This window comes from Dendropsophus ebraccatus, chromosome 3 (assembly GCF_027789765.1).
Source record: "Dendropsophus ebraccatus isolate aDenEbr1 chromosome 3, aDenEbr1.pat, whole genome shotgun sequence".
Lineage (NCBI taxonomy): Eukaryota > Metazoa > Chordata > Amphibia > Anura > Hylidae > Dendropsophus > Dendropsophus ebraccatus.
The window spans coordinates 138,492,098-138,636,276 of record NC_091456.1 but is presented as its reverse complement, the minus strand read 5'-3'; the positions used below and the strand labels follow the sequence as shown (position 1 = coordinate 138,636,276).

Below are 144,179 nucleotides of genomic sequence, written 5' to 3'. Positions count from 1 at the left end.
TGTCGCTGCTGCTGCAGCGCTGAAGCGCCGCAGCAGCAGCGGACGGGGGCAGCGGCGGACGGGGGGGCCCTGCAGGGGGCGCCATGGAGGGGTAAGTAGATTACCCATCCATGGCGCTCCCCCATGACAGGCTGGTGGCCGGAGCCCTGTGCGACCGCATTGGTCGCACATAGCAACGGCCGGCCTGCTCGGGGGGGGGCCCCTTTAACCAGTGGGCCCGGTGCACGTGCACCATGTGCCCTCTGGTTAAAGCGGCCCTGGGTACAGTCAGTGGCGGATTATAATGTGGGCGGCCGCCCGAACCGCTCATCTTATAATCTGCCACTGAATGCCGCCCCCATGAAGATAGCTGGTGGCGCCGCCTGAGGCAGACGACTCAGGTCGCCTCATCATTGCGGCGCCCCTGAGCAGGACCAACAGCCCCAAAATCAAAAAAGAGTACACTGAGCACTTCTTAGGGGTCTGTATGCAACACCTAATGTCCGCTTTCTGCCAGCAGCCGATCACCACAGTGTGCTGCTGAAATCCTGGTAGCAGCACTGCAAGTCCCCGCCAGCAGTCTGTAGTAATACTATTAAAAAACGATTTGAAGCCCTAAAAAGGGCTGTTTGTTTGTATTGCTAGTATTCCCTGCCTACTGGAACGCTAAATCCTACACTGACACTCTCCCTGAGAAGCAGCAGCTCTGTCCCTAATCTATCACAACATGCGTCTGAAGCGAGTACTGCCGGCTGCGTGTTTTATATGGCAGGGTCGTCTGATCTGGCCAACCAATCGCTGCTATCGACATGTATGGGTCCCACGTGATCACAGGATGTACCAGAGTCTCCTGCACGTTTATTGGCTGAGAAATAGCGCCCAAACTTACAGGAAACGGATGAGATTTTCTCGAATATCGCGAGATGCTCGTCAGAGTAACGTGTACCATCGAGTACACTAATACTCGATCGAGTACCAAGCTTGGACGAGCATGCTCGCTTATTACTAATGCTGTGATATAAATGAGAATTGTGTGAACAATCCAGAAAACATAGACTAAAATATACGTCACAGTAGGCAAAGTACAAGGTAATATGTAAATATACCAAAGTACAAGGTTATATATACCTAATATAATTAACCATGCCCTGGGGTAACAGGATGAGATGTAGTGAAGCAGGCAGCATAAAGAAGCCATAGTACAGACTAAGGCTATGTTCACACTACGTACATTTCAGGCAGTATTTGGTCCGCAAGTCAGGTCCTCATAGCAACCAAAACCAGGAGTGGATTTAAAACACAGAAAGGCTCTGTTCACACAATGTTGAAATTGAGTGGATGGCCGTCATATAACGGTAAATAACTGCCATTATTTCAATACAACAGCCGTTGTAACAGTGTTGTTTTAAAATAACAGCAAATATTTGCCATTAAATGACGGCCATCCACTCAATTACAACATTATGTGAACATAGCCTTTCTGTGTTTTCAATCCACTCCTGGTTTTGGTTGCTATACAGCCTCAAAAATACAGCCTCAAATATATGTAGTGTAAACCCAGCCTAAAAGAGAACACTGGAGGGTAAATGAGGAGTTAAATGAGAAGTGGCACAAAGTAATAAGAGAAGAGGATACTTTTACCAGCTGCTGACAGGTCACTGTGTGAAAAATGTAGAAGTGTGTGGTAATTTAGGTGTAGGTGTACTTTTATATTTATTTAGTTTATTTTATTTATTAGTGTCTCTATAATTAGATCATAGGAGTTCATTAAATGCACTTGTAAGCACTTGTGTGTTTGTACACATGATTAGGATTGTTACATAATTATTGGCATTATGTCAGTATAATGGTCCGTTTACATGGGGCGATTATCGTTCAAATTTTCGCGATAACGATCAGTTGTCAGCGATTATCTTTTCATGTGAACAGGGACAACGATCAAGCTCCGGACGATAAATCGTTGGTTTTGATCTTTCAAATGGACCATAAATCGTTGTTGGTCGTTCTTCTTTGGGAATGCGATCGTTTCGTCTGAGCACCTGGGCAACGATTTCCCGCCGAAACGACTGAGAGAGTAGGCGTGTTTACAAATTTGAATATTAATTAGGTAATTTACGTTTTGTGTGCTGATTTGTTAGGATAACGTGTGGATGAGGTGAACTTGCTGACGCCGAGGAAGGGTACGAGTGAGGTAGAAAGTCACTGCTCGTATTTGGTAAAAGAAATCAAATATTATTTGTTTTTGCCTTTTCTTCATCACATTTCACCCTGCTTTTACTGATGGTTGGTTTACGGGAAGTAAAGTATGTAGGAGCCATGACCATTATAGGTACCATTTTGCCTATGTAACTTCCAACATGGTTGGTAGTAAGTTTTAGCCGAAGTGTATTTCTATTTGAAGTTACGTATTACTGTCAATTTACGGTCATATTTACGATTGTAATTTTGCCAAATCTGTAATATATTGTGAACATCTGTATTGTAGGGTCATATGTAAACATTTACAGCATCTTGATATACGCTACCATATTATGGAGACCCCTAATGAATTTACCCGCGAGTTTATTGAGACGTATCAAGCCTTACCATGTTTGTGGAAAGTAAAAAGCAAGGATTACAGCAATCGCCAGAAAAAAAGCTGAAAGTGTGAACAGACTAATAGAGGTGTCAAGAAAATATACTCCAAATGCAGATGCAAAGTATGTAAAGCAAAAATTACAGAATTTAAGAACCGTGTACAAGAAAGAACTCAATAAAGTCGAAGCGTCAAAGCGTTCAGGGGCTGCTACTAAGGACATATATCAGCCCAGATTGTGGTACTTTGATTTGCTTTCATTTACCAATGACCACGAAATTGCACGGGAGTCTATGGGGGAGATTTATCAAAAATGTACTCCTTTTTTTTGAGAGGAAAAGTCGCAAAATTTTGAGCAACCGCATAGCTGCGCAAAATTTTGTGACTTTTCCCCAACATAGACTGATCATGCCTACTTCAGCTTACTGCTGAAAGTAGGCATGATTTATCATGTGCGACTAAAATAGTCGCACATGTGTCGCAAAATCACTCCACACTAGAGGTGGTCTATTTCACCACCTATAATATTACCAGCCTGCTGCTGCCCAGTCCAGGAGCGCTAAGGACGCTCCGGGACCACTGGCACCCGGCTCTTTCCAGTACCCCTGGTGGCATTGGGTGCTGGGGTAATAATGGAGGGGTTAGTGTTAGCCATTTTATACCGGCTAACACTAAGCCCCGACTTAGTAATGGATTCCGTCTATCAGACAGCTTCCAATACTAAGCCTGTAAAGTAATGAAAGAAAACACAACACACCGAGAAAATGTTTTTATTCAAATAAAAACACCCCCACACCCCTAGTTGACCATTTTATTGAACAGTAAAGTCCGCCGGTCATCCACGTAGTCCAAATGAATCCAACGTAATCCTCTGCATGCCGGTATCTGAAAAAGAAAGGGAGAAGAAAATACTCATGACCTAGGAGGCAAACCAGGGCCAATGAGACCATTTAGAGACAATTCTGAGACTATTTAGAGACAATTCTGAGCCAAACAAATCTGCACCACAGAAAATAGACCAGGCTTATCTCTGATAGTAAATTGCACTTTAAATAGACCAGTCTATTCTTGCCAAAGCAGAAATAGACCACATCTAGAAAAATCCCCTGTTGATAAATCTCCCCCCAAGTGTCTTTTGCAGCAAAATTAATCACCAGAAGTCAACAGTATGTCGGAAAATGAAGATATGCCAACCGACACTTTAGATGTAGAAAGTGTCTCCCCCTCATGCTCTCAGGTAAGTGTCCAAACAAACATTACAGCATGTTTGTCAATGTTCTAATTTATGAATTTATTCTTATGTTGGTAAGCCTGCTGGAAGTAATGATTCCACACGCTGTATGGCTTGTGTAGGGGATGTGAGGGAAACAGAGGGCACCGGTCTACTTCATTACCCTACCTTCAGCATCACTATTGGTACCCTCTGTGCCAGGATAAGAAGCCCCCACTCACACTGTAATGGGTGTGTCCTCTCCTCTGTACTGTACGGCATCCCCAGGCCTGGTCACAATGGCGTACACCCCTTTCACCTAGTGTGTGGGAGGGGCATCAGCACCACATGGATGATGTACAGTACAGGGGACCAGAGCTGCCCATGACAGTGTGTGCGTGTGGCAGTTGGTTAATGAGTGGGGGCGGGGGATGGTGAGGAGGTGAGCAAGTTGCGGTTTGCAGTTATAGAGAACCTGGGGCCGTCATTAATTTTTACTTTAAGCCAATATATATGTTCCTCTACACTAGGGCCCTTGGGGCACGTAGCCCAGCATCAACACAACGCAAGGGATTTCAGTCCGGCAGAGTAGTTGCAGCAGACCATTTGGGGAAAGGAGGAGCAATATTGGTGAAGTAGATATGTTTTCATTTTGTATTACATCAAGATAAATGCATGATATTGTATTAACTTTGTGGCAGGATAAAGAAGATGCCAGAAGTACTGTAATGATGGAGGGGCAGGAGAAGGATGAAGGGTGTTTTTTTAAGAATATATGAAGTAACAGGTGGATGTTAAAGAAATAATAATTTGGATGATGCTGAACAAGGAGGAAAAAGGATACTGTAGTGTGAAGATGTTAGGAGATGAGGCTTAGGGTGCGTTTATACAGAGAGATTTATCAGAAATATTTTTGAAGCCAAAGCCAAGAATGGATGTGAAAAGAGGAGAAATCTCAGTCTTTCCCTTATGACCTCCACCCTGTTTATAGTCTGTTCCTGGCTTGGCCTTCCATGATCTGTCAGATAAATATCTCTGTGAAAAAGCACCATTACTGGGATAGTTTTATGATGTGGGGAAAGGCAACAGGATGGGGAGGGCAGGTAATAGTATGATGATGAATCAGCCGGAACATAGAGGTACGAGTAGTATGATGATGGTGGATAGACATGAAATAGAGGGGTCACAGTATGAGCATAGAGTTGCAGAAGGAGGATGAAGGAGATATTGGTATGATGCGTGAGTGTCATGAGGATTACAGGGTGAGTAGTATAATGATTGAAGGCCAGGAGAAGTAACGGACAATGACTATGATGAAGCTATTCCAGAAGAAAAAGATATATAGTCATATTAGCAGTGCCAAACCGTAGGAGGATTGATTAGGTAGCAGGATCATTATGTCAGATCCGGAGCATGAAACCACTACCCCTTGCCTAATGGACGCCATGGAGGAGTTGATGGGGGTCAGTAGGATGATAACGAAAGTGTGGGAGAATGGTCATTTGCCTAATAGCCACATGTAGGAGTCACTAGATGATCTCCTGGATAGTAGTATGATGCTCGAGGGCTAGTTGAAGTAAACAGCTAAAATATTATGATGATGCTGTAACCTCCTTTCACCAACGTTACTGTACACTGTGCGTAAATAGCGACTAAAGGCCCTTAAAATATTGGACATTACTACAAATTAATAGGCAGCAGTGGCCAATAATACCCCATAGGCCCTCTGCTCTTGTCCTTCATACTAAATTTGTTGGCTCATAGAAGGGGGTTACTGTTTGGATGAAAATTTATATATTGCCCAAAACCGATAAGTCAACTTTGTAAATAAAGTTAGTAATTCTTTAAGGGAATAGTATATAGTGATGTGAAGCAAGATTCATTAGAAATGAGTTTAAAAACACCATAACATTAATAATCACCTCGGTACACAATTAAAAAAAACACCTTCCATGTAGTTTAGGCACATACTATGTTTATACAGGAAAAATAATAGCATATGAGCTGCAGCCACATATATATGAGGGGCAAGGATTCCTCATTGGCCGTGGAAATACAGTATGTGTGACATAAGTGATTGTACAATTCAAATATTTATTTTGGAGCCATGGCTCAGGGAATAAAGATTCAGGGGGAGATTTATCAAAGGGTGTAAAATTTAGACTGGTGTAAACTGCCCACAGCAACCAATCACAGCTCAGCTTTCCTTTCAGCACTGCCTAAAGCTGAGCTGTGATTGGTTGCTGTGGGTAGTTTGCACCAGTCTAAATTTTACACCCTTTGATAGATCTCCCCCTAAGAGTTTACTGTCTCGGAGCAACGTAATTAAAGACGCATGTACGTAGTTAAATTCTAATAGCAAATGTACGCAAATGAACATGCTTGTGCTTATAAACAGTATAATAAATTTACATTATTTAATATTTATAAACTTTGAAAGATATATAACGGCCACTACATAACTTACAGTAAAGCAAGACAGCCATGTTGCTATTATCTGCACACCAACCCTAATGGTGGAAAGTTTAGAAAAAAAGGTGTGCACTTGTTACCCCAACTTTCTACAGGGGATTTGGTGTACATGATTGGCAAGAGATGTACTATTACCTGAGAGGGAAAGGTATCGTAAGATCTTATGATGATCTGTACCCCAATAGTTTCAATAAGCAGTTCTTGATTACTTGTATTCAACTATGGACAATAAAAACTTTAAAAGAAATTATTCAAAGTAGCCACAGTATAAGTGGTTTAGGGGAAAAAAGTGTGTATTGCAATTGTACTAAACACATTTTTTTTTCTTTATTACATACCAGTCTGCTGTCATTTCAATCACACTTTAAAAATCATAGTGCCGACTTTTGCATTGTGTATGACAAATTTATAATAATAATGATTGGTTATGTAATCCTTTGAGTTATAGCCCAATGTTGAACACCAAAGTGGAACAACAAATGTGCCATCTGGGGAAATGTCTGCTGCTGGTTCCTCTTCGTCCTCTTTATTACCAAGAGCAAACATACGAACTGCTAAAAGAAGACAGCAACAAATGCGGGGCAAGGAAATATTATCCAAAGCAGACAAAATTCTCAACACAAATGTGGATGAGTATGAAGAAATAGGCTGTAACGTTGCGGGAAAGTTGCGTCGTATGAAAGAGCCACAAAGAATTATTGCAGAGAAATTACTATGTGAGCTCTTGGCAAAAGGCATTCAGGGACGTTTGACAGAAAACCAACATACTACAGATCTATGCCAAAGACACACTTAAATCATATTCAACTCTCAACACAAGCACAACCACACAGAATTTACCATTACGATAGAACACAAACCACTCAGTTTGCCCCTGATTATTTGGAGCAACCTTACAATCCATCATTGTGATGTGTTAATACATTGAGGCTATGTTCACACAACGTGAACACCCAGCCGTGCCGTGACGGGTGATCTTTCCAGCAGCGGAGCTCTGATGCAGGCGCATCAGCATGTGCCCGCATCAGAGATTCCCATAGCCCACAGTGAAGCTAGCGGCCAGAACTGACGTGTAATTTTTTTCTGGCGCCGCATGGGATCCTGGCCGTAGAGCACACAATGTGTGTACGCTCTGGACAGGATGCCATTGAAAATAAGGCTATGTTCCACCCCTCTTCGGTGAGAACTCCGGACGTAGTTTTACGTAGTGTGAACATAGCCTGAAGATGTTTCAGGTATAATGCTTGAGAAAGAAGCTTAAGCTGACATTACTGAGCCCTTTGCTGATAGAGATTTGGAAGTACAGACTATTATAAACAGTATCCTTCACTGCTTATGATAGCCTGCAATATTACTTTACTTCGTACTAAGACCAATAAGGGCCAAGATTCGTTGAATGTAAGAAAGTAGGGAGGGTTTTTGAAAAAGTCTCTTTAAAAAGCTAACCTACTTTTGACTACTTAAGATGGGCGATTATGAGACTGTGTATGTGTTGTCAGGAATATAAAGATAACATATGTTACTGTATACAGTGCCCATCCAGGCTACCATTAGGACCTGCAAACTGTATTTAATTCCTTTTACAAACAATGGTCTCGGCTCATAGCATGTCAATACGGGTGTTTAAAGTATGATCCCACAAAAGAGTGCAAAAGTCAATTGGGTATATTGCAAACTATATTCCATTGCCTTGTTTGGTTTATTACATTTAAAGGCTATGTTCACACTACGTACATTTCAGGCAATATTTGGTCCTTAAGTCAGGTCCTCATAGCAACCAAAACCAGGAGTGGATTGAAAACACAGAAAGGCTCTGTTCACACAATGTTGAAATTGAGTGGATGGCCGCCATATAACAGTAAATAACGGCCATTATTTCAATATAACAGCCGTTGTTTTAAAATAACAGCAAATATTTGCCATTAAATGACGGCCATCCACTCAATTACAACATTATGTGAACATAGCCTTTCTGTGTTTTCAATCCACTCCTGGTTTTGGTTGCTATACAGCCTCAAAAATACAGCCTCAAATATACGTAGTGTGAACCCAGCCAAACAATGTTAACATAAGTTTTTTTGGTTGTTTCAAATATGAATTCTTTTTTCATATTGCCATACTTTGTGTTATAGCTACAACTTGCAATGGTCAGAGTAGTGGCCATAGTTTCTTTATCCTTGTTAACAATGCATTAGTTTCCTGTTATACACTCAGCACACGTTTATTTTTGTAAAAGAAATTGAAAAATTTTTTATATACACTACCGTTCAAAAGTTTGGGGTCACCCAAACAATTTTGTGTTTTCCATGAAAAGTCACACTTCTTCACCACCATACGTTGTGAAATGAATAGAAAATAGAGTCAAGACATTGACAAGGTTAGAAATAATGATTTGTATTTGAAATAACATTGACGAAAGCAACGTTTGATGTAAAAACAAAGAATCCTCATTTGCAGCAATTACAGCATTGCACACCTTAGGCATTCTAGCTATTAATCTGTTGAGGTAAGCTGGAGAAATTGCACCCCACGCTTCTAGAAGCAGCTCCCACAAGTTGGATTTGTTGGATGGGCACTTCTGGCGTACCATACGGTCAAGCTGCTCCCACAACAGCTCAATGGGGTTCAGATCTGGTGACTGCGCTGGCCACTACATTACCGATAGAATACCAGCTGCTGCTTCTGCTGTAAATAGTTCTTGCACAATTTGGAGGTGTGTTTAGGGTCATTGTCCTGTGTAACGCCTGGAGTAGTGGATCCACTGGACCGTCACCAGCGATGGCACTAACCTCACCAGGGAGCGGAGTCTAAGGGGCCGCTGGTTTTCACCAGAGCCCGCCGCAAGGCGGGATGGACTTGCTGCGGCAGGCGACCCCCAGGTCGCTACCCCTAGCTTGGTTGCTGGTGATGGCAGGCGAGGCGTGGCAGGAGCAGTAGGCAGGAGATGGTAGTGGCAGAGGTCTGTAGTCGTGACCGGAGGAGACAGGCTGAAGACAGGAGCAATAGAGTAACGGGGAAGCAGGAACCAGGAACAAGGACTAGGGACCAGGTAGTGGACAGGAATCAGGAACAACAGGGAGCTGGGCCAAACGCTATGGGAAGCATGTAGAGGCTCCAACACAAGGGACAGGGCATGCTGGGATTTATAGGGGAGTGATTGGGTGCAACTACCAATTAGGAGCGCACTGCCCCTTTAAATCTGAGACAGCCGGCGCGCGCGCCGGCCGGCACAGCGAGAGACAGGAGCGTGGAGAGGTGAGGCGCCCACCGGGGCCGAAGTAATAGCAGCGCCGGGTCCCTGACTATGGACACCGGCTGCTGCATGGGGCAGGAGGCGGTCGCGACGGCGGCCCGGAACGCGGGACGCCGCTGCGGCCGTGACAGTACCCCCCCCCTTTGGCCTCCCCCTCTTTCTTGCCTGCAGATGGCACAGGAAGCCACAAAGTCTTTGACATCTTGGAACAGACTGGACCACCAGTAGTGGCGGGAGATCCGTTGGCCGGTCTTACGGACTCCAGAGTGCCCGGCCTCCAATGAGGAATGTCCCCACTTCAAAATACCTCTTCGAAGCGCAGGGTGAACATGGGTCTTTCCGGGGGGTACTTTCCGAAGAGTAGAGGTGACGACTGGTACTAGACGATCAGGAGATATAACGTGGCAAGGGGATGTGGGTTTGTGGAAGAGATCCTTCTGTAAGTTCTCCCGGTGGTAAGAGGACATAGAGTGCTTGGTGAGGTGCTGAGGTGACTTGAGACACTGGCTGGAACAGTCCTGACCCCAACTGAGAATCTCCCCGGTTCTCCAGTCCAGCTTAGGGGCATGTAATTGCAGCCAAGGGAGTCCCAGGAGAACGGTGGGGGAAGAATGGGGCAGGACGTAGAAGGATATCTTTTCCTGATGTAAAGGACCCACCTGGAGGACTAAAGGTGCGGTCTGGTAGTACACACGGTCGGTAAGAATTTCGCCCGTGACCGAGGAGATAGTCAGGGGCCTGGCTAGGCGGGTCACGGGTAGCTGCCATCTTTGGACCAATGTAGCCGCAATAAAACTGCCTGCTGACCCAGAATCGAGAAAGGCAGTAGTCTGGTGATTTTGTCCTGAGGGAGTCCGGATGGAAACTGGCATAGACAGACTTGGAAGGGTGGCATTCACACCTAGGGACACCTGTCCCACCGGACCTAGGTGCGAGCATTTTCCGGACGTTTGAGGACGTAGGGGACATCTCAGCCGAAAGTGATCTGAACCACCGCAATAGAGACAGAGATTCAACTCCAGGCGACGGATTCTTTCATCAGGCGTCAGGTGAGCCCGTTCCACCTCCATAGGAATATCAGGAGAGGGCTGGGACATCGGAAAGTCAGGATTCTGGAAAACCGGCGCCAGCTGGGGATGGCGACGGGAACGGCTTAGTAGATGTTCATGCGGAACCTCCTCCTCCCTCTCCGAAAAACGAGTATCAACTCTGGCGGCCAGTAGGATGAGTTCGTTCAGGGAGGTAGGTAGGTCTCGGGCGGAAAGCACGTCTTTCACTTGACTGGATAGGCCCTTCTTGAAGGTGGCTATTAGAGCGGCTTCATTCCAGTCCAATTCAGCCGCCAGGGTACGGAACTGGATGGCGTAGTCACCAACAGAGGAGCTCCCTTGAGAGAGGTTGAGGAGAGCAGTCTCGGCTGAAGAAGCACGGGCAGGTTCCTCAAAGACAGAGCGAAACTCGAATAGGAAGGCCCGGAGATTGGCAGCAACAGGATCATCACGGTACCACAGTGGCGTGGCCCAGGCCAAGGCTCTACCCTCCAATAGGCTGATGATGAAAGCCACTTTAGAGCGCTCGGTGGAAAACTGACTACTTAAAAGTTCAATATGCATGGTGCACTGAGTCAGGAATCCTCTGCACAACTTAGAGTCACCAGAGTATTTGCTTGGGAGAGCAAGTCGGAGTGTAGAAACAGCGTCAGGAGGTGGTGTGCGCTGTAAGGCGGCAGTGAGTTGCTGGATCTGCTGCGACTGTTTCTGGATTTGTTGCGCCTGTTGAGCGACCACTCTGGCGACGTCACGGAGATCAGGCACCTCGCCGGGATCCATGGTTGGAGCCTACTGTAACGCCTGGAGTAGTGGATCCACTGGACCGGCACCAGCGATGGCACTAACCTCACCAGGGAGCGGAGTCTAAGGGGCCGCTGGTTTTCACCAGAGCCCGCCGCAAGGCGGGATGGACTTGCTGCGGCAGGCGACCCCCAGGTCGCTACCCCTAGCTTGGTTGCTGGTGATGGCAGGCGAGGCGTGGCAGGAGCAGTAGGCAGGAGATGGTAGTGGCAGAGGTCTGTAGTCGTGACCGGAGGAGACAGGCTGAAGACAGGAGCAATAGAGTAACGGGGAAGCAGGAACCAGGAACAAGGACTAGGGACCAGGTAGTGGACAGGAATCAGGAACAACAGGGAGCTGGGCCAAACGCTATGGGAAGCATGTAGAGGCTCCAACACAAGGGACAGGGCATGCTGGGATTTATAGGGGAGTGATTGGGTGCAACTACCAATTAGGAGCGCACTGCCCCTTTAAATCTGAGACAGCCGGCGCGCGCGCGCCCTAGGAGGCGGGGACGCGCGCGCCGGCCGGCACAGCGAGAGACAGGAGCGTGGAGAGGTGAGGCGCCCCCCGGGGCCGAAGTAATAGCAGCGCCGGGTCCCTGACTATGGACACCGGCTGCTGCATGGGGCAGGAGGCGGTCGCGACGGCGGCCCGGAACGCGGGACGCCACTGCGGCCGTGACATCCTGTTGTAGGATGAAATTGGCTCCAATCAAGCGCTGTCCACTGGGTATGGGCATGGCGTTGCAAAATTGAGTGATAGCCTTCCTTATTCAGAATCCCTTTTACCCTGTACAAATCTCCCACCTTACCAGCACCAAAGCAACCCCAGACAATCACATTACCTCCACCATGCTTAACAGATGGCGTCAGGCATTCTTCCAGCATCTTTTCATTTGTTCTGTGTCTCACAAACGTTCTTCTTTGTGATCCAAACACCTCAAACTTGGATTCATCCGTCCACAACACTTTTTTTCCAGTCTTCCTCTGTCCAATGTCTGTGTTCTTTTGCCCATCTTAATCTTTTTCTTTTATTGGCCAGTCTCAGATATGGCTTTTTCTTTGCCACTCTGCCCTGAAGCCCAAAATCCCACAGCCGCCTCTTCACTGTAGATGTTGAAACTGGTGTTTTGCGGGTACATTTTAATGAGGATGCCAGTTGGGGACCTGTGAGGCGTCTGTTTCTCAAACTAGAGACTCTAATGTGCTTATCTTCTTGCTTAGTTGTGCAACGCGGCCTCCTACTTTTTTTTCTACTCTGGTTAGAGCCTGTTTGTGCTGTCCTCTGAAGGGAGTAGTACACACCGCTCATCTCTACTTGTAAAACACGCATAATCTACAAACACCATCTATTACTACAAAGTAGCAGAATGCAAACACAGTAGTCTGGAAATAGTGTAGATTAAAATGGTGTGCAACTTAAATTTTCATAGTGTCAAGATTTACAAATGTTAACGGTACCAAAAAATTATTCAGATAACAAAACCACTGGTGTCCTGTGGCCCTTACATGTGGAAGAAACATATCATCAGGTTGTTTTGCAGCATCTGGTAGCAACCCTTATACAAAAATTTTAAGATGCTCTACTTGTGTAGCTTTTTATACATTTATACAGTAATCTAACTCAAAAAATAACGAAGCATAAAAATTCAATTTACCTGATTCAAACTGTGGTAGTGGTGAACATTTATCATCAACCATAGAGTTATCCCCAATTATGTGTTCAATTATTTTTGGTAAGACAGATGCATTATTATCATTTAAAAATGGCTACAAAACATCAGTTATAAATAACAAAACAATAATATCTTGATAATGGGGCAGGCATTATTGTGCATGGTGTGAAATAGGAAGGTAGTTTTCATTGTGAACATGTCCATGCACACAGGCAAATTTCAGCAAGTAACTTGTACAGCCCTGCAAACAGGGCCGATTCTAGCTTTTTTGCTGCCTGAGGCGAGAACTGACAAAGCGCCCCCACCCCCCCCCCCCCCCCCCCCCCCCGGGCGATATGGCCAAAAAATAAAATCTCAATTGAATTGCATTTTAACATTATAACCCTGTTCCCCCACATTCCCCCTACAAGATTACCATGCCCCCTGCCCTCCTCACATTCCCTGTAATATCACCATGCGCATAGTGCCACTCACATTCCTCATACAAGAACTCCAGCACTCCCAGGTCCCCCCATTCAACATGATTTAATGCCTCAGCTGAGTATCCTATCCTGTGACCTGACAGCACTCTAAACTGCAGGGACCTCAGAGCAATAGTCAGGGAGAGAAGATCCCGGACAGGCACAGTGCAGCATCGCAGTGTGTATGGGACAGCACTATAGAGAACCTCTGACCTCTGACATTAGGAGCCAGAGAAGAGCCATAAAACGGGCTGCTCTGTTAACTCTTTCAGTACTGCAGAATGTAGAGTATTACTGTGCATCACTTACATTCTGCTATACAGAAAGAGTTAGGAGCAGAACATTACTTTTATGCCTCTTCTCCTGCTCTTGCACTGTGCTGAGGTCAGCTCGGAGGTCGGCAGTGCAGAGAAGACATAACATAGCGTCCCCGCTGCTGTTAACTTTTTCCTTTCTACAGTGTATAAGTGATGCAGAGTATAATAACTCTGCATTATTGAAGGGGTTAACAGTGGGAGACAATATATCTATGTCTTATGTGATGTGAATACCTGTGAATACGAGGCTTCCAGTGCTTCCTCAGCGCTTCTCATGAGGCAACTGACAGGAAACACGGCTGGGCACTGAGCCGTAACTAGTTGTAATGATAATGACACAGGACGCTGATGCCGCCCCCCTCAAGGGCTGTGTTATCCGCCGCCTGAGACGAACACTTCACCTCGCCTCATGGCAGATACGGGCCTGCCTGCAAACTATGGTTAGCTACGGGGCAAAGTACATGGAGTGGACATTGCCCATAGTGGCCCACATGGACAAATCACTGCTAAGTTAAATATACCAAGCTATCATCCAATTATTGATGACATTCAAAATTATGGGCAACAGAACATGGAATTATATATTTGGCGGGGCAAACTTGCTCCACTAAGTTGAATACTGATGAGCCACCGGCGAAGGCTTATATACTTTGCCTAAACAGTGTGCAGGGCTCCAATTCTACAGATTTGCCATGGTACAAAAGTGTCTGGTCGGAATGTCTCCTGACAGGGATCTTGGCCAAACACACAGAGTGGAGGTGTAAGAATGTGTTAAGCAACTCTACAGCACAGGCAAAGATGGCCTTGGTTTGTTGCCCCTTCATGTGTGAAAATGTTTATATAATTTAAACGTGTTTTGTTATAAGCAATCTCAAATATATTGATAATCTATTATGGTGGCAAATTGAGCGTATGATCACAAACTAACCCAGCAGTATGGTAAACAAATTAAGTTGGATAATCATAATACATTACGAAAGGGGCCACCCATGATGTGTTAGTGTTAAAATACATTGGGGGATCTTCCTTTAATATGGTGTGACGTCAAAATGTCTCAGTAGTCCAAAGAAATCATTCAAACTCGCCATTTCAGTAATAGCAGAAGTTCAAAAATTGGCCAAATGTAATGAGATTAGTTGCTTTGGGCAATTGAGCATGTTTGACACAAAACTGTGTTGACTATATCTTACCCATAGTCCTTAGTAATGTTCGGCTACTTTGCCAACCATGATTTCTGTCACATAAATTCCCAAAAATGCAAATGTTGACCAGAATATTTGTTATCTCCTTATTATGTGTGGTGCAACAATGTAGAAACAAACAAAAAAATACTACCCCCTGCTATTACCACACCAAAACTAAAGGGTGATCAAAGAAATTTATACAAAGACTGCTCACAGAGATACAGGAAACTGAGTAAAAAAAAAAAAAAAAACTATGGGCAATGAATCCTCTAAAAATAGGGCCTATCTAGGAATGGCAGGGCAACATAGCTTACATTTGATTGTGGCCCCCTACCACTTCCCCCTCTACCCTCCAGTTCCCCCCTCCCTCACCTCAACCAACCATTACAACGGAATTGCAACAAGATCGCCATCAGTGCGGTAGCGCTTAATCATTACACAGCATTTATATAAAGTCACTTACAGGGAAGGTATTATCAAAATGTACGTTTTATTTTTGTTAAAAACTTATGCCCTGAGCCATTACATGAGTGTCAGCAAGGCATTAATGCTCATAACTTATCAGAAAACTAAATAACCCTCTGTGTACACAGCAAATGAACTGTCTATAGTGCATTACTCCATATACATATTTCCATGAGCAGCTCCTATAGGATGTTCCCCCCCTCTAGGTAATCCTTTGTGCATCCTTTTTAACAGGGATAAGGAATCTTAGGTCTTCTGCTTATGCAAAACTTGAATTCTCATCTTGTGTAGACAGTCAATCCTACCGATGTTGTATTGCACTAGATGGAGACACAAGCTTCCCTAGCCATGCTCGATAGTTTATGATCCCCTCTGTGTAATCCGCATATATTAACTATCTAATGTGGTAGAATTACTAGAAAGTTCTTTGAGCAAAGGTTATTCTGTGACCGGTTTCCCAATGCGACCCGTATGGAAATATAACGTGTAATTAATTAATAATACTTACTAGGATGCGCAAATATCTAAGCACACTAAATATTTTTAGCACAAATACAAGACTCTATGTGATTCCTGGAAGTGAGGTCAGATGTGGGCCAACATAGGCTTTGACACGTACTATTATCGATTCTAGTTTAAAACTTAAAAAGGCAGTCAGAATAGTATTTTGATTTTAACTACACAAAAAATTTTAAGTTTTATTAAAGTTTCCCTGACTTAAAAACACAATGCAGTACTAGTCCACATTACAAAACTGGCTGCCATTGTGGATGTTTGCATAAAATCAGCCAATTTCTCTAAAATTTTATGAAGGTGTGTGTTGACAATTTGTTCAATATACCTACTAATAGTAGATGATCAGAACACTGTATTAATCATGAAATATAATATTAGATAAATACTAAAACCAGGAATCAGATAAGACTGATCAAACTATAGTTCTAACACAATTATAATACATACATGGCTTGTAATGCTATGTGAGTCTTAAGTTATATATTGAAATAGTCATTTTTTGTTAAAGGGGTATTCCAGGGAAAATCCATAAATTAGCAATGGAAAGGGTTAACCAAGGTTAACCCTTTCCTAATATACTTACCTGTCCGTTTTTGGCCCCCCAAGGAGATCTCCGGTCCGGTCACGTGATGGTCCGGGCTGCAACTCGCGGATCCTCTTCTTCCGGTTCGGTGACGTCACCATAGCGGGCCGGCGTCGGCTCTCCTATTAGCAGCAGAGCACTAAACCCTGACTGGCTTGGTAGCGTGTAGCCAATCAGGGTTCAGTGCTCTGTGTCCCTGCTGTACCAAGTTAGCCGGGTGCTGATGTCCCCGGCCCCCCTCCTTCATGTATTATCACCCCGATCTCTCCCCCGGCCCTCTGTATAATTCCCCCGATCTCTCCCCCGGCCCCCCTCCTTCATGTATTATCACCCCGATCTCTCCCCCGGCCCTCTGTATAATTACCCCGATCTCTCCCCCGGCCCTCTGTATAATTACCCCGATCTCTCCCCCGGCCCTCTGTATAATCACCCCGATCTCTCCCCCGGCCCCCCTCCTTCATGTATTATCACCCCGATCTCTCCCCCGGCCCTCTGTATAATTACCCCGATCTCTCCCCCGGCCCTCTGTATAATCACCCCGATCTCTCCCCCGGCCCCCCTCCTTCATGTATTATCACCCCGATCTCTCCCCCGGCCCTCTGTATAATTACCCCGATCTCTCCCCCGGCCCCCCTCCTTCCTGTGTATACAGTCCTATTCAAAGATCGCTCAGCCCCCGGTGTAACTGCTGCCTGCGCTGGCCCCGATCTCCGCACCTGTACTCAGCTGACAGGCGCTGTGTAAGTGAGTGCAGGAGAGATTTCTTCCTTGCTTCGTACACAGCGCCTGTCAGCTGAGTACAGGTGCGGAGATCGGGGCCAGCGCAGGCAGCAGTTACACCGGGGGCTGAGCGATCTTTGAATAGGACTGTATACACAGGAAGGAGGGGGGCCGGGGGAGAGATCGGGGTAATTATACAGAGGGCCGGGGGAGAGATCGGGGTAATTATACAGAGGGCCGGGGGAGAGATCGGGGTAATTATACAGAGGGCCGGGGGAGAGATCGGGGTAATTATACAGAGGGCCGGGGGAGAGATCGGGGTAATTATACAGAGGGCCGGGGGAGAGATCGGGGTAATTATACAGAGGGCCGGGGGAGAGATCGGGGTAATTATACAGAGGGCCGGGGGAGAGATCGGGGTAATTATACAGAGGGCCGGGGGAGAGATCGGGGTAATTATACAGAGGGCCGGGGGAGAGATCGGGGTAATTATACAGAGGGCCGGGGGAGAGATCGGGGGAATTATACAGAGGGCCGGGGGAGAGATCGGGGTGATAATACATGAAGGAGGGGGGCCGGGGACATCAGCACCCGGCTAACTTGGTACAGCAGGGACACAGAGCACTGAACCCTGATTGGCTACACGCTACCAAGCCAGTCAGGGTTTAGTGCTCTGTTGCTAATAGGAGAGCCGACGCCGGCCCGCTATGGTGACGTCACCGAACCGGAAGAAGAGGATCCGCGAGTTGCAGCCCGGACCATCACGTGACCGGACCGGAGATCTCCTTGGGGGGCCAAAAACGGACAGGTAAGTATATTAGGAAAGGGTTAACCTTGGTTAACCCTTTCCATTGCTAATTTATGGATTTTCCCTGGAATACCCCTTTAACAAATCTGTCAGTATACTGGAAGTGTACATGATTAATAAGACTATGTGAACATTGTGTAAAAATCACAGCATTGTTGCGATTGCAAAAATCAGCCATAATTTGTTTATCGTTGGCAAAGCCTTTTATGTAGTGCCATCCAAACCAATAATAAGTATAAGCTAATTGAGAATTGGGTTGGTCCACCAGGGTAATAGTGTGCAATCTTCAGATGCGGAACGTTGCTAGCACCACACATGCAAAATTTTCCTAGCCGTTGCTGCAGTACCTTCCATATAGATATTACCGGAGATCCGTCCCACTAGACATCAGGGATGTGTTTATCTAAGCATCTAAGTGCAGCTGTCAGGTTTGACAGCTGCACTTAGAGGCTTAATTAGCCGTCGCGGCAACGGGACCCGCGCCAGCTAATAGAGGCACTGCCCGGCTGCACATGTCAGCCGGGATCAGTGCCGTTCAGAACACCCCCCGCGGCACCATGACGTATCAGATACGTCATGGGTCGCTAAGGGGTTAATTATGCTATTATTTCAAAAATTTTACTAATTTCAAAAAAAAAAATACTACCACCTCAAAGAAATTTATACAAAGACTGCTCACAGAGATACAGGAAACTGAGTAAAAAAAAAAAAAAAAAGACTATGGGCAATGAATCTTCTAAAAATAGGGCCTATCTAGGAATGGCAGGGCAACATAGCTTACATTTGATTGTGGCCCCCTACCACTTCCCCCTCTACCCTCCAGTTCCCCCCTCCCCCACCTCAACCAACCATTACAACGGAATTGCAACAAGCTCGCCATCAGTGCGGTAGCGCTTAATCATTACACAGCATTTATATAAAGTCACTTACAGGGAAGGTATTATCAAAATGTACTTTTTATTTTTGTTAAAAACGTATGCATTAATGCTCATAACTTATCAGAAAACTAAATAACCCTCTGTGTACACAGCAAATGAACTGTCTATAGTGCATTACTCCATATACATATTTCCATGAGCAGCTCCTATAGGATGTTCCCCCCCCTCTAGGTAATCCTTTGTGCATCCTTTTTAACATGGATAAGGAATCTTAGGTCTTCTGCTTATGCAAAACTTGAATTTTCATCTTGTGTAGACAGTCAATCCTACAGATGTTGTATTGCACTAGATGGAGACACAAGCTTCCCTAGCCATGCTCGATAGTTTATGATCCCCTCTGTGTAATCCGCATACATTAACTATCTCTGTATTGTGCATTTCGCCTATAAGGCTGGGTTCACACTGCGTTTTTAGCATCCGTTTAATTGATCCGTTTGTTTTAAGGGACAAAAAAAATAGTGTCAGCAACGTTTTTGTGTCCGTAAAAAAAAACGGATCCATTTTGATCCTTTTTTTTATAATGGAAGTCAAGGGAAAAACGGATGCACACAAATCTATCCGTTTTTGCAATCCGTTTTTTTTTTTTTCAAAAAACAGATGAAAAAAAAAAAACCTGATTGCAACAACGCAGTGTGAACCCAGCCTTACCTGCAGTTTTGAGATTGCCCATTCCCCTATACATAAATTGTTATTATGCAGACCCCCATATAGCCATCAATATTGGACGTCCCCATCACCCATATAGCCACCAGTATTGTGTATCCCCATACCCAATAAAGCCCCCAGTCGTACCAATTGCCCCACATAGGCACAAGTATTTTGAATCCCTCCATATAGATAGGCATATTGTGCTAATCCCCCTATGTAGCCCCATTATTGTGTATAGGCCCCCAATTTGGCAGCAGATATAACCTACAAGTTAAATTTTGCATGGAAAAAAAAAAAATCACTCTGCCCGATGAGCAGCTCTCTGATGATAAGTGTGTGCGTAATCTCTGAGATAAGTGTGTGCCACAGAGGCGGGGTATTTTTGTACTGACAACACAAAGTTTAACTTTCGGGCGTAGCGGCACACAGTGCTAATTGTGGAGGCTATGGGGAAAAACTCCATACAACTGGTAATCGTGCGGGACACTCCGGATGTTGCAGTGGGACAGTTTGGGTGGGCAAAGACCATGGGCCCCATGATCTGAGGAGCCACATAGCAGCCTGAATAGCTGCTGCAGGGGAGTTCTGGCCCTGTTAGAAACAAAAACATGTTGCTATGGACCTTAAAAATGGCATAAGTAAAACTACTTCTATTAGTTTTAAAATACACATAAAAAAAACGCATTTACCTTTCTGTCCACGCCGTATATCCCGCCTTATCTGACGCAGTTTGTCTGGCTTCTTTTAACTTGAGGTCTGAACACTTTTTCTGCAGTTGGTCCTTACTGCGGCGAATTCTGAACTTATGTTGTAATAAGCGAATTATGCGCCTAATTATTCGCAACTTCCTAGCATTCGGATGTTTGTATGATGCCCGCACCATATCATAATCGTTGGAGTCCATCATAAACACCAGATGCTCTAACTCATTGTGCCCCGAGGTGCCCCAAGGTGAGGCACGTCTTCGCTCCTCCGATGTCATTGTGGCAATGGCGTCCGGAAGTCCAACCCCCTCTTATTACTTCGTAACGTATTTGCGTAACAAACCACGCCCCCACGTTGCGTCCATAGGCTACCAGTATACGGGTAGGGGGATTTTCGAACGAACAGGTGAAAAAAACTACTTCCGCCTTCGGTACCGGAAGTTCTAGATAGTGACGCAGTTTTAATTCATGTAAATATTTTGTTCACATAAACGAAAAAATTAAATCAATTTAACGAATATAATCATTCGCAAATTAAAAAAAAAAAAACAATTTAAAAGAACCAAATTAATTTAAAACAAAAAAAAAAAAAAAACACTACAGTACACCCCGCTGCCAGGCCACAGCTCCAACCCCATTAAAGTAGGCAGAATACTGCTCCCGACAAATTGTAGCTTCTGGTGGTGGGCGACCACGGCTTGCCAGACGCTGCATGGCCTCAACACCACTATGCCACTCTCCTAGGGTTACTTCAAGAGTCTCAAGATTCTCGGAATCAATTAAGGATGGTGGGCTATAAGCTGTTGAGTCATTTTTACGTAAAAATTAATGCAAAACACGTTAGGACTACATGATCAATTTTCCACGGCAACAAATTAATAGCTGAATGGAATACACGAAATCGATTTGACATTATTCCAAACGTGTTCTCAACTACTCGTCTAGCTCTAGACAACCTGTAGTTAAAAATTTTGCGGTCATCCGTTAACAAACGCTGAGGAAAGGGCTTTAGTAAATGCTGTGACAACGGAAAAGCCTCATCGGCAACAAACACAAAATTTTAATTTCCAACTGTCCTACTGTTATCAGGCAGCCGCAGACCACCACTCTTCATCAATTGTGCAAACCTAGTACGGTCAAAAACTCCTCCGTCAGAAACTCGTCCATTCTTCCCCACATCTACCATTAAAAACTCATAATTTGCAGAAACAATAGCCATAAAAATTATACTGAAATATCCTTTGTAATTATAAAAAAAATCCACTTTTTGCAGGCTGCGTAATCCTCACATGCTTTCCATCCAAAGCACCCCCACAATTTGCAATGTGTTCCCAATCCTCTTGCGACTGTGGAAACTAAAATAGGGGGACAAAGAAAAAAAAACCCATAAGTTTGGATATGAACAGGGCCCCAATTTTTTATCAACACATTCCAACAACCACAACATACCTTCAATTAGTCCTTCTGGAGAGCAGCAACAATTGCCTGACAAGTCTCAGGGATTATTTCTTTCTGCCAGCACCGATATAGCGGTAGTAAACTTCAGATCCTGGAGAGACCGTCCAGTGGCCAAATAGCGTAACGTAGCAGTTAATCTCCGCTCAGCAGGTATGGCATCACGCATAACTGTATTTTGCCGTGAGATTAACGGCTTCACTGCATTTAACAAATACACAAAAGAGTCTTCCGACATTCTCAAGTAATTATGAAAATCATCTGGCCAGTTCCCTCGAATCTCTGATATAAGACCAGCGTGTGAATAAGTGTCACGTTTCTGAAGCCAGGCTTTACGCCAAAGTCTTCGTTTTACCTTTGGCTCCAAATCCTCTTTGGTCTCAATAACATACTGCAACATTTCCTACACAAAACGTCTTCTCTGCTGCAAAGTCATGATGACCACTACCTACAAGGCAATACACCAACAAAGCAGACAGCACACCTGCTTTCAAGGGGTAGGTGTGCTCTAAACTCGGCCACACCTTTAAGAACACATATTAGTTAGGGTGCCTTCCAAGTTTCAAAAAGAAAAAAAAAAATTTGACTGGTGTGAATGTACATCCAACCAGCCTAAACGATCAAGAAACTACCACTATAACGATTTTTTCCAACGATTTCTCACGTCATGTGAACAACAATCTTTCAACAATCAAAATCGTTCGAATAGTGGTGGCTGAAGAAGTTGGATGCATCCCTAGGGAGTCCGTAAAAACATTTATTTAGTCTAAGGGCCCGTTCACGCTATGGAATCGGCGCTGAAATTTCGCACGGAACCCTGCCTGCTATCTGTTCGAATGGAAGGGTTCGCGCGCCTCCACTCTCCACTCAAAAAATTTACATGTCCGTAGTGTGAATGGGCCCTAAGGCTATGGTAAAAAAATGAGAAGAAATTACACATTCTTTTTAAAATAGCAACAGTTATTACCGAAATTAAATTTAAGTAATTGAAGTCAATGGAATGACAGCAACCCATAACACACAGTGTATTAAATAATAGACGCTGTTTGCGCAGATTTCAAAATAATGACCATAACAATTATTCATGGTCATTATTTTGCAAACAATAGACGTTATTTTAAGTTGTGCACACACTTTTTTTTTTACTGTTTTTACTTCTAAATTAAACTGACCTTCAAAAAAGAAGACGAAAACGCGAAATGAAGGCCTATATACTTTGCCTAAACAGTGTGCAGGGCTCCTATTCTAAAGTTTTGCCATGGTACAAAAGTGTCTGGTCGGAATGTCTCCTGACAGGGATCTTGGCCAAACACATGGGGTAGTGCTCCTGAACAGTACATAGAGTGGTAGTTTGCCGCGACAGGCCGGCCTGATGCTGTAGGAGCACACTGGACCACAGAGAAGCAGAAGAGGAGTCGGCAGGCAAAATGCTTAGGTAAAGTAGTTAGGTACTTAGTAGTTAGTAGTTAGTAGTAGTAGTACTAGTTAGGTTGGGGCTGTATGTATATTGGTAACAATGTTACTGCAGCCCTTGTGTAACGATAATGGTGGCGTGAAATAAGCTCAGCAAACAATTGCTTAAGTAGGAGATCAGTACACTGTTGTCGTACACCATGGGCCCCTGGAAGACCAATGCAATTCTCATTTAAAACCAGAAAAAAATTTATAGAAAAAAAAAGGGTCTCTTAAGGATCACCATTAGGGAACCAACACACACACCATATACGCAGTGTATTGACTGATGCTATACAGAGGACATACACAGCAGATACATAGAAGACTATATGTGAACACAGGAACAGCATCAAATTGGCACCATAGAATCAGCTGCAGCTCTGCAGGATAACTGCAGCGCATACAGTGTGTGAATTTCTAGCCCTCATTCAGGGTACTGTACAGTAATCGTTTGGTGATTTTCTGATATTTCCAAAATACCTACGCACATTATTACAATTATGAGCACTCCATGGCTGTATACATTTTTAAAAAAAAAAAACAATATGTTAGTGGCTATCAAAAGTAGCCACACCTAAATTATTCAAATAACCAATGTGTAGGTTTTCAACCTAAATTGACATTATCAATCCTTCTCTTTGGTTAATCCTTCGTTATTTCACACGGGCTGGCTTGGAAATTATGCAGTAAAGTTAGTTGTGGAAATACATTATAGGTACATAAATATATTGCCATCAGTTATTAATTTCAAACACACAATAAGCCCATGTTAATTAAATTTAAAGCACAGCTAATGGTTCCCGCCGATGGCAAATATGTTGAACTTTAACTCTAACAGGAAAACATAAGCATTGCCATTGCTATCACACTTACAGAAAAAACCATATATTAAAATAAAATAGCATACATTGACATATAGAGATATGTGATCTTTCGTTTACTATGTTGTATTGTCAGACTATAAAAATCCACACTGTTTTAATTGAAATACCACTGAGACAGTGTTTAGGGCCACAGTTGACTCGTGGTTATTGCCATGGATACCGTTACCGTTTGTGTGAGTTAGGTGCATTTGAATCATTATCTTGTCCCGTCAGCTGTGAACTTGACTGTTGTGTCTGTCGTGGTCCTCTTTAGGAGTACACATTGTTGTTAAATTTTATAAACCCATTATATTTTATATTATATAATATACATTATATTTTGACAGTGTAAAATATGGTGACATGGTAAAGACTATATGACAATAATGCTAAGATTGTTAGCCATAGCTTATTACATAATTCATGAAATTGATGAAGTAAAATTTATTTGGGACGAAAAGGTTAGATATGTGGAGGTCAAAAATTAGCCAAGAAACTGGGAAAATTTTAAAAACTCTAAAAATAAAGTATATTGACAGATAATAGTTCCATAACCTGGATATCTCAAATTACTTTGGCCACCGTTAACATGTGTAACTAAAAATTTTTTTTCATGTATAGGATGCATTAGTATCTTTAATATTTTATATTCTGATATGTTATGATATGGGACATTATATTTGCTGTAGTGTTTGTTATGCTTTTTTACTAAACATTTTCTCAAAATTCCCATGTTGGACAAAATTACATGATCTAATGCATGCCCCCCCACCGACAAATCAGATTTGTCTTTCTTTCTACAAAGCATATTTTATAATCAAAATTTAAAACTTTTTATTTTGAAAAAACAGTACATTCTGAAGTGACCAAGGCATGAACAGATACATGACATGAATTATGGCCATTGTAGCATTAATTCAAGTTTCCCTTAACCCCTTGCCGTATAAGGACGTACCGGCACGTCCAAATCTGCAGCCCGTTCCTACAGATGGACGTGCCGGTACGTCCTCGGGATGACAGGGGCGCAGGAGCTGAACTCCTGTCATCCCCGGCGGGGCCCGGCTGTCAGTGATAGCTGGGCACCCGCCGCAACTGCCGAGATCCGGGCCGTGCCCGGATCCCAGCAATTAACCCCTTAGTGACTGCCGATACGGCGATCACTAATGGGCCGGCGCTGCAGTTCCTTTCATCTCCCCCCACTGTGAATCCACGGTGGGGGGAGATGAAATAAAGTCAATCAGACCCCAGATCAGCCCCCCCCTAGTAGGCTGGTCACTAACCCTCTCCCTCCCCCGGCGGCCATCAGATCCAAGATGGCCTCCGCCATCGCTGTGAACAGACTTATGTCTGTTCACAGCGATGGAAAATAAATAATCAAAGCCCTATGCTCTCCGCCACCAGAGGTAGCGGAGAGCATGAGGCAGTGATCGGGGACCCCCCTGTGGGGTCCCGGTACAAGCGATCAGCGGTATATACTATATACCGCTGATCGCTTGTGCCATGTGCAGGGATGCACTTTTTATCCCGTCACCATAAATGATTGGTGACAGGGGATTAAAAGTGTTAGTCTCTGTCCCCCAAGTCCCCCAGACTGTCCGTAACCACCCCGCATTACCAGTAATCTAATTTTTTTATTGTATTTTAGTAACTGCGGGGGGGGGGGGGGGTTATTCTGCTGACACTACAGAGGCGCTGCAAATGCACCTGGTGCTCAGAAAATTCTTCAGATAAATCATGCACTGAAAATGCTAATTGGTGCTCCCTTCTTCTGAGCCCTCCTGTGTGCCCATACAGTGGTTTATACCCACATTTGGGGTACCGTTCTACTCAGGAGAACCTGCATTACAGATTTTGGGGTGAATTTTCTCTCCTGTTCCTTGTGAAATTGAGAAACTTCATACTAAAGGAACATATTATTGGAAAAATTTGAGTTTTTCCTTTTTACTGGCCAATTTTGAATACTTTTCTCTAATACTTGTGGGGTCAAAAATGATAACCACACTGCAAAATGAATTCTTTGAGGGGTGCACTATCCAAAATGGGGTGACTTATGGCGAGATTTTACTCCGCTAGCACTACAGGGGCGCTGCAAACGCACCTGGTGCTCAGAAACTTCTTCGGCAAAATCTGCATTGAAAAAGCTAATTGGCGCTCCTTTCCTTCTGAGCCCCCCTGTGTGCCCATGCAGTGGTTTATGCCCACATATGGGGTACCGTTCTACTCAGGAGAATCTGCATTACAGATTGTGGGGTGAATTTTCTCTCCTGTTCCTCGTGAAATTGAGAAATTTCAAACTAAAGGAACATATTATTGGGAAAATTCGAGTTTTTCATTTTTACTGTCTACTTTTGAATACCTTCCTCTAATACCTGTGGGGTCAAAAATTGCTCACCACACCCTAAAATGAATTCTTTGAGGGGTGTACTTTCCAAAATGGGGTGACTTATGGGGGTTTCTCTCTCTGCTGACACTACAGTGGCACTGCAAACGCACCTGGCGCTCAGAAACCTCTTTAGCAAAATATGCATTGAAAATGCTAATAAGCGCTCCTTCCCTTCTGACCCCCGCTGTTTGCCCATACAGTGGTTTACGCCCACATATGGGGTACCGTTGTACTCAAGAGAACCTGCATTACAAATTTTGGGGTGCTTTTTGTCTCATATTCCTTTTGAAAATGAGAAACTTTAATCTAAACGTATATATTATTGGAAAATTTTAATTTTCAATTTTTTTACTGCCTAATTGTGAATACTTTTCTCCAGCCCCTGTAGGGTTAAAATGCTCATTATACCCCTAGATTAATTCTTTAAGGTGTGTAGTTTCCAAAATGGGGTCACTTATGGGGGTTTTCAGGATACCAGACTTCTAAATCCATTTAAAAAAAGAACTGGTCCCTAAAAAAATCAGTTTCACGAAAATGTGATAATTTGCTGATAAATTTCTAAGCCCCATAACACCCTAAAAAAGTAAAATATGTTTACCAAATTATGCCAGAATAAAGAAGACATATTGGTAATGTGACTTAGTAACTAATTTATGTGCTACGACTTTCTTTTTTTAGAAGCAGAGAATTTCAAAGTTCATAAAATGCAAATTTTTTAAATTTTTCATGATATTTTGATGTTTTTCACAAAAAACACACAAAGTAGTGACCAAATTTTGCCACTAACATAAAGTGCCATATGTGACGAAAAAACAATCTCAGAATCGCTAGCATACGTTAAAGCATCACTGAGCTATAAGAGCATAAAGTGAGACAGGTCAGATTTTGAAAAATTAGCCTGGTCATTAAGGCCCAAACTAGCTGCAGCACGAAGGGGTTAAATTAATAAAACACATTCTCTTTGTAATAAAGTCCCTTTCATTGGTCAATAATTTAATTCTAACGAATCCATCATTTTGCAATTAAATATACTGTTAAAATAAATAGATATATAAATAAATGTATATTTATATAAATATTTATTTTTTGACAGTATATTTAATTGCACAATGATGGATTCGTTAGAATTAAATTATTGACCAACGAAACTGAATTTATTTCAATGAAAATGTGTTTTATTAATTAAATATTAGTTGGTACAGGAAGCTCCATAAGCCGTTAATTCATATGCCGGCAATAGAGCTTTCTGTACTAATCATCACTTTACTTTAATGAAAACATCAAATGTTTCTTCTAATTATGTTATCACAATAGCATTATTAGAAGAAACATTTAGAATTATATGTGCGCTGAGCTGATTGGCTGATCGGCTCAGCGCACATATAATGAGCCGGTCCGCAGCACAGTGACTTCATTGTGCTGCGGACCAGCGAAGAGGACACATCGGGGTGAGTATAGAGCTCTCCCCACCCCCTCCCCAGCACTGCACCCCTCCCAGCAAGGAAGGGGGGGGTCAGTTAACCCCTTCCTTGCTGGGATGGGTGCAGTCCGACATCAGTCTGGCCCCCAAGGGGTTAAGGGGGATGCAATACATCCTCCCTTAACCCCTTGGGGGCCAGACTGTAAGCAGCGATCTGTAAAGATGCTGCATACTGTAAGGTGCACAACACCGCTCACAATGAAGGGTGTTGTGCTCCTGTTTGTGTGTTTTTTGTGTGTTTCTCCCTTTTTGTTTTTCAGATATCGGTATCCTGTGGATTACGTCGGATTACGTGGACTATGTCGATGACCAGCGTTTTTTTTTGTTTTTTTTTTTAATAAAATGGTCAATGAGGGGTGTGGGGGTGTTTTTATTTGAATAAAAAAATTTTTTAACTTGTGTCTTGTCTTTATTTCTGTACTTTATAGACTTAGTAGTGGAAGCCGTCTAATAGAAGGAATCCATTACTAAGTTGGGGCCTAGTGTTAGCCGGTATAAAATGGCTAACACTAACCCCCTATTATTACCCCAGTACCCAATGCCACCAGGGGTACTGGGAAGAGCCGGGTGCCAGTGGTCCCGGAGCGTCAAAATTGGCGCTCCTGGACCGGGCGGCAGCAGGCTGGTAAGATTTAGGCTGGGGAGGGCCTAAACCAATGGCTCTTCCCGCCCTGGTGTTACCAGGCTGCTGTCGTTTGGTTTTTAACCCGGCTGGTTATAAAAATAGGGGGGACCCTATGCGTTTTTTTTTAAATTATTTATTTAAAAAAAAACGCATAGGGTCCCCCCTATTTTTATAACCAGCCGGGTTAAAAAACAAACGACAGCAGCCTGGTAACACCAGGGTGGGAAGAGCCATTGTTTTAGGCCCTCCCCAGCCTAAATCTTACCAGCCTGCCGCCGCTCGGTCCAGGAGCGCCAATTTTGACGCTCCGGGACCACTGGCACCCGGCTCTTCCCAGTACCCCTGGTGGCATTGGGTACTGGGGTAATAATAGGGGGTTAGTGTTAGCCATTTTATACCGGCTAACACTAGGCCCCAACTTAGTAATGGATTCCGTCTATTAGACGGCTTCCACTACTAAGTCTATAAAGTAAAGAAATAAAGACAAGACACAAGTTAAAAAATTTTTTTATTCAAATAAAAACACCTCCCACACCCCTCATTGACCATTTTATTAAAAAAAAAACATTAAAAAAACGCTGGTCATCGACGTAGTCCACGGAATCCGACGTAATCCACAGGATACCAATATCTGAAAAACAAAAAGGGAGAAACACACAAAAAACACACAAACAGGAGCACAACACCCATCATTGTGGGCGGTGTTGTGCTCCTTACAGTATGCAGCATCTTTACAGATCGCTGCTTACAGTCTGGCCCCCAAGGGGTTAAGGGAGGATGTATCGCATCCCCCTTAACCCCTTGGGGGCCAGACTGATGTCAGACTGCACCCATCCCAGCAAGGAAGGGGTTAACTGACCCCCCCTTCCTTGCTGGGAGGGGTGCAGTGCTGGGGAGGGGGTGGGGAGAGCTCTATACTCACCCCGATGTGTCCTCTTCGCTGGTCCGCAGCACAATGAAGTCATTGTGCTGCGGACCGGCTCATTATATGTGCGCTCAGCCGATCAGCCAATCAGCTGAGCGCACATATAATTCTAAATGTTTCTTCTAATAATGCTATTGTCATAACATAATTAGAAGAAACATTTGATGTTTTCATTAAAGTAAAGTGATGATTAGTACAGAAAGCTCTATTGCCGGCATATGAATTAACGGCTTATGGAGCTTCCTGTACTAATTAATATTTAATTAATAAAACACAATTTCGTTGAAATAAATTCAGTTTCGTTGGTCAATAATTTAATTCTAACGAATCCATCATTGTGCAATTAAATATACTGTCAAAAAATAAATATATATATAAATATACATTTATTTATATATCTATTTATTTTAACAGTATATTTAATTGCAAAATGATGGATTAGTTTAAATTTAATTATTGAACAACGAAAGGCACTTTATTACAACGAAAATGTGTTTTATTATTTTAATAGATTAACCATGAGAGACATCGGCATTAGTGCAGAGGATCGCAAACCCCGGTAATAGCAATTCATGTAAACTGTGTTCCCTGCTTTCCCAGATGCATCCAGAGGTGTTTGCATCACTTTCTTAAGATTTTATTTGTTATTTTTAGTTGAACCAGATTTCAAAGTAAATGACCGTATGTTTTGAGCCGCATGTCTATTTTTTCCCACGGCCGGAGTTTCATCCGCACATTTACAGCCGCATAAAAAATACAGCCGCACAGTTACATAGTGTGAACCTAGCCTTATGGTGAATACTTTCCTCTAGCCCCTGTAGGGTTAAAATGCTCATTATACCCCTAGATTAATTCTTTAAGGTGTCTAGTTTCCAAAAATGGGGTCACTTATGGGGGTTTCCAGTATACAAGCCTCCTAATTCAACTTAAAAAAAGAACTGGTCCCTAAAAAAGTCAGTTTTGGAAACTTTCACGAAAATGTGATAATTTGCTGATAAATTTCTAAGCCCTGTAACACCCTAAAAAAGTAAAATATGTTTATGAAATTATGCCAGAATAAAGAGGACATATTGATAATGTGACTTAGTAACTAATTTATGTGATACGACTTTCTTTTTTTAGAAGCAGAGAATTTGAAAGTTCATAAAATGCAAATTTTTTCAATTTTTCATGTTATTTTGATGTTTTTCACAAAAAACACACAAAGTAGTGACCAAATTTTGCCACTAATATAAAGTGCCATATGTGACGAAAAAATAATCTCAGAATCGCTAGCATACAATAAAGCATCACTGAGCTATAAGCGCATAAAGTGAGACAGGTCAGATTTTGAAAAATGAGCCTGGTCATTAAGGCCCAAATAGGCTTAGTCTTGAAGGGGTTAAAATAAGTGTGGATGGTATATTTGTAAAGTGTCTGCTAAACATTATTCGGAGTTAAGTTGACATTTCAACAAATTGTATTGTTTACAAAGACATGCTTAAAATTGTAGAAAGATTTACACATTTGTAAAGGTACTATAGATGAAAAACTAACCTGATGTGTTATCTCTGTCTAATGTGGCAGAATTACTAGAAAGTTCTTTGAGCAAAGGTTATTCTGTGACCGGTTTCCCAATGCGACCTGTATGTAAATATAATGTGTAAATTAATAATACTTATTAGGATGCGCAAATATCTAAGCACACTAAATATTTTTAGCACAAATACAAAAGACTCTGTGATTCTTGGAAGTGAGGTCAGATGTGGGCCAACATAGGCTTTGACACGTACTATTATGGATTCTAGTTTAAAACTTAAAAAGGCAGTCAGAATAGTATTTTGATTTTAACTACACAAAAATTTTTAAGTTTTATTAAAGTTTCCCTTTAGTACTGCATTGTGCCGGCTGTCTCAGATTTAAAGGGCCAGTCCGCCCCTAATTGTTGTATGCACACAATCACTCCCTATAAATTCCAGCCCTGCCCCACTACAGGTGTTGGAGCCTCTACATGCTTCCCATAGCGTTTGGCCCAGCTCCCTGTTGTTCCTGACCTTAGTCCTTGTCCCTTGTTCCTGTCTTCAGTCCTTGTCCCTAGTCCTTGCCCGCTGCCTTCCCATTGTTCCTGAGTCCTGTCTGCCACCTGCGAGCACATCTACAGTCCTCTGCCTGCACTATCTCCTGCCTACTGCTCCTGCCACGCCTCGCCTGCCGTCACTAGCAACCAAGCCAGGGGTAGCGACCTGGGGGTCGCCTGCCGCAGCAAGTCCATCCCGCCTTACGGCGGGCTCTGGTGAAAACCAGCGGCCCCTTAGACTCCGCTCCCTGGTGAGGTTAGTGCTATCGCTAGTGACGGTCCAGTGGATCCATTACTCCAGGCGTTACATAAGGCTATGTTCACACTGCGTAAAATAACGCCCGTTATTTTCAACGGCCGTTATTTTGAGGCCAAAACAACGGCCGTAGAATTACTTACTTGTTTGTTTAATTTTGATTCCTAGCATGATTATAAACGGGATGAAACAGGTCATTTACTTTAAATACTGCGCCCAGCCCGAGAAACCACTCAGATTTTTTTTTACATCAAAATCAAGTTTAATTCGGCAGATATAAGTTTTACCTTCGCGGCCGCATTGAAATCCACAGCCGCTGTTGCAGTATTACCGGCCGGAAATAATTGACATGTTTATTTTTCACGTAGTGTGAATTCAACGGCCGTAGTTTTGTGGTGTGGACAACGGCCGTTATTTTACGTAGTGTGAACATAGCCTAATAGTAGATGATCAGAACATTGTATTAATCATGAAATGTAATATTAGATAAATACTAAAACCAGGAATCAGATAAGACTGATAAAACTATAGTTCTAACACAATTATAATACATACATGGCTTGTAATGCTATGTGAGTCTTAAGTTATATATTGAAATAATAATTTTTTGTTAACAAATCTGTCAGTATACTGAAAGTGTACATGATTAATAAGACTATGTGAACATTGTGTAAAAATCACAGCATTGTTGCAAAAATCAGCCATAATTTGTGTATCGTTGGCATAGCCTTTTATGTAGTGCCATCCAATGGCCCTAAATAACATTAGTATTGAGGCTCAGTCGGGGTTATGTGAGTCGACAAACCAGATAGGAAGTTTAAGTGTCATTGAGTTACTAAGTTAAAAAATTAGTTTGGAAAAGATTATAAAAAGTATAAGCTAATTGAGAATTGGGTTGGTCCACCAGGGTAATAGTGTGCAATCTTAGAAAATGAACGGTATCTTCAGATGCGGAACGTTGCAAGCACCACACATGCAAAATTTTCCTAGCTGTCGCTGCAGTACCTTCCATATAGATATTACCGGAGGCTGCCCCTTTAATCATTTGCTTGGGTCATATAAATATCAGCCGTACACTTGACCTTTATAATTGCTACAACTGCACATTTGGTATGGTTGAGGAAGTTGGATCTCTGCTTATAGTAAATTGCACATCTATTTGATAAACAAACAAAAAAAAAAATTATAGGACTATTTAAACCATTGCAATATGTGGTTATGTGCTCAAAAAAGGCCTGCCTGGCCTCCATGTTAACTACTGTTGCTCCTGCCTGGCCTCCATGTTGGCTACTGCTGATCCCGGCAGTTCTCTGTGTGCTCAATGCCATGCAGTGTTTGGCCTAATTTTGGGGAGGCTCACTTTCTTCCTCACTCACTCTTAATGGTTCTCTGTGAGCTCACTGCCATGCTAGGTCTGGTATAATTTTTGGAAGGCTGACTGGCTACCGATTCTACCTTGTTCACTCTGTCCTCACCGCTATGCTGTGTCAGGCTGAATTTTTGGGTGGTTCCTGATAAGCTACCTCTGTTTTAATGGTTCCCTGTGTTCTCACTGCCATGCTGTGTCAGGCTGAGTTTTTGGGTGGTCCATATGCCTACCTCTGTTTTAACCAGGCTGTTGCACAGAATTAGGCATAATGGTGCCATTAGGCAGCCTCAGAGGCATGCATACATGCTGTCCATTTCCGTTATGTTTCCATCAATTTCTGAGGTTGACAGGTTTTCACACGACCTTCCCTCTACCAAACCTGAGTCCCCTCAAAAAATGCTCGAGTCTCCCATTGACTTCAATGGGGTTCGTTACTCGAAACGAGCATTCGAGTATCGGGAGATATTCGGTTCAAGTAACGAGCACCCGAGCATTTTAGTACTCGCTCATCACTAAAGGCCACATATGTCAGATTTGCAGTATAACACACCTTCAAGATGCATGTATGCATGCATAGATTTGAGCGAACCTTGAGCATGCTCGAGTCCATCCGAACCTGAACGATCGGCATTTGATTAGCTGGGGCTGCTGAAGTTGGATAAAGCTCTACGGTTGTCTGGAAAACATGGATACAGCCAATGACTATATCCATGTTTTCCCCATAGACTTAGGGCTTTATCCAATTTCAGCAGCCACCGCTAATCAAATGCTGAAAGTTCGGGTTCGGATGTACTCGAGCATGCTCGAGATTCGCTCATCTCTACTTGTAAAACATGCATAATCTACAAACACCATCTATTACTACAAAGTAGCAGAATGCAAACACAGTAGTCTGTAAATAGTGTAGATTAAAATGGTGTGCAACTTAAATTTTCATAGTGTCAAGATTTACAAATGTTAACGGTACCAAAAAATTATTCAGATAACAAAACCACTGGTGTCCTGTGGCCCTTACATGTGGAAAAAACATATCAGGTTGTTTTGCAGCAACTGGTAGTAACCCTTATACAAACATTTTAAGATGCTCTACTTGTGTAGCTTTTTATACATTTAGGCGAGGTTCAGACTATGTAACTGTGCGGCTGTATTTGCGGCTGTAATTGTGCGGCGGTATTTTTGGTGGTTCATGCGTACGCTGGAAAGTATAGGATATGCGGCTGCACAGTGCACACTATGTATGAATCTACGGCCCGATCGTAAACGGACCCGTAAAAAATAAACAAGACCATTGTTTGCGGCTGGACATGCGGCCGAGGATTGACAGGCGGTCCGTAAGGAGTACTTCAAAAATAGCCGGCAATGATGCCGAATGCCGATGCCTCTAATAGTTAATATATTAAATTAATAAAACACATTCTCTTTGTAATAAAGTCCCTTTCGTTGGTCAATAATTTAATTCTAACGAATCCATCATTTGGCAATTAAATATACTGTTAAAATAAATAGATATATAAATAAATGTATATTTATATATATATTTATTTTTTGACAGTATATTTAATTGCACAATGATGGATTCGTTAGAATTAAATTATTGACCAACGAAACTGAATTTATTTAATCGAAAATGTGTTTTATTATTTAAATATTAATTAGTACAGGAAGCTTCATAAGCCGTTAATTCATATGCCGGCAATAGAGCTTTCTGTACTAATCATCACTTTACTTTAATGAAAACATCAAATGTTTCTTCTAATTATGTTATCACAATAGCATTATTAGAAGAAACATTTAGAATTATATGTGCGCTCATGGCAAGTCTCTAATGGGAATGGCGGCCATACCTATTTAGCTGGGAAAAAGGGACAATTTTAATTTATTTTGGGGGTATTAGGCCAATTATTAGTTTATAAGGTTGAAAATGACAGGTGTCCATCAAATTCAACCTGTGTTGATCCAGAGGAAGGCAAACAACCCTCATAAGGCAGACGACAGTAGCCTCATCACTGGAAAAAAATTCCTTCCCAACTCCATAATGCGATCAGAATAATCCCTGGATCAACGTGACCCCTGAAATAGGAATAAGAGACAGAATTTAGACAATGTAGAACCCCAATGACGTGTGGTGCGCCTTGAAGCGACCCTGTATGCAGAGGCCGTGGTGATCAGGACAGGCGTCACACTGGAAAATGGTTTCCTTCCTGATCCCCGTTACGCCACACTCTGCACTTCTTCTGGGGTCTCCTGTTTTCCAGTGTGGGGGACGTCACCTGGAAAATGTTGCCCTGGTGCGATACACGGTCCTTCATATCCAGAAGCGCTGGGTCTACTCCATGGCTGCTAAATATTAGGGCTCTATTACTACTTCTGATATTTTTGGATTGTGCCGCAAGCTACAGAAGCTCGGGACGCGAGGGACCGGAAGAGGGGGGTGCTGGTATAAAAGTTATCCCCGTACAGGTGGTAACCTTTATCCAGCAGTGGGAAGATCAGTTCCCGAATGATCTCCCCACTAACTCGGAGATGGGTGGGGGGGGGCATCTGGGGGCTGGATTCGGGTGTCTCTTCCCTCATACACTCTAAGGGTACGTGCACACTGCGGAATGGCGAAGGATAACCCTTTGTGCATTCCGCAGCTGGCACCCACCGGCGGACTGATGCAGGCGTGCGTCTCCGGTCGTGTCACACTCCATTCTATGCACGGGCGGATTCTGCCCTCTGTCCAAAGAATGAACGTGTTCATTCATAGAATGGAGTCTATGACAAGGGTGAAGACGCGCGCCCGCATCAGTCCACCGGCGGGTGCCAGCTGCGGAATGCACAAAGAGTTATCTTTCGCCATTCCACAGTGTGCACGTACGCTAAATCTGTAAGTGTACCCTGAGGTACTCTCACAGACTTTGTAGAATTTAACGCCATACCGTCATCTCTTAATGGGACGGTACTGGCGGAAAAGACACGTCACTGGAGGATCATCAGGATTCATCCTCACTGGCTGTTTCAGTGTCGGAGGCAATAATAAAGTATGCGTCCGACGCCGAAAACACCCTGGGGGCCATCTTTATGCGGGGACTAGTATATGGGGTATGTAAATGTGTAGTGTAAAACTTTATTCCGTGTAGTGTAATGGTGTTTTTTACATGTTTTTTTTTAACATTAAGTATAAAAAAAAAAAACCTACGCCAAGAAAGGAGTTGCCAATAAATGCTGGACTTATGTGCGGCACTTATAAGCAGACCGTGGCTGTAGGATATAGGAAAAAAACACCCTATGTCAAAAAGGAGGAGTTGCTGATCAGCGGCGCACTTACACCGCTGCAGAAAATAGAAAAAAATTAAAATTGGAAAAAAATAAACTTTCTTCAACCCTATAGCTACTGATATGTGTATTATATACACTTATCAGCCGCTAGGGGGCAGTAGAACGCAAATTCCGGAAAAAGCCGAAGTTTGACGACGCTGGAGCTGATGATTGCCGATGGGAACCGCCGGAAAAAGACGAAGACGCCGACGAAGACGAGGACCCGGAAGACGCGACGCTGGATCAGGTGAGTATGGGTCAATACCTGCTCTGGACACCTCAACTACCTAGCTGAGGTGTCCATAGCAGGTATTTAACCCTTTCATGGGGTACTTATATCGCCGTGATCGGGACGTGGCACCGTGGCCACCATTACTTTTAACAGTAATGGCGTTCGGTGCCGTTCTCGGACAGCACCGACCGCCATTGCTTTCCGGGCCATCAGCCAATAGCGGCGATCGTCAGCACGGGAGGGGTTAATCATCCCCCGTGGCGACAAGCAGGGATGGCCTGCTATACATTATAGCAGGCCATCTTCCCCGATCGCTGCGTGGAAACCGCGGGCGTAAATGTACGCCCATTTGCGTTAAGGCACGGGTTTTGGGGGCGTACACTTACGCTGCAGTCGTTAAGGGGTTAAAATTGTAGATGAAGAGTTGTAGATGAAAAACTAACCAGATGTGTTATCTCTGTCTAATGTGGTAGAATTACTAGAAAGTTCTTTGAGCAAAGGTTATTCTGTGACCGGTTTCCCAATGCGACCCGTATGTAAATATAACGTGTAATTAATTAATAATACTTACTAGGATGCGCAAATATCTAAGCACACTAAATATTTTTAGCACAAATACAAGACTCTATGTGATTCTTGGAAGTGAGGTCAGATGTGGGCCAACATAGGCTTTGACACGTACTATTATCGATTCTAGTTTAAAACTTAAAAAGGCAGTCAGAATAGTATTTTGATTTTAACTACACAAAAATTTTTAAGTTTTATTAAAGTTTCCCTGACTTAAAAACACAATGCAGTACTAGTCCACATTACAAAACTGGCTGCCATTGTGGATGTTTGCATAAAATCAGCCAATTTCTCTAAAATTTTATGAAGGTGTGTGTTGACAATTTGTTCAATATACCTACTAATAGTAGATGATCAGAACACTGTATTAATCATGAAATGTAATATTAGATAAATACTAAAACCAGGAATCAGATAAGACTGATCAAACTATAGTTCTAACACAATTATAATACATACATGGCTTGTAATGCTATGTGAGTCTTAAGTTATATATTGAAATAATCATTTTTTGTTAACAAATCTGTCAGTATACTGAAAGTGTACATGATTAATAAGACTATGTGAACATTGTGTAAAAATCACAGCATTGTTGCGATTGCAAAAATCAGCCATAATTTGTTTATCGTTGGCAAAGCCTTTTATGTAGTGCCATCCAAACCAATAATAAGTATAAGCTAATTGAGAATTGGGTTGGTCCACCAGGGTAATAGTGTGCAATCTTCAGATGCGGAACATTGCTAGCACCACACATGCAAAATTTTCCTAGCCGTTGCTGCAGTACCTTCCATATAGATATTACCGGAGATCCGTCCCACTAGACATCAGGGATGTGTTTATCTAAGCATCTAAGTGCAGCTGTCAGGTTTGACAGCTGCACTTAGAGGCTTTATTAGCCGTCGCGGCAACGGGACCCGCGCCGGCTAATAGAGGCACTGCCCGGCTGCACATGTCAGCCGGGATCAGTGCCGTTCAGAACACCCCCCGCTGCACCATGACGTATCAGATACGTCATGGGTCGCTAAGGGGTTAATTATGCTATTATTTCAAAAATTTTACTAATTTCAAACAAAAAAAATACTACCACCTGCTATTACCACACCAAAACTAAAGGGTGATCAAAGAAATTTATACAAAGACTGCTCACAGAGATACAGGAAACTGAGTAAAAAAAAAACAACAAAAAACTATGGGCAATGAATCTTCTAAAAATAGGGCCTATCTAGGAATGGCAGGGCAACATAGCTTACATTTGATTGTGGCCCCCTACCACTTCCCCCTCTACCCTCCACTTCCCCCCTCCCCCACCTCAACCAACCATTACAACGGAACTGCAACAAGCTCGCCATCAGTGCGGTAGCGCTTAATCATTACACAGCATTTATATAAAGTAACTTACAGGGAAGGTATTATCAAAATGTACGTTTTATTTTTGTTAAAAACGTATGCCCTGAGCCATTACATGACTGTCAGCAAGGCATTAATGCTCATAACTTATTACAAAACTAAATAACCCTCTGTGTATACAGTAAATGAACTGTCTATAGTGCATTACTCCATATACATATTTCCATGAGCAGCTCCTATAGGATGTTCCCCCCCTCTAGGTAATCCTTTGTGCATCCTTTTTAACAGGGATAAGGAATCTTAGGTCTTCTGCTTATGCAAAACTTGAATTCTCATCTTGTGTAGACAGTCAATCCTACAGATGTTGTATTGCACTAGATGGAGAGACAAGCTTCCCTAGCTATGCTCGATAGTTTATGATCCCCTCTGTGTAATCCGCATATATTAACTATCTCTGTAGTGTTTCCCCAAGTGTAGTAACCCTTATAGATGCCCCCTAGTCGCATTCCTAAATTGCCACTCTGGCTACATCCCATTAAAGATTTTCAACATCCCCAGACCCTATATAGGATGGCCCCCAGTGTTGGCCATCACCATCCCCCCCAGAGGTTGACCCCAGTGTTGCGCATCTCCACTATAGTAAGGCCCCAAGTGTTTTGTATGCCCATCCCCTATATAAACCCCAGTGTTGAGAATCCCCATCCCCAATATAGCACCCATATAGCATTGTGCATTTCTCCTATAAGGCTGGGTTCACACTGCGTTTTTAGCATCCGTTTAATGGATCCGCTTGTTTTAAGGGACAAAAAAAATAGTGTCAGCAACGTTTTTGTGTGAGTCAAAAAAAAACGGATCCGTTTTGATCCTTTTTTAATAATAGAAAATGGAATGGAAAAACGGATCAAAACGGATGCACACAAATCTATCCGTTTTTGCAATCCATTTTTTTTCAAAAAACAGATGAAAAAAAAACGATTGCAACAACGCAGTGTGAACCCAGCCTTACCTGCAGTTTTGAGATTGCCCATTTCCCATACATATATTGTTATTTTGCAGACCCCCATATAGCCATCAATATTGGACGTCCCCATCACTCATATAGCCACTAGTATTGACATTCCCCCCATATAGCCACCAGTATTGTGTATCCCAATCCCCAATAAAGCCCCCAGTCGTACCAATTGCCCCACATAGGCACAAGTATTTTGAATCCCTCCATATAGATAGGCATATTGTGCTTATCCCCCTATAGCCCCCATTATTGTGTATAGGCCCCCAATTTGGCAGCAGATATAACCTACAAGTTAAAAAAAAAAAATAACCCTATACACCTTGGTCTAGGGTATATTTTTGCCTCTTCCTCTGCCTGATGATGAAGCCCCGGTTAGCGTAATCTCTGAGATAAGTGTGTACCACGGAGGCGGGGTATTATTGTACTGACAACACAAAGTTTAACTTCCGGGCGTGGCGGCACACACTCAGTGCTAATTGTGAATGCTATGGGCAAAAACTCCCTACAACTGGTAATCGTGCGGGACACTCTTGAGATTGCTAGCCGAAGGCTGGCAGCCGGTGTCAAGACTGATTGACAGGGTGGGGAGGCTATGGCTTCTCACATTGTCAGTCAGCAAACTACACAACAAGGAGTGCTGCTTGGACTCCGGGTGTTGCAGTGGGTCAGTTTGGGTGGGCCAAGACCACGGGCCCCATGATCTGAGGAGCCCCGTAGCAGCCTGAATAGCTGCTGCAGGTGGAGTTCTGGCCCTGTTAGAAACAAAAACATGTTGCTATGGACCTTAAAAATGGCATAAGTAAAACTACTTCTATAAGTTTTAAAATACACATAAAAAAACGCATTTACCTTTCTGTCCACGCCGTATATCCCGCCTTATCTGACGCAGTTTGTCTGGCTCCTTTAACTTGAGGTCGGACCACTTTTTTCTGCAGTTGGTCCTTACTGCAGCGAATTCCGAACTTACGTTGTAATGAGCGAATTATGAGCCTAATTATTCGCAACTTCCTAGCATTCGGATGTTTGTATGATGCCTGCACCATATCATAATCGTTGGAGTCCATCATAAACACCAGATGCTCTACCTCTTTGTGCCCCGAGGTGCCCCAAGGTGAGGCACGTCTTCGCTCCTCCGATGTCATTGTGGCAAGTCCAACTCCCTCTTATTACTTTGTAACGTATTTGCCTAACAAACCACGCCCCCACATTGCGTCCATAGGCTACCAGTATACGGGTAGGGGGATTTTCGAACGAACAGTTAAAAAAAAAACTACTTCCGCCTTCGTTACCGGAAGTTCTAGATAGTGACGCAGTTTTAATTCATGTAAATATTTTGTTCGCATAAACGAAAAAATTCAATCGATTTAACGAATATAATAATTCGCAAATTAAAAAAAAACAAAATTTAAAAGAACCAAATTAATTAAAAAACAAACAAAAAAACACTACAATACACCCCGCTGCCAGGCCACAGCTCCAACCCCATTAAAGTAGGCAGAATACTGCTCCCGACAAATTGTAGCTTCTGCTGGTGGGCGACCACGGCTTGCCAGACGCTGCATGGCCTCAACACCACTATGCCACTCTCCTAGGGTTACTTCAAGAGTCTCAAGATTCTCGGAATCAATTAAGGATGGTGGGCTATAAGCTGTTGAGTCATTTTTACGTAAAAATGTATGCAAAATACAACACGCTAGGACTACATGATCAATTTTCCACGGCAACAAATTAATAGCTGAATGGAATACACGAAACCGATTTGACATTATTCCAAGCGTGTTCTCAACTACTCGTCTAGCTCTAGAAAACCTGTAGTTAAAAATTGTACGGTCATCCCTTAACAAACGCTAAGGGAAGGGCTTTAGTAAATGCTGTGACAACGGAAAAGCCTCATTGGCAACAAACACAAAATTTAAATTTCCAACTGTCCTACTGTTATCAGGCAGCCGCAGACCACCACTCTTCATCAATTGTGCAAACCTAGTACGGTCAAAAACTCCTCCGTCAGAAACTCGTCCATTCCTCCCCACATCTATTAAAAACTCATAATTTGCAGAAACAATAGCCATTAAAATTATACTGAAATATCCTTTGTAATTATAAAAAAAAGATCCACTTTTTGCAGGCTGCGTAATCCTCACATGCTTTCCATCCAAAGCACCCCCACAATTTGGAAAGTTCCATTTTAGCATTAAGTCATTAGCAATGTGTTCCCAATCCTCCTGCAACTGTGAAAACTAAAATAGGGGGACATGGAAAAAAAAGCAAACATAAGTTTGGATATGAACAGGGCCCCACTTTCTATCAACACATTCCAACAACCACAACACAACATTCAAGTAGTCCTTCTGGAGAGCAGCAACAATTGCCTGACAAGTCTCAGGGATTATTTCTCGGTGCGTCCAGTGGCCAAATAGCGTAACGTAGCCGTTAATCTCTGCTCAGCAGGTATGGCATCACGCATAACTGTATTTTGCCGTGAGATTAACGGCTTCACTGCATTTAACAAATACACAAAAGAGTCTTCCGACATTCTCAAGTAATTACGAAAATCATCTGGCCAGTTCCCCTCAAATCTCTGATATAAGACCAGCGTGTGAATAAGTGTCACGTTTCTGAAGCCAGGCTTTACTTCAAAGTCTTCGTTTCACCTTTGGCTCCAAATCCTCTTCGGTCTCAATAACATACTGCAACATTTCATACACAAAATGTCTTCTCTGCTGCAGAGTCATGATGACCACTACCTAGAAGGCAATACACCAACAAAGCAGACAGCACACCTGCTTTCAATGGGTAGGTGTGCTCTAAACTCAGCCACACCTTTAAGCACACCTATACCAGCAGGTACATATTAATTAGGGTGCCTTCCAAGTTTCAAAAATAAAAAAAAATAAAAATTGACTGGTGTGAATGTACATCCAACCAGCCTAAACGATCAAGAAACGACCACTATAACGATTTTTTCCAATGATTTCTCGCGTCGTGTGAGCAACAGTCGTTCAACAATCAAAATCGTTTGTTCGAATTGATTAAACGATTTTTCGAGCGATTTATCATCCTGTGTAAAACCACCATTAGAGATGAGCACAACTCAAGCAAGCTGGAGTCTTATTGAAATTTGAATAGTGGTGGCTGAAGAAGTTGGATGCATCCCTAGGGAGACCGTAAAAACATGTACTTAGTCTAAGGGCCCCTTCACGCTATGGAATCGGCACCGAAATTTTGCACGGAACCCTGCCTGCTATCTGTTCGAATGGGAGGGCTTGCGCGCCTCCACTCTCCACTTAAAAAATTGACATGTCCGTAGTGTGAATGGGCCCTAAGGCTATGGTAAAAAAAAGAGAAGAAATTACACATTTTCTTTTTAAAATAGCAACAGTTGTCTCCGAATTTTCATTTAAGTAATTGAAGTCAATGGAATGACAGCAACCCATAACACACAGTGTAATAAATAATAGACGCTGTTTGCGCAGATGTCAAAATAATGACCATAACAATTATTCATGGTCATTATTTTGCAAACAATAGACGTTATTTTAAGTTGTGCATGCACTTTTTTTTTTTTTACTGTTTTTACTACTAAATTAAATTGACCTTCAAAAAAGAACGCGAAAACGCGAAATGACGGACGTACTATAATTTTGAGAACAAATAAAGGACAGAAAAAAACATAATGTGAACATGGTCATAGGCTGCCATTTTCTGCTTGAATATAACTAGAAAAATATATATAAAAAAAAAAATTTGTGAACAAAAAATATTTTTTGATCACCATATATTTACGTAACTCTTGCAGTTTTCATTTTTGACCACTAGATTGCAGCACAATCAGGTACAAATGAAACTAGTAAATAAGCATGTTGTCTTACAAGCTATAGCCATCGTAGTTGGATAGTAATTATACTAGTTGACCACCAATAAATAACCAGTAGATAGTAACAACTGGCCAGCGATCAGATGTACAACTTTTAAAGAGTGGGATGGAGTGACAGAGTGCTGTACAGAAGAGGATAGGTACAGCTGTCACCTGCAGTTGTCATACTGTTTTTGAGACATTTGTAGATGGTTAAAAGGGTGCTTCAGAGAGTGAAGTTAATACATACATGTATACAATGTATACTTCATTAAAAGAAATGTATACTTTTTGTTTATTTAACAACTTTTGTTGAGTGGCAGCAGTAAGAGGCAACAATCAACTGTCTGCTGCCACCAATGTTCCTGACAGACCTGGAGTTCCTGTTTTCCCCAGCACTGACGCACCACATCACTATACAGAGCAGGGTCCCTTAGAATATACAGTACTCTGGGAGAAAGCTGTCTGTCACTATTGTTGTGTGCAGCCACCTCTGCGCAGCGAGCAGCAATTTCTATCAATGTAGATCAATTATTTCCAATCAAATTACCAATTGCCAAATCAGGTTTACACACTTTAGAAAAAAAATTACCATGTATAACTACAGCTCTCATAGGCCTAAACTGTGCCCCCTGAGATTCATATAATATACACTGTTCCCTACCCCCTGAAATTCATTATATTACCCAAAATATGTTACCCAAAATGGTCTATATGCAGAAACATATTACCAGAGATACCCTGCATAATGCTATGATATGGCTACACCATGATCACTGCTATTACCACCACAGACCATATGAACCCTATAAAAGATTACAGTGCAGTTACATCCATTGACTTACAAGTGACGTCTTTTACTTTACCCTTTCTTCTCCATCCGACCCAGACAATGTCTTCCAGCCATGACTTCTCTCTGCAGAACCTGCCAGACAAACATCTTAGGCTCTGAATTCTTCGGCCTGCTCTCTCCTAACCTTTCATCACATATAGTTCCCCAAACAGTGATAATGCCCCAAACAGTAATGATTACGAGGTCTCCCCCGCTAGGTAGGTAAGTAGGTTCTTCCTATAGATAGACAGGTGGTCCCACTAGGATATTTTCCCCATTACGCCCCCTGGTAGTTATTCTTCCTTGTTAGCTCTGTGGCCCCTGTAAGTAGTTTCCCTAACAAAGTAGGTTCCCCATATGTAATTTCCCCATTAGCTAGGTCTCCCCAATATATAAATTCCCACAGTACTCAGGTAAGTTATTTATATCATTAGCCAGGTCCCCCCTGTAGGTGGCATCCCCAGTAGCTAGGTCCCCTGCTGTGGGTAGTATTCCCAGGAGACAGGTCCCCCCAATAACTAGTATCCCCAGTAGGCAGCCCCCTCCCCCCAGCGTTTCTCCCTGTAGCCAAGTCCCCCCTGTAGATAGTATCCCCAGTTGACAGGTATCCCCTTTTGGTACAGGGTGGGCCATAAGTATGGATACACCCTGAAAAAATGGAAGTGGTTGCTGATATCACCTTACCGTTTGTGGCATATTAGTACATGGGAGGGGGAAAATGTTTGAGGCCGGATGACGCCCATGGCGGCCATCTGCAAAGTCGCCATTTTTAATTCAACTTAACTTTGTTCAATGGGAAGGGGGTCATGTCACACATCAAACACATAATTTCACGAAAAAAACAATGGTGTGCTCATTTTTAATGTAGCTTTATTCATTATCGAGTTATTGACACATGGAGCAATGACAGTGACCCACTAAAGGATGTGCTTAAAGTTCTGCCCATTGTGTTTAATTGTCAATGCAATTCTCTTCTCCCACTCTTGACACACCAAGAGCAATATCGCAGAAGATATGCTACCACAGGCCTCCCGTATCCATTGTTTCAAGTGCCCCACATAAAGCACACCATAGCCTTCAAATCTCCCCAGAGATAGAAGACCAAGGGAGCAAGATCCGGAGATCTTGGGGGCCATTCCACTAGGCCTCAGTGGCCAATCCACTTTCCAGGAAACTGTTCCAGGAAACAAGGAATGTTTGCACCTGATATCCGTAATGTGGTGGTGCACCATCTTGCTGGAAGAACTCAGGGAATGTTCCAGCTGCAGTGCACAGAGAGGGAAACACATCATCACGTAGCAATTGCAGATACCCAGAGGAATTTAGGATTCCATTGATGAAGAATGGCCCCACTATCTTTTGTACCCCATAAACCACACCACCAGTTTGTGTTCCAACACATTTAGAGGGATCTGTCTAGTGAGGGTTACTGTAGGACCAGTAGTAGTGGTTTTGTTTGTTAACTTCACATAAAAGTTTGCTTCATTACTGAAAAGAACCTTATGTTTAAACTGTGGGTCCTGTTCCAGTTGTTGCATCGCCCACTCTCCAAATTTAACACAGTGGTCCGGATCATCCTCGGTGAGATGTTGTAGGAGCTGGATCTTGTAAAGGTGCCATCTGTGTGTTGCCAGCATTCATCCAATGAACGTTCGACTGATGCCACACTCCAGGGACATACGTTGCGTGCTACACTGTGGGCTTTTGTAAATACTTAATGCTGCCAGGACAACCACTGATGTTTGGTCATTGGTGACAGTTTTCATACGTCCAGATTTGGGCTTATCCAACACTGAACCAGTAGCATGAAATTTGGCGAGCAGTGGCATGGGAGATGTGGATACGGTTTCTTGCATTGAAGTCTGTTGCAATGACCCGGGTACTGCATTAACCAGACAAAAACACAATGTCTGTATGCTATTTGATGGTTTACCTTTGCAGCATGTTAATGGCTGTAATAATAAGAAACGTGTCAATAACTCGATAATGAATAAAGCTATGTAAAAATGAGCACACCATCACATGACCCCCTTCTCATTGAAAAAAGTAAAGTTGAATGCAAAATGGCGGCTTTGCAGATGGCCGCCATGGGCGTCACGCGGCCTCAAATATTTCCCCCTTTCATGTACTAATATGCCACAAACACTAAGGAGATATCCGCAACCACTTCCATTTTATCAGGGTGTATCCATACTTATGGCCCACCCCCAGAATCCGTCTCACACCCCAGTGTTTAGTATTTCTAAACGCCCACCCTATTCACTCACTGCAGGACACTGAACATGGCAGGATTCCGCGGTGGAGAGGTCCGCCACTGAATTCCGCCGTTTTTGCTCAGTGTGAACTGGGCCTTATGCAACAAGCTGAGCAGAGCAGAAGACAGGGAGTGAAGCACTTGAGCACTGCAAAACTCGCAGCTACGCTTTCCGCTACGGGTCGTTATGTGTGAAGGCACCTTAAGAAGGTTTTATTCCTCTCCTTAACAGATTTTGCCATTTCTCCCTCTTTTGAGGCTTTAGCAGCATCTATAATCTGCTTTGCCTCCTTCTGTATAATTTTATACGTCTCTCTGTCAGTTACACTTCCAGTCTTTTTATACCTCCTATAGCATGACTTTTTTCCTTTACAATAGAAGGATGTGGTCCTTTCTACTCCTGGTAGAGAACATCTTTGGTACAGGGTACACCTAAGTTTCTTGAGGTTGTTGTAGGGCCGCAGTAAGGGCTTTGTTGGGTCTAACCTATATGTTGTTTCCAGAATTTATGCAGGGTGCAAGTTATTTCTTGCATCTGGGGTCTTTATACTGACCTGTAGTAGAGTGGATTGATTGACTGAGCAGAAAACTCCCACCTTCTTAAGACTTTCTACCCCATACATGCTTAGTGCATTGAAATCACTTGCTCTTGCCAGGGCACAGAATGACTGTTAGGTTTTAGCAGAACACACACAATAGGTGTCACTGTCCAGAAAACAAAAAACATGTTATAGCAACTGTGGGAGGACCAATCCTGCAGCTTCCATTGACTTTGATAAGTCTAAATTTATATGTTGACCTCTCTCTATGGAGAGAAGCCGAAAACCCAGGTAAAGGATGGTTTTTAAATTATATCTAGAGTTGGAATCTGCAGTATTACCAGCTCGTCACTTATAAGTCACTGACACAGATAAGACATTGTATCATGATTATAAGTCTGGAGAAATGGCCCAAGTTTTATTATGGTAATCACATTTTATAGACAGATAAAATATAGGGTGTTAACAAATGCTAATAAAGCATAGATGAGGCGGTGCTAGTGATTTAGATATTTAGTCATGCGCAATGGCATCTATATTAGTATTCATTATTATTATTCAAAAAGGTCAAAAAGGGTAGAACAACACATTCTGTGCAAAGATACTTTTTCATGAATCCAAGAGCACAATGTATTTGTTTTCCATAAATTGTTTATAGATAAGAGTCTCTGGGTCCTTGGGTATTATGCCTACAAATGATAACTTTCCAGGAGCTGTTCTAAGTGACGTGCTTCCAGCATTCCTCTTCTTCATCCAGAACATCTCTCTGTCACCCTCTGATCACGCTCTGATCATCTCCTCATTCAGAGGGCAGTCTATATAGGTGTAGTTATATAGGTACGGTGCAAGTAGGTAAAATCCTAATACCTGGCCTTATCAACTTTAATGTCAATAGCACATCTCTTTTTCACACATTTCCCTGGCTTCCATTAAAGTCAATGGGAGTAGGATTTTGGACAGTGATACTGTGTTGTTTTTGACGCATAAATCAACATTTTACAATACTATGTGCATTGGAAACAGCTTTTTTGCCTGTGTAAACATACACTAACACCAAACATGTGGATCAGGGTTTTAACCTTGAAGGGGAACTTGGGGCAAACTTAAACACGACCGAGGACGGCAGAGAGAGGTGGCTACATATCAAGTTATACTTACCTGTCCCGGAGCCCCCTAACAACCACTGCTCACTGTCACCCTCTGGTCTCCTGTATCTTCCACTCTTGTGACGCCACGGCCCTGTTTATCCAATCAATGAGAGTCGGGACACAGGAATAGGAGTGCAACAGGTGACCACATATGGTGGCACTGTGGTATCAGTACCGGTAAGTATAACTTGATTGTTACCTGTCCCCCCCCCCCCCCCCCCCCCCCCCCACACACACACACACACACTCCATCCCTGGTTATTCTCTGACATCCCGTCATAAAAGAACTGTTTACAGAACAGTCCCAGCCACAAGGCTGCACCAGCAGAAAGCAGCCTGCATAGATATTATAGTATGACCATCTGTTAGTGATGAGCTGGCAGCCATATTGCTCCTATCTACACTATAACTATACGTATATTGCAGGTATTATATACTACATATGCCTCCACTCCACGTCTCATACAACTGACGCTAGACACCACTGGGCTATCCCCGCCCCGTTGCCTAGCAACCTCCTCACTCCACTCATACGCTCTGTGGGCCGTGTAGCCCATGCATATACCTCGCCAGTAGTGGGACGCGCACTCTGATTGGCTAAGTCTTATACTTCTCTGCTTCCCATTGGTTGTAGCTCTCTGGCCATACAACGTCACTTTCTCACACCATTCCATAGTGGAGTGCCGGCGAGCTGCTCTGATTGGTAGGTGTGAGGTGCCGGTGGGCGTGCGTTATAGTGTGTCGTGCCCGGTTCACGTTCCTATTGGCTGGGGGGCGCTGTCAGTCAGGCGGATACCTTGTGGTGGCGCGGCAGGGCAGTGCTGAGGATGGAGCGGTTATAAGGACTATACTGCAGCTGCTACACACAGTGTCTATCGGGGAGCCAGGTATCAGCAGCAGCATCATCCTCAGCCACAGCCACGTACAGGTGAGTATGAGGGGCAGTCACACACACTGTATATATCTCATATATACTGTTACTTAAAATGGAGGTTGCAGTTTGTAGCCGTGCAGCTGTTGGAGAACTAATAGTCTCAGCAGGGCATTCGGGTGCCCTTCTACTTAGCTGCTCAGCTGTCCATGGTGTCTTATGGTGGATTGAATGCTTGTGTGGGTTGGACCAGCTTAGACAATTTGCGGATTTTAAGCTGTCGTAGGACTAGAAGTGACAGCATGCCTTGTCAGCTGGAAGTGCAAGTTACTTGCCTAGAACAGCTGGAGAACTAGAAGTATCAGCATGCCTTGCAGTACAGCTGGCAAGAATCGGTTAGGACATTTGGTGAACTACAAGTCCCATCAGACAGGGATGGTTTCTTATAGAGATCTGCATTATTGTGTGGGTTGCATCAGATCAAACAACCTGTTGATCTCCTGCTGTCATAGAACTAGAAGTACCAGCATGCTGTGCACATTACTTGTTGCTTAGGACATTTGGAGAACTAGAAGTCCCAGGATGCTGTGCACATTACTTGTTGCTTAGGACATTTGGAGAACTAGAGGTCTCAGGAGTTCTTGCCACCTTTTCTTATTGCTAGAGATAGATGAGATGTCTGTGGCTTTCCAGCTGTGTGGGACTACAAGTCCCAGCACCTACTGATGGCCTCCTATGCACAGATGTGTAAGGTGTGGTTACTTTTGCCATTGAATAGTTCAGCTCTTGCCAACCTAGCGCTGAATTCCATGCTGAGACCTGTAGTCCTACAACATATAGGACTAGGTGTTTGATGCTTGCCAGCGCTCCAGCTGATGGAAATGTATTCCTATCATGATGATGGGAGTTGTAGTATTGCAGCAGCTGGAGATCACCTCTATCACCTGTGGTTAGTGCATGTGAGTGGTGTGACGATGAAATGGCGGCACTGCGGCTCTGCTGTAACACAAGCTCCTTACCGAGGAGGCAGCGTGCCATGCCATGTGGATGGAATATTACCTTGTCATCACCTTCCTAGCGGAATACACAAGATGCTTATATCATCAGTGTAATCCTCATCATCCTCGTCCATCGTGCACACAGGTAGTAACCATTCCATTCCATCCACTACATTATTATCTCTAATGCTACTAATGGATACAAAATAATCCATACTGTCCTGTATGCTGATCATTTCTTACAAGATCACATTGTACATGACATAGAAGAATTCATCAGGAGTGGATGATAATGACTGCCCTCTTTTCATGCCAGGTTACGCCCTGCAGCCCCCACCCCTCGTATGCCACCTTCCCATATTACACTAGAGCTTATACACCATCCCACACTGTAGCCTAGAGTCTATTGATATTTATTATCTTCAATCAAGTATAAAACTATAGACTTTGTGTCTGTATCACAATAAATAGCAATGACTGCAAGGGCAGTGTGCTGTGTACATTATATGTGTGTGTGCTGCTGTGTACATTATATGTGTGTGTGCTGTGTACATTATATGTGTGTGTGCTGTGTACATTATATGTGTGTGTGCTGTGTACATTATATGTGTGTGTGCTGTGTGTGTTGTGTATATTATATGTGTGTGTGCTGCTGTGTACATTATATGTGTGTGTGCTGTGTACATTATATGTGTGTGTGCTGTGTACATTATATGTGTGTGTGCTGTGTGTGTTGTGTATATTATATGTGTGTGTGCTGCTGTGTACATTATATGTGTGTGTGCTGTGTACATTATATGTGTGTGTGCTGTGTACATTATATTGTGTACATTATATGTGTGTGTGCTGTGTACATTATATGTGTGTGTGCTGTGTACATTATATGTGTGTGTGCTGTGTACATTATATGTGTGTGTGTTGTGTATATTGTGTATGGATGCCCACTTTACAATGATGGACGTCTATCACATTGTTTTCAATTGAAGATGTGCCCACTAATGTCCCCTCTAAATGCACCTACAGGAGCCAGAATAGAGGAGCCCTTCCCAACTCTTCCAATTGGTTTCCCAATCAATATAGCATAAAATGACACATGTCTGCTGGCTGACTCCCCTTCATGGAACTCAATGATTACTTAGGAATATCTGTCTCCTCTTTCCTTAGATACATTTAGTAGATGAAAAACTTTATTTATCTATTAATATTAGATTTATTACACTCTTGGGCATGTGTAAATCTGTAATAGCCATATACATCAATAAGCCATACCTCCAATGCCACCAAAATATCCAGACTCAACATGACCCCTAAATGTTTCCTGTGTCTACCTTTACATTATTAAAGTGGTTTAAAGGGAATCTGTCAGCTATAATTCATGTTCCAAATGGCTGACACTGTTAGATATCTGTTTAGGTCAGGAGACACATGGTATCTTTCATATATCCATCTGGGCTTCCAGGACGTAGGGAAATGCCTTTATTCTATAGTAAGAAGAGTCAAAGAGGCAGTCTTGAGCTCCTGGAGTGCAGCAAGCTGTAACACCTCCTCCCTCCCTCTTCCATACCTCACCCTGCTGGGGACTCAGCCTCCAGATGTCAATCAAGTAGGAGCTGGGGGGGAGGAAATATTCCAGCTTACAGCTATTCAGGAGCTTGGGAATGCCTCTTTGACTCCTTGTACCAGATAATAAAAGCAATTCTCTACATCCTGCAGCTGAATATATGAAAGGTACCATGTGTCTCCTTGTCCTAACAGCTGTCTAACTGTGTCATCAATTTAGGACATGAATTACAGCTGACAGATTCCCTTTAAGCTGGGTTAGGAAAAAAAGTGTGGCTCACCTGCCAGATTCCCCTGCCACTACCAGATCTACAATTGTCTGGTTCCCATCGATTACGTCCTGTTTCTTCATTGACACAAGAAGATAACTGTTCAGCTAATCCCTGGATGAGTTGTAATGGACATTTCCCTAACATTCCCCTAGCAGCACAATAGATGAGGTAGTATTGCCCCTTGTGAGCCCGTTAGACAAGGGAATATTTTAATAAACAAAATTTAAATAACTCCTCCCCAGTAGTGTACATAATACCGCCCCCCTCCACTATCTTGTATGCCTGGCTTATGGTATAAATACTACGCTATGTATTAAACCACCTGGACTCTGTCCGGACGTCTACAGTTAGGGTCCGATTCAGCCGATTATCACTCCGTAGAATAAAGACAACGATCAGCCGATCGTTTATTTAATCATGTTGCAGGTCTTCTCCTGCGAAAGATCACAGGAGAAAACCTGCAACATGCTTAGATAAAGTATGGTGTTTAAACAAGGGCTGCAAGGACATCGGTAACGATGTCTCTGCAGCCCTTTTGAAACGATTATCAGACCGTGTAATAGGCCCAGTAAACGAGCGCCGATCTAGCAGATCGGCGCTCGTTTACATTATTGTTCTGGCCCCCATCGGCCTGTGGAATAGGACCCTTACTGTTACTGTGTTTGTCAAGAGGGGAGCAGAAAGCGCTGATCAGCAGGCAGCGGCAAGGAATCTGGCAGATAATGAACACAAGCAGGCTGCTTAAAGGGGAACTCCAGGTAGAGGTTAAAAAAAATGAAACTTCTGCAGAGGCATATAGCATTACTTACCTATCTATCCCAGTTTTGAAACTACTAAAAATCTATTTGTTTCGGGGGGGGGGGGGGGGGGGGGTTGTTCTGTATTGTGTTTCTGTACTTCCTGGTTGAGCAGTTCTCAGAATACAGTACTGGTTCCAGAATGCAATGCTTTCCCTCAGCTGTTCATAACAGTCCACAGTCCTTGCAGCAGCTGCTTCTGGCAGGTCAGAGATGGTGAATCACTCAGGGGATTGGGAGATCCAGCCAAGCCTCCTGTTACATCACGCCCTGTCCCCTGTCTGCGTCATCAGCCTGTGCTCAGCAAACACACACAATGTGAGACAGAGGCATGGAATATTTGTCTCCTAAGGTGGGAGAGCAGTGGGAGCAGGAGACAATGTGGAAGGGCACAGAGGCCATTTTTCTTCACTTCCTGGATTTCTATCAGCTACCAATGTGGCAGAACCGCACAGATACAGTAATACGAGACATCTATATAACTTTTAATGTACTTTTAATAGAAAACAAATTTTCCTTATGTGGAGATCCCCTTTAAGGCCTGTAATTTGTGAGGTGTGACCTGCATAGATCAGGCTGGTTTTTACCACATCTCATAAATACTCAATGTTATAAAAACTTGGGAATTTAGAGGTCAAGTCAACATCTTCAAGTGTCACTGTCATTTTTCAAAACTTTTGACATGTCATAGAGACATGTCAAAAGTTTTGATTGGTCCAGGTCTGAGTGCTCAGACCTGTACCAATCATGAGAACGAGCTGGGAGAGGACCATGCTGCAGCGCATTGTCTCTTTGCTCTCTATAAGAAAAAAGTGACACGCTCCATAGAGTGTCTCTATGACATGTCAAAAGTTTTGCAAAACAACAGTGACACTTTAAATGGGTATTACAGAGGAAAAAATCATCTGGTGCCAGAAAGTTATTTAGGTTTGTAATTTACCTTACTTTACCTTACCTGTTTAAAACGCTGAAGCCTTCAAGCACTGATCAGCTGCTGTATGTCCTGGGGGAAGTCATTCTTTTCTTTCCAGTTCAACACCGTGCTCTGTTCAACACTGTGCTGGCAGCAGACACCTCTGTCCATGTCAGGAACTGTGCAGAGCAAAAAAGGTTTTTTGTTGAGGTTTGCCCCTGCTCTGGACAGTTCCTGACATGGACAGAGGTGGCAGCAGAGAGCAAAGTGTTGAATCGGAAAGACCAGAATGATTTCCCCCAGGGCATACAGCAGCTGATCAGTACTGGAAGGCCTAAATTTTTTAAATAGTAAAGTTTAAGTAAATTACAAATCTACATTGCACTGTGTGAAGAAGACAAGCTGGAAAACCCTCTTTAACCCCTTAAAGGACAAGTGCCATGAAAAACTTTTTCCCAGTAATTGAAGTACATTACAAAGTTATATAACTCTGTAATATGCTTCAATCACCTATCTGCCTCCCTTCCCTGTCTTTTCCCCCCTCCACCCCCCACCAGGAAGTGTCCTGACTCACACAGACCTGATTACTGTCGTCACCGTCACCAAGCTCTTCTCACAGCTCCTTCTCCTGTTACACTAGCCTCCCCCTCCCCTGCCTTGTCAGATGACAGGCTTGCTCAGCTCCCATTGGCTGAACAACTGCAAGCCATCACTTGTCACATCTCACTTGCTTATCTTCCCCCAGACTGACTCCGGCACATAGGCAGCTCCCCCCTCCCCTCATACCCTCTCTCCTGCTGCTGTGGACTCAGTGAAGGAGTCATGTCACTAGAGAAGATAAGCTGATCAAGCAGAGTCACCTGACAAGGAGGGGGAGGGGGAGGCTGGTGTAACAGGACCTAGAGCAGCCCTCCTGCTGATGACTCATCCTCACAAGGAGGAGCTGCCTGGTGACCGTGAGGATCAGGTCTGTGTGAGTCAGGACACTTCCTGGTGGGGGGTGGAGGGGGGAAAAGACAGGGAAGTGAGGCAGATAGGTGATTGAAGCACGTTACAGAGTTATATAACTTTGTAATGTGCTTCAATTACTGGGAAAAAGTTTTTCATGGCACTTGTCCTTTAAGGACAAAGCCAATTTTCGTTTTTTGCTTTTTCCTCTTTATGTTTAAAAGGCCATAGCGCTTGCATTTCTTTCACCTACAGACCCTTATTTATTGCGACACCAATTGTACATTGCAACAATAGACTAAATTTTGCATACAATATGCCGCGCTGTCAAATTGAAAATAAAAAAAAGGAATTCTTTCTTATTTCAAGAAGTTTCGTATTTACGCCGTTCATCCTATAGTAAAACTGACATGTTGTCAATGTTCCTCACATCAGTATCACAACAATATGCTACTAAGTTTTATTTTATTTGAAGGCTTTTAAAAAATTAAAACCTTAAAAAAAAATAAAAAATAAACTAAATGTGTTTAAAATTGCTCTATTACTATCCTTATAAAGCTTTTATTTTTTGGTCTGTGGGGCTGTGTAGAAGTCATTATTTGTGCCATGATCGCATCGCGGGAGGGAGATCCAACCCACTAGACACCTGGGATTGGGCCTTCAGTGCAGTTAAATGCAGCTGTCAGGTTTGACAGCTGCATTTAAATGCTTAAAGGGGTTGTTCAGTGCTACAAAAACATGGCCACTTTTGCGCCACTTTTGCACCACTCTTGTCTCCAGTTCAGGTGTGGTTTGCAATTAAGCTCCATTCACTTCAATGGAGCTGAGTTTTAAAACCCCACCCAATCTAGAGACAAGAGTGGTGCAAAAGTGGCCATGTTTTTGTAGCACTGTATAACCCCTTAAATTAGCCAGGGCAGTGAAGGGACCGCATTGGCTAATAGAGGTGCTCCCAGGCTGCAGATAGCAGCCGGCAGTGGCACCGTTCAGAGCGGGGTCCTGGTGTGACCCCTCTCACACCAACATGACGTACCAGATACTTCCTTATGAAATGCCATACTCAGGGCCGGATTAAGGTTGGTGGAGGCCCTGGGCGACAATTTTGTTGGGGGCCCCCTATTTTTTCCCCCAAAGATAAACCATACAGTGATCTATATAGGTGGCTACTTACTGTAGGGGACTTAGCACCTACCCCTCCTCACTCCTGTCTGTATGGTTTAGCATTCTCCTCTGTTCTGCATGTGATGGTCACTGGAGGCTGCAATCCAGAGGAAGATGCCAGGCCCTAAAGACAGAACAGGGGATGGGTGAGCATCGGGGTGTGTTCCCACTTAATGCAATGCGAGAACACAGTCTTTTAGCACTCTTTGTGCGCTCTTGTGTTAGCCACCACAGCTAGCATATGCAGTTGCAGTTGTACCTACACTAGTCACAAGTTATACTGGACCACAAGAGCAGAGAAGTTGGCCTGGTCACACATTCGGGCTCACATGACAAATCAATAACAACCCCCAACATCCATTATATTTTAATGCATGGTGGGGTGGTAATCTAACCTCCAAATCTTTAAAATATTTTTAAAGTGCAATAGGTTAGGGACATTATGCTGCTGAGCTGAGGGGCCTTTACACACAGATGTATCTGACAGATTTTTGAAGCCAAACAGCTCATAAAGGAAAGACTGAGAGTTCTCCTTTTTTCAAATCCATTCCTGGCTTTGGCTTCTAAAATCTGCACACCGATGTAGCAGAGCCAAAATTCAACACAGATATAGCAGAGTCGAATTTTAAAACAGATGTCGCAGAGCTGAATTTCAGTACAGATGTAGCAGAGGTGAATTTCCTTGAGGTAATATGATGTTTTTCCACTGAAATGTCCTTGCAATGTCCCCTAACATCAAGTCCCTTCTGTAAAGTAGCTTTTACTTGGGCAGTCCCATGCAAAATATAGGGGGGCTGGCCTGTCTGAAGGAGTCGGACCGGAGCCAGAGCACACTTGAGAACTAAACATGTCTGGTCTCCTTATCTGGCGTCCTGGTCCTGTGACTGGCGGCTGGAGCATCCGTGTGGTGCAGCTGAGCTGAGGAAACTGGTGGGAGAGTAATGGGATTGGTGAATAGGTTGGTTGTTAGGACCAGGGGTTGGGAGCGGGGCGGCAGTGTTAAACTACTGGGTGTAGAGAATTCTCCTAGTACTTATCCTGTATTCACAAACAGAACTATTTTCTCATGCAATTTTGCCACAGTTTCAGCTGACACTGCTATGAAAAAGCAGCATGTGTATTATGGCAAAGAGCAACGTTTCCCAACCCTTTTCACTTCAGGGCACCCTACCAAATAGTTTTCTACACAAAAACACAAAACAAAAACATGTAATTCAGTCACTCACAGGTGACGTCTTTGATCTTTCACTTTTCCTCTCCATCCGGCCCGGAGCATCATGATTTCTTCAAGCTACAATTCCTCTCTTCATAACCTGCCAGACAAATATCTCCGGCTCCGCACATTTACAACAACTTCCTTCCCTTTCTCCTACCTATAGGCTCCATACTGTAGTAATTCTGCTGCTTGGTGCCATAGTATATACCCCTGCTCTGATATATGCCCCCATAGTATATACCCCCTGCTCTGATATATGCCCCCATAGTATATACCCCCTGCTCTGATATGTGTCCTCATAGTATATACCCCTTGCTCTGATATATGCCCCTATAGTATATACCACCCTCTGCTCTAATGTACCCCAACACAAAACAAAACCTCATACTCAGACAGGTCTTCTCTCTTCTGGCTCTGAACTGTTTCCTTCAGCCTGTCAGCCGCTGTGACAGATCCTCCAGCAGACACCATGATGTCACATCCCTGCTGGAGAGATCAGGTTTCCCTGCTGAGGTCCTGTGCTCAGTCCTCTCCTCAATGAGGCGGAGGGAAGGGGGGGAGTTTCAGGAGATAGGACCAAGACAGGAAGAATCCACTCATAGCTCACCAGGGGGGAGTCTGAGCACGCTGGGCAGGAGAGGTATACAAATGATTAAAGGGGTATTCCCCCCCCCCAAATTATTTTTGCATTAATACGTTGCCCACCCGTAGCTTTCCATCTTTCCAATATAAATTTATTACGGATTCTGCACAGTTTTGCTGTTATCTAGGTGCCCCCACCCCCAGGGAATACATAGAATCATCAGCTCTCAGTCCACTCCGACACGCTCCCTGCTCCTGGCCCCGACCTTTCGAGACGGCATCACGTGTCCTCCTTCTCTTCAATGGGGCGGGTTATCGCTTCTAACTAACCAAGCCAAACTGAAGTGAAGGAGGAGACTGCCGGCGGTGGCTGCTGTTAGAGAGGGAGACAGTGCAGCTGTCACTGTCTCCATCTCTAACAGCAGCCACCCCAGTCACCCTGTGCCCCCCAGCCCCAGAGCTCAACCCCTGACTGTGCCCCCGTCACCCGCGGCTCACTCGCGCCCCTCCCCCCTCAGTTACTCCATCTACACCATCTCAACTCACCGGTGCCCACCCCCCATCGCTGGGCTCTATCATCACCCGCAGCTCACTGTCCCCCCTGTCACCAGCGGCGGCACCTTCTTGGCGCTTACCGGCAGCACCCCACTCCCCCCGTCACCCTCTGTCATCCGCGGCACCCCCCCGCCATCCTAGTCACCCGCGGCTTACCAGCAGCATACTCCATCCCCCCCCCCCCACAGGCCCGTCATCCGCGGCTCAGTCGCGGCTTACCGCCGGCATACTCCTCAACACCCCCACCCCCGCACCCGCTGTCATCCGCGGCTCAGTCGCGGCTTTCCGGCGGCATACTCCTCCCCCCCCACCCCCGTCACCCGCTGTCATCTGCGGCTCAGTCGCGGCACACCCGCGGCTCACTGTCACCCGCGGCTTACTGGCGGCATTCTCCTCCACCCCCGTCACCCGCTCCCACCTGCGGCTAACTGTTGGAAGCCCCCCGTGTCACCTGCGGTACTAACCCCCCGTGGGCTAAATCGCAGAACCCCCCCGTCACCCGTGGCTCATTCACGCCCCTCGCCCGCAGACCACACACGGAGCTTACCGGCAGGGAAACCGCCCCCTCCCCTCACCCACCTCTCACCTTCTCAGCTCTGCTACACCATCTCACCTTTTCAGCTCTGCTACACCATCTCATCTTCTCAGCTCTGCTACATCATCTCACCGTCTCAGCTCTGCTACGCCATCACCATCTCAGCTACATCATCATCATCATCTCAGCTCTGCTACATCATTATAAGGCATAAGCATTGCATGATGGGAAATGTAGTTTCCTATCTTGATAATAGACTATCTTTTAGAAAACTTGTAACTCAGGAACGGCAGCAGCTAGAAAGATGGGAGACGACTCAGGGGGGACTTGGTGAATAAGCCCAGCTAGGTTTGAGGGCATTACATTTTTGCACTTGGGGGGAATACCCCTTTAAACCTACACCTTTCTCCCTCCCTTGACAGCATGTAGTGCTGTGTCCAGGTGGGATTTTCAAATGCTTTTAGCACATGACTGGCTCCGGGTCACCACTTCGGGGTTCCGGCTGGTGGAAGCCCCGGGGCACGTGACCCAGGTGCCCTCCCTTTAATCCGGCCCTGGCCATACTCTGCAGTTTTTCTGTGCCATTTAGAGATGAGCGAACCGGGTTCGGGTTCAAGACGATCCGAACCCGAACTTTCGGTATTTGATTAGCTGGGGCTGCTGAACTTGGATAAAGCTCTAAGGTTGTCTGGAAAACATGGATACAGCCAATGACTATATCCATGTTTTCCACATAGCCTTAGGGCTTTATCCAAGTTCAGCAGCCACCACTAATCAAATGCCGAAAGTTCGGGTTCGGATCGACTCGAGCATGCTCCAGGTTCACTCATCTCTAGTGGCATTTTCTCTCCTTTCTGGTGTTTTTGTGGCTCTGTAGAAGTTTTTCTATAACACAGCTGAGGGTGTGGTGTTTTGTTTTTTTCCAGCAAACTGTGGCGTTTCTCTCCAATAGAGTTCAATAGATTTTGTCTCGAAATAAAAAGAAAAAACGCAATTGCTAGAAAAAAAAATCCAGGACAATCTTTGCCATTTTTCTGGCGTTTTTTTTTTTTTGAGGCCACAAAAAGTTGTATGTGAAGCTGCCCCTAATGATGTAACTAAGGGCAACAGGCTGTGACACCAGGGCAGACACGTGGCGGATTAGTGACTAGATCTCTCATACAGGACGTTTTAAGAAATGTTTGTACATTTGGAATGTGTTTCATATAACATATTGTATGGGTTTCCACCATTTTCTTATGACACATCCCCCACTGACATAGTAGTGAGAAGCGCAGGAGTTTACCTTTCCTCTACTTGGACCCATTCCTGAGCCTGGCAGAAGATGAGTCAACATGGAGTTTCTAGCTAGCAGCACAATACTAAGCTAAAATCACTTGTTCTCAACAGGCCTACCAGCAGATGGAGCTAGAGGGCCTCCCATACAATTCAGGGGCATGATGGGAGATGTAGTTTAGGAAAAAAACTAGAGAAGCAAAGGTCAGGATTGCAGGATCTGAACTACGTTACTTGTTTGTAGTTTGACAAACACAGTATGGCGGCGGATAGCGGGCACAGTGTTGGTCACGTGGTAGAATTGACCTCTAGCAGCAGCTGACGGGAGGGTGTTTGCCCTGATTAAAAATGGCCGCGCGGAGCCGAGTCATTGACAGTTTCCGCAGTGGGATGCAGCGCGCCTGCGCGGTGATGGGCGGCGCCGGCTGTGTGCAGGCACGAGTGACGGCAGCTTGTGATGAGCGCTGAGAACGTGTGACCTCTCCGCAAAGTGACTGCTGGGGACACGGGCGAGCTGGCCGGTCATCATCTGCGGTAAGAGGGTGAGGGCTGACCCCGGCGCCGTGCTACACAAGGTGCCGGCCTCCAGCTCTATCGTCATTAGATTTATGTGCAGGCTGTTACCCAGACTGCAACTGCAGACGAGGATGCTGGGAGTTGTAGTCCTCCTGCACGCAGAGCCACCGGCCTGTTACTACTACATCTCCATTGTGGCAAATTCCCAGCTGGTGCAAGACTACAACTCCCAGCATGCCCTGTAGTAGAGGATCTGTAGGACTATGCTGATGGGTATCTGGTCTCTGAGGAGAGAGAAGGGCATGATGGCAGCCAGGAGGCTGCTGTGCTGCCTCTGGCTCTTATGGGGGCACTCTCACCCTCCTTGCTGGAGTTTTGCCATAATCCTCCATATAATAGACCATGCATGATCCAACCTGCCATCCTGTACATAATAAGAGAACTAGGTGCCAGCGCTGGGGAGGGCATCAGCCACTTTTCCCAGTGTATTTCATGATTTGGCTGTGTGTTGTATTCTTGTGTAGATGACAATTCTTTTCATTAGGTGAGATGTAAAGGTGACCATGTTGTCCCCCAGTCTCTGATATATTGGGGGAGGGGGTCCCCTTTAATAATGACTCTGGCTGACCTTCAGCCCAGATCACACAGCAGCTATTGCAGATGATTGGTGCTTGTAGTGAACGCTTTATTTTTGTGGTCACAGGGGTCCAAGGTTTTCTTGTTCGGTCTTTAGCATGGGATACGCTCTGCAAACAGACTGGTCTTATCTGCCCAGACGTAGTTAGTGCTCATGTTACATCAGGATTTTAGGAGGATCTATAGAATACAAAGATTTCCAGGAGGTTGTACTCTGCCCCATGCCCTGATGCTTCCTTTGCTGGGGTTTTATAACCGACTGCCTAGTGCCCCCTATAGGTTGGAAGCCTGTGTGCAGCTATTAAACTGACATTAGAACTTTTTCCTCTCTGTGTGTAGATTGATCACCATGCCTGGATCTCTTCCTGCCTCCGCTGAAGCTTCCTGGCCTAAAGATGTGGGAATTGTAGCCGTGGAGATCTACTTCCCGTCTCAGTATGTGGACCAGGAGGAGCTGGAGAAGTTTGATGGTGTCGGAGCAGGGAAGTACACCATTGGCTTGGGCCAGTCTAAGATGGGCTTCTGCTCAGACAGAGAAGACATCAACTCGCTGTGCCTTACTGTGGTCCAGAAGCTGATGGACAGGAATAATCTGTCGTACGATTGTATTGGAAGATTAGAAGTGGGAACCGAAACCATCATCGACAAGTCCAAATCTGTAAAGACTGTCCTCATGCAGTTGTTTGAGGACTCTGGAAATACGGACGTCGAGGGCATCGACACAACTAATGCGTGTTATGGGGGCACCGCAGCTCTCTTTAATGCCGTCAACTGGGTAGAGTCAAGCTCTTGGGATGGTAAGTAATAGTGCTGAATGTGTGACTCTCCAGCTATACCACAGCTCCCAGCATGTCCTGACAGCCAGGGGAATGAGAGGAAGGCACAGATCTCTTATCATACCTGGCACTTTAATAAAGATCTAGCCCCTGGTAGCAAGGGCGGTGCCCGTGCTCTGCAGTACAAGGGTTTTATTTTAAGGTGTGGCAAGTTTTGCCTTGTGGGGGGGGGGAACAATTTTATTCTATTACCAAGAAATGTAAGGCAAAAGTGAATGCGAAATTCTTTAAAGGTCCAATACACCTTATACTTTTGTCGGATGTCAGTATAAGGTGTATGAGGCTCTCCTGAACAACTACCAACAGATGATGAAGATGGGGTCAGGCATGATTGAAAATCACTGCTCGACCCCTTTGTTCTAGGAGAGAGAAACTGCAGCCGCAGCTCTCTGGCTGCCCTTAACCCACCCCTTAGAGAACACAGGAGGGCTCAGCCTTGCCAGACATTCCAGCCTATGGGAAGGAGGGGAGGGATAACTGACGGATGTCAATTATTGAAGGTGTATGACACCTTAAAGGAGAAGTCCAGCAAAAAATTTTAATAAATGTATTGTATTTCCCCCCCAAAAGTTATACAAATCATCAATATACACTTATTATGGGAAATGCTTATAAAGTGCTTTTTTCCCTGCACTTACTACTGCATCAAGGCTTCACTTCCTGGATAACATGGTGATGTCACGACCCGACTCCCAGAGCTGTGCGGGCTGTGGCTGCTGGAGAGGATGATGGCAGAGGGATGCTCAGTGTCCCTCCAGTGCCCTGTGTCCCTCAGTGTCCCTCTGCCATTATCCTCTCCAGCAGTCACAGCCCGCACAGCTCTGGGAGTCGGGTGGTGACATCACCATGTTATCCAGGAAGTGAAGCCTTGATGCAGTAGTAAGTGCAGGGAAAAAAGCTCTTTAAAAGCATTTCCCGTAATAAGTGTATATCGGTGATTTTTATAACTTTTGGGGGGCAATACCATACTTTAATAAAAATTTTCACCGGACTTCTCCTTTAAGCCAGGACTCCCATAATCCTAAAGGGGCTGCAGTGTTCTACCCCATCTCTGCAATATCTTTTTATGGGGACATGATTTGGGGGAGGTCACCTGCTTAGGAACCCTCTCTCGGGCAGAAATATGGGCCACTTGGTAGGGACAGCTCTGGCAGAATTGCTCTGATCATGTGTTGTCACCTATTCACTTGAATGGGCACCATATGATCCTTCATTACCTCCACAGGAACTACCATATCAGCTGATAAATTGCAGTTAGAGAACCTAAACTTGATGTTTAGCTGATCCATGGGTCTGGATGAAACAACCCTTTAAAGGGGTATTCTCATTAAGAAGGAATTTCCTCAGTAGCAGAGGTTGGGGAGATGTATAATAATGTATATGTTCAGTCACATGAGGCCAGTGATGAATGCAGGCCACCTAATCTACATATCCATCCATGTGACCTAATACTATGTACAGTAACATTGATCTCGCCTTGCAGGACGCTATTCTCTGGTGGTTGCTGGAGACATTGCTGTGTACGCCACAGGAAGTGCCAGGCCAACAGGAGGGGCAGGAGCCGTTGCCATGCTGGTGGGGCCAAATGCTGCTCTCGTATTGGAACGAGGTTAGTTTATCTGAGTACACATTACCTGGACACAGCTCTAACATAGTACTGTAATACTCACAGTGATGATTCTGCTGCCCCCTAGTGTCCTCACTTGGTTCTACACAATAAATGACACCAAGCTAAAATTCTTGTTGTCTAATGACTAGAAGGGGGGCAGAAAGCCATTAACAGTCGCCTTTTTCTGCTTCTCCTTCATACTAAACTGTGTCTTTCCTATATTATAGGGTTACGTGGAACACACATGCAGCATGCATACGACTTCTACAAGCCTGACATGGTGTCCGAATATCCAGTTGTCGATGGGAAGTTGTCCATCCAGTGCTATCTCAGTGCATTGGATCGCTGCTATTCCACTTACCGCAAGAAAATCCAAGCACAGTGGCAGAAAGGTAAGTTGTCTTCTTCCGGGGAGAACGAGTGTTTCTATTTTGCTGGAATTATTACATAATCTCTTTGAAATTTTTTTTCTATTTTTTAAAGAGGGAAATGATAAGCCGTTCACCCTGGAGGACTTTAGCTTCATGATCTTTCACTCTCCATACTGCAAACTTGTGCAAAAATCTCTTGCTCGCCTGTTACTGAATGACTTCATTAGTGACCCTAATCCCAACACTGACAGTGGTGTCTACACAGGTCTGGACTCATTCCGGTAAGATACCCTGGATACTTGCTGACATTCTTTACACTATTATCTTTTTCATACAATTGGTATTATAAAATATGTACCACCCCTGTCCTCAGGTTGTGTTTGGTATTACAATTCTGCTCCATTCACTTCAATGGAATTGAGCTAGAAGACCACACCCAAACTGAGGACAAGAGTGGTGCTGTTTCTGGAAGAAAGTGGATATATTTTTCTATGCCTAAATGATTCCTTTGCTAATGTAGATTATATTATTTAAAAATGTCAATATCTTACATTAAATTTCTATTTTTTCAGCTTAATATCTTTCCTATATTTACAAACCTATAAAACGTGTTTGCTTATTCCTGTTTTAGGGATGTGAAGTTGGAGGATACCTACTTTGACAGAGATGTAGAAAAAGCCTTCCTGAAGTCCAGCGCTGAGCTCTTTGATGAGAAGACAAAAGCGTCATTGTTAGTGTCCCGGGAGAACGGCAACATGTACGCCCCCTCTGTATATGGCTGCCTTGCCTCTGTGCTAGCTCAGTGAGTTCAATCTGTTTTCTCTCATTGCAGCCAAAATATTGTAGCAAATTTAAAAATAAATTGTAATAATGTGTTTTTTTTTTTTTTTGTTTTTTTTTTTTACCTTTTGCTTTCAGATATTCCCCCCAGCAGTTAGGAGGGCAGAGGATTGGAGTATTTTCCTATGGATCTGGTTTCGCTGCTACTTTGTTCTCTATTAAAGTTTCCCAAGATGCCACACCTGGTAAGGGCACAGTTGGAGGACCTGTTACATTATTTCAGTGCATTCTCTGTAATGCTGTAGCAGTGCTACAGGGGAATTTGCTGCTGGTTTCCCCACAAATTACAGCCAATCACTGAGGGTCCCAGCAAGACAATCCTGTAATCTCCTTATTATAGCTCAATGCTTTTAACAAAATGGGGTTTTCTAAAGCAAAGAACCACTGTAAGATGTTTGAGTAATTAGCCTGTCAGAAGTACAGTATATGCCATCATTGTCTAATCACGTACCATTTTCTTTAGGCTCCGCTCTGGAGAAGCTGACCTCTAGTCTGTCTGATCTGAAAGCAAGATTGAACTCCAGGAAAAATGTCTCCCCCAATGTGTTTGCAGAAAACATGAAATTAAGAGAAGACAACCACCATTTAGGTATGAGTTGCTTTTGAGTTACTACATGTTCTATACAAATAAACTAAGACATTTTATTAGGGCTCCAGGGGGGCGACTAAAGTCTACAAAATTTTTATACTTAAAGTGAGTCTGTACCCACAATCTGATCCCCCTCCCCCCAAACCACTTGTACCTTTGCATAGCTGCTCTTAATGCAGGATCTGTCCTGGTGTGCCGTTCGGCAGGTGATGCATTTATTATCCTAAAAAAAACAAACTTTTAAACTGGCAGCCCCGTGCCCAATGGCCGGGGCTTAGATTGTGTAGCATTAGGCTGACACAACCTCTCTGTCCCTCCTCCCCACCCTTCTCATAATTAGGAATGCCGCAGGAACATTTTCTCCTGTCTGAACATTGCACAGGTGCCTTAACGATCCAGCCCATGTTCAGTATTCACACAGCTGATGAATAGGGCACAATTTGCCTGGAGCATTCCTAATGATGAGGAGGGACAGAGAGGTTGTGCCAGCCTAATGCATACACAATCTAAGCCCTGGCTGTTGGGCACGGGGCTGCCAGTTTAAAAGTTGTTTTTTAGGACAATAACTGCATCACCTGCCGAATGGACCCCAGGACGGATCTTGGATTAAAAGCAGATATCCGAAAGTACAGATTGTAGGTATAGAGTCGCTTTAACTTTTATCTGTTTTATATTACATTTACATTTTTAAAGCCTTGCTGTATCATTGTGGCCACTAGAGGGAGCCAAGTGCACAACTTTATTTTTTATTTTTTTTTGTAAGCAAAAAAGCTTAGCTGTTAGTAGGGCTGGGCGATATTGGCCTAAATCAATATCGCGGTTTATCGCACATGTAGCCGCGGTAACGATAATTCAACAATAATTATGACACGCCCCTTTTAGCAAACCACACCCACTTGCCATGCCAAACTGGCGATATTTTGATTAGAAAAAGTAAAAAAGAACTGAACAGCAACCCATGGTTAGTCTATTATCATTATTACTATTTGTCATTATTAGGGGTCTCAGCAGAGACCTGGATGTGTATATACAGGTATACAGCCTCTACAGGATGTGTATACACAGGGGGTCATATAGGAATACATGTGTATAACTATATGGGGGGTGGATACGTGTATATGACTATATGGGGGGGATGGATTGGGGTGCATTACTATACAGGAGGTACATAGGGATAGAAGTGTATGACTATATGGGGGTGGATCGGGGTGTATTACTATACAGGAGGTACATAGGGATGGGGGTACAGAACTATACATGGGAGTACATAGGGATAGAAGTGTATGACTATATGGGGTGGATCGGGGTGTATGACTATACAGGGGGCACATAGGGATAGGGGTGTATGACTATACAGGGGGCACATAGGGGGAGGGGCAGATAGGAGTGTATGACTATACAGGGGGCACATAGGGATAGGGGTGTATGACTATACAGGGGGGGATAGGGGTGTATGACTATACAGGGGGGGATAGGGGTGTATGACTATACAGGGGGGGATAGGGGTGTATGACTATACAGGGGGGATAGGGGTGTATGACTATACAGGGGGGGGGTAGGGGTGTACTACTATACAGGGACGGCGGACGGGGGTATATGACTATACAGGGGGGGATAGGGGTGTATGACTATATGGGGGGTAGGGGTTAACTAATTGCCTGATCCCTGCAATCACTGGTTTCCCAATGATCATCATTTCCTGGTCCCATCTTGATGCACAAGGAAATGCCACTTAGCCTATGACTGGCTGCTGTAGCTTACAAATATAAAACTTAAAAGCCAAAGGCACTTTTTTTTTTTTTTTCTCTTTGCTCTTATTATTAACCCCATTAGTATATGATTAATTTGTTACTTTGGTGTCAATGTTATGTTAATGTGGTTTTTTTTTTCCCTTTTCTGAACATATGGTTCTTCTTCTGCAGCTAGTTACATACCTCAGGGCTCTGTAGATGACCTGTTTTCTGGCACATGGTACCTAATGCGGGTGGATGAGAAGCACAGGAGGTATTATGCCCGTACCTCCGTACTGAATGACGGTCCCCTGGAGGCAGCACTGGAATCTGTCCACTCAACTAACTCTAGTGAGGTACTTGCACCATATTCTATATTTTATCCAAGCGGTTGGGGGGGGGGGGAGCAGCATTACAACCCATTGCTTAATTACTATAAAGCTCTATGAAAAGTGGAGAAAGGCTTTTGATACCAGATAACTGTACTGGTTTTGACATATGTCTTGAATGAGCCTTACCTCCCTTTTTTTTCCTATGTGGGGTTGAAGAACTGAATTATTTTGAGTATTAAATACCGTCAGTAGTAATATGCCAGAGAGACAAATCAAAAGTTTTTATTGTTGGGGATCTCTATGAACACTCTTGGCTAAGCATAAATGGGTTCCTAATAGCAGGAGGGCAGAATACTCTTGGTAGTTAGAGAGTTGATAGACTGCCGTATGAATAAGTTATCTGTCAGGGGTCGCCAGCAACTCTTCTCTTATGTATATGTGCACATATGGTTTGGTCTCCTGTAGTGGGTCAAACAGTGGGGAAGGGCCACTGCTGTGTCCAGTTGCCTCAGAGTTGTAATCTAAGGTTTCTGAGAAAGGAGGTGGCATCATGCCCTTATGTGTATTCTACATTATAGTTTTCACTATTGCAATAATGTTACTGTAGGGTTATTTTTCTAGCTGCTAACCCGTTTTATTTATCACTTTATGACAGCATTTCCCCAGTCCTGCTAAGAAAGTGCCAAGGCTGCCCACGGAAGCAGAGGCTATTTCTCTAGTTAACGGAGAGCACTGACCTGACTCTTCTTGGACCGACGTTCCTTGTTTATGGATGGAGATTATAATATCAAGCTCCCTGCAACCTGCACCTTTATTATTTTTTAATAGAATTGCTACAGAGTATAAGGTTATAGAACAAATATAACGCTACAATATTGTAAATAGTAAAAGGGCTTCTAGCTCCTGGTATCAGCAGTCTACAGAATATTTTCTATCTTTTTAAAAAAAAAATTATATTAAGGGCGTTGGATGTATTGGTTCAGTGTTTTAGTTGGTTACAGTGTTTCTACTGGTTATTGATCAGGGAATGTCCCTGTCTCCTTTAATGGGAAACCATTGTGTTTTGGGCAGTAAAGCAGTCTTTTTAGGAAACCATGTAACTTGTCCACATCCCACCCAGAGGTGTCCGCACGCTTGCCTCTATGTCATTATGCAGCACTTTGCAGAAACTCTGTGGGTAAAGAGTGTCCATGTATCAATAGAATACACCGTTTCTCTTTTTGTATTAGCAAGTCGTCCATAAACCATGTACCTCTTACATTATTTATTTATTTCTTCCTTCCTTCCTGGCTCATAAGTTTTTTGTATGTACAGAAACGTCACCAGGAGAACGCTTTGAAGATCACAATGGTGCTAAACTTTTTGGGTCACACCCCTACTAAATTGTAAAGAAAAAAATGTAGAAAATTTATGTAAATTGTGGTTTGTTTTTTCAGTGTGTAGTTAATTTTTTATTTTATGTCTTGAACTTTCATCTACATGTAGTGAAATCAGCAATTTTGTATGCTGGGAGCACATATCTGCAGGCTATACTGTAGATCATATATGTTATACTTAGATCTGATGGCAATTGGAACTGCCTGCGATATCCGTGTATATAAATGCTGCTTCCTCTGTGTGGACCCAAATCTAAAGCTTTGAAAAGAAATATCACTTAAAGGGGTTATCCAAGATTTACTACAGCTCCTTTGCTGACTGGTGTATTTCCATGATAAGACCACAAACAAACCTTGTATAGTCTTGATCCTGCTCTTCCATTCGTCTCCTACTTCTTGCTAACTTACCAAATATATATTCGAGGCATGGAAGGAAGCCTAAATGGATCAGACTACACAAGGTCTGTTTGTAGTCTGTTACCATGGGGATGCATAGATCTGAATAGAAGCTGTATAAACAGTGTTAGAAAATTGGATATAAAGACCATTTGCTAATGGATGCATTGGGGCCATAACAGGTGTAATTTAGGTTACAAAGGTGGACACACCCTCTGAGATGGTGTAATTCAGATTGCTGTATTCTGCCAGAGTAGGGACTTTGCATCATGTTGCCGATATACTGTACATCAGAATACTGTCAAAAAGGTATTCTGGCATGTACCATGGCCACACTGCGGAAGACTACCAGCAAAATACAGCCGAAACCTGATGTGAACAGCCCCTTGCTACTTCAGTGATATTTTTTTTTTTCCTTAGTTTGTAGTTCACTTTGTATTTTTGATTTTGTAATTTTTTTTTTTTTCATTATTTGTATAATATTTCTGTGTACTCTCTTCTGTACAGTTTTCTTTTCTTCATGCAATTCCTATATGAGATGTACAGTACACGAATGTAAGAAATAGATTAGTGCTGATGTGTGGACAAATGGTTCTAATAGAATCCCTTCTAAAGGCAAGGGATGGGTAAGAAACAAACTTGCTAGTGATGTAAAAACTTTACAAATAAAGTTTTTTGCAGGATTTTGTATGCTGGTGTGTCTTATTTGAAAAACAGGTTTAGTATTATACTTTCTTACCTATGTTCATTATAGAAGAGGGTCAATTTGCGCCCCCCCCACCTTCTCCATTTCTTTGAATCCAGTGTACATGCGACCCACTCCCACAGCAGACTGAATTTTGCACAAACACACGTCTTTACTTTTATTAGTCAGTAATTAGATAATTCTGATCAAGATCTGTTTCCAAGACATAGCTGTGTGATGACGAATTTCCAAGAAGCAGAAGACTGGTCAAGTGTGAATAGTTTACTCCTAACTGCTCTTGTACTCTTTCACTTACGAGTGAACTTCTCTATGACTGTCCTAATATACTAAATAAAGGGAGCCTGTGGTGCGTAAAATCCACCTCTAACTCAATGTGCAAGGGTCCTTATAGAGAAGCAAATTGATATACACTAAATAAGGTTATCCAGCGAAAATGTATTTATTTTTTTTTCTTTTAAATCAATTGGTTTCAGAAATTTTAAAATAGATTTGTAATTTACTTCTATTTAAAAATCTCAAGTCTTCCCATGCTTATCAGCTACTGTATGTCCCGCAGGAAATGTTTTCTTTTCAGTCTGACACAGTGCTCTCTACTGCCATCTCTGTCCGAGACAGGAACTGTCCAGAGCAGTAGAGGTTTTCTGTGCGCATTTACTGCCGCTCTGGACAGCTCTGTCTCGGACAGAGATGTCATTAGAGAGCACCGTGTCAGACTGAAAAGACAAATTTATATAACTTTCTGAAGCTAGTTAATTTAACTCCTTTAAGGCCTGATTATGAATGATTATTGGCTTTACTTGGCCGATTACGATCATTCAGGCCGATAATCGTTAAGTGTATAAGCACATGGTTTGCTGCACAGCGTGTAATAGGACCAGTAGTAGCAGACCGTCGCTGTCTTCAGTGTGCTGCCCAAACGATCTAAGGTTCGTGCGACCGTCCCCTCCTGGTGCTATCTGCAAGTAATGGCACAGGCAGTGAATGGGGAATGAGAAGGAAGCAAGCACTGAGCTGTCAGGTCAATTATTGTTTTCCCTGAAACATTGGGCAGTGTAATATGACCTTTAGGTTCAAAGATGTTCAGCTTCACGTGTGATCCCTGCTCATTGTGGACTAAGGGTGTGGTTACACATTAAGGTTTATAGTAATCATTGCATACAAAGCCAGGAGAAGATAAATGAAAGGTGTATAATCCATTCCTGAAACTGAAATTGAAACTAATAGGTGACCATGTTATAAAGAGTCCAGTGGGCAGTCTCTTTTATTGCTCACTGTGTAGGACTGTTCACAGGACACTTTAATGGTGCTTTCTCTTTAGAGACAACTTGTTATATGTGGCCACCAGGATGATCAGAACTTGCTCATAGTAACAAATCATCATTCAGATGAATGTGTTTGTGTATATAGAAACAGCACTAGGGTATATGCTGGATCCCATCTGTCCACATATTACAGTTAAATAGCAACACAACCCACTTCTTCCAGTTTAGACTGACCATTCCTTCTCTTGGTCTCCTTATCTAAACTGGTGTTTCAGTGCGTTTGTGTACCCCCAATGAATTATACTATTGAAAATGTGAGATTAACGACAGGGTCCAAATGATAGTAAAATAGTGATTTATAGACACATTTAACAGCAGAGACCAAAAATAACACTGCAAGGTGTTCAATACAACCTGCACTGAATTACAATGGGTGTCATTAATGTAGTCATTCAGCATGCACTACAGAAAAAAAACACAGAAAATGCAACATAATACAATATTTAAATATTCAATCAAACATGATACAACAAATGCAAAATGAGGTTAAAGTGCACATGCCGAGAAACCAGTGAACAATACAGTATAGAGCCATGGGGGATATTGCTGCCAAATACACATACGAGGAGGCAAACTGCACGTAGGATTTTCAAAAAGTTTGAAGGATGTGGCGCCAGTGTAGGCGACTACCCGGGAAACCTGTCTTACATTTTACTATCCTTCTGGCACAATAATGTATAGTATAGCACAATATAGTAGTAGCCTATTGGGTAAAAGGTCTGAGAGGGATCCTATAGAACAACAAAAAAAAAAAGTCCATCTTATGTAGGTATACAGAACATTCTCCACAGCGTATTACTAGGGAAGACAACCGGGATCAGTCATTGGATAGCATTGACTTCCTGTTACTAATACACTATATGTGCATGGTGTAAATGCAATGACATTGAGCTGGATAGATCTTGCCCTTCAGCTTTCTCAGCCCATAGTGATGGGATCTGTACGTATCGGTTCTTTCAGACTTGAAGTGGATATTGGGTTCGCCCCTATCATGTCCAGTTCCTGAAGGGGACCTCTTTGCTCTTCAGTACCATAAGTACCTGCAACGCATTTCAAAGCAAAATTATTACCATGAGGTCTCGGCACATTGAACATGCCAAATCACCTTACTACATAAGCCGAAGCAAACTGCTGTGTACATAAGGAAGGGTTCCGGGGTAAGCTCTAGAAATTACTGATCTCTATTAAAAAGGCGGGATGTTTCAGTGCATTGCAGGTCACTATAGTAAAAAAAGAACTGAAAGGCAAAGCTTTTCAGGCTAGGACACCATGGCGGTCTTTGGTCTTTCAGTGATTCCTGAGCCTCAATGTTACCCTATGTGGTAACAAACACAATAATTCCAGTACAGTCAGAACAGAAGAGTCATCCACAATTTTATTCCCTAAAGAGAAGCAGTAATCTAGCATGACCAAAAGTCGCCACAGGGCCCTAGCCCTAAAGGAGTTGTATGAGATTAAAAAAAGGATCTGCTTTTTTCTCCATATAGAGCACTATCCTTTACCATTGACTGATCTTGTGTTATTTTACTTCCAAATACTAGGGTGCAATACCAGACCCAAGCAATGGACAAGAGTGGCACTATATATCTCATGCAAATCCATTCAAAGGTCCCTTTTAAGTGGTGTTCCCCTCGAAATGGATAGTGCTTTTACACTGTGAGAGAAGCACAAAATAGGCAAATAAAGGGAAACACTTATGGCTGCATGGGCAAAGCATGTCAGTAGCTTAATGCAAATTGTAATTTGATTTGATTCATGTAAATTTACAGTTCATGAAAAGTTAATAGAGCTATAATTTTAGGAAGTCTGCCAAGTTGCAAGAGGGTGAACCTATTGTCACCATATGTAATTTTGTAAACAGTGCATGCAAATTCATTTCTATGGCTTTCTTTGTCTCTTAGCAGAGGCTCTTCAATATTATTGGGAATCTGTCAGATCTATGTAATTGTCAGAGCTGCAGACATGGGCAGATAGCTTATAGGGAAGTAACAAATGATACCTGTCTCTTAGCTGATGACCGTTTTCAAAGTTATAAAATCATGGTTTCCTTCCAAGCTCTAATCATGGAAGCTGTGCAGAGCTGAAGCATGCATGCCTACTCCCTGCACCACCCTCTGCTCTGCATAATTAATGCACAAGGCTCTGTGCTTAAAATCAGTACAGCAGTCATGCAGGGAAAGAAGGAGGGGAGGGAGGAGACATGTATGCTAAAGCCTGTCCAGCATTTGAGCTTAGAAGTAAAAGATGATGTTATAGCTTTGCAAACAGCTATTATTAGTTTTATCTCCATAGCTGCAGTTCTGAGAATGATATAGTGCTTATAGGTTCCCTTTAAGGTCTGTCTTCATCCTCTGTAGGTGTAAAACTGAAGGTTGATCATGAAATGTAAGACATAACCATCATAGAACAACAGAGCAGCATTTTGCTTTGTGGCAAGCAGTAACTCTATATAAGTCCTTTCTGATGTAATAAACACACACAGAAAAAACCCACACTATAAATGTTACAACCCAAAATATACCCAGGAAGACAATTTCTATCAAAAATAGTGATTTAAAAAAAAAGTGGTCACCAGTAACTACTATAAAGCTTAATTTCCTGCAAATTACAGATCTAGGAAAATATCAACCCTAAAAGCCACTTCATGTTATAAAAAGTTTAGTACGAAATCCTATCAGTATAAGTATATCAGTATAACACTAATGTGTTTAGAGATCAACCAAAAATATAGGGTTATTTGTATCTTCAATTGTTAATTCTGTTATATAACAAACATATGTAAAGACGGTAAGTAACATTATTAAAAGTGAACCCATATCCAGTATTCATGCATCTACGTAGACTTGTTCTCGGACAGTCGAAAAGTACACCAAATTTCCTAAAACCACTGCAGTGACTGTATTCACAGCGTTTAGTATTATACACCTTTACAGAATGTATTTTGGCAGCTGCCTGTAGTATATTTTTTACAGTGTGTGACTCCAGGTTGCCTGACTAAATTTGACTTTCTGTGTGACCAATACTTCATTACATCAGCTATACAATATCAGCCCCTCCTTCAAGCTTAGTGTTAAGGCTCACTTCCAAAGGTCAACAGGGCACCAGAACCAGCAATGAACTTGATGATCATCCTTTATTTGACTAAATCTTTAGCAGGCCGCTGGATCTTTCATGACGCTGTACATCAATTAATCAATTAATTTAATGGCAGCACAAAAGATCCAATCAACAAATGATTAGAACAATCATATACTGAATCTTTAATCACCTCCCTCACAAGCAAATAGAAGATTGAGATGTGGTCTGCTACTGACTACATTAGAACCAATTTTCCGAACATATACTTTCATTAATAATTAATATTTTTTCCTAAATGCTCCTGTTGGAATAGAGGCACACAGAGTCCCCATGTTATAGAGTATAGGCAGTCTGTGTGCCGCTGCACTGTACCTCCAGACAACATTATTCTGTATTATGCTTTTATTTGCCCCTGGAAGCATTGCTTCTATATGGAAAATGAAAAATTCTACTAGACAAGTATCTTAACACGTACCCCAAGGAGTATGCAGAGGAGCAGAGCAGATTAGAGTGATCTTCCTATGATCTTAAGGAGCTGGAACACCCTTAGGGGCCATGAATTGTCACGTATTCACTTACCTAATGTCTCAGGTGGAAACCGATTACTAATCTATTATTCTATACGGCTGCTTTGTTCCAGCTCTAAGTGAACTGCTGCTTATTATTATTATAATCCTTTGCTCATCACTGTTTCATGGTCATTCTGACCCAAACTACGCAGGCGAGCATCTGTCTGCTGAACACTGACTGAGATTGTGCCATCTAAGGTTTCCGAGGTTATGTCTTCTGGAAGGGTCTGCACCAAAAATAACACTCTTAGCTTCAGGATTACAGGATATGTCCACCTTAAAGGAGATTGCCTTGTAAGCTTTGAAGTTGCTCCTTATTAACTTTAACTCTGTTTAATTAAATAAACGCTATAAGTTGCTGAGGAGTAACTGCATCTCTCTTCAATTTAGGAAAAGGTGGAAAAATCCTATAAGAGCCAACTAGGCCTGAACCTATGGCCTAGTAAGAGAACTATGCTGTGTGTCAGGAAGGATATAGAAGACTTCCAGCATGTTGGGATAGTTCTTTTTGACAAACACAAGTTCACTACCTATCAGAAGAAACAATAGAATCCCAACCTAACATATACAACCTGCCAGATTTAGTGTTTCGCGACTGAGACATCAAGCCTGGCAGCATTGTAGGCTGACATGATCTTAGATCTAGCCCAGCTCTACAGAAGATTTGCTCCACCTAAATAAAGTGTTATTCCACCCGCAAAAACTTCATCATCCATAAAACTATGCAGCACTGGAGCATATTCTACCAAAGTCTCCCCTAAAACTGGTTCCAAAATTATGGACCATAATGATCTTAACCAAGGCACTAAAGTTCTAGCATGAACAACTCAAGAGGATTCCCATATCAATTGACTAGCAGCTGGTTACATGGATGAAGCACTACGGTATGTATGTATCATATGTATGCATGTATCATACCCAAGGCAGTCTGCAGTATTTTTCTTGATTACAAAACTACCAGAACCCAGTTAATGGGGTTCATCAGGATTTGCAATAATATACAAATCCTTTTACCACTACAGTAATAGGGATAGGATACAGGAGCATACGTTAAGTTCTGACACATTGGTATGTTCCCTACATTGTCCTATTCCATGGCCACATGCCATCCATTCTTCAGGAAGAATAGCATAGCCCCGTGTGCTTATCTACATGGTAACATAAGAGAAAAGATCAGAAGAGAATGTTTTCATCATTTTGCATATGTTTTTTCCATATGATTCATTAAAAATAGAAGTCTGCCATTGGTGGGAACATGACCTTAAAGGGACATTCCGGACAAAACTGATACATTGTAAGCAGTTTGAGAAATGAAAGGTGTAGTCTGATAGGTTGCTAAATATTAGGCAACCAACAAGAAAATTTGATAGATAAGTCCCGTTGTGTTATGTCTAGTGTACAGTCTGAGGAGGTGCTGTATCATACCCGATTTAAAGAACACCAAAAGTGAGCCTCTATGTTCTGCCCCCTCAGCCGTTGTGCTAGGCTTAACACACTCTTACCTGGAGAATTCATGTAATGTATTCATAACCTGTAGCAGCTAACCAAATAGCAGCACCTAATTATTTGTAAAAATGACTAGAGATGGGCGCAGTTGGATGCCGCCCTAGGGAGTTCTGGAAAACATGGATACAGCCATAGCTTGTATCTATGTTTTCTGGGCAGCCCTAGGGCGGCAGCCACCGGTATTCATATGCCGAACAGCTGGATTCCAGCATGTTCTACAAATGACCGATATTTTTGACAACCTTCTAAGGTGTTGGTCATTGCCTCCAAACACAGAGTTCTAAATCTCTAGTACTGGCAGCAGGAGTTTTAAAGTAATAAGGGGCACATATTAAAAACATACAAGTACCCCAACATTTAATGTCATAATAACCATCACTTTTGCACCATTTGGTGTGTGACACAATAGGGAGTGCCATTTTGTCAGCAGAACCCCTTATTCTTGCCCATCATATAGCATTGGCACTCTCAGATTCCTCAAAGCAAATCACTTATACAAACACAGTAGCTGTTTGAAGGTGAAATATTTGCAAAAAGGTATTAAAGGCATCACTGAAAATTTGTGTAAAAAGATAAAAAAAATTAAGCAGCCTCTCATCTCTCGGGCATTTCAGTTCATTTTGTCACTAAACATTTTATAAAATGGAACAAAATTTAGATGTGTGCCTTATTTCTCGGCGGGTTCGGTGAGGCTTCTTTGTGTTCTTTTCTTTTGGCTCTGGATTTGTCATGATTGGAACGCTCTCCACCGCTCTTTTCTTATGGACTCTGTGCAGAACAATCCGATAAATCCCTGTTATTGAGCTGCGAGAGTCTCTCCCCCGATTGTTAAGAATATGGTCCTCTGTAATGCCCAAATTATCCAAAGTGCTCTTCACCTCTGCTTCATCGTCCTTTAGGCTAATCGAATCCAGCAAATGTTTTGGATCTAGTTTGACAGGTTCTAATGGTTTGGGATACTGTATGCCCTGCATCCATTCACTATTCATGATGTAATCCACGCTACATCTTTCTGAGGGTATCGGCTGAAGCATGGCTTTAATCAGCCTGTGGCAGGGTTCCGATACGTGTGGAGGAATGGTATAAGTTCCATCTAGAATGCACTTTTTTAATTTGGCCACTGTGTCTGCTCGGAATGGCATACTGCCCGTCACCATGAAGTACAGGAGTATGCCCAATGCCCAGATATCAACAAAAATACCAACGTAGTGTTCATCCCGAAAAAGTTCTGGGGCAGCATATGGAGGAGAGCCACAAAAGGTGTTTAGAGTCTCATCTTTTTTACTTATCGTGCTAAATCCAAAGTCTCCGACCTTCACGCATGTGTTACTGGTGTAGAAGACGTTTTCTGCTTTCAGGTCTCTATGTATGATTTGGTTGTCATGCTGAGAATACAGAAAAGGTAAGATAGCAGTTAATCAGATTTGCAAAGCTTAATGAAAGGATTAAGTATTTTACAGTTATTGTTGGATGGAACATTAGGACAGAATGTGCTGAACTGAGTGTAACATAGAACAGAAGGATAGATCTATGAATTTCTAATGAGCAGTTATCTGAAGCTTCTCTCATGTTGCACCTGTGCTTTGAAACCTGCTCTCTGACATCACAAGGCACTTAAAGGGGTACCCCAGAGAAAAAATTTTTTTAAATCAACTAGTACTAGAAAGTTATACAGATTTGTAAACTTCTATTTAAAAATCTTAAGTCTTTTAGCACTTATGATTTGTTGTATGTTCCTGCAAGTGGTGTATTCTTTCCTGTCCGACACAGTGCTCTCTGCTGACACCTCTGTCCATATCAGGAACTGTGGAAAGGAAGATGAGGTTTTCTATGGGGATTTGCTACTACTCTGGACCGTTCCTGTCATTGACAGAGGTGGCAGCAGTGAACAGCATTTAAGACTGGAAAGAGTACATCACTTTCTGCAAATAATAGTAATTTACAAATCTGTTTAATGTTCTGACACCAATAGATTTAAATACAATTTTATCCTTTCGTAGTACACCTTTAGGGTATCCATGTAATTTTGAAGTTATTACTGTAATTTAAATCATGTTACCCATCTAGGTAAAAAAGAATAAATACCAAAAATTAGGAGATGTCAGGTTACAGTCTGCATCATAGTATGTATAAAACTCGTGTTGTGATAGGTAAAAGAAGAGAAGCAGGAAGAGCACACACAGCATAGTTCTACCCACCAAGCATACACAGAAGATGTAGATTTGCAAAAAGCAGGAAAAATGAAGGGGAACACCCCAGATTTCTGGTGAATATAAGATTTCTGCTTCACTACATCTAATATACAATTAAAGCTGAATAAGCAGAATTGGGGTGTTGTATTTATTATCATAAAGGGGTATTCCTATCTTAGGCACTTATGGCAAATCCACAGGATATGTCATAAATGCCTGATAGGTGCGGGAAAACAGGGGTCCAGTGATCACAGTTCATCAATTCACTGACTCCATATTCTCCAAATACTTCAGTCTTTCTGTAAATTCCATAGTCTCTATAGGAGGGGCCGTAGTCTAACACAGGAAGCGGCAAACAGAGTTCACCAGGCATGGGACGCACTCCTATCATGCATTTATGGCATATTCCATGTATATGCCATAAATGCCTAAGATGGAGATACCCCTTTAAGATTTCTTCTTTTAAGTACTTACCTATTTGCCAATCTGCAAGACTATCTGCAAGATCCTGAAATAAACAGGCTTGAAGAAATCTGTCAGAAAATGCATCCATTTCCCTGTGTTATTGTATACACTATTGAAATAGAAAAAGCTCCAGGAGTATGTGGGTCTTTGGTTGACATAGTCACAGTAGACACCCATATACCATCCCCTTGACTTGACTAGGGTAGAGCATGTTTACTTAGCCATAGGCTAGGATTCCAAAGCCCAATGGGCTTATGCATCTGGTCTATAGATGAAAGCTAAAATTCAATATCCCTATGGACGTCACTGAACTGGCAAGTAGTGCCACTACTTACAGGTAAATAATCTGGTGCATTCTGGATAATATTGATTCAACAGATCATTGCCTTCAAACAAAAAAAGAATATGTATGGAAAACCATGGCTTACCATATGCTTCACAGCAGACACTATCTGGGAGAAGATCACTTTGCTGTCCGATTCAGATAATTTTCCATCTGTGTTGATTTTGGCAAAAAGCTCCCCGCCTCCTGCGTACTCCATCACAAGATGCAGCTTAGACAGGGTCTCCACCACCTCATACAGTCTAATAATGTTAGGGTGGTGCAGCTTCTCCATACTGGATATCTCTCGGGATAGCAGGCGCTGTGTCTTCTGGTCCAGCTTGGTCTTATCCAATATTTTTATTGCAACTTTTTCTACCAAAAAGAGAATACAGTGTTTACTTCCAAAAAATAGAAAGCAGAGTTTGGGAAAAATAAAAGTTTAGCCTTTAGTTATTCCCCTCATACTTCAGGAAACTAAGATCTACAGCACTGTTTGGCAAGTTCATTGTGCTCAAAGACTGCTGTGGTTGTTCTTATGTCTGTGATACTGCCTTGGAATTAGCAAGGTGGTCACTGAGAACATTGGTGACCACTCCCATGCTGGGAATTTATGGTGTTTTTGAAAGGGAACCTGGACTACAGTGAATGGATTGTGAGAGATCCAATAAGTAAAGTATGGATACTGGGCCTTATGAAGAGCTATTCCAGATGCTGCAATATTACCCCTTTAAAGAGAACCCAACTTTGGCACATCTTTATGAACCTACTTTAAAATCTTCCTTATACATTTAAGAAATTATTGCATTTATTATCTAGAGGTGCCCATACGCTTTATAGCCTTTGACTAAAAATCTACTTTTTCCGACTTCTCTGTTCCTTTTTTATCTACTGCTGGAGAAAAGTCGGGACATCTCCATACATATAATACTGTTGGCTGGTTCTACCAAAATTACATATGCATTTTTGCTTCCATATTACTGAAACAAGTCCTGGACTCGAACTGACACTGTCAGATTGGCTCATCAGAAACAAGTGTCAAGCCGTGACGTCCATTTATTATAGGGACACAAAAATAAGCATGTAACATACTAGTTTGAACGCTGGGTTTCTTAGTGTTCCTAACCCAAGTACTATACCACCTACTCAAATAAATGTCATAAAATTACCCCCCAGGTTATGATTATACTGTTTCCTGGACCACACCTATAAATAGCATAGCAAAGGGACAGCATAAGTAACCCCTAGAGACACCGCACGTTCCTCCTAGGATAAACTTAGCATAGGTTGAGAACTCTAAGCCCTTTAGTAATGTGAGCCATGGCACAGTGCCCATCTACAAAGTTCAAAGGTGAACAGTTAAAAAATAATAAACAAAAAAAAAAAACATATAAAAGTTCTATTTATTCACCCAGCTGCTGTAGTAATGTCAATGGCCGCTATAAAGCGCTGCACCTTTAAGAGTATGAGTCATGTACCATTCATCCTGTGCCACCAATGACAGGAACTTGTATCTCTGCCAAGAGACTGCACAGTCAGGATCAGTGTGGGTGAAGGAGGCTGGGAGGATCATTTAGTGATTTCTGAACATCCACTTTATGGGGTCGCGTGAGTCGTGAGCAGCCCAAGTGCTAATTCTTACAGGCATAAGCAAAAACACTTCAGACAGTCAACATGTTCTGATAAGAACAAAACACGTCTGCAACGACTGATGTGACATTCAATGGTTCCTATTGTGTAACATAGGCTGAAAAAAGTCAGTCTACTGGAACTGCAATAATATACAGTGTTATCCAAAGGGAGAAAAATCCAAAAAAACAATCCTGAGAATAAAGGGACCATAGTCCTGTGTCCCATTATATGTTTTCCCTGCACAGCTGTGCTCCTGCACACTGTAGGCTGGGGTCACCAGGTTGACGAGGAAGTCTTGAATCCCCTTTCACTCTTTTTTTTTTTTTTTGCAAAGGGCAACCTGGCCACCGGCTGTTCAGGGAACTGCACCACAAATCCATTCCAGTAAATGGTTGGTGTGCGGAGAGAATTTGCAAAGGGATTGCTGCCCTTTTATTCTTAGGATGGGGGGGTGCCATGGGTCAGACCATACCCGACTGATATACCATTACTTTATTAGATGGGGATCAACCACTGTGATCATAGGTGCAAAACCTACAGATGTAGTAGTGGGAAAAATGAGATTGTTGCTAAAGAGGTAACCACAGATATCACATCTTATAGTTTTATTGTGATTGGTAGACACTGGTAACACTTTCCAAGGATCTTTATATGGTGTAGAAGCACACACTGTACATCTTCACTCTCCAGCTCAATTCAACTCACTACCGGAGAAGGTCTCCATAAATTCATGGATCCCTTCTCGAGTGGGGAGGCGAGGAGTAAAGTGCACTTCTTCTGGCTATATATAGAGGTCGTTGAGCATCTCAGCAGAAACACCTCAAATAGTTAAAACTTTATTTCTGTGTAGCGAGTCAACAGTTTTTTTTCTAACTGACAGTAACATTTTCAAATCATTGTGAATGTTAGGCTGCATTCACACGTTCAGTGATTTTCCCGGTCCGTGATTGTGGTCCGGCAGCTACCTCCGTTATCCATGCAAAACAGTCCGTTTTGCATCCGTTTTGTATCCGTGTCCGTTTTTTTCACGGATCTGTCTTACCGCATTTCAAATTACATTGATTACATCACATCCGTGTTTTTCACGGATGAACACGGATGTCACATCCGTGTACATCCGTTAAAAACACGGATCTCATTGATTTCTATGGGGAATCCTTTCCGTGCATCCGTTCAGAGTAATGACTTGTCCTATTTTTCAACGGAACGGATCACGGATCCGTGAAATCACGGAACATCTGAATAGCCCCATAGAAAGCAATGGGCTGTAAAATTGTCCGTGCACACGGATCCGTGAGCACGGACAACTTCCCGGAACGTGTGAATGCAGCCTTAATCAAGGAAATATAACATGAAACTTCATGGTCCCAATGCAAATCTATAACAGGACTTGTCACCTATTACAAGCTATTTACTGTAGTGGTCTCTATATGGGACAGAGTGTCCTTTTAAAGGGGTTATCCAGCGCTACAACAAACATGGCCACTTTGTTTCGGAGACAGCACCACTCTTGTCTCCAGTTTGGGTGGAGTTTTGTAATTCAGTTCCATTGAAGTGAATGGAGCTTAATTGTAAACCACATCGGAACTGGAGACAAGAGTCGTGTTGTCTCTGAAACAAAGTGGCCATGTTTTTGTAGTGCTGGATAACCCCTTTGACTTCGCTCAGATATCAAGAACAAGTCCACCACCTATACACCTTATACCTTTGCTGAAAACACATAAAAGGCAACTAAAGCATACTACATCTGTATATTTTTGACACAATGGATTATAATACCATAGAATGGAGATAAATGTTACCTTTGGTAAGTACATGAATCCCAAGCTTCACTTGTGAGAAGTTTCCACTTCCAATTTCGCCACGCAACCTATAAAGACCGATCCTTTTCCCCAGCGCCATCTCCTTGACCGTCTTCTCATCGTGTGACATGTCATGGGTCAGCTTCTCAAAGGGTGTTAGTTTGCGCGGCTTCCCATCTCCATCTTGCTCATAGCACTCTGCACGTGCGTAATCCTCCAGGCTTTCCTGCCGGTTCCAGCGGGAGTACCGCTGGTTCCCCTGGACCCCTCCATTCATGTACATTGCTGTTACGGTCAACATTTGGGCACCTTATTTGGTAGCCTTAATATACAACGGTAGAATATAACAGTCACAGACCACTGGTCACAGCCAGATAGTCCAAGTATCAAAAGTGTCCAAAAATGTCCAACAAGATCGCAGTTAGAAAGGAAGCACTGAAGCGCTCTTTAGAATAAAACGTTTTTGAATGGTAGCAATGAGCTTTATAATCCTCCTAGGAAATAGTTGTTTTCTTCAGAAAGTTTATCCAGGAGACCTCATGTAGGAGACACTACGCCTCTCTTTGTCATTGCGCCAGATGAAGATATTTCAAAGTTCTTCTTCTGTTTCATCCTCTGGTTTACTGCGAGTGCTGCTTTATCCTATCTCCTCAGCTCTGAAGCACAGCTTCCAGCCTTAGGGAAGGATTCTGCAGATGCTGGCTTGTGCTCCAGGGTAATAAGTTACTTTGTGAGTCACATGACATGACGGAGCGGGATTAAGCGGCTGCAATGTCACATTAGCCTCCTTAGCACAGACAAGTCTGCATTAGACGCTTGAGCCTTTCTTAAAAGTTAGCCAGACGTCTGGTCTCACTAAGGAGAGAGAGAGAGAGAGAGAGAGAGAGGGAGAGAATGTCATTAACACTTAAGTAAACCACTTTCTTCAAACACAGGGTGGGTTTACAATGAGGCAGATTGATGTCATTGTCAAGAGTTTGTGGCTAAAGAAAGATGCACAAAATTGCAAGAAATGTAAACCGCGTCTATGCCAAAAACTAGCTATGCAATTCCAGTCTTCATAAGCCTACAGCTACACTATTCACCTTATTGGACTTTCTGCACCCAATCCTAATCTGGCTCCATATAAACTGTTAAGGCCCTGTTACACAAAACAATTATCGGACATATTTGCCCAATATCAGCCATTGCGGTCAATAATAGTTTTGTATAATGGAAGACAACGATCAGCCGACATGAACAATGTCGGCCGATCATTGCCTGTCGTGTAATGGAAGACAACAATCAGCCGACATTGACTTTGTCAGCTGATCGTTGCCTGTCGTGTAATGGAAGACAACGATCAGCCGACATGAACGATGTCTGCCGATCGTTGCCTGTCGTTGTCTTTCAACATGTTGAAAGACAAACGACTTAGACAGCAACGATCATGGAATAGGAGCAGTGGCAGCAGACCGATGCTATCTGCGACCTAGCTATCACCCGGACAGCCCCCCATGCACTTACCCGCTTGCTGCCGACGCTTGTAGAAGCGCCGGCAGCGAGCGGGGAACGAGGAGCAAAAGAGCACTGACAGCGCTTGTTTGCTCCTTTCCGTCACCCCGTGTAATAGGGCCTTTAGCTATACAGAGCCATAATACTACATCTATAGATGTCTAAAGGGACATACCTGTAAATGCCATATTTCATATAAAAATGCCAATATGTAAATGCCAATTTCATATAAAAATGTTATGGGGGTATTGTCTGCAAGTGGGGTCAGAGATGATCAGATGATTGCTGCAGTGGCTTAAAGGGGTACTTTGCTTTAAAAAAAAAAAAAAAAAAAGTTTTCCAATCAAATGGTTTTAAAAACTTTTATAGATTTGTAAATAACGTTAAAATCTCAAGCCTCCTAGTACTAATCAGCTGCTGTATGTCCTGCAGGACATGGTGTATTCTTTCCACAGACTGGAAATGCCCATAGAAAACCTTTACTACTCTGGACAGTTCCTGTCACTGATAGAGGTGGCTGCAGAGAGCACTGTGTCAGATCGGAAAGAATACACTACTTCCTGCTGGGCATACAGCAGCTAATAAGTACTGGAAGGACATATAGCAGCTGATATGTATACAAAAACTTGAGTTTTTTAAATGGAAGTAAATTACAAATCTATATAAGTTTCTGAAACCAGTTGATTTGAAGAAAAAGAGTACCCCTTTAAATAGAAGTAATATACAAATCTGTATGACTTCTTTTCAACTTTTGAGTACCTCCAATTGAACAAATATTTTCAGGACTGGACATGAATGGCTGGTTGGCATGATGCAGACATCTGGCACTCCCTCTGATCTGCTGTTCTGCACAGTTGTGGAATTGAACACAGTGTAATAACCCACTGCCACCTCTACATGGGCTTCTGTGTTTACTGCCTGTGCTGTGGCACATTATGGAGCTTTCCCTGAAAACCCCATTTATAAAGTTTAACAGCCTTAAGAAAAATAGTTTTTGTTCCATCCCGTCATGGCAGATAATAATCTTTGGAATTTTTTTTTTATCATTTCGGTTAATTAAAAACATTAGGCAATAAAAACAGGATGCACTTAATCACTTTGACTCAGTTTTTCATTTTCCATTATCATTGACTTTTCTAGGTTTATATTTAGATGTCTTTATTTTATCTATTTGGACCACTCACGTATAAGCTTAGACTTGCTGAACATCAATAGGACCTAATATTGCGGAGAAGGTTACACGAAGTGAACGGCTGGACATGTGTTACTGAGCGGCTGGAGACTCGGAGCTATTCATTAGTATGTGTCTAGTGGAGCCGTCTGCTTCCATTCCCAGGCTCTTCATGGTGGTTACCATAGAGAAAGCCGAGGGTGAGCACTTCAGTCTACTGAACATTTCCTCAATAAACCTACAGTATTGTCATAGAGATATGCTCCTCATCGACATCAACTTCCAAAATGTTTTGTGATCCCCCAAGGCTGTCCTGGTTCTTGGAGTGGGAAATGGAAATGTGGGCATGTCATGAAGCACTTTGGCTGGACTGGCACAGAGCTTTGCACCATCCCAGTTTTATAGCTTGTAGCATCAGTGGAAGGTATGAGATACAGAATGTTCTTTCCAGCATCATCTCCATATATTTATAATGTTGTCAGATGGTTTTTTTTATATTTTGCAAAGGAATATTTTGAACCTATTTTATGACTAAAAAATGTCCCAAAAGGTGACCCTATGCAATAAATATGAGATGGAACTTATAGGTCCCTGTTCATAGGAAGTGTTGCAAGGGCATGTGTTGTTGTCACTTCTACAGAGACCCAAGGGGAAAGGGGGGGGGGAGTGCTCAGATTATTAAGGATGAACTTCTACAGGGCTCTCCATACTCAAACAAGAGGAGTGCAATCCAAGAGGTAGTGGCTTCCACCAATGTCTCTCCCACTAAAAATGGCTAGTTAGGGGGTGAACAAGCAGTTATGACTAATGAGGTGCAAGTAAAGGGTCCGTTACACCAAGCAATTATTGCCCATATATGGACGATTATCGTTCATTACAGCCGATAATTAATTAGTGTAATAGCTAGTATTAAAAGGCAATGATCAGCTGAAATGCACAATGTCGGTTGATCCTTGTGTTTTAACATGTTGAAAAAAACCTCCAACAATAGTGACGGTCTGCCGTACGCCGCTCCGTGTAACATGCGTGCGGCAACAGACCACCGCTATCTCCCCCCGCAGCTCCCCGTGGCCCCCCTGCTCTGAACGGCTCACTGTCGAAGCATGTAAAAGCATCAGCAGCGAGCAGGGAACGAGGAACAAGTGAGCGCTGATCTGACAGGTTGGCACTCACTTGCTCCTCTTGACCGGCCCGTATAATAGGGCTTTAAAGGGGTTATCCTGCACTACAAAAACATGGCCACTTTCCCCCTACTGTTGTCTCCAGATTAGGTGGGGTTTAGAAATTCAGTTCTATTCAAGTAAATGGAGCTTAATTGCAAACCACACCTGAACTGGAGACAACAGTGGGGGGAAAAGTGGCCATGTTTTTGTAGCGCTGGATAACCCCTTTAACTGTAGAACTCAGCATATGGAAGGAGTCCAATATCAATTTTGCTTTAGGGCCCTGTCTACTCTATATATTCTTCTGACTTGAGTGGTTTTCCCCAAATTCCAAAAACATACAAAAATTGGTGATATAATAGGACTTATAATAGAACAATTCTATTCAATGCATAATAACACATTAATAAATATATATAGAGAGAGCGCGAGTTTCTCTCTGTACAAACAAGATCTGGCATGTAACGTCACACGATGTAATATTTTGCGTTTATATATTTTCTTAGCTCGAAAGGAGCTTATCAGTCATGTGACACATCAAACATGAAGACATAGTTATTTTTCAGCCTAAATATTTCCTGGTCTGAGAAAAATGTCTCCTGAAGTTAAAAGGCACAAGCTGCTACAATTGATCCTTTACAATGACAGCTGTGTAGAGGGAGACTGCACATACAAATACCACCTGAAGATGAAATATTATTTCTCCTATAGTGTATCTCCTATGGAGGTACACGCTAAGGCCATGGGTCCTGTGTACCGAGCTGGCCCAGGGCCAATGGACCCCAGGCCCTTCCTGGCCTGTTAACTGCCCTAGCTGCCACAGTTTCCAGTAGTTCTGCAACATCAACTGAAAAGAGACCTGATGAAGAGATCATTTGTTATCTCAAAATGCATTGTCTCCAGTAAAGTACTTTCCACTGACTGGACCAATGTGAGTTTGGGGGCCTGAAAAGAGTGCAAGTTCAATATTTGCCCTGGTCTCTTAGGACTCCCCATACTACATGGAGCTTTCCTTTAAAGGAGAAGTCCGGCGAAAATTTTTATTAAAGTACTGTATTGCCCCCTACATGTTATACAAATAACCAATATACACCTATTATGGGAAATGCTTATATAGTTCTTTTTTCCTGCACTTACTACTGCATCAAGGCTTCACTTCCTGGATAAAATGGTGATGTCACGACCCGAATCCCAGACCTGTGCGGGCTGTGGCTGCTGGAGAGGATGATGGCAGGGAGACACTGAGGGACACAGAGCACTAGGGGGACACTGAGCATCCCTCTGCCATCATCCTCTCCAGCAGCCACAGCCCGCACAGCTCTGGGAGTCGGGTCGTGACATCACCATGTTATCCTGGAAGTAAAGCCTTGATGCAGCAGTAAGTGCAGGAAAAAAAAGCATTTTATAAGCATTTCCCATAGTAAGTGTATACTGGTGATTTGTATAACTTTTGGGGAACAATATAATACTTAAATAAAAATTTTCACCAGACTTCTCCTTTAAGCTACTGCTTGTCAGTTTCATTGCAATTAGGCATTGATGTGTAAATATACAGGGCGGCGTTATGTATCCAAAACCTTTATGCATATTTGTTTCATGCACTCAAAATTTTACATCTTGAGGAACGCCTGTATGCCTGTTATATGAGTATTCTTTATTTCATGGCCTTTTTTGTACCTGTCATAATTACATTTTAAAGGGGAACAAGAGGTGTCTGCATCTCTTTAAAAACAGCCCAATGCAAATTTGCCTATGCAAATACCATGGTAGACAGAGCATATTTCTTAACCTTTTAGAGGAGCAGCGTTCCCAGAATGAAGTCATATGTAAACAGCATGGAGCCTGTACTGCAGTACACAAATTCCCAATGGCTCTGTAGTACCTAAGGTAGGGATGGGGAACCTTTGGCCCTCCAGTTTTAGCTGTCCAGGATGGAAATTGTAATTTTATGACAGTTGAAATGCCGAAGGTTCCCCATCCCTGACCTAAGGGAAGTGACTTTTCCAAAATTGGTAATGGTATCTATCAGCCTATAGCCCAACTAGAAGTAGTTATGTGACTAAATACTGCTCATGCAGAGCTAACAAGATCAATAGTGCATGCCAGGTGGATACTATGGGATACGGAATTGTTTAGGCAACAGTCCCCAGTATACCAAACATCAATTACGCTTAGTCAGCACTTCTGAGTAAGCAAAACATACATGTTATGCCAATAGACTGGTGAGGTGATTTGTGGCCACCAGACAACCATGTAGCTGCTTATCACTGGGAAAAAACTACACAAGTGATCAGTAATATTTCCAGTAACAAACACTTGTCGGCCTCACTAAATAATAACAAAGCTGTTATACAGCTATATTTTACAGTCTTGCAATACTGCTACAACAAGCAGACACCCTGTGGTTTTACTGAGATGATCTATGTTTAGTAGAACCACAGGTGGCCTGCATTTTGCAGCCCTCAAATGAACCCTAAAAAGTTTCCTTATAATATCAGCTTTTAGGCAGCATTCACTAAACAAGCAGGTTACTGAGCTCAGACGCCTCCATGATATTTTTATAGCCTTCATATATTTCGGGCCACCGCCTAGCAGCTGTCAATGCAGTCAACTCATGATCCAGCTGGATCTCTACGGTAAGGATATTAGTACATATATCAATAATGGATATGATAGGATTTTTTTTCATTGTAGTGATATTTAAATCAACAAGTATTTTATTATAAGAAATGAATGGGAAATAATGATGCAAACTAATTGTAACACCCCCGAAGGTTCCCCGTCATAATAGGACGATGCTGATACTTGGCTTTCAAGTGTTCGTTCCTCTTTTATAAAACCTATTGATGGCCGGCCTCTGATCCTAACCGAGCAGCCGATGAAAGCGACATGACAGGACAGTAAAGCACAGATTCATAGTGGTTATCCACCTTGTCTATAAAATATTATTAAATTACAATAAAATGTTGTGGTGCGACGGGATAAGGAGCTAGCGACCATAGACAACAATATAGATAGTGTAGACAGCCTTCAAATTTGCTAGATTTATCAGTGTGGTGGAGGCTGTTTCAGTCACATCTGAAGGCTGTTTCCATGACGTTCCTAGGACATTCATTTATTTTTAAAATGACGTCCATCATTTTGAGTTCAAATTGATGTCCGTCATTCTGCAAAGGCAGCTGTTGGTACATTATTCTAGTTTAGGTGGACTAATTGGCCTTTGGGTGTGTCTTTAATTAAAAAGTCCATTGAATTTATTAGAAAAATCGGTCAAAGGACAGTGAAAAAAAAGAACTGTGCGTGAACAACTACAAAAAAACGTCAATCTAAAAATAATTGTTATGATCATTATTTTGACCCCGCACAGACAGCATCTGTCATTTAACCCCTTCGTGCTGCAACTAGTTTGGGCCTTAAAGGGGTTGTCCGGCGATAAAAAATTATTCACAGAATAACACACATTACAAAGTTATACAACTTTGTAATGTATGTTATGTCTGTGAATGGCCCCCTTCCCCGTGTCCCACCACCCCCACCCGTGTACCCGGAAGTGTGGTGCGCTATACATTACCTGTCACGTGCCGACCACGGTCTCCGATCCTCAGCAGTGACGTCTTCTTCGGGAGGCCGGCGGATCTTCCCGAGTGCCAGCCGCCCTCTGCAGCGTCATCCGAAGCTCAGCCGCGATTGGCTGAGCATAACTGTGCTCAGCCAATCGCGGCTGAGCGGCTGATGACGCGGCCACGTCATCAGCTGCTCAGCCGCGATTGGCTGAGCACAGTTATGCTCAGCCAATCGCGGCTGAGCTTCGGATGACGCTGCAGAGGGTGGCCGGCACTCGGGAAGATCCGCCGGCCTCCCGAAGAAGACGTCACTGCTGAGGATCGGAGACCGTGGACGACACGAGATGCGGTGAGTATAATGCACCACACTTCCGGGTCTAGCGTGGGTGGGGGGAAACACGGGGAAGGGGGCCATTCACAGACATAACATACATTACAAAGTTGCATAACTTTGTAATGTGTGTTATTCTGTGAATAATTTTTTATCGCCGGACAACCCCTTTAATGACCAGGCTAATTTTTCAAAATCTGACCTGTCTCACTTTATGCTCTTATAGCTCAGTGATGCTTTAACGTATGCTAGCGATTCTGAGATTGTTTTTTCGTCACATATGGCACTTTATGTTAGTGGCAAAATTTGGTCACTACTTTGTGTGTTTTTTGTGAAAAACATCAAAATATCATGAAAAGTTACAAAAATTTGCATTTTATGAACTTTGAAATTCTCTGCTTCTAAAAAAAGGAAGTCGTAGCACATAAATTAGTTACTAAGTCACATTACCAATATGTCTTCTTTATTCTGGCATAATTTGGTAAACATATTTTACTTTTTTGGGGTGTTATGGGGTTTAGAAATTTATCAGCAAATTATCACATTTTCGTGAAAGTTTCGAAAACTGATTTTTTTAGGGACCAGTTCTTTTTTTAAATGGATTTAGAAGTCTGGTATCCTGAAAACCCCCATAAGTGGCCCCATTTTGGAAACTACACACCTTAAAGAATTAATCTAGGGGTATAATGAGCATTGTAACCCTACAGGGGCTGGAGGAAAGTATTCACAATTAGGCAGTAAAAAAATGGAAAATTAAAATTTTCCAATAATATATACGTTTAGATTAAAGTTTCTCATTTTCAAAAGGAACATGAGAGAAAAAGCACCCCAAAATTTGTAACGCAGGTTCTCTTGAGTACAACGGTACCCCATATGTGGGCGTAAACCACTGTATGGGCACACAGCAGGGCTCAGAAGGAAGGGAGCGCCAATTAGCTTTTCCAATGCAGATTTTGCTGAAGAAGTTTCTGAGCGCCAGGTGCGTTTGCAGTGCCCCTGTAGTGTCAGCAGAGAGAAAAAAAACCATAAGTCACCGCATTTTGGAAAGTGCACCCCTCAAAGAATTTATCTTGGTGTGAGGTGAGCATTTTGACCCCACAGGTATTAGAGGAAAGTATTCAAAAGAAGGACAGTAAAAATGAAAAACTCGAATTCTTCCAATAATATGTTGGTTTAGTTTGAAATTTCTCAATTTCACGAGGAACAGGAGAGAAATGTCACCCCAATATATGTAAAGCAGGTTCTCCTGAGTAGAATGGTACCCCATATGTGGGCATAAACCACTGCATGGGCACACAGCCAGGCTCAGAAGGGAAGGAGCGCCAATTAGCATTTTCAGTGCAGATTTTGCTGAAGAAGTTTCTGAGCGCCAGGTGCGTTTGCAGTGCCCCTGTAGTGTCAGCAGAATAGATTCCCCCCAAAAGTCACCCCATTTTGGAAAGTGCACCCCTCAAAGAATTAATCTTGGGGTGTGGTGACCATTTTTACCCCACAGGAATTAGAGGAAAGTATTTAAAATTGGCCAGTAAAAATGAAAAACTCGAATTTTTCCAATAATATGTTGGTTTAGTTTGAAATTTTTCAATTTGACGAGGAACAGGAGAGAAAACGTACCCCAAAATCTGTAACGCAGGTTCTCCTGAGTAGAACAGTACCCCATATGTGGGCATAAACCACTGTATGGGCACACAGCAGGGCTCAGAAGGGAAGGAGTGCCAATTTACTGGAGCAAAACCGCAGCTAGTAATGGTTATTAGAATAGCACAGTTACTAAAATAAAATAAAAAAAATGAGATTACAGGTAATGTGGGGTGGTTACGGGAAACCAGGGGTGGTTATGGGCAACCTGAGGTGGTTACAGGTAATCTGGGGTGGTTACGGACAACATGGGGTGGTCACGGGCAACCTGCTGTGGTTACGGCAACCTGGGGTGGTTACAGGCAACGTGGGGTGGTTACGGGCAACCTGCTGTGCTTACAGACAATCTGGGGTGGTTACGGGCAACGTGGGGTGGTTACGGGCAACCTGCAGTGTTTACAGACAATCTGGGGTGGATACGGGCAACGTGGGGTGGTTACGGGCAACCTGCAGTGCTTACAGACAATCTGGGGTGGTTACGGGAAACGTGGGGTGGTTACGGGCAACCTGCAGTGCTTACAGACAATCTGGGGTGGATACGGGCAACGTGGGGTGGTTACGGGCAACCTGCAGTGTTTACAGACAATCTGGGGTGGATACGGGCAACGTGGGGTGGTTACGGGCAACCTGCAGTGCTTACAGACAATCTGGGGTGGTTATGGGAAACGTGGGGTGGTTACGGCCAACCTGCAGTGCTTACAGACAATCTGGGGTGGTTACGGGCAACGTGGGGTGGTTACGGATAAACTGAAGTTCTTATAGGCAATCTGGGGTGGATACCTGTAATCTGGCATGGGCACCGCAATCTGGAGGGGGTCATTGGCAATTTGGGGTGGTCAGAGGCGCCGTGGCGTGGCCAGAGGCATCGTGGCGTGGTCAGAGGCATTGTGGCGTGGTCAGAGGCAACGTGCGGAGGCAATCTGGGGGGTTACATGTAATCTGGCGTGATTACGGGAAACCTGGGGGGGTTATGTGCAACCTGGAAGGGTTACAGACAATCTGGGATTGTTACTGATAAACTGAAGTGCTTATAGGTAACCTGGGGTGGGTACATGTAATTTGGGGTGGTTACGGGCAATCTGGAGGGGGTTACGGGCAATGTGCAGTGGTTACGGGCAACGTGCGGTGGTTACGGGCAACGTGCGGTGGTTATGGGCAACGTGCGGTGGTTACGGGCAACGTGCGGTGGTTACGGGCAACGTGCGGTGGTTATGGGTAATCTGGGGGGGGTTAGGGGTAATTTGGGAGTAAACTGCAATTATTACTATAATAAAAAGTGTGTGTTTTATTTTTTTGTATGTTTGTCACTTTTTGTACTATACATTTATTTTCACTGTATTACTATGATTACTGTGATATTTTATATCACAGTAATCATAGTTCAATTGGTCTCTGTCACTTTAAATTTTCCAGAGTTGGCTGGTTGTGAAGCGCATGCGCACTTCATAGCCGGCCAGGAAGCGGAAGAGGAAGGAGCTCCAGGATCAGGTAACGTATAAGGGGAAGGGGGGGTGACTGGGGGACAGGGGTGACAGAGGGGGTGGGGGGCGACTTGGGGGGTGAAGGGACATCACTTTTTATCCCCTGTCACCAATCATTTATGGTGACAGGGGCTAAAAAGTGCCGGCGGCACATGGTACAAGCGATCAGCGGTATATAGTATATACCGCTGATCGCTTGTACCGGGACCCCACAGGGGGGTCCCCGATGACTGCCCCATGCTCTCCGCTACCTCCGGTGGCGGAGAGCATGGGGCTTTCATTCATTTAAACTTTTCCATCCCTGCGAACAAACATCGTTTGTTCGCAGGGATGGCGGCGGCCATCTTGGAAATGATGGCCGCCGGGGGAGGGGGGTTAATTATCGGGGCACTAGGGGGGGTCTGATCTGGGGTCTGATATACACTTATTTCATCTCCCGGCGGCGGCACCGGTAATCCCCTTTACCGACGGCCGCCGCTATAACGTTAATAGCGGCGATCGTCGGTAAGGGGGGGGGGCCGGGACGGTAGCTGGGGGGATGGGGGGGGGCCGTCCCGGCCCCGCAGCCTTATTCTCTGCCATCGCCGTAAAAAGCTGATGGCAGCAGAATAAGGACCCTTAGTGACCGTCGTAAAAAGCCGTATCGGCGGTCACTAAGGGGTTAAAGGAGAAGTACGGTGAAAATTTTTATTAAAGTATTGTATTGTCCCCCAAAAGTTATACAACTCACCAATATGCATGTATTATGGGAAATGATTATAAAGTGCTTTTTTTCCCTGCACTTACTACTGCATCAAGGCTTCACTTCCTGGATAAAATGGTGATGTCACGACCCGACTCCCAGAGCTGTGCGGGCTGTGGCTGCTGGAGAGGATGATGGCAGAGGCATGCTCAATGTCTCTCCAGTTCCCTGTGTCCCTCGGTGTCCCCCTGCCATTATTCTCTCCAGCAGCCACAGCCCGCACAGCTCTGGGAGTCGGGTCGTGACATCACCATGTTATCCAGGAAGTGAAGCCTTGATGCAGTAGTAAGTGCAGGGAAAAAACTCTTTATAAGGACTTCTCCTTTAATACACTGTGTGCATTGGAGGCCCGTCATTCCATTGACTTCAATGCATTTCAGTGAGGTCAGTTAAAATGCAGCAATAACGGACGCCTTTTTATATAGAAAAAGCGGATGTCTTTTTACTTTTTTTTTACTCATAGCCGAAGACTGTCTACTGTATGTTTAGATCAACTACTGTATTAATTTGCTTGAAGTGCACAAAGTTTTCGCCAGATTTTGTCACATTTTTGGTGTTCGGTGTCTTAGGCCACGCCCCCTTTTTAGGCCCATGGAGAAGTGTCTCTAAAGTGACTAAAGTGCATAGTAAATGTGGAGAACACCCCTGTGTGCCACTGTCTGTTACAGACACATTAGTATTTCTCAGTCACAGAGTTAGATTGTTATGGCTTAGGGGCCAGAAAGAAAATGACAAGATTTCAGGATTTATATATATATATATATATATATATATATATATATATATATATATACATATATATATTTGTGCTTGGTGGTGGGATCACTGATATTATGAATGTCCAGATAGCTTTTCACTAGTAATTAAAGCGAATGTACCATCACTACAGATTTCCATGTGCATGTGAAATAACTTACAGTACAGGAGCTCATCTGGTAAGGTATTATAATAAGGCATATTGGTAGCTTAGGGTCCCAACTTGTCTATAACATGAACTTAATTACAGAAACAGTGAGCTATATGTTCAAATGGGACAGATCTCTTCTTTGCAAACAGTCCAAAATGCCCACAACTGTTTTAAAAAAAAGGCAAAGACTGGTTTATTCACCATATGTGTCCATGTGATTTTACGGTTACCTTATACTAGACAGAACAAAAGATGTGAGCATGGACTTGATCTGCCTGGTATTCTGCACATTTTCCACATACAACAGTTGCGCAACATATAATAAGATTTAGTTAAAACTCACTGCCTTGTTGGATTGTACGGCGTCATTGAAGAGACAATGTGCAGAATCTGGGATGAGACCTAAGACACATAGGCAACATAAATCAATTTTTCCATTTACACAGCTTTCCTTTTTGGAGTTTCTCCAACGTCTGTCTTCCTTTTCACATTTGCTCCACCTTCACTGACACATTATATCAGTTTACAATCTTGTCCTACGCCCATAGAGCACAGAGGAGGCTCAGCTCTGACCCCGTATTCACTGATCCCAAACTAAAGCTCAATTTCTACTAGTAACTGTTTGACCAGACTGTAATTTTGTATGGTTATAGACTATATTACTTATGGTGTGTTTAAACAGGCAGAGTTATCTGACAAAAATTTTATAAGATTATTGAAGCCAAAGCAAGGAATGGATTTGAAAAGAGAAGAAATCTCAATATTTCCTTTATGACATGTTTACTGCTTATAATGTGTTCCTGGCTTTGGCTTCAATGATCTGTCAGATAAATCTGTCTGTGTAAAAACACCCTAAGGGCCAGTGCACACGGAATTCCGTGGCGGGACTCTCTGTTTCCGTCGCTCTCTGCTCAAAGAATTGACAAGTCACATGTTCACACAGAGCAAAAGCGGCGGAATTCCGCACACATAAGCATTTCCTCTTATATATCAGGGGATATTTATCAAGACTCTCCCCCCCCTTTCAGCAGTCTCTTAGTATAGCAGGCCAGCCCTGCGCCCGGCACAGGCTTAGAGCAAAAATATACACCTGCTCTTCAGCAGATGTAGATTTTTTCCAGGTGTACACCTGTTTCCAGACATGAACCTTGATAAATTAGGCAAAGGCATGGCCGTATTTACGAATAGGCACTCGTGGTCCGGTTCCTAGGGCAGCACCTTGCAGGGGGGCAGCACCAGGAAGCAGAGGGAAGGAAACAACTTTTTTTTTTTTATATTTATTTTTTTAATCTCCTACATCATGTTCAGACTTGCCAGTAAACCTGGTGTCTTTTCGAGGTGTGGGGTGGAATATGGTGCTATTGGTCAGGTCTGGTATGGCGGTGTTATCCAGTCACAATATGGCGGTATTGTTATGGTCATGTTCTAAGCAGTTAAAAACCATGATTCAATCAATGTCTCTACATGTAGAGAACTGAATAAATGGCTTTTGGTTATGAGGGTCTGATTTCGGCTGCATGTGGTGACGTACTGTAAATGTGGGAACACGACATAAGGCTGATCAGATATTAAGATGGGGCGTCTTCAGGTTTAGTGCCTTGGGTAGCAGCAGCTGTTAATACTGCCCTGGGCACAGGAGGAAGCGACGCCTCCTTCCCGCCTTTCTGCATTAGTAAACCCTGATAAGGTTGCAGCCCCTTTAAACAGATTTTGGAAGGCTGGATATCCCCTTTAAAAGCTATCTTTATGTATCTCTATAAATACAAATAGTATTGATTTTAAAAGTTTCTATAATTTTGTTTTCACAGCTCTGTGAATTCTTGTGTGTTGCCATGGTAACAGACTACAAACATACTCCATGTAGTCTGATTTTGAAGTCATACTTTAATTTGTCCAATACATTTTGCAAATTTGGTAGAATACCTCTTTAAACCTATACCACCAAAAATCCATCTTCTTAGACCCCTTTGAATCTGACCTAGGGAAAAGAAAAAGGGTACAGCCACATAGAGTGGTAATGGTGTGACACACAGCTCATCTATTGCTGTCAAAATAACATTGAGTCTCTTTATTGAGTTTCTTTTAGAATTAAAAAGTAAAATCACATGTATATAACATGGTAATGGTGTGTCTTCCTACGGATACACATTAATGTACTCTAATATTTCTCCATGTTAGGTTTATTCTAATGAATATGAATATATTAATGCTGGTCCGTTATAAATCTAAAATATACATGGGTTTACCACTAAACATAGCGTTACTTCAGTAAGGAACAGGAAACTACAGAGACTGCAGCCCCCACAGGAGCATGTTATGTAACAGCCAGACTATAAGAAGACAGTGCACAATCTGACAGATACACTGGGTTTGTCCTCTTATGGAAGTGAAGCACTGAACCAAAACAGCACCGGTAGATAAACACCACTGCGTTCTCCTATGCTACGCATTGGACTGTTGTTTTGTGTCATGACAGAATTTATGTTCCTTAATGAAAAGTGTGCTGTGTGTATTCTTTGGGGATTTTAGCATTTTATGGATACACAGAGCAAATAAGGAGACATTCCAGTAATAATTCATTATCCTTAGAAGCTCTGGGGTCTGCACTATTGGATGCATTTTTCTGTTAGGAATTTCGCTATAATAATTGATCGCTAGTAAAAACTAGCAATTTTGTGGGGAACGATTCTAAGGTTATTACATTCACTGATTACTGTTATGAACGATCATTTTTACTTCATTATATGGTCACTAATTGTTCCTCAGGACAACCCACACAAGATGTTTTGACACAAGATAGTATACAACATTGGTAATAACAGCACCTCCAATGTGGCTCATTACTTAAACATGGTTAAAGATGAGATATAGAAAATAAACATAACAATCAAACAAAGTAGTAGTACATCTTTGCAATATCTATGACAATTAACAATTACCACACCAAAGATTGTCCTTAGCTGGAAGTCTTTGCCATCTTTTCCAAGGCTTCAGGGTCAACATAAGTCCCACAGTTAGTTGTCCATGGGGCAAAGCTAAGATTGTGCCCAAGGGGCCCAGATGTTCCTGAAAGTGTCATAAGAGTATTTACTCATTCCCCACAGGTTACGCTCATACAGATAAGAAGTATGAAGGGCCAATATCACTTCTTATTTGGGTGGGAGGTCTGACGACTTCCAATATCTAGTCAACACAGTTTTGAACATAATGAACAGTTTACAAGACAGAATACAGAATTGTGGAGGTATGAGTTTAACTCCTATTAGCAGCAAAACCAGTTGGGGTGACCAAAAGGTTGAACAAGGAACTAAAGAGGACCAAATACCTTCACACATAGAACAATACTTAGCGATTCCAGGGCATTGCCATAGGACATGCAAGAGAGAACCTGCCTGACCACAATTTCTCCAACAGCGGTCCGAGACTGTAGGGTAAATCCTATGTAGGCGATCAGGGGTAAAGTACCATCGCATTATAGACTTAATAGCTGACTCTATATGTGAGACACAGGGCAAGGATTTATACATCATTTTAAAAGAATAAGGCCAATCCTTGATCTCGAAGTACTTCTGGAGCTCTCCTTCCCATTGCCGCAATGGGTAAGATTTCTGGCAGACACAAGACACAGCAATCATTCATAACAGAGTAAAAGGGTTTTAAACCTTTGGGTGTACCTCCGAAGATACTAGAAACGAAGCCGTTAGCTGGAGAGTGCATGAGTGAGGTTGGAAAGACAATGTCGTATTGTTATAGCAAATTTTTAACCGATAATCGGTTCATGTAATAGGGCCCTAGGGCCCTCATGCCTAAGCAGGAGCCCAAAGGTCCACCATTATTTTATTTTATTTTTTTACCACTTTTTATATAGGGTTCCTGATACAAATTTTGAGTTAGAACAAGGTATGCCTCTGCCTAAACTAAAAAAAACAACACTTTGACAAAGCCATAGACTGTGCTCACAACAATGAAGGATTTGCCATGAGTTTTTCTGAAATGTGTGAACACAGCCATAAAGAAATTTAGGCTGAGCTGGGTTCAGCCGGATGTCAATGTATTAATGGGTCAACTGGCTGCCCAGCTTTTTCTGAATAGTAAAGTCTGGACTAAACACGAATATTTGGGGAGATTTATTGAAGTGTGTGCAAAGGAACGATGGAGTAGTTGTCAATCAATAAGATTCCAGCTTTTATCCCACTGGGCCTTTATAAAGATTAAAGAAGCAATCTGATTGGTTAATAGTTTTCATGTTTTATATAATAGACAGATTAAAACAAACAGAAAAAGGTAAAAACAGCATGGGGCATGAAGACTTAAAGCTATCTGTGTTAAAGGCAACTATTGGGACCTACTGGGACAGCTCTAGCTACTAGGGGCAACTATACCTACTGGGGGCAGCTATACCTACTGGTGCACAACTCTAGCTACTGGAGGGTAGCTATACCCACTGCGGACTGCCCTAGCCACTAATCAATACTGGCCAATAGCTCTGCCTACTGGGGGCAGCTCAACTTATGTAATAAGAATGGCTTCATGACTATATAGGACACTATACTTGGAGAAAAGGTGAGCATGGCATTGGAAAAGTACAGAACCTAATATGTTGGTCCAACAGATCCTGTGGATATAAGTCATGGTTGGAAGAAATTATCATGACAGTTTGGGCTGTTTGGAGATGTAAAGGAAAGAGGAAAACCAGAGAAGACAACACCTGTAAGTCACTGGATGTAACTGCACTGTATTTACCCCCATACTATTTATGGGTAATATTGGTCTGTATACAGTGTTTTTTCATTTTTACTGTCTATAATGTAAAATAATCTTGAAATCTTGCAGTTTTTAATTTTACCAGTTGAGACTAACCACTGCCTGTAATGATAAGGAGGAGGCTGTTGGAAAGTGATTTGTACAGACTCCAGAGGACACCAGTGTATAGAAAAGGCAGCGGTAATAAACATTACATGGGGCGGGCCACAGAGAGGGCTACGGCTACATGGGCCCAAAGAAGCAGATACACTGCAAAATGGCCGTATCCCTGTCTGTAGAGCGTCCCAGGTAATGTTTATTACCTCTGCTGCTTTTATGCCTATGGACAACCAAAAAAAGTCAGTACTTTTGTATGTCCAAGAGAGTGAATACCACTACCGTACTTCTTTTCTTTATTTGTAAGCTAATACTTGGCTAAACAGTGTTGGAAACAGCACATAGAAAAGCATCTGCCTCCAGAGGTAGTGCTGGTTGGATTTATCTAATTAGTCAGTGCATAATGTATTGCCACAGGTGTTCTTTGCATGGGATATCCTGAAAACATGACCTGTTGGTGGGCCTGGAGTTGGGGAACACTGCTATACAACACTGCAGTATAGTTCATACTGCCACAGCCAATGCAATGCACTGGTCCATAGTCCATAGTCAGCCAACAGATAGCTTCTAACATACTGAGGGGCACATGTCAACTGCATCTTGTGCTGATGTTACACTATAGTTCTATTTTGAATGCCCTCTAAAGTTATAATACAGAAATGTGTGCACAGTTGCTTCTCTATATAGTTACATATAAAAAGATATATAATTTTGGAAATCAAAAGAAATGTAATCCTAAGAAGCTGCTGATTATAATAAGACAATTGGTTACTGCTGAGCACCAAGTCTCGTGGGCCAGACAGGATTAGATGGGCTAATAACACAGGTGAGAAACCTGCAAGCTTATGCAAATCTATCCATGAACTAGGTTAACATCATGAACTACAGCAGCGCCAGGAATAAGCCAGCACACATTGTTCCAGAGCACTGGGCACAGGCTAATGCTGACTATAAAGCGTTGGGCATGCTGTATCAGCCCGGGAAGAGTAGTGCTCAGCACTGGAAATTACTTTTTTGTTCGAAATCTAATTCAATTTAAAACAGCAGGTATAAAAGAATAATTTCCGTCTTGACCGCAGAGACCATTTTTGCTTTGTTTCTTGTCGTGCATATACAGTTCATTATAAAGAAAAGAATATAGCTCAACGAAATATATTGTAAGGACATACCTACTAAAGGCTCTGCCTGACAGACAGCTACTCTAGGACCACGAGGCTGTGCACTTCATTCCCAGATAGTTACAAAAAAACCTATCCTTTAGTGTAATGTCTTTAGCTTTTATGCAGGCATACGTGTTTCCATGAAAACAGACTACAAACTAAGTAGTCTGATCTTCTAGTCATTACCATTCACCCGCCTACCACTTCCTGATAATTACCAAATATACGTTAATAGAAGGGGACAGATAGATAATAAGAAGTACGCAAATCTGACTGCAACAAGTTTATTAGTAGTCTGTTACTATGGAGACACACAGACATGTATAGAAATTGTAGACACAAAACAAAAGAAAGTTGTAGAAACTGTAATATACAGGCAACACATGCAATAGTTAGGACCTCAGCCATTTATCCCTTTAGATGCCATGGTTAATTGCAACCATTGTACTGTGGTTGCCGATAGGTCCTAATAAAAGCCCCCAGTCACCCTATACTTTTGTGTCTTTTCGGCCATGGTAAGTAAGCCAAATTGGTTATTTGTTAAAGTATCATATGGCTAATTGATAGACTGTATTGTGATGTCTTCTAGTAGGACAGATCATTATTATTTTTTTTTTACAAAAGTGTTAACATAAAAAACCCTCCCCATAAAAAGTGGTTTCATTTTATAGATTATTCACAGGATAGGGGATAACAAGGTGATCATGAGGGTTCCAACAGCTGAGACCCCTAACAATCCAGAGAATGGAGACAAAACTGTCCCCAGAATGAATAGAGGGCACCATGCACGTGCGGCCAGATCTTCATTCATTCCCAGGGGGACCTCTAAACACTGTCAAGCTCAGTTCATTCTGGGGACAATTTGGTCCTAAACACGATCGTTGAGTTCCAATTGGTCAGGCCCCTACTGATCAGCATATTATGCCCTATCTCGTGGATAGAGAACAACGTCTTTAAATAGGAATACACCTTCAATAAATACACACACATACAGATATATACACATCGTACTTACACTTCAACTGTAAGAGACAGAATCTATGAAAATGCAAGAAAATCACATTGTTGTTAAACATTTTAAAACCTAAATAACAGTAGAGATATAAAGAAAGTTTATAATTTACATTAATTTCTTTTTTTTTTTTAAAGTTATCGTGGAAAACACGGCACTTCCTGTGTTTAGAATCTTTTTTTCAAAGAGTCTAAAAACAAGAAGTCCCATATTTCCCAGGTCATCTGTGCGCTCACAGAGAAGACAGTCCTGTGATTGATGGATACAAACAGCCGTGACTCTCTGTACTGGCGGGGACGTTATGTGTTTATTCTCTTTTTTTTAATCAGCACAAGACTAAAGAGCTGCCTTCAGGAGACTGGACCTGGATTTTTGGTAAGTACAGCTTTGTTTTACAGCATGACATAAAAAATAAAAAAAAAGTAAAAATTGCAAACTTGCTTTGTATCACATGTTGTTGATTTAGGTTTTGAAAGTTATAACATCAGCGACACTTTAATTTAGTACAGAGACCTTTGTTTGCAATTAAAGAGGTCAGACGTTTCCTATAGTTCTTGACCAAGTTTGTACACAATGCAGCAGGGATTTGTCCCACTCCTTCATACAGCTCTTCACCAGATCTTTCAGGTTTCGGCGCTGTCGTTGGGCAACATTGAGTTTTAGCTCCCTATTTTCTATTGGGTTCTGGTCTGGAGACTGCCGAGGCTGCTCCAGGACCTTGAGTGCTTCTTAAGAAGTGATCATGCTGGAAGACTAAGCTACAACCCATCTTAAATGCTTTTACTGAGGGAAGAAAATTGTTGGCCAAAATCTCGCAATACATGGCCCCATCCATGCTCCCTTCAATACAGTGCAGTCATCCTGTCCCCTTTGCAGAAAAGCACCCCCAAAGTATTATGCTTCCACCCCCATTCTTGACAAGTTGGAACCGTGTTCCTTCTTCTTCCTCCAAACATGAGTAGTGTAGTTGATACCAAAAAGTTTTATTTTGGTCTTATGTGATCCAGATGGTCACTGGCGAACTTCAAGCAGACCTGGATATGTGCTAGTGTTAGCTGAAGGACCATGCGTGCCCTGCAGGATTTTAATCCATGAGGGTGTAGTGTGTTACTAACAGTAAAGTTTGAGATTGTGGTCCCAGCTCTCTCTAGGTCATTGATCAGGTCCTCTTGTGTAGTTCTGGGCTTATTTATGACCTTTTTAGGATCACCCTTACCACATGAGGCAAGATCTTGCATGGAGCCCCAGACTGAGGAAGATTGACAGTCATCAACAGTTATTGCCTTCTCACCAAGCTGCTTGCCTATTGTCCTGTAGCCCATCCCAGCCTTGAGCAGTTCTATAATTGTGTCTTTGGTGTCCTTTGTCAGCTGTTTGGTCTTGGCCATGGTGAAGAGGTTGGAGTGTGATTGAGTGTATGTACAGGTGTTTTTTTTTGTTTTTTTTTAATATAGCTAACAAGTTTAAACTGGTGCAATTAATACAGGTAATGAGTTCAGAGCAGGAGGAGCTTCTGAAAGAAAAACTAACAGGTCTGAGAGCCAGAATTCTTGCTGGTTGTTAGGCGATCAGATACTTATTTCATGCAATAAAATGCTAATTAATTATTTCAAAATCATACATTTTGATTTTTTTATAGATTCCGCCTCCTACAGCTGAAATGTACCTATGATAAAAAAATTTTGACTTTTCCATACTTTCTAGATGGGAAAACCTATTTTCCCCACTGTCTATGGTTTCTCCACAATTGTAATAACCCATATAATAAAGTTAACACAGTAAGGTTATCATAATTGGTATGTACCCCAAAACAGTTTTATTATAAAAAAAATATATATAGGACCCACAGAAAACAAATCCTGATAAGGCTAAATCAATAGAAAGTCAAAATGTTATGGTTTTTAGTATGTAGAAACTAAAACCATTATTATTATAAATATTTGCTAAAATTAAAAGCAGTAAAACAGACAAAAAACAACAACTGTACATATTAAGTATCAATCCCTAGAAAAAGCTAACAAGTTATTTATGCTGCTTGGTTAGCTCCCACTGCGACCCCTTACCTCCCCCCTCTTCTTAAAAACAGGAATGCTGTATAATGCTAAGAAAACCATGTCGTTTGTGAGAAACTATAAACAGCGATGTTCCGTAAGCTGCTAAGAGCAAACATGAACATTTTTTCCATTATGGTGTTAAAATAAGTCTGCATACAGTAATTGTATATATTTTTCCTTCTTAAAACCTGAAAACAAAGAAGTATTTGTAAAGCCTTACAGCCGCCTCTAGGCTGAGGGTAAAAGTCTATGTCTGATCTCATGGAGTACGGCACAGATTACTGCCTGAGCTGTCTGGGCCCCTAAGGAGCATGTATACTCTACTGTGACTAATGAGGCCCGAATTCTGGGGGTGCACCCAGTCCCTAGAATCCCTCCATAGGAGGAGACAAATTTTTAAATAAAGTGTAGTCATTGGGGGTATTTTTACAGTTTTGCATTGGACCCAAAAGCTTCATGCTACATTTTTGCTGCTTTTACCACTGGATCCACAATAAAGAGTCTTGCTTTCCCAGAATATGAACAAAAGAAAGGCATTACAGGCCCGCATTGAAATAGGTAATGGTGGTGCTTCTGTGCTGAGCCATAGGTGACAGAATAAAGTGTAACATGTGTCTGTTCTGAGAAGCGAGAAAATATGCAAACAAAAAACTGGTTCCCATTAAGAGGGGAATTTATTATTCCCTGCACTACCACAAAATGCAAATTTTTGTGCAAAACAATTCCACAATTATGCCAAAAAGACTAAACATTTGGTGCAATCCCCTTTTGTTTTTAGAACTTAGGAAATGTTTCCTCCTCTCGTCTGTCTAGACTCCTCTTTCCCATCCTGCTTTGGGTAAATAATCATGGCCTTGAGAACAGACTCCTCAACATCAGTGCGAGTTCACACTTACTTTTCACCAGTTAACTAGAAACAATCTTTTTTTCAAAGCAGGCGTGTGAAGGTTCAGCCATTGCATACTGACATAGACAAAACACCTGGTAATGCTCCTATGATGGGTTAATCAGGATATCTGGATGTTATTCTCATGTTTTTGATCCCTTCTTTCTGAATAGTATGTGTTATCTAGTAATATATAGTCCTATATATAGGACTATAGTTATAAGTAAAAGCCTCAGACTTGTAGGGTAGCTGAGGGGGCTCAAATGCCCCTTTGTATTAGAAGACACCAAGACTATAAATCACTTATTGTAGGTGGGGGTCCTGTTACAGATTTAGCCTGATGGTCCACAAATACTGAACTGTAAATGAAACAAAATCCATTGAGCTTCTTTACACTGAAATATAGTTTAAGATTGCTTTCACACAGCTTTAAGACAGGTGCCTCTTATTGCCTATATCATGGCCTTAACACCAAACCTTATACAGTTCAGTTTAACACAGGATCCCATGATGAATTAAATCCGCTTTTAGGCTGGGTTCACACGTAACTGATCCGCAGCGGATTTCATGCTGCGAGTTCTCAGCTAAATCCACTGCGGATCCCTTAACCGTCATTCTGAATAGGATTACAAAATCACTGCAGAATTTTCATGTAAATGCTGGCGCTGCCCCCACCGCAGTACACTGATTGGCTGAGTGGGGCGACAGGATGGCGGGAGTCCCCGAAGCAAACTGGGGCGTGGACTGGTAATGTATACAATGGGCCGCCACAGGTTAAGGGGGCTGACCTTTACATACTCGTAGTGGGATGATAATTCTGCTGTGAGTATGTAATCCTATTCAGAATGACGGTTAAGGGATCTGCAGTAGATTTCTCTGCAAACTCGCAGCGTGAAATCTGCTGAGGATCACTCAAGTGTGAACCCAGTCTAAAAGAACTTTTGAAGGTCCACGCATTGCCGGCATATTAGAAGCATAAGGCCCCATTTACACATGTGTACTGCTTTTCGAATCTGTACACCCACCACAAGAGGTAGGACTATGGATGCATGCAGCAACTACGGACCGTACAATGGCTTGTGGCGCGGATCACAGCCCCAACATGGATCTGGTACACTTATGGATGTGTACAATAGGCCTAAGTAACCGTATCCTACTCACACCTATGCCACAACGTCTTAACATGGTAAAAAGGCATAAGACAACATGCGCCAACTGGAAGTACAAAAAAAACAATGAAACATACATAAAAGGAAAAAAAAACATAAAAAGTCCTTTTTTTTTTTACAGTAAGCCAATCATGTTCTCTGAAAGCTGTACCTGGCCTTTAAGTGGTATATAACAACACTATCACTCTTGGAGGGTTTGTGTTCCAAACATTTTGAAAAATAAAATTAGATAAAAACATTGATGCATATTAGAGGTTTGAAGGAAACCTATAACCAGAGCTGTATTTGCCACTCGGCCCTGGGGGCCTGTGCCTAAGGAGGCAAAGTGTCAAGGGAGGCAGCAGTTAAAGCGACTTTGTTCCCACAATCTGACCCCCCCCAAACCACTTGTACCTTCGGATAGCTGCTTTTAAACCAAGATCTGTCCTGCGGTCTGTTTGGCAGGTGATGCAGTTATTGTCCTAAAAAAATACTTTTAAACTTGAAGCCCCATGGCAAACGGGAGTATCTGTGCCCTAACTTTGCACCACCTCTCTGTCCCTCCTCCCCACCCTCTTCATCATTAGGAATGCTCCAAGCAGATTGCCTCCTATTCCCCACCTGTGTCAGCCAGGCACATGGGCTGGATAGTTAAGGACCTGTGCAATGTTCAGCATGGAGAAAATCTTCCAGTGGCATTCTTAATGATGAAGAGGGTGGGGAGGAGGGTCGGAGGGGTAGTGCAAAGTTAGGGCACAGATACTCCCATTTGCCACGGGCTTCAAGTTTAAAAGTATTTTTTTAGGACAATAACTGCATCACCTGCCAAACGGACCCCAGGACAGATCTTGGATTAGCAGCTGAAGGTACAAGCGGTTTGGGGGTCAGATTGTGGGTAAAGAGTCGCTTTAAGTGAGTAACAAGCAAGAACTATATATATGGCCCTGCCTATAACCCTCTATGGAAATTCTGCAGACATAGGGTTAAATTAATTTATTTATGGTAATTCACTCAATACTGCAAAAGACAATTATACTTCAAAGACAGGAAACATAAAGGCCGTCCTGTGTTATAACTAAGTATGATTATTTATACACAGGCAGCACATTCACAAAGCACTCATGATTATTTCCTATTGTCACCTCACCATTCAGACCTGGGCACTGTGACTTTGAACTTCCTCTAAGCTCCCGACTCAATCACAGGAACAAGTATCAGATAAATGATTTCTTACCACAATGGGAATATATAGAACATATCTGACATAATATTTATTTATTTAGATTTAATATAATTTGGATATAGCAGAGCTGATCTCATCATACTTTCATCAATGGTTTTATACAAGCTAACATTATATTTATACAGAGACCACAATGTACAGTACAAGCAATAGAGCTCCGAGGAGATACATGACTAATTCCTTACTGCTACATCTGTATTCTCTGAAAGCTCCTCTGAAAACTATATTACACTACATTAACCAACAGCACAGACAGGTAATAAGATACAGGGCGGTGAAGAGGATCTGATCTTTAAAGGAGTATTAGGAAACATTAAAGTGTACCTGTCATTATAACTTTCGATACTTGAATCAGCAGTAGATGTGATATAAAACTATAAAGCAAGTTTGTAATTTACAGTCATTATTTTTTTTTAGTTATCATGGAAAACACAGCACTTCCCCACTACTCCAAAAGTTATATCAAAAGCTGCAAAGAAAAACGTACTGTCTGTGTAAACACAGCCATACAGTACAATGTTGCACTCTACTCTCAATCAGACATCACATCACAATAGACCGGGTAAGGATTCCTCTCACAAAATTATACAGCATTAGCTACAATAAGAAACCAAAAGGGCCGCATTCTGTCCTTGCACAGAGACTCTATGTTACTTGCTCCATTTCAGATCAATGAAGTAGAGGCAGCTACATCCTTATTCTAATAGTACTTTTACACGGGACGACTGATCGTTCATTTTTGCATGATAACGGTCGAATTCGAACGATTATCGTACGTGTAAACGCAGCGAACGATCAAACGACCAGCAAAAAATCGTTCATTTTGATCTTTCAACATGTTCTCAAATCATCGTTGATCGTTCACAAAAAATTCGCAGATCGTTCCGTGTAAACAGTCTTTCAGCGATTTCACCTATGTGTGAGATAGGCTTAAACGATCGCAAAACGATCACATAGAGAATTTTCCGTACGATGTATCGTTCCGTCTAAACGCTGATCGTTATAAAAAAAACATTGTTCATTCAAAATCATTAATCGTGCGATCGGGCGAATTATCGCACCGTGTAAAAGTACTATTAGTATCTAAATGTATGAAACCCAGCTGGACAAAGACCGAGTCTTATGGTGCGTTTACACAGAGAGATTTATCTGACAGATTTTTTAAGCCAATGCCAGGAACAGACTATAAACAGAGAACAGGTCATAATGGAAGGACTGAGATTTCTCCTTTTTTTGAAATCCATTCCTGGGTTTGGCTTCCAAAATCTGTCAGATAAATGCACCATTAGCCTTGTTTGCCCATAAATCCTGGTTTTAGATGTACTATTCCTTTAAGTAAACTTACCTTATAAATAAATGTGTGGTGAATCAATCCTCCTAGTCCATCCACTAGAATGCTGACTCTTAGTGACCCAGTCTTCTGTTTGGGTCTTCAGTTCCTATGTATACAGGACACCATAAGAAATCCGAGCTGTGTGGATCATCTGCTTCCTCCTGCCTGGAATACTACAAGTGTTTTGATCTGACTGTCCAACAAGATGTGTGCTTGGCTGTGTGTTTGTGCAGTTTCCTCCGCTTTACGTGTTCCCACTAAGCCAGCCTGTCTGGCTCTGAACCTTCCTGTGCTGTTCCTGCACGCTTACACAATGCACTGCTGTGCTAGATAATGGGCTCCCTCTTTTCATAGAGCAGAACCTGTTTAGGAATAGCTCATAATGGGGAGGCTGACACTCTGGAGGGTCATAGACCAGTCAGACAAGGACAAAGTGGTTTGATGATGGAAAATATTTAAGAAAAAAAAACCTTTCAAGCTGGTGCAAAGCATCTTTTTATAGAGCAAGTCGAGGTGTAGTTCACGGCCAAATCTTAGATTCTATCGGGTCTGAATAACATTTTAAGCATGATAACTGCATTTGTATCAAAGTATTGAACTCTGTCGCTGTAGCAGAGCTGAGTTTGACACTTGGTACATCATAATCATCATAATCATATCAATTCTTTTTTTCTTATTTTTTTTCTTTTCTGCTACATCTAAACAAATCCAACTATTGGGCTATGTCCACACAACTGCCAACGGGCATCGGTATAGATCGTGTGACCATTTCACAATTTCACATCTCAGCAGCATGGATCAAACACACCTACTGGTGTACTTAAAAAATGGGGTTTCTAGGCTAAACAGACTGATGATCTATGCACAGGATGGGTCAGCAGTCACTGATTGGCAGGGTGCAGGCACCCAACACCTCTAGTGTTTAGCACCTGCACTACACTGGCCAGACCTAGTTACTGCAGTTCAATTTACGTTTACTTGAATGGGAGCTGAGCTACAGTAACAGGTCGCCACCGCTACACAGGGAAGGGAACCAACTGCGCCCCAGTTTACTGTGTAGTGCAGGAGCCAAACAGCTGCTAATTGTCATCTGCCAAATAGTGACTGATGACCCTATCTGTGGATAGCTAATATGTACTGTATTTTCTGACGTATAAGGCGACTGGCGTATATGACGCCTGACTTTCAAGGAGATTGTCAGAGGTTCACCTTATACCCCGGAAAATGTTGATCCCTGCCTGACCGCAGCAGGGTTTAATCGCTGGAGCCCTGCTGCGGTCAGGCAGGGGTTAACTGCAGTTGATGGGAAAAAAAAAACCCAGATAACTCACCTATCTCCCGTTCCCAGCAGCCGCGCGTCTCCCGTCCCATTCCCAGCAGCCGCGCGTCTCCTGTCTCATTCCCGGCACAGGCAGTGTGATGCACACTGTCTGCGCTGGAGATTCCCGAAGCTCTGCTGGACAGCCAAGCGTCTCATCGGAGAAGCTCGGAAGGGGACGGAAGATGAGCGGCTGCTGGGAATGGGAGATAGGTGAGTTAACTGTTGTTTTAATTACAGGGGTTGCAGCATATGGTGGGGAAGCGGCCATTTTTGAACGCTCCTCCACCGTATGCGGCAACCATACCCGATGTACAAGACAACCCCACAACTTCTGGGAAGTTTTCGGTGTTAAAGAGTCGTCTTTTACGCCGGAAAATACGGTATGTTTTGCCTGGAGAACCCCTTTAAACCATATTTTCAAAAATGCATATATCTGCACATATGTACTTTCTTTCTATATCCAAAGGGCTGTACCACAGATTTACAATTGTTTAAACTTCCATAGCCTTCACTATTTCTCCTATACCAACATATATTTAAAGCAAAACTTCTATCTATCTATCTATCTATCTATCTATCTATCTCTTTATATTTTATATCATGTTGTTTCATTGACAATATCCACCTTATAACTAAACTCAATTGGCAGACCCTCCAGCAATCTATAAATCTCAACATTGAAGATTGTCAGTTCTATACCATGTGTTGTTTTAATTTTGATGTCCATTATCTGGCCTACAGCTTTATACTATAACAGCATCTCTGAGCAGATAATAGGCTTCTCCTGGTACAGAATATACTGTACTAAGTAATCCATGCCGGATTTCCTCGCTGCTCGGCCTAGCTTAGTGATGCTCCAGTACACACAAACACAGCTGTTTGTCTAAGACATAGTCCAAGAAGACAGCACAGAGATGACCACGGGCAGGAAAACATAACAACCAGCGAGACGCTATTCAGAGACCGCACGCGTCCATAAAAATGCATTCTTCCCAATGGGTAGATGCTAACAGGAACCTAAGAGTATACCAAGGTCAAAACAGCTGCAGGCTGAGGTAAAGTGAGGTCCTGTATCTGGAACATGCTTTGCTTTGGAAACCTTTGCACCCCAGGGTACGACTGCATTGACAGAAATAGAAGTACTGTAAGTTTTCTTGATTCATGTCTATATATGTATCATCTGCACAAATTGATGAAGCCTCAGGCTGTGTTCACACATGCAGTAACGCAATATGAATGCATTGCTTCATTGCAGTAATTCATCATTTAAAGGGGTCGTCCAGCAAAAGAAAATTTTCTTTCAAATCAACTGGTGTCAGAAAGTTATATAGATTTGTTATTTACTTCTATTTAAAAATTTAAAGTCTTCCCATACTTATCAGCTGCTGTATGTGATGCAGGAAGTGTTGTTTTATTTACATTCAGACACAGTGCTCTTTGCTGACATCTGTGGCTGAGACAGGAACTGTCCTGAGCAGGAGAGGTTACCTATAGGGATTTGCTAATGCTCTGGACAGTTCCTGACATGGACAGAGGTGTCAGCAGAGAGCACTGTTTCTGAATGTAAATAAAACAACACTTCCTGTGAGACATACAGCAGCTGATAAGTATGGGAAGACTTGAGATTTTTAAATAGAAGTAAATTACAAATCTATAAAACTTTCTGACACCAGTTGATTTGAAAGAAAAAAAAAATTTGTTGGACAACCCCTTTAATCGCTGTCCAGCAGTCATCGAACACCAACATATGTGAACCTAACCTCAATGGATTCTTGTGGAGAGCTGATAAGAAACTGACAATAGTTTATATTGGTTTGTCTTTTCTTTACGCACTGGCTTCATGGGCAGCATGGGGGCAAAGTGGTTGACACTGATGCCTCTTAACTCTATGACCATGGGTTTGAACCTAACTATGGATATCATCTGCATTGAGTTTCGATGTCCCCCATGTTTACATGGTTTTCTTTTAGGATACGTGCGCACTGAGCAAAAGTGTCTCAGTGTCTCAATGTTAAGTATAGGACGCTTTCACTCTCCGCGCCTCTCCACTAAAAGAATTGACATGTCAATTCTTTCAGCCAAGAGCGAAGGCTTCCTATACCTAACATTGACACACTGAGTGGAGTCTGCATCGGGGATTCAGCTTGGAATTTCCACCTTTTTTCCTCAGTATGAACGTACTCTTACACGCCACAAACGGACTGATAGGGGTTGTATAAAACCCACCCTATAATACAGGGTTGTAAAACTAATGCAGCTGTTGTAAAACTACAACTCCCATTATGCCTTCCATTATCCAGGCATGATGGGAGTTGTAGTTTTGCTTTTTTTTTTAAATAAAACATACAAATAAATGAACATATTATATATTGTAGTGTGCGTAATTGTCCAATGTAATAAAATATAACAATATTATACCTGCACCATGAAAAGTGTAAACAGAAATGACAGAAATAAGGACGCAAGGATCACAGATTAATGAAAAGCAATCAAAAATTCCCATCTACACAAATGATACTAATAAAAACTAAAGACTGTGGCACAAAAAAAATGACATCCCAAGCAGCCCTGTAGGCGGAAAAGTAAAAGCGCTATGGCTCTTAGAAGAAATGAAAGCACAAAAATCAAAAATGGTCTGGTCTTTACGGCCAAAATAGGTGGCAGAGGCAAGGGGTTAAAGTGATTGTAGCACTACAAATAATAAACAAATATCTTCATATGACCTGGTCGGCACTGCCACACAGATTCTGATGTTGCCATCCATTTTTTAAACCACTGCCCTGTTCCTGAGATCTGGTCCATTTTCAATATATGCAAATTAAGTAGCTTGATGCACTGTAGGTGAGCCCAGTAGGTGAGGTGTAGGTAGGTGTAGGTGAGCCCCCAGTGCACTGATATCTCCTCCCCTGGGTGTCTCCTGAATCAAGTCAGCCCCAGCCTGGCTCTGCCTTGGAGCATCATCCAGGGGAGGAAATATTGATGTGATAATTGGTGACATTACAGTCTATGGCCCCGCATTTTTACAGCGGATTTCATACCGTTGCGAGAATGTAGTGATGGTCTTGGTTAACTATTTAACTGCTGTGAGGTTAAAAAATAATAAAAAGACAATACCTGCCTGCGATCCCCTGAAACGATCCTGCTTCAGTCTTTGGGTCCCAGCTCACTAACAGCCCACTCAGCCAATCACTGACTGCGGCGGGACAGCTAAGTGATTAGCTGAACAGGCCTTCAGTGAGCAGAGATCCGGAGACAGAAGCAGTATGGCAGGTAGGCATTGTCTGTGTATTATTTTTCAACCTTATGGCACTTAAATAGTTAACATGGCCATCACTATATTCTGGCAACAGAATTAAAATCCACTGCAAGAACTTTGAAGTTGTTAAGGCGCAGCCACTACAGACCTTGAGTTATTAGGAGGTGCTTACCTCTTAATAAATCTACTTTTTCTCTTTGCATTGTAGATCTGTAGCACTCAATAAAAGACATGAACAAAACATTTGTTAATGTTTAATAGTTTAGCTAGATTGTCTATGTGTACAGTTGTGACTTATATAACACCATATTTTTTTAGTACTCGGTGCCAAAATCTAGATAGTTCCAAAAAATGTTCTTACATACTACTATACTTGTATAATTCAATGTTACACTTATTAAACACATTGCTTTATACCAGACAGTTCTGATTTGTAGCCTGTCAGACTTTGGTCGTTCAGGCAAAGATTTTGGTTTTAATAACAATGGGTGCACCATGCATGGATAGGTTTCATATTAGGTGTAACCTGATTTGCCAGGAAATATCAACAACATTTCTGTACTTCTGCAAATACCATTCTCCCGGCACATACTGTATTTACATGTACATTTCCAAGAACAATTCATGACATGTTACTTGGACTCTCAGAGGACATCACTTAGACTTGTGTTGGGTCTCTTATGACTTAAGTATTAGCTGTTTGGATTCTCTTGTGACTTGTTAGTCTTTCGGATTTATGTAGTTACGGTAAATCCTATAATAAACCTTCCAGTTAAAGGGGTACTCAGGAGAAATGTTTTTATCAGATCAACTGCTGTCAGAACTTTGTACATTACTTCAATTTGAAAAAAAAAACAAGTCTTCCAGTACTTATCAGTTCCAGGTGTCCTGCAGGAAGTGGTGTATTCTTTCCAGCCTGACACAGTGCTCTCTGCTGCCACCTCTGTCCGTGACAGGAACTGTCCAGAGCAGTAACAAATCCCCATAGAAAAACCTCTCTTATTTTAGACAGTTCCTGTCATGGACAGAGGTGGCATATACCACTTTCTGCAGGACATATAGCAGCTGATAAGTACTAGAAGACTTAAGATTTTTACAGTCAGCCTAATTTATGCTTACTCCACAGCCCCTGATTTTATAATAACATTCATCAACTGATATTATCTCCCATCATTAAAATTAAGATTGAGCCGATTTGACTCTTAACTAAATAGACAAACAATAAACCCACATATTTCAGAAACATAAGGGCAATGTGATCGGTGCGCCCAAAGCTAATGAATAATAGTAACATCTAATTTTTGGCCGGTTGACTTCAGGTGTTCTTTAAATCAATTGTAAAAAAGTAAACATTAATTTGCCAACATGGAATATTACTATAACGTGAAGATTGTTGGTAGGGTTGGACAAAAACAATGGACCAGACAAACACATTACTGAATAGGTAACATGTAAGAACTTGACTTGACTCAACGTCTCCAAGGTTTCCAAGTCCTGTTATTAGATATCAAGTTTAATGTTTTGTGTGAACACACCTAGACCTGATACAATCCACTTCAGAGGCTACCAGATACTTCTGATTTAGACTGCGCAATGTATGGGGACATGGATATTGACCTTGCATGGCTCCTTTTAGTTACAAAGAATAAACTAATATCATCATATCAATACATACTGTATCAAGAGTCCTATTTTAGACTAACATAAATTGGACTATAGAAGTGACATTGGTTGTGCAACTTCAGCATTAAAAGAGGTGTTTCCAGCTTTAGGGTATGTGCACACTGAGGAAAAGGCGAGGAATTAGGTGAGGAATTGAAGAGGAATTTCAGCTTGAAATTCCTCCCATAAAATATGTACAGAGCAAAGTCCCATTGTGTTCAATGGGTTTTCTGCTCTGTTGTTCACACTGCAGAATTTCAGAGCAGAATTTTCTGCTGTAGATCTGCTAGAGGAATCCTATAGAAGTCAATGGGGGGCTTAAATTCTGCTTGAATTCTGCCTGAAAACGTTCTGCTTCAATTCCTCGAGAATTCCTCAGTGTGCACATACCCTTATGTGGGATGTTCTTGTATAAAAACCTGCAATAAGTTGGCTCTTACTACAGATCTACTGAATGGAAGGACTTACATATCAGGGGCCTTATCCACCTAATGTGGGACCTACCTACTTAACTTAATGAGGGGCACATATATTCCTAATTGGGAGGACCCATCTGTATACCTAATAGGGAAACTTCCTACCTTTGTAATGGTGGGGCAACCTACCTAATTAGTAGACATAACACACACATAACCTAACCTACTTTCACAAACACACAGACACTGTGGGACACAAAAGTAGAGTACTATTACTATTATTCTCAGGGTAGGACTTATTTTTGAGGTAAGACTTTCTTTTGGAGAAGCAGGGCAGTATGCTTAACCAAATGTGTTGTTTCTTTTTTTTCTTTTAGTATCAAACAGATCAATTTTATTGTAATCTCAGGGCAATGCATAGTACAAGCATATGGGCCTTTTCGGCCTCCATAGAGAACAAAGAAAAAAGAACAATCAAGCAAGTAATGATCATAGGGAACAAACAGAAATCTTTTTTTACTTTTATGGTGCAGCAATTATAACTTTTAATTATACCTTTATCTGTGTAACCTCCTAAAGGGTTGTCCAGGCAAAAAAAGTGATGGGCAGCAGCCTGTGCTATAACCACAATAAACAAGTAACGCTCACCCATACTGGTCTAACCTAACTGCCTTGCCATTGTTCCCTATATCCTGCCAGTCTCTTCTGTCTTCCAGTTCCTGTAATATTACAACCCCACAGGTGCTTCCTCCTCAGCCAATCAGTAACTAAGGTGGGACAAATGCCGCCAAAAGTGGATAAATCTGCAAAGGAGGGGAGGGGGGGGACCAGAATTGATAAGATTTTCACCTCACCGGGAGCTGGTGTAAAGCCTCCCACAAGTGGGAAAGGGGGCCAAGAAAGTAGAGATTCCAGCTTTCTGGGAGCTGCCCCTCAGGAGCAACCCAGCTGGCTGGAAGAAATCCTAGTTGCAATCAAAAAATGTGATAACTCAATTATAGATCTGTCCACTCAGGTTGGCTCTATGGGTACGGAGATATCGCTGTTAAGAAATGATATGAATAAAATAAGGGAGAGGTACGAGGAGGCAGAACAGCGAATTCGCAACTTGGAAGATGAGATGGAAAAGTGTAAAAAGGTCTCAGAGGGGTCAGCGAAAGAGATACAGGAGTTAAAAAGGAGACTGATAGATGCAGAAGATAGATCTAGACGTAACAACCTGAGAGTGGTGGGTCTACCTGAGGGGGTGGAAGGGAAGGACCTGTATGGATGGGCAAATGGTTGGCTGAAATCTATTATGGGTACTGAGGCCTTATCCCCGAATTTTGGAATTGAGCGAATCCATCGGGTGCCTGGCAGGCCCCCACCACCGGGGGGTCACCCCAGGCCAATAGTAATGAAGCTACTATCATACCAGGATAGGGACTTGATATTGAGAGTTACGAGGAGAGAAGATAATTTACTGGTTAATAACAACAGGGTGGCCATCTTTCCTGATTACTCGTATGAGACCCAAAAAAAGAGAGCAGAATTTGTTCAGGTAAAGAGGCGTTTGAGAGATAAGAATGTGAAATATGCTCTGATGTTCCCAGCAAAACTGAAAATCATTGTGGATGGCAAAGCCTGGTACTTCGGCTCCCCGGGGGAAACGTCTGAATGGTTAGATCAAAGAGGTTTATAAATTAATTTATGCTTGTAGGTGTTCTAGTTGTTCGCCGGGTGAAGAGAGACAATGGAATAAGCTTAGTTTAGAGACTCTGGGCAGCAGCTTGGGGTCGTTAGGGGGGGGGAGGGGGGTGGGGGGGGAGGGAGGGGGGTGGGGGGGAGGGAGGGGGAGAGGGAGAGGGTTTCTTTTTTTTTTTTTTTTTTTTTTTTTTTTTTTTTTTCCTTTCTATGGATGGTATTGGTCTGGCTAGTATATGGTGGTAAGGGTAGTTGTATGGAATATTAGGGGGTTGGGGGACAGGAAAAAGAGGTTGGCGGTCATGCACTATTTGCAATGTTATTTACCGGCGGTAGTGTGTCTGGTCGAGACACATCTGACTCAGGAAACATCATATAAGTTGACCAAGAGATGTTGGTCCGACCAATACCATTCGGTTTTTTCTAGTTACGCTAGGGGAGTTACCATTCTGATTCATAGGAGTTATAGGTGGGAATTATGTAGACAGAGTGTAGACAAGGAGGGCAGGTTTGTCTTTCTCCACGGTGTACTGGATGGGTTTGAGTGTATAATAGCCGGAGTCTATATCCCTCCTCCTTTTAAGGCAGCAGTCCTGGAGAAATTGTTTGACTTCATAAAAAATTATCCAAATTGCCCGCTTGTAGTGGTAGGGGACTATAATATGGTTATGAATGAGGTGTTAGATAGGAAGAGGGAAGATGGGCACGTTAGAAGTTCTGGGATTTCCCCGTTGTGGAGAATAATAAAGGAATATGGTTTGGTGGATATTTGGAGGGAAAAAAATCCAGATAAATATGAGTTTACGTGTTGGAACAAATCTAATAATGTTTTTTCCAGAATTGATATGGTATTAGTAAGTTCACATTTGGTGCACAAAATTAAAAAGGTTTCTCACTTACCAAGGGGTTTGTCGGATCACTCACCGATATTAACGGAAATTTATATTAAAAAAGACAAGGTGATAAAACCTATTAAAATTCACCCTCACTGGTTAGAGCTTATTAAAGATAAGGAAGAAATTACCCGAGAGCTCAAAGAGTTATGGGAAATTAATTTAGATACTGCTTCACTTCACACTATTTGGGACACTATGAAAGCGATTATTAGAGGGAGGTATTTTGGGATTATTAGTAGAAAGAAGAAGGAGTATAGGGAAAAAGAGGAAAGTTTAAAAGAGGGTGTAAGGGTAGCTGAGAGGGATTATATCACGAACCCAACAAGAGAAGCACGGAATAAGTTAGAGATAAGACAGGAGAAGTTGGATGAGCATCTAAAAGATAAGGTTAGAAGTCAGATAATTTTTTCGGGGGGGAGGAGGTATAGAGAATCAGGGACCCCTAGCAAGGGTCTTATGTCTATTATTAAAAACCAGGAGGGGAGAAGAGAAATAATGGCGATTAGAGGGGTAGAGGGGAATATGGTGTATAGTTCCCAAGATATTACTACTCAATTTATGATATTTTTTAAAGATCTCTACTCTTCAGACGCAAAATATGAGAAGAAGGTGTTACAGGAGTATCTGAGCAATATAGCCCTGCCCACCTTGTCACTAGAACAAAGGGAAAAACTGGATGCTCCAATTACAGAAGGGGAGTTTTTTGATGCCTTGAAGGGTATTGGAGGGAATATAGCGCCTGGGAAAGATGGTATAGTATATGAAGTCTATAAAGCTCATGGGGAAGCCCTTATTAGGCCCTTATGGGAGGTGTTTAGAAAATCTATAGAAATAGGGTGTCTATCGGATTCTATGAATGAAACCATTATCACTCTTATCCTGAAAGAAGGGAAAGACAAGACAGAATTAGAGTCATATAGACAAATTTCCCTCATTAATGCGGATGTAAAGATCTATTCCAGAGTATTGGCCAATCGCCTGAAGGATATTATGCCGGACCTGATACACGAGGACCAGACGGGCTTTATCACGGGGCGCATGGCCAAGTTTAACATTAGACGTGTATTTGAAAACATTCAGATGGTGGAGGCTCCGGATTCCCACTCCATCCTGTCATTGGACGCGGCTAAGGCGTTCGACAGGGTGGAGTGGGACTACTTGTGGGAAGTGTTGGAGAGATTCGGGTTCGGCCCGCAGATCATAAAAATGATTAAATTGTTGTATAATTCACCCAAAGGGTTTATACGGGTTAATGATAGTGTTTCCGAAGGTTTCATACTGGGGAGAGGTACAAAGCAGGGGTGTCCCCTCTCTCCTCTGCTCTTCGCCCTAAGTTTGGAACCTCTTGCGGCATTAATTAGACAAGATCACCTGATTGAAGGTTTTGGGGCGAGGGGTGGAGGAGACAGGGTGACACTTTATGCGGATGACATGCTGCTGTTTTTAAGGGATCCCCGGGTCTCCCTTCCCAGGGTAATGGAATTGATTGAGGAAAATGGGAAGTTCTCGGGGTTTCTGGTAAACTGGAGTAAATCCATCCTGATGCCTCTAAAGGAGAGGGTAGTTGTGGGAGGATTCCCAGTGAGGACCCTGGAGGAGGGGGGGAGTTTTCGGTATTTGGGAGTACAGGTATCAAGAGAGATTGGAGAATTTAATAAGCTGAACCTGGAGAAAGTCTTGAGAGAGTTGGAGGGGAAGATAAATATCTGGGTTAAGCTGCAGTTAAGTAAAGCAGATAGGATAGTGCTGTTAAGATCAATTTGTCTGCCGAAGTTTCTCCATATTTTCTCTGTAGCTCCTATATGGATAGGGGATAAATTTTTTAGGAGAATAAGGAAACTGACGAACGATTTAATATGGGGGAGGAGAAGGGTGCGTATAAAGTTGGACACTCTTTCTCTCCCTCTGGGTAGGGGGGGTTTGGGGGTCCCTAATTTCAAAATTTATTACTTGGCCTCACAGTTGGTGTGGTTTCATAAGGTGTTAGATAGGGGCTTCCATGACTGGATTGGACAATCCGGAAACGCTCTAGGGTTGGATGTGATACAGAAGATAGAGGCAGGATTGGTAGCCCAAGCAAGGGATAAGGGGAGGATAATGGTGAGAGCCCAGGTTAGTGTCTGGAAGGCTGTAAAAAAATTGTTGGGGCTGGAGGGGCAATTTCCATTTTCCTCCTTATGGCACAATTATAACCTAGGGACACAAGATATTGGGTTGGGGGAGACACTCTTTAGTAGGGGTATAAGGGTCTTGGGAGATATTATGAGGGATAATAAGGTTAAGAACTGGGAGGAAGTTAGGTGGGAGTACCTATTATCTAATAAATGCTGGTTCTCCTATGTTCAGGTTAGTACGGCAGTTAAAGAAGTTGTTAAGGAGGCAGAGATAAAGAGTGATCAACTGGTAGATGAGTTAAGGGTTCCCTCTGGTGGACCTAGGAGAATATCATATATATATCGCTATCTGCTGGGTATGTTGGAGGGATCTCAAAGAGGTAAGAGTGGTTGGGAGGATGAGATGGGGACTGTGTCTGAGGTACAGTGGTTACGGGTAATGCAAAACATCAGATATGTTTCCAAATCATTTAATCATAGAATTATTCAGTATAATATTATACAAAGAACATACTGTACCCCCTCCTTCTTAGCAAAAATCAATCATGGAGGTATTGTGAGCTGTCCCAGATGTGGCTTGGGTGCGGCGGGGTTTTTGCACATGGTATGGTCCTGTCAGAAGTTGGGGGGGTACTGGGAGGCTATTAGACTAAACATAAAAACCATGATGGGGATAGAAATTCCTAGCAGCCCGCTAACCATAATACTAGGAGACGTGTCATTTATTGAAACCTCGAAAGTGTTACGGGACAAAGTTAGTAGGCTCTTGTTTTATGGGCGACTGGTCATAGTGAGAAAGTGGTTGTCAGTAAGTACCCCCTCATACCATGAATGGGAGAGCTGTTTGAGAATTTATGAAAGGTATTATAATAGTTAGTTTTTTTTTTTTTTTTTTTTTTTTTTTTTTTTTTCCCTCTCCTCCTGGGGTTGGGGTGGTGGGTGGGTATGGGATATTTATTTTGTGTATTAGGGTGGGTGAACGGTGTAAAGGATTATGTGACACATGGTTATTGGAGAAGTATATTGTTATGGAACAATGTGTCACTTTAAGGCATTGCCCTTGTACGTTGCAAGGGCTTTGTGTTTGTATGTTTTCTTTATTATTAAGAATAAAATAAAAGACATTTAATAAAAAAAAAAAAAAACTAAGGTGGGACACAGTTCCTATGCTGTTGTGAAATAACTGGGGGATAGAGAAAACTATAGGAAGACACCGAGCATTGGCATATCAGCTGGGTGATTGCCATTTGTTTATTATGTTTACAGCACCCCCTGCTGCCCAGATTTTTTAATTGCCTTTAATATTGTTTATGTATTCTTTCAAACAACTTAAAGAGGTACTCTGGGCAAGGGGTGTTTTTTTAACATTTGGTGGGGCATGGGCTGTTTTAACATAAGGCTATGTTCACACAACGTATGAGACTGGCAGTTGCGTGACGCGGCCGGGTCTTGGAACAGCCGGTTTTACAAAAGATCATCTCGGCCGGTACTGCAGTACCGGCCACATGATCTTTGCAGCCGCAGAGTTCTGTTGCCGTTCCACAGTGTGCACTGACAGGCTTTTCAGCGGCCACTATTCAATGAATAACAGCCGCAGAAAACTGCCATTTTAGTTGTTTGCAGCGCCGCTAGGGATCCCGGTCGGAGCGTATACCATGTGCATACGCTCCGGCTGGGATCCCATAGGCAGCAAGGTAACGTATATCTTCGTAATAATCACGCCCGTTGTATGTTGTGTGAACATAGCCTAATAGAGTAAACTTACTTCTCTGGCTCCAGCACTGCATCCGCAATCCTGGTGCTCTATCCCTTGTTTGGCCACTTCCTGGGGCTGGGGTCATGACGTTGCAGACCCATTCAGCCAATCAGTGACTGAGGCGGGACTGCACTGCAGGTGCGGATTGCCTGGGCAGGCCTGAAATGTGTTGTGTTGTGACCCAGAAGTGGCCAAACAGGAGATAAAGTGACAGGATTGCTGCAGCAATTGTGGCTGCAGTGCTGGAGCCAGGGAGGTAAGTTTACTTTATTATGTTAAAACAGCCTATGCCCCGCCATGTATTAAAAAACACCTCTTGCCTGGAGTACCTCTTTAATGTTGATAGGGAAGGTAATATCTAGCAGCTACCAAAAGTTTAATTATTTCATGCTTTCTCTTCCTAAATAAAGGAATATCTGAGTTATTACTAAATATCCTAACTCCACAAACTTTTCTATACTTATCAAGGAGAATCAATATTGCTTTTCTTAATTCATTGTATAATAAGTATAGATTTTTTTAAATATCCATCTTGATTACTGTATAAATAATATTGGGGTAGACGAGATATATATATATATATATATATATATATATATATATATATATAAAATTATGTTAAATGTGATGTTGTTTCTGTTTTTCTCTAATTTCATGCATCCCCATTAACTTATATCAACAGTTTCCTAATGTAATAATGTTCTTGGTAAGTGAATGTCAGAGTAGCTGACTTACATTGTGTAGTGTGTGTTCACTTGTCCTTATGATTATCACATCTGTGTTGGCTGTGTTCTGTTTAAGTTGGCACAGACATGATGGTTCTGGAACGAACAGACTGGCATAATAAGCCTGTTTTCCACCGGGATAGTTTACAGTTTTCTATAGGACAATAGCATTCACAATCCAAGGTATAATGAGACTCTTTATGTAACCATCAGGTATTTACTCACCAATTATCCTTACCATGCAGATATTAATTTACTTAGGTTAAGTAAAAAAGATGAAAAGAAAGCTGTGGTCAAAAGAGAAAAGGCAGGGATCACACAAGGGCGTACACATAATAATGGCAGCCCATGTCACTACCAAGAGTTCTCTATAGAGTGGGGCCCAATTTGGTCTTATTTAAACAGCATGGGCATGTGGGCTACCCAGGTGCTAAAAAGTCTGGTTAAAGCCTAAACTCAGGGTCGGTTGGGTCTAGGCTGCTCCTGCAGAGAATGATTGTCAATCCTAGTCCATACCTGAATGCAGGAGAGGAGAAGAGAAAGAAAAGGAGAAACTAAGACTTAGTGCATAAGGTGTACAAGTGCCCCATAGAAGAATACTAGGGTCTTGAGACTTATTCTCAAGTAAAGACTGTTGCACTGTTCAAAGATCCACAGTGTCTTTCTTGTTTGTGCACCTCACCTATTAGGGGCACCACCAAAACACCATCAGACACATCACACGGTGTGCCCCAGGGGAACCATCGCCACTACCACCTGTGCAGACTCATTCAATAGAGTATGGGATGACCTTGTAGAAGCCCTCGTGCCCTGTGACAAGACGTGGAACTACTGCAATCAGCCATCCCATAGGTATTCTCAGCAACATCTACACATCCTCTGGTAATTGTTTTGCTATAAGTGATAGAATTGTTGCTATAAGTGATAGCTCTATATAAATGAAACAACAAGACAGTGCTTACCTATATTTTCTTGCTATGTTGCCTAGAGGGGGTATAGCTTGCACCTATATTCCAATGCAGATGATGGATTTTCATCAGTACACACCGATAATGCTTCTGCATGCAGCCAGATGACTATAACAGTGTCTTAAGGTCCACAAATCCCATTTAGTCACTGACTGGTAGTGGTGATGGGTGTAAGACAATGACTGTATAGCTTTAGCAAACGGGTCTTAAAAACCTTACAAAAATCATCTTCATCCATAGAATACATCGAGACGTGACATCCCTTCACTTGTAGGAAACCTAATGGCAGATGAAGTTGTCTTTGTCGAGATGATGAGCTAATCACTGTAAAACGTAATTAAATGACACGGATTACAATGTCATTCAGTAGCAGGATAAAAGTCACGTCTTCCACAAAGGCAAATCGGGAATGTATCTTGTTAATCCACTCTTTATGTTCTGTAGGAGCAGGGCTATCCTTAGTTCAGGCACATGTCTGTTTCCGTGCCTGTTATGTAACACTAAAGCTACAGTAAAGGGCATGGAAAAATCCACAGAGGAAACGGGAATCTAAAGAACTGAACATTTGAAAGTAAATTTAACTTTCAAGAATATTTTACAGTTTAAAGGGGGTTGGGGGGTCCAGTTAAGGAAACCAACTTTGAACCGCCAGCCATGTTAAATAATTCTCAGGTCCCTTGCAATTGTGGATAGTATAGGACCCATTGTGTTCTAGCAGCCACAATAGCGCAAAAAGTCTGTGATTGCAGCGGCTCGCTGATCCATTTTTCATGGACCCAAAACCGTGCTTTGCAATAGGGGATATACACTTCTCTTAGTGTCAATTTTTCTTTAATAAAGCAAAGGCGCTGGCAGAATGAATTCAGGATTATTATTAGCACTAAGCCTGGGAAGCCCCCATATACTAGCAGCTGTTATTACGTATACCCAGTTCTCTGTCAGGCAGCCATATCTTGATATTGCATCTGAATAAACAATACAACATTCCTGTAGACTGGGGGAGACGGGATGACTGTTCCATGTACTAATTACCTAATACAACATGTGACACAAGTGATTTATTGTTTTTTACTCCACAAATATTCACATATTAAAAAGATTTCACAAGGACTGGTCTTGCAACTTACTCATAAACCATCTATAAGGAGGACTAGATGGAGGTAACCAGTAGATTGAATGCTGTAGATTACTGTGTTATATTAACTGTTCCTCTCTTCCACTGCAGGAACGTGGCAGTTCTGTGTATGTTGTATATGGCCCCATCACTGCAGCAGGAAAGTATCTCCAAAATCCATGTGGTTTCAGGTATCAGTTTGCAGGGCTAGCATGGGAAGCCCACTGTGTAACTAGGATGGGTGAGAATGTGACCAATGAGCCTAATATGTGCAATAAAACAGTGGATGCTGGCACTGGTTTGATAAGTGAAAAGTCCAGAAGAAAGTGACATGTGACAGCTGAGTGTTCCTGGTCTAGGTGACAAGCTGCCACCAGTACAGCTGAAATTTGGACTGGGTCGACTTACACTGGGTGAACTGTGGCAATAGAGAAGCCACAACTGTGAGACCCCTGACTGGGCTGCGAAAAGACAGTACTGCACAATTCCCAACAATGACAGTAAAGGCAGCAACAGTGAACAAAGACTACACTGGAGTCATTGATCATTGATCTGTAATTAAAACAGTCATTCATCTCTTCTATTAAATACAGGATGACTGGTATTGATGGTTCTACAAAAGCATCTACGATCAGAAGAAGAAGAAACAGAATAGGAGAAGAAAGGAGGACTGCTTGGTAAGCAAAGGAGCGTGCTCTATTATTATCTTCAAAAAGTTCCCAGCTTCATGAGCAATACGCAGGGGGTTAACCACTGCATTCTACTTGGCCCCTCTTATACACCCCTATCATGGAACTACAAATTTGGCACAGAGAGGTAAATCAGCTTCCTCCTAAAACTAATCACCAGTAAATGACAGATATAAGACACCAGACGCACAGGATACTTCATGATATCTGAAGCAAATAGTAGGGGTTCACGCCCGACCAGACCAGTGGTAGTCGAACAAATCACATCAAGGTGAATTGTTCCTTTTATATTCAAAAAAGAAACGGGGGAAGAAGAAAAGTGGACTACTTTTAAATGATTTTGGTGATTGAAAGAACATGCTCTATAATTATCTTCAAAAAGTTCACTGTACCGTGCAAAGAACTTAAAATCTACTTAGACAAGCTCCATTTAGAATTTGTTTTCCTACTGTTTAGAATGGGGGATAGAGGGCAGGATTGATACACGTAAATTCATATATTACATGTTTAGGGCACATCCATACATTGTAGATAGGCTGCAGACTGATTTTCTGCAGTAATGTCATTGGCAGAAATTTTGCACCATACTGGACCTATTTGATTTGCTACAGATATTCTTCGCTGATTTTTTTTTTATTCAGTGTGTGAATCAGATTTTCAAGATCTCATCCACTAAACTGTTAACTGCACAGAAGCTGTTAATCTGCAGCATAAGTGCTATTTGTGGACATACCCTAAAAATACTCCATTATTTAAAGGGGTACTCTGACCATTTAAAATTTTCTCTATAGTGGATGCATAGAAAATAACACAAAGCTTCTCATGCCTTGTCATGCTTTCAGGTTCTGCTACTTCTAAGACAGACTCATCTTGGCAGTGCCAGCCTGCCCAGCCAATCACTTGATCTGGCTCTGTCCCACTACAGTCAGTGAGGGGCTGAGTGGGCTGTCCCTGCCGAGATTGGTTCGTCTCAGAAGTAGAGCCCGGAGCATCCAATGGAGGACCTGAAGACGCTGCAGAAAGCCCCCAGGGGAGCTTGGTTAGGTGAGAAGAGCGTATTGGTTATTTTCTATGCATCTCCAGCACTATAGCAAAAAATTGTATTTGCCAGAGTACCCTTTTAAAAACTTTAGAAGAGCCCCTTGACAATAAGCTGATCAGAAAGTGTCCCTCTTGGAATTTCTAGTGTTTAAATCTCCTGCAGCACCCCTACAGGAAAAATAAAGCATTACACTGTGGCAACTCAACTAAGTGAGTTTTCAGTGTAATGCAGGACAAGACAGGTCATTAAAAGGAGGTTTGCTTTTTATAACCGATCCCGACTCTGGATAATAGATGAAGATCCTGCGTCGAGCAGCCTTTTTAACTAATAAGGTAGTAAGGAATATACAGTATATAATAAGAGTTTATATCAGGCCATACACCTTGTATACTGCTACCTACATGACCTCTTTACAGCCTTCTGAAATAGATAGACTCATTTAGAATTTATGATAGGTGGAAAGAGTTAACTTGGTGCCTGCTATCACAATATAATAAATAAGTTAAAACTATGGGGATGCTCTTAGATAAATGCATTTTTCTCTATATTTGCCATATGATGCAAATATTACCAGAACTGGAGCCTAGGTTTATACAGCCAACCACGTAAGTAAGGGATCCAATATTATTAATGCTTCTTAGTCATACGAAAGGTAATGATGGAGAAGTGTACAATTTCCTATGATCAGACACAAGTAGCTGAGAATAAACCTATTCACAAGGTTCTCGGTAATGTGCTAAAAGTTGCTCAATATTCCACAGCTCGATCCAGGAGCATGAATAGCATTTATTGTTGGTATCTGTAATAATGCTGTCATAGTTTCATCGTCAAAATGAGCAGCATAACAATAGGGAATAGAAGGCGAGCTCGGATCATGTGAACTCTAAAATGTTTTCTTGGTGAGATATATATGAAAGTGGAAAATTACAGTCACATGGATTCAATGACGGAGGATTGGGTATCAATGCCATGAATGGAAGAAAATAATGTAAGAAAAAGTATACATTATCCTGATACATACATCATTGCCCCTTTGTCTTTCCTTGACTCCATTCAGAAGATGAAAATCGCATTGTATGACTATGTTTCTTCATCATCACTGATTAAGGACCGAGTTGAATGAGCCAAAAAGACCTTATAGGGGTTTGATCAGAAGCAATATCACCTATCCATAAGAGTTATAATTATTTGGTGGCTGGGGGTCCCACTGATAAACAGGGGTTCAGAGTCTCTAGTCTGAATAGAATGATCACACATGTGCCCTACTGCTCAATGCACTATATACAGAACTGATGGAAATTGTATATCACTTGGATAGCACTTGGCTATAATTATTAATCCCATAGGCATTGAATGTAGCAAAAATCCCATAGTGCATACATGTAGGTGTTGTTGCATTCAGTAGGAAGACCCCAGGTACTCCAGTTCTTAGGATTAATGGAGATCCCAGTGATCGTACATTAAAGAAAAACTCTGGGCTGGAATGATTTTTGGCAGAGTGTTAGGAAGGATGAAAGAAGCAACAAGCTTTCATCTCTCCCGCTCCAGTGCTGATGACGGTTGCCCATAGCTCTGGTCCCCCGATCCTGGCCACTTGTGTGTCTGAGTGGGGACCTGGAGCATTATGTGTTAGGCCTTCTCAGCCTGTCAGCGGCGTAGCAGGGTCCCACCTCAGCCAGAAGTGGCTGGGACCTAAGGACCGGCATGTGGGCACCAGCGCTGGAGCAGGGAAGAAAGCTTTTTATTTCTTTAATCCACCCCCTCCCCACCAAAAAGAACCCCAGCCTCCTTTAATCACCTCTGCTGCAGTTCAGCCCCTTTAAGGACTGCACAGATTCTTAGCTTTACCAATGAGAACTTTTGATATATCACTAGAACATTACTAAATGGGCACTGTCATAAAAAACTTTTGGTATGTCATAGAGACCCCAACTGAGTCCGGAGAAGTGTACCCTAGGTGTGTTCTCTCCTGGCTCAGTACCACATGACCGAGATGATCTCACAATGCAAGTCTCTGGAACATCTCCATCTCATAAACAGAGCAAGGAGAGAAGTGTTCAGCCAAGCCTTGTACTCCCCACACGTTCTCGCAATCCGTCTGGGTCTGAACACTCAGACTTTGACCAATTAAAACTTTTGACCTATCTCTAGGACATGTCAAACATTTATCAAAATGATAAGGGCACTTCGAAGGTGAGGTCTTATCGCTATCGCAGACAACCCCTTTAGCCGGAACAGCACAGGTATGGCCTCTAAGAATCCCAGAAAACAGCCAAGAGATGATTATGTCATGGTATTTAGGGGAAATGTAGCATTGCATGGTGGTCATTCAGATGAATAGCTGTCTGTGTAATAACAAGCAACAGATGTGGAACACTGAGGAGTCAACCTCCGGCGTTACATCAAATCAACCACTGTGAGGCGTCATTTGCAATTGATTAATCGCTAGGAATCATAGGCAGAATCCCTCTGTGACATCCCTAAATGCTAAAAGGAGATATGGACAGAGGTTGTCATTATAGCACAACCCCTTTAACAACCTGCAAAAATGGTCCCAAACAATATTTGGCACAAAAATCTCAACATATATACACATACACGTTTAGGCTATGTTCACACTACGTAAAGAGACCGGCTGTTCCGTGAAGCGGCCGGGTCACGGAACGGTCTCTGCCCAGATCTTCCCGGCCGGTACTTAAGTACCGGTCGGATAATCTTTCAGGCCGCAGTGTTCTGATGCAGGCGCATCAGCGCGTGCCCGAATCAAAACGTCCCATAGCACACAATGAAGCAAGCGGCCAGAGCCGCTCGCTTCATTGTATGAACTGACAGAGCTTTCTGCGGCCACAATTCACTGAATTGCGGCCACAGAAAACTGACATGTCAGTTATTTGCGGATCCGCATGGGATCCCGTCCAGAGCGTATACAATGTGTCATTGTGTGAACACAGCCTTTCTGTGTTTTCAATCCACTCCTGGTTGAGGTTGCAAAATGAGACAACAATACTGACTGAAATATACTGTGTGTGAATCCAGCCCAATACATGCAGACACACAAAACCACCTAGTGGTCCACCAGAAGTTCACACAATGTAAGACTGCGGACGTCACAAACTGTGTTACAGAACGGCCGCTGTCTGCGAAGTTTAACCCAGCGTGTACTGCTGTACCGGCCAGATGAACTTCATTTCTTTCAAATTGGAATGTGGGCACATATGGGTGTGCCCGTGTTCCAATTAGCCATTGCAGACAATGTAAAGTCTGTCTGGAGCCGTACTTTACATTGTCTGCACTGTCAGTTTTCTGTGTGGCCGCATGGAATCCCAGCTAGAGTATATACAGAGTGTATACACTCCGGCCGGAATTCCATAGAAAACAATGCGATGGATTTTTTAAATAAATAGCAATCTGCAACAACGGCCGTTAGTAATTGAAAAAATATTTTGTGTGAACCCAGCCTTAGTACATAAAGCTAAATTTTCCTTTATGATAAACTCTTATGTTGGACAAAGTAACTATGTAGTCAAAGCATTATAATAAAAAGAGAGACCAGTCACTGTATGATGTAAGGGAGGTAACCAGAGACACAGTGGGAATATCAAATTCCATGTAGAAGGCTTGGTCAGATTTAAAACAGTCAGTCATTGTGCTACACTGTATTTGTTCCAGTAAACGTTTTTGCAAACAGCCATCAGCTTAGTCATCTAACAGACAGGTCTCCTTAGTTTTATCTCCCCATATCTGCAGCTGTAAGCATATAGAGACGATTCCCTTGCATATTGTATTTGCACTGTCAACATCATGTGATATCCAAATTGAATAGGACCCCCCCCCACCTCCCAATAAACTCTGGAAGCTGCTCTGATGTTACTAGATCATCTGCAACATCATGAGTTCAACCTCATTCGAATATCAAATACTATTCAGCAATGGTCATCACACACGGTTCTCCAGCTATTAATAAATTACATTTCCCAACATGTCTGCATGAAGGGACTTGTAGTTTTACGACAGCTGCGGTCACAGGTTGCATACCACTGCTGTATTTTACTTGTTAACTATGTGCGGGTTTTTTACGCAGACATTGATTCACACACAGGGGAAGTGTGATGCTCCTGGGCTCTAGTATATATGGCATGCAGAGCCATGCCGCCAACTGCTATGGCTTCACTTACATTATATATTTTATATACATCACACAGTATGAGTTCTATAAAAAACTAATCTATTTACACACTACACTCAAGGCTCAATAGTCTGCCCATGGTCTTGAGAATGGGGACCCCAAAATCCCTGCTGAATGGAGCTGCGGACCATAAACGGTGCCAGCCACGATTACTGCATGCAGGCCATAATCACGTCTTCAGTGATACACAATAGCTGCTCCATGTTGCCAAAACATTGCCAACATCATGCAGCGATTAGGAATTACTAGAGAAGCACGACTCATACTAGAGTGCAATTGCCCGACGTTTGATTACCAGTTGCAGTTGGATGCAGCCCTAGGGAGTCCGGGAAAACATAGATGCAGCCTATGGTTGACAGCCGACAGCCACATGCAGCTCTTCCAGCTGCAACAGCATGTACCTGGGTTATTGCCTGCTCAGCCAATCGGTGACTGGAGTGGGCATTTGTTTGGCTAGACTGTCACATTGCAGCTAGAAGATCCAGGTACGGGACAGGTTAGTTTATTTATTTTATTTTTTTCCCACACTCCCTGCCTTACTCCCTTTTTTCAATTTCACAGGACTTCTCCTTTACATGATTGCAAGGGATCTAATATTCTTTAGGTGCTATATAGTGTAATATTCAGTGCACTGTATGGTAATATATAGTGGTACAATCAGTGCACATTACTTAGTAATGTATTACCTATTTTTATTTTTTTTCAAGAGAAAGGTTTCCAGTGTTGGTAAATATAATGGTAGGGTTAGAATTAATGGGACACTGATAACTTTCATGTTGCCTGAATCAAGTCAAGTCATAGGGGCAGACCCTGGCTGCTTCTCCAGGCCCCACCAGCCTATATTCACAGATCTCTCCCTATACCCAAACAGGTAAAAATCTATCAATGTTGGTGTGATGGAACCCTCAGGGAAGACACCAATGACATCAAGCAGCATAAAAGTGATGACAGGTTTTCTAGACGGCTTCTTACATACTTGCATGTCACTCTAAGGCCATATTCACATTTGCTCTGGTTACTCTGACTGAAGCCTTTAACAGCAATCCTATCAGACTTGACTGCAAGAATAGTGCTTCAGCAATAGTGCAGCAATACCTTTACCAACAACATGAATCCTGACATAAGTCACTCCAGATGATGACCCTTCCCCCACCCATTGAGATGAATGGCCTAAGTGTTAAGTTGGCCGAGCTGCTAAGTAAGCAAGTGGCAATCATGTTGATCCTATTAGACAAAGCAATTTTTTGACAGTTAACGACTGAACGACATTTTATTACACTTAACCTTTTTGCAAACAATCAATGATGATTTTAGGTCCAGGTCTAAACAAGCAATCAACGATTTCTTGTTAGTCGTTTAATCATTGCCTGCAATAACATGAAACGATTATTGTTTAAATCCGAATGATATAACAATTTTTCAAACAATAATTGTCCCGTATAATAGGGCCCTAAGACTGCATTTACACAAACACAGATTTATCTGACACATTTTTGAAGCCAAAGCCAGGAACAGATGGGCGGGTCATAAAGCAAAAACTGAGATTTCTTCTCTTTTCCAAATTTATTCCTGGCTTTGGTTTCAAAAATCTGTCAGATAAACTCTGTGCGTAAACACTTCCTAATACAAGGCCGCAACCATGATAGCTAGATCGCTTGTGCATCCCTTCACTTTAATCAGCTGTTAGCTATTTGTACGTTCATCAGCGGCTGACTGCAGGCCTTATAACATAGGGCGATCTTGGACTGTGTAATAAAGCCTTTAGACCCCAGCAGAGAAAATTAAATTCCACTTCAGTGGTAGCCATACAGATAAATCGCTTAATCTATTGTTTAGAGAACAACACGTAATGATTTTTTCTTTTAAATGATAGTCAGTTAGAGGAGAAGATAAATATTTGTAATTGCGTTCATATCTAGAGGCCATGTTCACACAGGGTATGCCCACACTGCAATTTGCCATAGGCCACAATGTAAAGTACGCAAATATGCAAAAGAACACTCTAGAGACACCATCACTTCTCGACGTCAGTGAACTAGCCAGACCTTCCTCCGGGAAGGAACAACCAAGCCAAGGAATGTCTCCAATCAAGGAAACCACCCAAGCAAGGTATCCATCCACAGACAGCTGTTTCGGGGTATTTGCCCCTCATCAGTGTGGAGTAGAATTCTGGCTAGTGGGAGCTATGCCTAGTAAGTGCATGCTAAAGGACGCTGGTTGACCTCAGGGAAATCAACCAAAACACCACAGAGACACCATCACGTGTCTCGACGTCAGTGTATTCTAGAACATTGCGCCCTGGGAAATCAAATATGCACAAGAACACTGCAGATACACCATCTCATGTCTCAACATCAGTGAACTATGCACCATGTAAAGTACAGCCAGGAGCCGTACTTTACACTGTGAGCACAGGCTTGTATGGCCGCTGTTCACTGAATATCGGCCGCACAAAATAGACTTGTCAGTTATTCTCTGTGGCCGCAGAGATCACTGGACGTAGTGTATACAGCGTGTATGCACTACGGCTGTTGTTCAATACACAGCCGTACACAGAGTACAAACACACACACCATATACACAGCAGATACGCAGCAGATCTGCAGCAGATTTGATGGTGCAGATTTGATGCTGTGTTCAGTTATTTAGATCTAATCTGCTGAGTATCTGCTGTGTATCTGCCGCGTATCGCAGCAGTAAATACGCTGCGTATACGGTGTGTGTGTTTGTACCCTAAAGTAATTGCACACTGTCAATAAACAGAGGCTCGCCGCTGTTGCAACCTGCAATAACGGCTGTTGTTTATTGTAAAAATACAGTGTGTGAACATGGCCATATACTGTGAACCATGAGTGTTTACACTAAAAGACTTGAGAGCGGATAACAATGATTTTGAGGTCATCTCACAAGATGTGATCAATGACAAACCAACTTTCGTTCATAGTTTTATCATTGCTGCGATTCCACCAGAAGAATAACGTTAAAATCCAAACCATTTAATAATGTTTTGCACGATAATCGGCCGGTGTAAAAGGCCTTAACAGGACCAGTTAGTGTTGTATTGCATTATGGACAGAATGGGGAGATTTATCAAAGGGATGTAAAGTAGAATTGGCTCAGTTGCCCCTAGCAACCAATCAGATTACACTTTTCATTCTTCACAAATTTCTTGGAAAATGAAAGGTGGAAGCTGATTGGTTGCTAGGGCCAATTCTACTTTACACCATGTTTGATAAATCTCCCACAATGTGTCCATACTATAAATGTCAGACATCTGCAGGGAAATTTGCCACTGCAGACCTTCCTGGGGATTTCTTGGGAAGAGAAAATAAACATTCATTTAAAATCCACTTTTGCTATTTTTTTTAAATCTGAAGCAAAAGGTTTTTTTTTGCAGATTTTGACTTCCACGTCAATGGGGAAAACAACCATACTTGATAATCTGTGGAGGAAGTAATCCACGCCGCAGGTATGCATACACATGGAAAATATATGCAGAGTGTGAATAATATCTCATCCGCTGTGCTGCCATTGTGTTATACTGTGGACTTCTATCTGCAAACCTGTTGCGTGTGAACGTACTTTGAGGCTATGTTCACACTGTGTATGAATCCGTCTGTGGTGCGAACCGCGAATATACGCACGTAGTTTTGAGGTTGATGCGTTCGCTTAAAAGTATATGATATACGCCCGCACAGTGCACACTACGTATGAGCTTACGGCCGGATCGTATACAACGGCGTGAAAAATAAACAAGACCATTGTTTGAGGATGGAAATGTTGAAACTCACGGCCGTGGATTTCCATGCGGTCCCTTACGGAGTACTTATTTCAGCCAAATTGAACTTGATTTTTCGATCCAAAAGGTTCTGCATGGTTGAGGCGGCTGGGCGAAGATTTCCAAGTAAATGACCTGCTTCAGATCGCTTCCAAACAAGCTAGGGAAGCATAACTGTACTACGGGCGTATGTTCGCGGTTCGAATGCATCCGGCCGCATGTCGATTTTTCCCACGCCAGTAGTTTTAGCCGCACATGTACGTCGGCGTACGAACTACGGACGGACTCATACGCAGTGTGAACATAGCCTTAGGGTGGGTTCACACGTAGCAAATCGCAGCAGATTTCATGCTGCACGTTTTGCAGCGATATCTGCTGTGATTTTCTGTATTTTTGAAAGGTTTACATACTCACAGCAAAATTTTCATTCCACTGCGAGTATGTAAACCTCTGTCCCCCTTGACCTGCGGTGGCCCAGGGGCTGCGGCAGGACAGCGCACAGATTGGCTTAGCGGGACGTCAGGATGCTTAAAGCCACAGAAGCACTCACCGGGCTGCCACAGGTTATGGGGGATGGCCCTTTACATACAGCTGAATTTTCATTCTGCTGCGAGTATGTAAAACCTATTGAAAGTTACAATGCCGGGAATCGCAGCGGATTTCGCAGAGAACCCACAGCGTGAAATCCGCTGCAAATCCAATATGTGTGAAGCTACCCTTAGGAAATAAAATCTAACATAAAAAGTTACACTACTGTACACACCTGGGAAGCTAAGCCTTAATACTAATAAAGGTCTTGCAGATGCCTGGGGTTATGGTTATGTAGATTATACACATATATTCTATATACCTCCTTAGACCACACACACATATACTGTATATACCTCATTAGAACGTCATGGTATTCCTGCATATTCATATATAGCGGTCTACAGTATATACACCTGAAATGTGTTGGTGTAACAAAACAGCCTCCAACTCCAACATTAGCAATTTAATTGGAAATATATTAGGATCTTCCCGTATCCTTCTCTCCCCTCAGCTAAGTTGTATCCTAGAGCGCCCCCTTGACCCCCTCCCAGAGGATAACCTGATGCCTTTAATTGATTTCTATATATTGCAGAGACTTCTAACATTGAAACTCATTGAACCACTAAATAAGCCTGTGCACATACAACGTCACCAGCTCAGTGGAGGGATATTCTACAAGAAAGCACATTATATGACGTACATACTAAGCAGAGAGGCATAAGCGGCAGTGTGTATAGAGATGAAGCAAGTGCCATGTATGCCATTACCTTGTGCTGCTACATTGCTGGTGGTCTGCGGAGCTGCTGGTCCTGGGCAGGCAGTGCTTTATGTAAGCACAGACAGGCAGACAGGCTTCATGTGTTGCTGTTGTCTTTGCCGCCGCTGCTGCTGTTGATGCTGTTCCTAATATTCTGTACCGGGGCAGCTGTTTTGCAATATGCAAAGCCATCCATTCTAGAAAAACAGGGAGGATCTCACTGAATGGGAATGGTGCGTTAGCAAGAAGGAGGGTGGCTGACCGCAGACCCTCATCCCCCTGAGGCTGTGTTTGTGGTGGGAGGTGGAGGAGCTGGGACTATAGCTATGGCAACCAGAAGGAATTAGCAAATGTAATGCTTTCTATTTCAGGTATAAAACTAAGGTGGCTTTAGGTTCTTGAGATGTATTATCTCCTTAGATCCTATTAGTTTTACCCTCTCTTTTTTGTGCGGTTTGTTATGTAACAAGCTTCTGTTTAATTATAAGAATTTTTTTTCCTTTTTTTTTTAATCTTTGCTTCCTACATCCAGGATTTTTACCGAAAGCTGATCAACCAGATCGAATGTAAGAACTTGGACTCATAGGGCAGATGTAAGATCAATTTCGTTTTTTTGTGTATCAATACAATTTCCATGGTGTTTTCTGCACAGTTGTGTCAGTACAGTAGTGTGGAGATTTAAACAGTTTCGGAGCTCGCAGCAACATAATGAATGATGATGCTGGGAATTCATTGTCCATATATATGGACTGGGCATGGAGCGTGTGTATGTAGCCTAAGGGTCCTATTAGACTGCCCAATCATAAACTGTAAATGAGTGCAGATCTGCTAGGCATTGTTAGCGTTAGCCTTTAGTGTAAAATAATAAAGTATTAACTTACCTTTCCACGTTCCCTGGTGTCCCCAGGCCCTCCTCGGAGTCCTTGGAGGTCTTCCCTGGTGTCTGCAGCTCTGCCTGTCTCGGAAAGTGATTGGCTGGGACTGGGAGAGAAGGGAGCAAAAGGCAGAGCTGCAGAGACCAGGGAAGGCCTCCGAGGACACCGGGGAAGGCTCAAGGACACCAGGGAACATGGTAAGGTAAGTTAATACTAATACTATTATTTTATACTACATCATCAGCTATCATCATCATTAGAGATGCACGCCTGATGCTGGATGATTTTAGGTCTGGACCTAAAGAAATGATCAGCCGATCGTTCTCTCGAAATGGAGCCAATTACACGGAGCGATAATTGGCCAAATAAGCCTAATTTGGCCAATTATTGCTCTGTGTAATAGGGCCCTAATGGTCCATTTGCACGGACCGATAATTAATGTGTTTTTTTTAACGATCAGTGTTTAGACGGAACGATATATGGTTTAAAAAAATTGTTATTGCGATTGTTATAAGATCGTTTAAGCCCATCTCACACATAGGGTGAATCGTTGAAAGACTGTTTGAACAAAACAATCTGCGAATTTTCAGTGAACAACCAAAGATGATTTTAGAACCTGTTGAAAGATCATGATGAACGATTTATCGTTCGTTGCTTGATCATTCACTGTGTTTACACAAGCCAATTATCGCTCAAATGCAATGAAAATTCGAACGATAATTGTTCCATGTAAACGTACTATCACATTTCATAAATTTTCATCAAATTTCTGACATTATGTCCTATTACATGGGGTGATTATCAGCCAGACAGGCCCATATTGCCCTGTGCAATAGAGTAATGGTGTGTTTACACAGACAGATTTATCTGACAGATTATTGAAGCCAAAGCCAGAAACAGACTATAAACAGAGAACAGGTCCTGAAGGAAAGATTGCGATTTCTCCTCTTTTCAAATCCATTCCTGGCTTTGGCTTCAATAATCTGTCAGATAAATCTGTCTGTAAAACACACCATTACGATTAACTAATAAACTAGCATCCTGCTGGGAACTCATTGACTTTTAACCTTGTAATAGGAGATGTGAGGCAGACAGCTGATAACAGGAAGGGGACACATGACTCCTTTACAGATGGAATGAAGCTGTCTAAAATGGCTTTTAGTCCAGTTTTACAGGAGGGGAATCTAGTCACATTTCTAAAGCCTATCACGTACTCCCAACCCCTTCATACCAGAAAGAGCAGAGGCCGAGAATTCCATCACTTTGACATAAAGTAGGTGTGCAGGTACCCCTTGCGTGTTCCGTTAGTGATGACGAAGCTATAAGAAAATGTGGCATTAACTCAGACACACGCTAAAATAGGCAGCCATTATGCTACGCTGCATGAGAGCCTTCAGCCCTACATCATCCAAAGCCTCTAACAAGAATCCTCAATGCACCCTGTTAAAAGTCTTTTTGGTTTCAAGACACACAATCCATGTGGGGACCCCCAAGTGCCTAGCTCTCTCTACCAGGGACACAGTACGTATGGTGTTGCCCCAGGCTTCACTATGTTGCAAAAAACCCACCTATTGCTATTAATAAGTGGTAAGCAACCTGAAGACAACAAGCCTCGGTGATTCCACAGGTCAGCCCCCCCCCCCCCGGTTCAATTTGCACTCCCTCTGCACTACCACAAGAACACTGTAATGAATACAAACCTAACACACGGAATTTAATGTGTGAACAAAACGGCACAACTCAAACCAAAAAAAGACTTGGATCTTCCCGGACAGGACACATAAACGCTGCTAAATTAACCCCTAGACGACCCTGGATGTACAGTTACGCCATTACGTAACTATACGCCCTGGGTGTTTCTCCTGCTATGAAGCGCGCTCACCGTTATTGACAGGCTGCAGTCATCATGCTGCAGTGTGTCATTAACTCCTTAAACGCCGCAGGAGAAGTCCCCTGTCACTTACTGATCGGGACCACCGCAGTGTGACTGCGGGGGTTCCGATCGCTGTATCAGACCGCCGGAAGTCTCTTACCTTCCTCCATGCGGTCCAATCGGCGATCTGCTCACTGAGCCGGCACAGGCAGATCGCCTATCACACTGATCAATGCTATGCCTATGGCATAGCAATGATCAGTGTAAAAATCAAACTAATTAATGTAAAAGTCCCCCAAAGGGACTTCAAATGTGTTAAAAAAAAAATAAAAACACCAATACACTACCCCAAAGCCCCTCCCCCAATAAAAGTTTAAATGAACCCCCTTTCTTATTATATAAATAAAACATATAAAAATAAATAAACATATAATATACCGTAGCGTAGTTGTCCGATCTATTAAAATATAACAAGCGTCATTGCGAACGGGCGAACGGTGTACACGAAAAGAGGGGAAAAAATGCGCGGATTACCAATTTGATGTTACATTATATATATATATATAAAAATTATAAAAAGTGATCAAAACATCCGATCTTCACAAATATGGTATAAATAAAAACTAGAGATCATGGCGGAAAAAATGACATCTCATACAGCCCCGTAGGTGAAAAAATGTTATTAATAATTAATTGCCAAAAAAAAAGGATTTCATTAAAAATAAATATATATAACATTAGAGAATCTGTGTAAACCTGCATGTGGTTGTGTTCGGACTGACCTATAGAATAATAGTATCACGTCGCTTTTACCATATAGTGCATTACGTAGACACAGGAACCCCCCAAACGTTACCATATTGCATTCTTTTTTACGATTTCACCTATTTATATCTTTATAAATAATAATTTTGGAATTCCGTCATACACGTTATGGTAAAATGAAAGACGCCATTACAAAGTACAATTATTCCTCTAAAACACAGGCACTTACATGGCCCTATAGATAGAAAACAAAGTGCTAGATCTCATAGAAGGGGAGGAGGGGAAAATGAAAACTAAGATCAAAATTTGCGCGGTCCACTGAGTAATTTTGGGCCTGGTCCTTAAAGGGTTAAATTACTGTCCCACTCAGGACTACCTTTGGATAAGGGACAATTCTACTCTAGTAATAGTGGACCAAAGTGGCAATTTCTTTGCACAACAGATAGAAGGAGCTTTGCTTTAAGGAGAAGTCCGGCCAAAATTTATTTTTTATATGTTATTACTTATGGAAAGTTATACAATTTTCTAATGTACATTAATTATGGGAAATGCTCATATACTGCTATTTCCCTTAATTTAGTGTATCAGGAAGTGTTAGAATTATCTCTGAAGCAGTGACGTCACGACCAACGGTGTAATTCCTATGGAGTGTCCAGCAGGGGGCGCTCTCTATATAGAAGTCAATGAGTACCATTGACTTCTATATATAGTGCGCCCCTGCTGGACACTCCATTGGAATTACAATGGATGTGTGTATGTAATGTAATGTACTGTACTTTGCGATTGAATACATTTATGGAATACTTTGGGGAGCAAGTGTCCTTGCTCCCTAAATTATCCCATAAATGTAATCAATATATACATTTGCTGGGCACCGAGCAGGGAGGGAGAGAGGTGCCATCTACCTCCCCCCTCCTTGCTCGGTGCTGGGAAAATATACAAAGTACTACTTCCCCATTATCTGCAGATAATGGGGGAGTAGTACCTGTGCTATCTTATCGCCGCCCGCGCCGCCGCTCACACAAGTGCCGCCCGCTCTGCTGCTGCCGCCGCTCACACAAGTGCTGCCCGCTCCGCCGCCGCTCACATAAGTGCCGCCCTCTCCGCCGCCGCTCACATAAGTGACGCCCGCTCCGCCGCTCACATAAGTGCCCCCTCCTCCTCCGCTCCCCCTCCTCCTCGAAACACTATGGCCCCGCTGACTCCCCCCCGCCTGCCTGTGCCGCTCCTCACACTACAGGGGGAGCGGAGGAGGAGGAGGGGGCACTACTGTGAGCGGCGGCGGCGGAGCGGACGGCACTTATGTGAGCGGCGACGGAGCGGGCGGCACTTGTGTGAGCGGCGGCGCGGGCAGCGATAAGATAGCACAGGTACTACTCCCCCATTATCTGCAGATAATGGGGGAGTAGTACTTTGTATATGTTCCCAGCACCGAGCAGGGAGGGGGGAGGTAGATGGCACTTCTCTCCCTCCCTGCTCTGTGCCCAGCAAATGTATTCATTGAATACATTTATGGGATACTTTGGGGAGCAAGGACACTTGCTCCCCAAAGTATTCCATAAATGTATTCAATCGCAAAGTACAGTACATAACATTACATACACACATCCATTGTAATTCCAATAGAGTGTCCGGCAGGGGCGCACTATATATAGAAGTCAATGGTACTCATTGACTTCTATATAGAGAGCACCCCTGCTGGACACTCCATAGGAATTACACCGTTGGTCGTGACGCCACTGCTTCTGAGAGAATTCTAACACTTCCTGATACAATAAATTAAGGGAAATAGCAGTATATGAGCATTTCCCATAATTAATGTACATTAGAAAATTGTATAACTTTGCATAAGTAATAACATATAAAAAATAAATTTTGGCCGGACTTCTCCTTTAAAGGCCTTGAAGCTTTTGGCCAGCCAGGGTTGACCATATGTGAACCTGTCCTAGCTAACTACAGTATCGGTGGTAACACCACATCTTCCTGAGGCCTCAGCAGTAATAGGTCTCCTGGTTTGGTGTCTTACATGTGTGGAAGTCTCTCCAGCAGAATAACACAAGCACAATATAAACACAGTTCCTATATCACTCTGTGCATTAGGTCTTTTCAGCAGTCTTCTGCACAAAATTTCATAAAAAATTATAAGCTTCTTGAGAGCATTATGTTTAGTTACTTGAAATTGCAAGGTCCTGCGTGTCCTTTATTTTGTTGTCATGCTCTGTTTCACGGTGTATAATTTTCTGTTTAATAAAACTTGTTTGAAAAAAAAACCAAAAAAAAAACACAAACACAATATTAACCCTTTACAGTGCAATACAGAACAAACAATGTAGACAGTAGCATTCTGAACAGAAACACAAGAATTACACACAAGAATAAAACCATAAAATGACATCCTCAAATGGTACACTGCAAGAATGGTATACAATTTGACTTGAGCAGATGAACTCCACTGTCACTATGGTACACTCCAATCTCCTGTAAGGTTAGGCTAGGTTCAGGCTGTGTTTTTGGTTGAATTTAACAGTTTTTAGGCATGTGAAAAGGAAAAAAGGATATGCTAATGCTTGCTAAAATGGATGCTACAGTAAAATCTGTTTCTCCTTGACTTACGTTTTATAAAAAACAAATAGATGGCAACGTAGATGTTTTTTTTTTTTTTTTGTACACAGTTGCGCTGTTGACTATATTTTTGTACACAGGTAAATCAAATCTACTGTAATGAAAACTGTGAAACAGAGACAAAAACAGTGTAAACCCTCCCTTTCCTGTGAGACCACAGTGCATGCCTCCAACCTCCAAACCAGCAGCGAAAGACAAAGGAGGAAATATACCAAGAACTTTTCATTTGTGTGTGTCCTGCTTGCCAAGTGGTCAGTAAGGGGCGTGGTATTTCATGAAAGGAGGCATGGCCTCTGTACACACAAGCATAAATTGTAGTTATTATCTATGGACTTATGAAGATCTATTGAAAGGAGTGAACATGGATGGAATTGTACTGTAGATACATGGAATTGTAGATATGTATAGTGTATAAAACATTGTTCTTGATAAACTCCCTCCCCTAATATCGAGACTCATAAAATGTGGTCCTCTTTGGTAGGGCCAATCAAATTGTCTAATTTTAAGTGGAATTATGAAAGCTGAATCTGTACCCAGTACCCTGGAATGTTGCACAGTCTAGTATTCAACCTTGACTTCAACAATTGAAGTTTAGCTCAGGGGGCCTCCCATTTCTTTTAATCATTTCTGAGATGTTTCTGCACCTTGATTGGAGTCACCTGTGGTAAATTTCGATGATTGGACATAATTAGGAGAGACGCCTCCCTGTCTATATAAGGTCTCACAGCAGACAATTTATATTAGAGCAAAAGTAAAGCCATGAGGTGGAAAGAACTGCTTGTAGAGCTTAGGGACACGGTTGTGTGGACGCACAGATTAAGAGAAGGGTACAGGGAAAGAAATGTGGAGCAAGACTCTCCCTAGCGTTTTTCCCCCACTAGTAAAAGAAAAAGTAATCAGGACGTGAAATTCAGATACAGCGATTGGCACTACTGTTAAGCTGGAAGTACTGATTGGCAGGCACAGAGTTTTAGTGTACACATATGCAAAGTTTTGCAGATCTCCAGACAGAACAATGTGTGTGTTGTACTATGAATGGAGGAATAAGTGTTCTTGTAATGTAACTCGGGTTCTAGTTACTAACTAAATACCTATGGAAAACACTGAAACTCTCTTTTATCACAAAATGAATAAACTTTATTATTAAAAACACATGATTGTAACAATTCATATAAAACAATGAACCACGACTAAAAAATGATTGAAAACAGCGAACATACAAGAGGGAGTTTTAGTGGTGCAAATTTACAGGATGCTTAAAAATACGAAAGTGCCAACAATAATAATAGGCAAAAATCTGTAATGCAGGTTCTCTTGAGTACAATGGTACCCCATATGCGGACGTAAACCACTGTATGGGCACACAGCGGGCCTCAGAAGGAAAGGGAGCGCCAATTAGCTTTTCCAATGCAGATTTTGCTGAAGAAGTTTCTGAGCACCAGGGGCGTTTGCAGTGCCCCTGTAGTGTCAGCAGAGAGAAACCCCCCCATAAGTCCCCCCATTTTGGAAAGTACACCCCTCAAAGAATTCATCTTGGGGAAGAATGAGCATTTTGACCCCACAGGTATGAGAGGAAAGTATTCAAAATTAGACAGTATAAATGAAAAACTCGAATTTTTCCAATAATATGTTCGTTTAGTTTGAAATTTCTCAATTTCACGACGAACAGGAGAAAAAATGTACCCACAATTTGTAATGCAGGTTCTCCTGGATACAACGGTACCCCATATGTAGGCATAAACCACTGTATGTGCACACAGGAGGGCTCAGAAGGGAAGGAGCGCCAACTAAAATTTGCAGTACAGATTTTGCTGAAGAAGTTTCTGAGCGCCAGGTGCATTTGCAATGCCCCTGTAGTGCCAGCGGAGTGAACTCCCTCCCATAAGTCACCCCATTTTGGAAAGTACATCCCTCAAATAATTCATCTTAGGGTGTGGTGATTATTTTGACCCCACGGATATTAGAGGAAAGTATTCAAAATTGGCCAGTAAAAATCGAATTTTTCTAATAATATGTTCGTTTACTTTGAAATTTCTTAATTTCACAAAGAACAGGAGAGAAAACGCACCCCAAAATCTGTAACGCAGGTTCTCCTGAGTACAATGGTACCCATATGTGGGCATAAACCACTGTATGGGCACACAGCAGGGCTCAGAAGGGAAGGA

General features: G+C 42.6%; 2 protein-coding genes and 2 pseudogenes across 4 annotated transcripts; 1 reads left to right on the top strand and 3 right to left on the bottom strand.

The window, feature by feature from the left end:
• Positions 1 to 20,937: 20,937 nt before the first annotated feature.
• On the bottom strand, positions 20,938 to 22,093 carry LOC138786546 (uncharacterized; annotated as a pseudogene).
• Positions 22,094 to 41,110: 19,017 nt separating this feature from the next.
• On the bottom strand, positions 41,111 to 42,397 carry LOC138786545 (uncharacterized; annotated as a pseudogene).
• A 6,686-nt stretch (positions 42,398 to 49,083) lies between these two features.
• HMGCS1 (3-hydroxy-3-methylglutaryl-CoA synthase 1) lies at positions 49,084 to 69,888 on the top strand. Of its 2 annotated transcripts, none has more exons than XM_069964616.1 (10): positions 49,084 to 49,219; positions 61,466 to 61,923; positions 63,446 to 63,571; positions 63,799 to 63,963; positions 64,055 to 64,223; positions 64,574 to 64,744; positions 64,861 to 64,967; positions 65,246 to 65,371; positions 67,294 to 67,457; positions 68,089 to 69,888. In XM_069964616.1, the coding sequence occupies exons 2-10, from the start codon at positions 61,476 to 61,478 to the stop codon at positions 68,167 to 68,169; spliced, it is 1,557 nt and encodes a 518-aa protein (XP_069820717.1). In that variant the 5' UTR covers positions 49,084 to 49,219; positions 61,466 to 61,475; the 3' UTR covers positions 68,170 to 69,888. The 2 variants fall into 2 exon arrangements, with proteins under 2 accessions (XP_069820717.1, XP_069820716.1); XM_069964615.1 differs by lacking the exon at positions 49,084 to 49,219 and adding an exon at positions 60,388 to 60,508.
• A 1,660-nt stretch (positions 69,889 to 71,548) lies between these two features.
• NIM1K (NIM1 serine/threonine protein kinase) lies at positions 71,549 to 136,076 on the bottom strand. 2 transcript variants are annotated; one of them, XM_069962765.1, is made up of 4 exons: positions 135,890 to 136,076; positions 82,800 to 83,654; positions 79,472 to 79,740; positions 71,549 to 77,771 (listed from the first exon to the last, which is right to left on the bottom strand). In XM_069962765.1, exons 2-4 carry the CDS (start codon positions 83,098 to 83,100, stop codon positions 77,022 to 77,024), a joined length of 1,320 nt encoding a protein of 439 aa, XP_069818866.1. In that variant the 5' UTR covers positions 83,101 to 83,654; positions 135,890 to 136,076; the 3' UTR covers positions 71,549 to 77,021. The 2 variants fall into 2 exon arrangements, with proteins under 2 accessions (XP_069818866.1, XP_069818864.1); XM_069962763.1 differs by lacking the exon at positions 135,890 to 136,076 and adding an exon at positions 108,998 to 109,268.
• Between the last annotated feature and the right edge of the window lie 8,103 nt (positions 136,077 to 144,179).

Excerpts from the sequence above, each read along its gene's own strand:
- HMGCS1 (XM_069964616.1), top strand. The coding sequence starts at position 61,476 with ATGCCTGGATCTCTTCCTGCCTCCGCTGAAGCTTCCTGGCCTAAAGAT. Across the intron at positions 61,924-63,445 it reads AGAGTCAAGCTCTTGGGATG|GACGCTATTCTCTGGTGGTT; the intron begins GTAAGTAATAGT and ends CTCGCCTTGCAG. Across the intron at positions 64,224-64,573 it reads ACAGGTCTGGACTCATTCCG|GGATGTGAAGTTGGAGGATA; the intron begins GTAAGATACCCT and ends TTCCTGTTTTAG.
- NIM1K (XM_069962765.1), bottom strand. The coding sequence starts at position 83,100 with ATGTTGACCGTAACAGCAATGTACATGAATGGAGGGGTCCAGGGGAAC. Across the intron at positions 79,741-82,799 it reads GATTCATGTACTTACCAAAG|AAAAAGTTGCAATAAAAATA; the intron begins GTAACATTTATC and ends TCTTTTTGGTAG. Across the intron at positions 77,772-79,471 it reads TGTCTGCTGTGAAGCATATG|CATGACAACCAAATCATACA; the intron begins GTAAGCCATGGT and ends CTGTATTCTCAG.